This window comes from Coregonus clupeaformis, chromosome 29 (assembly GCF_020615455.1).
Source record: "Coregonus clupeaformis isolate EN_2021a chromosome 29, ASM2061545v1, whole genome shotgun sequence".
NCBI lineage: Eukaryota > Metazoa > Chordata > Actinopteri > Salmoniformes > Salmonidae > Coregonus > Coregonus clupeaformis.
The window spans coordinates 1,689,659-1,833,482 of record NC_059220.1 but is presented as its reverse complement, the minus strand read 5'-3'; the positions used below and the strand labels follow the sequence as shown (position 1 = coordinate 1,833,482).

Sequence of the window (143,824 nt, the reverse complement as noted above, 5' to 3'; positions counted from 1 at the left end):
CCCGTGGGAATCGAACCCACAACCCTGGCGTTGCAAACGCCATGCTCTACCAACTGAGCTACATCCCCTGCCGGCCATTCCCTCCCCTACCCTGGACGACGCTGGGCCAATTGTGCGCCACCCCATGGGTCTCCCGGTTGCGGCCGGCTACGACAGAGCCTGGATTCGAACCAGGATCTCTAGTGGCACAGCTAGCACTGCGATGCAGCGCCTTAGACCACTGCACCACTCGGGAGGCTATAAAAATATCTTCATCCATTGTCCAACTGCATTTATTAGAATTATTTTGAATCTAACCTGGGTCAGGGGCGGAATGTGCTTAACTACATACTGTATCATAATCTCTCCCTCACCTGAAGTGTTTCCCGGTGAGGGAGTGCAGCTCCTCCGCCACGGCACAGTAGATGGATGTCTGGGCCCCCTCCCGAGGGCCCTTCAGGAACAAGGAGAACAGAGAGAACAGCAGAGACATGATGGTGGAGTGGCGGACCAGCTCCGAGCGCACCGACCCCGGGTGGACAGAGTTCACTGTCACACTGGAACCTGGGTGGGGGGACAAGGAAGGGAAGTGTGTTACCATGGGGACAGGGTTTCTCCAAGATCTTCCTCTGTGTGAGGACATTTTAGATGACCGTATGTTGCTAAGTAACTTCCCAACTGTCATTTTGCCTTTCTGATCGTGTATTTTGTGTTTTCTAAATAATAATAATAATAAGCCATTTAGCAGACGCTTTTATCCAAAGCGACTTACAGTCATGCGTGCATACATTTTTGTGTATGGGTGGTCCTGGGGATCGAACCCACTACCTTGGCGTTACAAGCGCCGTGCTCTACCAGCTGAGCTACAGAGGACCACAGATTAGGGCCTAATGAATTTATTTCAATTGACTGATTTCCTTATATGAACTGTAACTTTGAACAATCTATTGAGCATCAGACATAATGCAAAGAAATTCATCTAGAAGGTTGAAACCTTTATATTTTTGCTACCTCTGCAGTGTTTTGTATCAGGATCATTGCTAACAGGAAAATGAAAACCCACCAGAAATCCCCACTAAAGAAAATAAATGGAGTATGAACTAGAAATGTTAAATCATTTGGTACAGTGTAGACATTTTTTCAAAGCCCTATTCTTACCTGAAAGACGCAATAGATCTCTGACACAAAGAAATTGGGGCATGAACATGATATTCCTTAACTTTCAGCAGCAACAGTGACATCTAGTGTACAGATTAGAATATATTTGTATTTATTTTGTAAGCCCTGTAAAGTTGTAAATATGTAACAACCATTGACTTTATGTATGACTTACATATTGGGTAACAACAACCCTTATGAATGATCTATATGTGTGTCTGTGCGTTTGTACATTTTATACAATTCCATTGAAAACCCTTTCAGTGATGGCTTAATCAAACGTGGTGACCACTTCAATAGTGAAGAAGCAAAATAGATAGACTAAGTTACGTTTATATTGACAGCCAGGTGGGGGTTTCAAAAAGAATGATCCATGCCTCAAAGACTGGATCAGTGTGTGTGACACAGAGAGGCCAGGGCTGAGAGAGAGCTCTGACCCTCTGCCCAATAGCACACATCAAATTGTCCACCGCCACAGGCTACGCTGAACTCTTCTTCACTAACCCTCGGTTTCTATATGTATTTTCTCACTGGAACTCTTCTTCACTAACTCTCGGTTTCTCTATGTGTTAATTAATCCACTATTCAATGCATGTGGCAGGTTGCCATTCTCTTGAGATCATTGACAAGATCCTCCCGTATAGTTCTGGGCTGATTCCTCACCGTTCTCATGATCATTGCAACTCCACGAGGTGAGATCTTGCATGGAGCCCCAGGCCAGTTATTTTGTGTTTCTTCCATTTGCGAATAATCGAGAGAGAAACTTCCCTCGCTCTTTCCCCTCCCTCTTTCCCCTCCCTCTCCTCCCTCTTTCCCCTCCCTCTTTCCCCTCCCTCCCCTCCCTCTTTCCCCTCCCTCTTTCCCCTCCCTCCCCTCCCTCTTTCCCCTCCCTCCCCTCCCTCTTTCCCCTCCCTCCCCTTCCCTCTCCCCCTCCCTCTCCCTCCCTACCTTTGAGTCTGCGGGCCAGCTCCCTAGCGAACAGGACGTTGGCCAGCTTGCTCTGGCAGTATGCGAGGCCGCTGTTGTAGCTGCCCTGGCTGAGGAGGTCATGGAAGCGGATCCAGCCAAAGTTATGAGCCAGGGAGGAAACCACGACGATACGGGCCGGAGCGCTGCGTTTCAGCAGACCAATCAGGAGGTATGTCAACAAGAAGTGACCTATCAGGAGTAAAACAACGACAATGCAATCAGTTGCCTTGTCAGAAAGTAAATAATATGGATTATGGTGAATTTAACACTGAGTTTAATGGAATTGAAGGGCACCTTTGTAGGGTGCAACTTTGTATTACTTAGACTAGGTGCCTTCCCTCATGTCTATTAATATGGAATAGAGGTGCTACAACTCTTCATAGATGAGTGATGTAGACATTATATACAATAATAATAATAATAATAATAATAATAATAATAATAATAAGCCATTTAGCAGACGCTTTTATCCAAAGCGACTTACAGTCATGTGCGCATACATTTTTACGTATGGGTGGTCCCGGGGATCGAACCCACTACCCTGGCGTTACAAGCGCCATGCTCTACCAATTGAGCTACAGAGGTCTGCTTTAGTGTCTGAATACAGTATATACTGATGTCTGAAGTCAGTCCGCTGTGTAGTGTAACGGTCTCGTGATGAGGTAGCCTTGCCTGCGACTTCAAAAATCAGCCCAAGAGAGGATTTCCTATTGTGCTAAAAGGGTCAAGAAGTTTGTTTCTCCCGTAGGAGTCCTTGGTTCGGATCCCACCCATGACATAAGTCTCTCCGTCTCACCCAGGTGGTTGACCCCCAGCTGCATCTCAAAGCCGTCGTTGGTCTTCATGTAGGGACACATCATGACCCCGGCATTATTGATCAGGATGTGGAGGTGGTTGACCTCTACAGGGGGTCAGAGTCAATATTATACAGTTTGTTACAGAGCAGTAAACACATTATAATACGAGTGCTTGTTAATAACTAATAACGCTATAATAAATACTGTAATGATGAGTGCCGTTTGGGACGCATCCATGGAGTTGAAGGTTTACCTCGGAGGAAGCGTTGTGCGAAGGCCCGTATGGAGCTGGTATCAGCCAGGTCTAGCTCTCGGACCTCTACGTTTGCCTTGCAGTAGATGCGTCGTATCGATGCTGCGGCCTCCTCACCCTTCTCCACATCCCGGCACGCCATGATCACCCTCGCACCTGGCAATAGACAATAATCAATAACCAATCATCTGCATAATTGACACAGTTCCTTTAAAGACCACCTATCCTCTTCCTTTACTTATTGTTGAGGTCGTGAAGGACAGGAGGTAAGGACAGGCGGTAAGGACAGGCGGTAAGGACAGGCGGTAAGGACAGGCGGTAAGGACTGGAGGTAAGGACAGGCGGTAAGGACAGGCGGTAAGGACAGGAGGTAAGGACTGGAGGTAAGGACTGGAGGTAAGGACTGGAGGTAAGGACAGGAGGTAAGGACTGGAGGTAAGGACAGGAGGTAAGGACAGGCGGTAAGGACTGGAGGTAAGGACAGGCGGTAAGGACTGGAGGTAAGGACAGGAGGTAAGGACAGGAGGTAAGGACAGGAGGTAAGGACAGGAGGTAAGGACAGGAGGTAAGGACTGGAGGTAAGGACAGGAGGTAAGGACTGGAGGTAAGGACTGGAGGTAAGGACTGGAGGTAAGGACAGGAGGTAAGGACAGGAGGTAAGGACTGGAGGTAAGGACAGGAGGTAAGGACAGGCGGTAAGGACAGGCGGTAAGGACAGGAGGTAAGGACAGGAGGTAAGGACAGGAGGTAAGGACAGGAGGTAAGGACAGGAGGTAAGGACAGGCGGTAAGGACTGGAGGTAAGGACAGGAGGTAAGGACAGGAGGTAAGGACAGGCGGTAAGGACTGGAGGTAAGGACAGGAGGTAAGGACAGGAGGTAAGGACTGATCATAATCTTGATGTGATTGGCCTGACTGAAACATGGCTTAAGCCTGATGAATTTGCTGTGTTAAATGAGGCCTCACCTCCTGGTTACACTAGTGACCATATTCCCCGTGCATCCCGCAAAGGCGGAGGTGTTGCTAACATTTACGATAGCAAATTTCAATTTACAAAAAAAAATATGGCGTTTCGTCTTTTGAGCTTCTAGTCATGAAATCTATGCAGCCTACTCAATCACTTTTTATAGCTACTGTTTACAGGCCTCCTGGGCCATATACAGCGTTCCTCTCTGAGTTTCCTGAATTCCTATCAGACCTTGTAGTCATAGCAGATCATATTCTAATTTTTGGTGATTTTAATATTCACATGGAGAAGTCCACAGACCCACTCCAAAAGTCTTTCGGAGCCATCATCGACTCAGTGGGTTTTGTCCAACATGTCTCTGGACCTACTCACTGCCACAGTCATACTCTGGACCTAGTTTTGTCCCATGGAATAAATGTTGTAGATCTTAATGTTTTTCCACAAAATCCTGGACTATCGGACCACCATTTTATTACGTTTGCAATCGCAACAAATAATCTGCTCAGACCCCAACCAAGGAGCATCAAAAGTCGTGCTATAAATTCTCAGACAACACAAAAATTCCTTGATGCCCTTCCAGACTCCTTCTGCCTACCCAAGGACGTCAGAGGACAAAAATCAGTTAACCACTTAACTGAGGAACTCAATTTAACCTTGCGCAATACCCTAGATGCAGTTGCACCCCTAAAAACGAAAAACATTTGTCATAAGAAACTAGCTCCCTGGTATACAGAAAATACCCGAGCTTTGAAGCAAGCTTCCAGGAAATTGGAACGAAATGGCGCCACACCAAACTGGAAGTCTTCCGACTAGCTTGGAAAGACAGTACCGTGCAGTACCGAAGAGCCCTCACTGCTGCTCGATCATCCTACTTTTCCAACTTAATCGAGGAAAATAAGAACAATCCAAAATTTCTTTTTGATACTGTTGCAAAGCTAACTAAAAAGCAGCATTCCCCAAGAGAGGATGGCTTTCACTTCAGCAGTAATAAATTCATGAACTTCTTTGAGGAAAAGATCATGACCATTAGAAAGCAAATTACGGACTCCTCTTTGAATCTGCGTATTCCTCCAGGGCTTAGCTGTCCTGGATCTGCACAGCTCTGCGAGGGCCTGGGATCGGGAGAGACACTTAAGTGTTTTAGTACTATATCTCTTGACACAATGATGAAAATAATCATGGCCTCTAAACCTTCAAGCTGCATACTGGATCCTATTCCTACTAAACTGCTGAAGGAGCTGCTTCCTGTGCTTGGCCCTCCTATGTTGAACATAATAAACAGCTCTCTATCCACCGGATGTGTACCAAACTCACTAAAAGTGGCAGTGATAAAGCCTCTCTTGAAAAAGCCAAACCTTGACCCGGAAAATATAAAAAACTATCGGCCTATATCGAATCTTCCATTCCTCTCAAAAATTTTAGAAAAAGCTGTTGCGCAGCAACTCACTGCCTTTCTGAAGACAAACAATGTATACGAAATGCTTCAGTCTGGTTTTAGACCCCATCATAGCACTGAGACTGCACTTGTGAAGGTGGTAAATGACCTTTTAATGGCGTCAGACCGAGGCTCTGCATCTGTCCTCGTGCTACTAGACCTTAGTGCTGCCTTTGACACTATCGATCACCACATTCTTTTGGAGAGACTGGAAACCCAAATTGGTCTACACGGACAAGTTCTGGCCTGGTTTAGATCTTACCTGTCGGAAAGATATCAGTTTGTCTCTGTGAATGGTCTGTCCTCCGACAAATCAACTGTACATTTCGGTGTTCCTCAAGGTTCCGTTTTAGGACCACTATTGTTTTCACTATATATTTTACCTCTTGGGGATGTTATTCGAAAACATAATGTTAACTTTCACTGCTATGCGGATGACACACAGCTGTACATTTCAATGAAACATGGTGAAGCCTCAAAATTGCCCTCGCTAGAAGCCTGTGTTTCAGACATAAGGAAGTGGATGGCTGAAAACGTTCTACTTTTAAACTCGGACAAAACAGAGATGCTTGTTCTAGGTCCCAAGAAACAAAGAGATCTTCTGTTAAATCTGACAATTCATCTTGATGGTTGTAAAGTCGTCTCAAATAAAACTGTGAAGGACCTCGGCGTTACTCTTGACCCTGATCTCTCTTTTGACGAACATATCAAGACTGTTTCAAGGACAGCTTTTTTCCATCTACGTAACATTGCAAAAATCAGAAATTTTCTGTCCAAAAATGATGCAGAAAAATTAATCCATGCATTTGTTACTTCTAGGTTAGACTACTGCAATGCTCTACTTTCCGGCTACCCGGATAAAGCACTAAATAACCTTCAGTTAGTGCTAAATACGGCTGCTAGAATCCTGACTAGAACCAAGAAATTTGATCATATTACTCCAGTGCTAGCTTCCCCTACACTGGCTTCCTGTTAAGGCAAGGGCTGATTTCAAGGTTTTACTGTTAACCTATAAAGCGTTACATGGGCTTGCTCCTACCTATCTTTCCGAGTTGGTCCTGCCGTACATACCAATACGTACGCTACGGTCACAAGACGCAGGCCTCCTAATTGTCCCTAGAATTTCTAAGCAAACAGCGGGAGGCAGGGCTTTCTCCTATAGATCTCCATTTTTATGGAACAGTTTGCCTACCCATGTGAGAGACGCAGACTCGGTCTCAACCTTTAAGTCTTTACTGAAGACTTATCTCTTCAGTAGGTCATATGATTGAGTGTAGTCTGGCCCAGGAGTGTGAAGGTGAACGGAAAGGCTCTGGAGCAACGAACAGCCCTTGCTGTCTCTGCCAGGCCGGTTCCCCCTCTCTCCACTGGGGTTCTCTGCCTCTAACCCTGTTACAGGGGCTGAGTCACTGGCTTGCTGGTGCTCTTTCATGCCGTCCCTAGGAGGGGTGCGTCACTTGAGTGGGTTGAGTTACTGACGTGATCTTCCTGTCTGGGTTGGCGCCCCCCTTGGTTTGTGCTGTGGTGGGAGACCTCTGTGGGCTATACTCGGCCTTGTCTCAGGATTGTAAGTTGGTGGTTGAGGATATCCCTCTGGTGGTGCGGGGGCTGTGCTTTGGCAGAGTGGGTGGGGTTATATCCTTCCTGTTTGGCCCTGTCCGGGGTTTCTTCGGATGGGGCCACAGTGTCTCCGGACCGCTCCTGTCTCAGCCTCCAGTATTTATGCTGCAGTAGTTTATGTGTCGGGGGGCTGGGGTTAGTTGGTTATACCTGGAGTACTTCTCCTGTCTTATCCGGTGTCCTGTGTGAATTTAAGTATGCTCTCTCTAATTCTCTCGTTCTCTCTTTCTCTCTGAGAACCTGAGCCCTAGGACCATACGTCAGGACTACCGGGCATGCTGACACCTTGCTGTCCCCAGTCCGCCTGGCCTTGCTGCTATTCCAGTTTCAACTGTTCTGCCTGCGGTTACGAAACCCCTACCTGTCCCAGACCTGCTGTTTTCAACTCTTAATGATCGGCTATGAAAAGCCAACTGAGAGACCTGAGCCCTAGGACCATACGTCGGGACTACCGGCCGTGGTGACTCCTTGCTGTCCCCAGTCCGCCTGGCCTTGCTGCTATTCCAGTTTCAACTGTTCTGCCTGCGGTTATGGAACCCCTACCTGTCCCAGACCTGCTGTTTTCAACTCTTAATGATCGGCTATGAAAAGCCAACTGAGATTTATTCCTGATTATTATTTGACCATGCTTGTCACTTATGAACATTTTTGAACATCTTGGCATGGTTCTGTTATAATCTCCACCCGGCACAGCCAGAAGAGGACTGGCCACCCCTCATAGCCTGGTTCCTCTCTAGGTTTCTTCCTAGGTTTTGGCCTTTCTAGGGAGTTTTTCCTAGCCACCGTGCTTCTACACCTGCATTACTAGCTGTTTGGGGTTTTAGGCTGGGTTTCTGTAAAGCACTTCGAGATATTAGCTGATGTAAGAAGGGCTATATAAAATAAAATTGATTGATTGATTGAAGGACAGGAGGTAAGGACAGGAGGTAAGGACAGGCGGTAAGGACTGGAGGTAAGGAGGTAAGGACTGGAGGTAAGGACAGGAGGTAAGGACAGGAGGTAAGGACAGGAGGTAAGGACAGGAGGTAAGGACAGGAGGTAAGGACAGGAGGTAAGGACAGGAGGTAAGGACAGGAGGTAAGGACTGGAGGTAAGGACTGGAGGTAAGGACAGGCGGTAAGGACTGGAGGTAAGGAGGTAAGGACTGGAGGTAAGGACAGGAGGTAAGGACTGGAGGTAAGGACAGGAGGTAAGGAGGTAAGGACTGGAGGTAAGGACAGGAGGTAAGGAGGTAAGGACTGGAGGTAAGGACAGGAGGTAAGGACAGGCGGTAAGGACTGGAGGTAAGGAGGTAAGGAGTGGAGGTAAGGAGTGGAGGTAAGGACAGGAGGTAAGGACAGGAGGTAAGGACAGGAGGTAAGGACTGGAGGTAAGGAGGTAAGGACTGGAGGTAAGGACTGGAGGTAAGGACTGGAGGTAAGGACTGGAGGTAAGGACTGGAGGTAAGGACTGGAGGTAAGGACTGGAGGTAAGGACTGGAGGTAAGGACAGGAGGTAAGGACAGGAGGTAAGGTCAGACAGCCTGTTATTTTAATGGTTTCTTTCCTTCATCTCCAATGGCAATATCTTTGTGATGATGAATGTAAGGAGGCAAAGGACCACGTCTGACTATCAGCCCTGTATGTGTCAGTCAGTCACCTCTGATAGCCAGGTCCAGGGCAGTCTCCTTCCCAATACCAGTGTTGGCTCCAGTAATCAGGACCGTCTTCCCGTCCAGCCGGGCCATAGACGTACATGCTCCACCAGCAGAGTATTTCCTGACAGACAGGAAATATATCTGTGTTATTATCTCAAATCCAACGTATATAGCTGTCCTGGTAAGGTTGGCACTGGCGTATTGTTAAAGTCCACACAGGCTGCGTTACAAATGGTACCCTATTCTCCATTTATTTAACTAGGCAAGTCAGTTAAGAACAAATTCTTACTTACAATGACGGCCTACACCGGCCAAACCCGGACGACGCTGGGCCAATTGTGCGCCGCCCTATGGGACTCCCAATCACGGCCGGTTGTGATACAGCCTGGAATCGAACCAGGGGGTGTGTAGTGACGCAGCGCCTTAGACCGCTGCGCCACTCGGGAGCCCATATAGTGCACTATATTGGGAATAGGGTGCAACCCAGACTACACAGAATAGAGATTACGGTTTTAAAATAGTATTTTTTATTTATTATTTTTTTAGAGTGGAGTTGATTATTATTTAATACTATTATTTACTATTTAACATGCAACATATTGTTACTAAATATGCAAGGATCACTCTGGCAACAATGATCGAAAGTGAACTCGTCCAACACAGTCACACCACAACACCTGGCTCTCCGAACAGAACCGTTCCAAATACAACGCCGCCCACGCGCGCAACGCATCATCAGGAAATGATAGCGCTCGAGCCTACTCAATTTCATTATTCAGCGTACGGGTAGCCTATATTGACAAATGGACAATATTCAATTTACAGTGCATCTAGAGCCTTAATTCCACACAACAACAACACATGAATGTTATACTGAAGAAGGTTGTCTTCATTATGGAAAATAGTGTTTCTGTAGGCTTTATTATTGCAGGAGAAGAAGAAGAGTCATCATCAACACTGAAGTCGATTCATTCAGCAACCCAATTGCCAGTCACAATCTCTTCGTCTTTCGGTAGCCTGACAATGACAATCATTGTTCGACTAATTAGGCAATATGAGATGCCAAGCATAGAAGCAGATGATGCATCGGCTATAGCCTTGAACATACAGCGCTTATTCTTACCTAATGTGGGGTGCGAATAAAACCATGAGCAGTGCAACCACCCCAAGACCTGCGACAATTAATACGAGAACCATCATGACACGGATCCGCTCTCTCGTAGTTCTTCTTCACTGCTGTTCCGTCATGGCTCGGTTCTCCGGTTCTGTGTTCCACCGACCGACTGATCTGAGATGTCAAAGCTTTATGGTGAAGTGTAGGTGGATAGGTTGTGTCACATATGCTCGTTCAATGGACCCTGGGATTGTAGTTTTATTCCACCGATTAATTATGGAAATTAAAATTTAAAAAATGTTTTAAAGAAAACAAAAACCAAAGTGCAGTTGAATCTAATAGCTGCTATTTGGTTTGTAAGATACTAGTCTATATCTTCACTCTCAAATGAAAACAATAATTGATCTGAAAGAAGGTAAAGATATCAGTAATTGATTATTACAAAAACTACGTTGACCACAATGCACCAGTGAAAGTTGCCCTTTCAATGCCCGTATATAAATATCTGGCATATTATTTCAATTTGAGCACAATTTTTTTTAAACTATTATTCATATTAGGAAAATCAACATACCCTGCCGACAGACATTTAAGTTACTTTGATTTTAAAAGCATGTACTTGACTTCCATTTCATTCGTGATAATTGGGCAGGATATCGCTAGACATGTGACACACGATCACCAGAATGCGGAAAGAGTCTCGAGGATCTTATTAGGGGTTTACGGTTTGTCAACAAAGCGTATCATCGGTAAATGTAACCGTTTCATTTTCTTTTGTGTTGTCAAGAAAGGAACGGACCATTCAAAACACAAAACCTGCCGCTAAAATAAAAGCAGAATGTCATCGGAAGAGTTTGAAAAGCTGCAGGAGATCTACAAATCCCTTTATGACGAACTGAAGTTGATGCCCGACAGATTACTGAAATGTCAAGGAGGTAAAAAAAAAAAAAAACAGTTGAAGTTATATCTGTAACTGTAAATATATGTATTTTGCATTCTAAATACCTCTCCAATTCACTACCATCAGCTGACCCCCACCCTGTTGTCTTAGCTTAGTTTTACTTCTGCTTAGTGATAAGGTAGCTGGGCCGAGCAGATGCGTGTCGTGAACAACATTGGCGCGAACAACAATAGTGGAATCGGCGGTTCGTCTTTAAAATAAAAGTCCCCCCCATTGAAACTGATTCAAACGGATGATGAAAATAGTGGAGTCATGCCACACTTGCACTAGATGATGCTAAACAAGGTTGGAATGTTGTTATAGAAATTAAACAAAAGACAATTAGTTAATTTGACAAACACAAAACAATCGGTTGAAATCGAACTCTGGATGTATAGACTTTGCATTGGAGGAATACATCTATTAGAAAGCCTTCCCAGAAGAGTGGAGGCTGTTATAGCAGCAAATGAGGGGGGACCAACTCCATATTAATGCCCATGACTTTGGAATGAGATGTTCGACGAGCAGGTGTCCACATCCTTTTGGTCATGTGGTGTATATTGCAATGTACACAGCCTTACCAATGGATCTTGGGTCCATGAAATGGGATGTCAGCCTACTCATTGACAACCACAAAACACAACTGTGAAGAGTTTTCACAATATTAGCGTTGTAGCTCTTATTGCAGGATTTTAAGTGTGGGAAATCAACCTCACAATACAGTGTAATGTGTGTATTGGACATTGATATTGTACAGCTTTACCTATGGACCTGGGGACCATGAAGCCTCAGGGAACTACAGACCCCACACAACAGAAAACATTATTTATGTTGTAATTATTGGGTATATTAAATGCAGGTGGGTTAAATATGGATTTGAATTTGTGGCTTTCACCCCCATTTCATGGACCCAAGATCAAATCAAATTTTATTTGTCACATGCTTGGTGAGAGAGAGAGAGAGAGAGAGAGAGAGAGAAAGTATAGAAGTTAGAAATGTGGCTGTCACAAGTATTACAATGTAAATGTACCTTTTAATCCATCTGTCTACATATTATAAGACATAGCAGTGGGTTGGATGATACTTTTCTTGTCAATCATCTTTAAATAAACGTATACTTAAAAACTAGAAATCAACCCAATCCTTCATCGTTAACACAATGGAAAGGTCAAATGCTTTTATTATCTAAATATTGAAAGTGTGTGGGCAACAGAGAGAGAAAATGGTGCAGTTTGAGGCCATGTGGCGGAGGGTGATGCGGGCGCTGGAGGCAGGTGTGTGAGGCCATGTGGCGGAGAGTGATGCGGGCGCTGGAGGCAGGTGTGTGAGGCCATGTGGCGGAGAGTGATGCGGGCGCTGGAGGCAGGTGTGTGAGGCCATGTGGCGGAGAGTGATGCGGGCGCTGGAGGCAGGTGTGTGAGGCCATGTGGCGGAGAGTGATGCGGGCGCTGGAGGCAGGTGTGTGAGGCCATGTGGCGGAGAGTGATGCGGGCGCTGGAGGCAGGTGTGTGAGGCCATGTGGCGGAGAGTGATGCGGGCGCTGGAGGCAGGTGTGTGAGGCCATGTGGCGGAGAGTGATGCGGGCGCTGGAGGCAGGTGTGTGAGGCCATGTGGCGGAGAGTGATGCGGGCGCTGGAGGCAGGTGTGTGAGGCCATGTGGCGGAGAGTGATGCGGGCGCTGGAGGCAGGTGTGTGAGGCCATGTGGCGGAGAGTGATGCGGGCGCTGGAGGCAGGTGTGTGAGGCCATGTGGCGGAGAGTGATGCGGGCGCTGGAGGCAGGTGTGTGAGGCCATGTGGCGGAGAGTGATGCGGGCGCTGGAGGCAGGTGTGTGAGGCCATGTGGCGGAGAGTGATGCGGGCGCTGGAGGCAGGTGTGTGAGGCCATGTGGCGGAGAGTGATGCGGGCGCTGGAGGCAGGTGTGTGAGGCCATGTGGCGGAGGGTGATGCGGGCGCTGGAGGCAGGTGTGTGAGGCCATGTGGCGGAGAGTGATGCGGGCGCTGGAGGCAGGTGTGTGAGGCCATGTGGCGGAGGGTGATGCGGGCGCTGGAGGCAGGTGTGTGAGGCCATGTGGCGGAGAGTGATGCGGGCGCTGGAGGCAGGTGTGTGAGGCCATGTGGCGGAGAGTGATGCGGGCGCTGGAGGCAGGTGTGTGAGGCCATGTGGCGGAGAGTGATGCGGGCGCTGGAGGCAGGTGTGTGAGGCCATGTGGCGGAGAGTGATGCGGGCGCTGGAGGCAGGTGTGTGAGGCCATGTGGCGGAGAGTGATGCGGGCGCTGGAGGCAGGTGTGTGAGCAGGGGGGGTCTGGCCAGGTGTGATGTCGTTGATGTATGTTTTGTTAAAAGAATATATACAGTAGCAGCAGCGTATGTGATGAGTCAAAGGGTCAATGCAGATAGTCCAGGCAGCTAGTTGGTTAACTATTTAACTAACTATGTAGCAGTCTTATGGCTTGGGAGTAGAAGCTATTCAGGGTCCTGTTGGTTCCAGACTTGGAGCTCCGGTACCGCTTGCCATGCGGTAGCAGAGAGAACAGTCTATGACTCGGGGGGCTGAAGTCTTTGACAATTTGTAGGGCCTTCCTCTGACACTGCCTGGTATAGAGGTCCTGGATGGCAGGAAGCTTGGCCCCAGTGACGTACTGGGCCGTACGCACTACCCTCTGTAGCGCATTAAGAAGGAAAGAAATTAGTGATGTGGACACAGAGGAACTTGAAGCTTTCGACCCGCTCCACTACAGCCCTGTCGATGAGAATAGGGACGGGCTCTGCCCTCATTTCCTGTAGTTCACGATCAGCTCCTTTGTCTTGCTGACGTTGAGGGAGAGGTTGTTGTCCTGGCACCACACTGCCAGGTCTCTAACCACCTCCCCTATAGGTTGTTTCATTGTCCTTGGTGATGGTATTGGAGTTGTGCGTGGCCAACGCAGTTGTGGGTGAACAGGGATTACAGGAGGGGATACCCCATTTCATGGACCCCAAGATCCATAGGTAAGGCTATAAGACAAGTATGCCCCCCTTTGCAAATCCTGAAGTCTATAAATCCACAGTGCGATTTCGACTGATTTTTCAAATTTAACAAATTATTGACTTTTGTTTAATTTATGTAACAGCATTCCAACAATGTTTAGCATGATTTAGTACGATTAGGGTCGGGGGTGATACCAGTATCGCGATACTCGTTAGTATCGTGGCAAGGAAACAAAACACGAAGCGGATTTAACTTCTTTAGGAAAACAGCCCTAATGTTGGAAACAAACATGTTGTTATCCACAGTCACGTCTATTTATGTTCCAAAATATATAGCACAAAATATTTTACTTGAAGCAGGTTTTTAAAGGATCAAATAGTTTGGTTAGCTTAGTTTTTTCATTTTTGCCATGGAAAAAATATTGCGATACTGGTATTTTCCCGGCCCTAGTACAATTGTGGCATGATTTCACTATTCTCATCCGTTTTGCGTCAGTTTCAGTGGGGGACTTTTATTTTGAAGCCGAACCGCTATTCCACTATTGTTGCTCAAGCTAATGCTGTTCATGACACACTGGTGCCTAGCTGCAGACGCTAGCCGCCTACTTATGATAGCATATCATAATGAACATAGAAAATATTTTCTAAGTAAACTGACACCAAGCACAATAGTGCAGCTCAGCCTTTAAAAAGTGAATACAGAGGTGTTCCTGTTTACAGAGGAGAAGAAGAGGTTGGTGAGGACTTTTGATGAGAGACATGGAGAGGCAGTGGAAGTGGTAAGTGGTGCTGTGACATTTTATTTTCCATTGTATAGGTTAGCTTTTTCTAATGAATCTGTCACAAGTCTGATCTGTATCGATCTAGCTAACATTTCTAGCAGATTATTATAAATGTTCACCAGCGGGCACTAGGAATCTGTAGTGGTTTACTAATAACCTTGATAAGATATAAATGCTACTGGCATAGAGTTTTTAAGGAATTACACTACAGTTCAAAAGTTTGGGATCACTTAGAAATGTCCTTGTTTTCGAAAGAAAAGCAATATTTTTGTCCATTAAAATAACATAAAATTGATCAGAAATACAGTGTAGACATTGTTGATGTTGTAAATGGCTACTGTAGCTGGAAACGGCTGATAAATATATATTTTTTTGAATATCTACATAGGAGTACAGAGGCCCATTATCAGCAACCATCAGTCCTGTGTTCCAATGGCATGTTGTGTTTGATAATCCAAGTTTATCATTTTAAAAGGCTAATTGATCATTAGAAAACCCTTTTGCAATTATGTTAGCACAGCTGAAAACTGTTGTACTGATTAAAGAAGCAATAAAACTGGCCTTCTTGAGGATAGTTGAGTATCTGGAGCATCATCCATTTTGGTTTCGATTACAGGATCAAAATGGCCAGAAACAAATAACTGTCTTCTGAAACTCGTCAGTCTATTCTTGTTCTGAGAAACACCAGTCTCAACGTCAACAGTGCAGAGGCGACTCCGGGATGCTGACCTTCAAGGCAGAGTTGCAAAGAAAAAGCCATATCTCAGACTGGCCAATAAAAAGACAAGTTTAAGATGGCCAGTCTGAGATATGGCTTTTTCTTTGCAACTCTGCCTTGAAGGTCAGCATCCCGGAGTCGCCTCTGCACTGTTGACGTTGAGACTGGTGTTTTGCGGGTACTATTTAATGAAGCTGCCAGTTGAGGACCTGTGAGGCGCCTGTTTCTCAAACTAGACACTAATGTATTTGTCCTCTTGCTCAGTTGCGCTTCGGGGCCTCCCACTCCTCTTTCTATTCTGGTTAGAGCCAGTTTGCGCTGTTCTGTGAAGGGAGTAGTACACAGCGTTGTACGAGATCTTCAGTTTCTTGGCAATTTCTTGCATAGAATAGCCTTAATTTCTCAGAACAAGAATAGACTGACGAGTTTCAGAAGAAAGTTCTTTGTTTCTGGCCATTTTGATCCTGTAATCGAACCCACAATTGCTGATGCTCCAGATACTCAACTAGTCTCAAGAAGGCCAGTTTTATTGCTTCTTTAATCAGCACAACAGTTTTCAGCTGTGCTAACAGCAAGAACTTTGAAAGTTTCTTCAAGTGCGCGACCACGCATTAGGTTGCACTACTGTTATTTTACTGCTGCTCTTTAATTAATTAATCTTTTATTTTTTTTTGTTATCTATCTTTTACTTAACACTTATTGTTGGTTAAGGGCTTGTCAGTAAGCATTTCACTGTAAGGTCTACACCTGTTGTATTTGGCGCATGTGGCAAATAAAATTTGATTTGAAGTAAAAAAAATAAAATGAAATAAAATAAAAAGCCTGGAGAAGAGGAACAGACCATTTTAGGGGGGTATGAAATGACTCGTGTTTCTCCTGGTGGATCTCCAGCTGCAGGGCATGGAGCAGGAGTTGATCGGTGCTCCATCGTCCTACCGTAACACCATGTCCACCAAACTGCGTCTGTACCGCAGAGACCTGGGGAAGCTCCAGAGAGAGGTGAAGAGCTCTGACCTGTCCTCCTCCTCTACCCGGCCAGCAGAGGGCGCCTACGGCGTCTACTCCTCTCAGAACGAACACAGTGTGAGTCTAGACTGACTTACATGGTCTTGGGTAAAGTTGTCCTTAGACGCTGGGCTGGGGTCAGTTTAGCATTTTCCCCACTAATGGTTAAGGTTAGAATTTGGGGAAGGGAAGCTGATCCTAGACCTGTACCTAGAGGGATCTTTCACCCTGGAGCGGTAAAGCCAATACAGCCTTAATAGGAGGGGATGCTGTGGAGTTGCAAGACGACATCCCTGACAGGGACACAATAAATAATATATTCAGGGCTACGTTCGCCTGACAGCTTATTGCACTTTCCATGCAGGGATTGATTGATTTATTAATTGATGATTGATTGATTGATTGATTGTTGATTTTATGTTATCTGTTTGTTTCAGACCCAGCTTCAGTCGCAGAGGACCTTGCTGCTCCAGGGACACGAGCACCTGAACAACGCCAGTCAGAGTATCGAGAGGAGTCAGCGCATCGCTGCGGAGACGGACCAGATCGGCGTGGACATCATCGAGGAGCTGGGAGACCAGAGAGAACAGCTGGATCGAACCAGAGACCGAGTGAGTGGGATTGGGGAAGCTCTGGAGGCGTAAGGCTCTGAGTGTGAAGGGGTTGGGGGGAAGGGTTCGTTTTCATAAAGAGTCTCAGAGTAGGAGTGCTGATCTGGGAGCAGTTTTGCCTTTTGGATCATAATGAATGAGGTTATATGGACAAATCCTATCATAATGAATGAGGTTATATGGACAAATCCTATCATAATGAATGAGGTTATATGGACAAATCCTAGTTCAGCACTTCTAATCTGAGATGCTTTGTGGATACGGGCCCTTGGTGTCAGAACTATGGCAGCCTGGTCCCAAGTCTTCCACAACACTGGTTATATCTGGCTATCCAGACCTCCTCCACCACTACACTGGTTATATCTGGCTATCCAGACCTCCACCACAACACTGGTTATATCTGGCTATCCAGACCTCCTCCACCACTACACTGGTTATATCTGGCTATCCAGACCTCCACCACAACACTGGTTATATCTGGCTATCCAGACCTCTTCCACCACTACACTGGTTATATCTGGCTATCCAGACCTCCTCCACCACTACACTGGTTATATCTGGCTATCCAGACCTCCACCACAACACTGGTTATATCTGGCTATCCAGACCTCCTCCACCACAACACTGGTTATATCTGGCTATCCAGACCTCCTCCACCACTACACTGGTTATATCTGGCTATCCAGACCTCCACCACAACACTGGTTATATCTGGCTATCCAGACCTCCTCCACCACAACACTGGTTATATCTGGCTATCCAGACCTCCTCCACCACTACACTGGTTATATCTGGCTATCCAGACCTCCTCCACCACTACACTGGTTATATCTGGCTATCCAGACCTCCTCCACTACACTGGTTATATCTGGCTATCTAGACCTCCTCCACCACTACACTGGTTATATCTGGCTATCCAGACCTCCTCCTCCACAACACTGGTTATATCTGGCTATCCAGACCTCCTCCACCACTACACTGGTTATATCTGGCTATCCAGACCTCCTCCACCACTACACTGGTTATATCTGGCTATCCAGACCTCCTCCACTACACTGGTTATATCTGGCTATCCAGACCTCCTCCACCACAACACTGGTTATATCTGGCTATCTAGACCTCCACCACAACACTGGTTATATCTGGCTATCTAGACCTCCTCCACCACTACACTGGTTATATCTGGCTATCTAGACCTCCTCCACCACTACACTGGTTATATCTGGCTATCCAGACCTCCTCCTCCACAACACTGGTTATATCTGGCTATCCAGACCTCCTCCACCACTACACTGGTTATATCTGGCTATCCAGACCTCCTCCACCACTACACTGGTTATATCTGGCTATCCAGACCTCCTCCACTACACTGGTTATATCTGGCTATCCAGACCTCCTCCACCACTACACTGGTTATATCTGGCTATCTAGACCTCCTCCACAACACTGGTTATATCTGGCTATCCAGACCTCCTCCACCACAACACTGGTTATATCTGGCTATCTAGACCTCCTCCACAACACTGGTTATATCTGGCTATCCAGACCTCCTCCACCACTACACTGGTTATATCTGGCTATCCAGACCTCCTCCACCACTACACTGGTTATATCTGGCTATCCAGACCTCCTCCACTACTACACTGGTTATATCTGGCTATCCAGACCTCCTCCACAACACTGGTTATATCTGGCTATCCAGACCTCCTCCACCACAACACTGGTTATATCTGGCTATCTAGACCTCCTCCACAACACTGGTTATATCTGGCTATCCAGACCTCCTCCACCACTACACTGGTTATATCTGGCTATCCAGACCTCCTCCACTACTACACTGGTTATATCTGGCTATCCAGACCTCCTCCTCCACAACACTGGTTATATCTGGCTATCCAGACCTCCTCCACCACTACACTGGTTATATCTGGCTATCCAGACCTCCTCCACCACTACACTGGTTATATCTGGCTATCCAGACCTCCTCCACTACACTGGTTATATCTGGCTATCCAGACCTCCTCCACCACAACACTGGTTATATCTGGCTATCTAGACCTCCACCACAACACTGGTTATATCTGGCTATCTAGACCTCCTCCACCACTACACTGGTTATATCTGGCTATCTAGACCTCCTCCACCACTACACTGGTTATATCTGGCTATCCAGACCTCCTCCTCCACAACACTGGTTATATCTGGCTATCCAGACCTCCTCCACCACTACACTGGTTATATCTGGCTATCCAGACCTCCTCCACCACTACACTGGTTATATCTGGCTATCCAGACCTCCTCCACTACACTGGTTATATCTGGCTATCCAGACCTCCTCCACCACTACACTGGTTATATCTGGCTATCTAGACCTCCTCCACAACACTGGTTATATCTGGCTATCCAGACCTCCCCTCCACCACAACACTGGTTATATCTGGCTATCTAGACCTCCTCCACAACACTGGTTATACCTGGCTATCTAGACCTCCTCCACCACTACACTGGTTATATCTGGCTATCCAGACCTCCTCCACCACAACACTGGTTATATCTGGCTATCCAGACCTCCTCCACCACAACACTGGTTATATCTGGCTATCCAGACCTCCTCCACAACACTGGTTATATCTGGCTATCCAGACCTCCTCCACCACAACACTGGTTATATCTGGCTATCTAGACCTCCTCCACAACACTGGTTATATCTGGCTATCCAGACCTCCTCCACCACTACACTGGTTATATCTGGCTATCCAGACCTCCTCCACCACAACACTGGTTATATCTGGCTATCCAGACCTCCTCCACCACAACACTGGTTATATCTGGCTATCTAGACCTCCTCCACAACACTGGTTATATCTGGCTATCCAGACCTCCTCCACCACTACACTGGTTATATCTGGCTATCTAGACCTGTCAGATCATTAAATATCAAGGGGAGGCAGCAAATTGAGACTGTCTTGGAATCATAACCATCAGAGTTCTAGAAGAGAGAAGATGTTGAATTTTTATGACCTCTTGTTGTCTTTGTTGTGTTCCACCTGTTAGCTGGTCAACACTGGGGAGAACCTCAGCCGGAGCAGGAAGATCCTGCGAGCAATGTCCCGCCGGTGAGTCCCATCAGCTGTGCTGTCTTGTCAGGTCGGTCTTGTCAGGTCGGTCTGGTCAGATTAGTCTTGTCAGGTCGGTCTTGTCAGGTCGGTCTGGTCAGATTAGTCTTGTCAGGTCGGTCTTGTCAGGTCGGTCTGGTCAGATTAGTCTTGTCAGGTCGGTCTTGTCAGGTCGGTCTGGTCAGATTAGTCTTGTCAGGTCGGTCTTGTCAGGTCGGTCTGGTCAGATTAGTCTTGTCAGGTCGGTCTTGTCAGGTCGGTCTGGTCAGATTAGTCTTGTCAGGTCGGTCTTGTCAGGTCGGTCTTGTCAGGTCGGTCTGGTCAGGTCGGTCTGGTCAGATTAGTCTTGTCAGGTCGGTCTTGTCAGGTCGGTCTTGTCAGGTCGGTCTGGTCAGATTAGTCTTGTCAGGTCGGTCTTGTCAGGTCGGTCTGGTCAGGTCGGTCTTGTCAGGTCGGTCTTGTCAGGTCGGTCTTGTCAGGTCGGTCTTGTCAGGTCGGTCTTGTCAGGTCGGTCTTGTCAGGTCGGTCTTGTCAGGTCGGTCTGGTCAGATTAGTCTTGTCAGGTCGGTCTGGTCAGGTCGGTCTGGTCAGGTCGGTCTTGTCAGGTCGGTCTTGTCAGGTCGGTCTTGTCAGGTCGGTCTTGTCAGGTCGGTCTTGTCAGGTCGGTCTTGTCAGGTCGGTCTTGTCAGGTCGGTCTTGTCAGGTCGGTCTTGTCAGGTCGGTCTTGTCAGGTCGGTCTTGTCAGGTCGGTCTTGTCAGGTCGGTCTGGTCAGGTCGGTCTTGTCAGGTCGGTCAGATTAGTCTTGTCAGGTCGGGTCTTGTCAGGTCGGTCTTGTCAGGTCGGTCTTGTCAGGTCGGTCTTGTCAGGTCGGTCTGGTCAGATTAGTCTTGTCAGGTCGGTCTGGTCAGGTCGGTCTGGTCAGGTTAGTCTTGTCAGGTCGGTCTTGTCAGGTCGGTCTGGTCAGATTAGTCTTGTCAGGTCGGTCTTGTCAGGTCGGTCTGGTCAGGTCGGTCTTGTCAGGTCGGGTCTGGTCAGATTAGTCTTGTCAGGTCGGTCTGGTCAGGTCGGGTCTTGTCAGGTCGGTCTGGTCAGATTAGTCTTGTCAGATTAGTCTTGTCAGGTCGGTCTTGTCAGGTCGGTCTTGTCAGGTCGGGTCTGGTCAGATTAGTCTTGTCAGGTCGGTCTTGTCAGGTCGGTCTGGTCAGATTAGTCTTGTCAGGTCGGGTCTTGTCAGGTCGGTCTGGTCAGGTCGGTCTTGTCAGGTCGGTCTTGTCAGGTCGGTCTTGTCAGGTCGGTCTTGTCAGGTCGGTCTTGTCAGGTCGGGTCTTGTCAGGTCGGTCTTGTCAGATTAGTCTTGTCAGATTAGTCTTGTCAGGTCGGTCTTGTCAGGTCGGTCTTGTCAGGTCGGTCTGGTCAGGTCGGTCTGGTCAGATTAGTCTTGTCAGGTCGGTCTGGTCAGGTCGGTCTGGTCAGGTCGGTCTGGTCAGATTAGTCTTGTCAGGTCGGTCTGGTCAGGTCGGTCTTGTCAGGTCGGTCTGGTCAGATTAGTCTTGTCAGGTCGGTCTTGTCAGGTCGGTCTTGTCAGGTCGGTCTTGTCAGGTCGGTCTTGTCAGGTCGGTCTTGTCAGGTCGGTCTGGTCAGATTAGTCTTGTCAGGTCGGTCTGGTCAGGTCGGTCTGGTCAGATTAGTCTTGTCAGGTCGGTCTGGTCAGGTCGGTCTGGTCAGATTAGTCTTGTCAGGTCGGTCTTGTCAGGTCGGTCTGGTCAGGTCGGTCTTGTCAGGTCGGTCTGGTCAGATTAGTCTTGTCAGGTCGGTCTGGTCAGGTCGGTCTTGTCAGGTCGGTCTGGTCAGATTAGTCTTGTCAGATTAGTCTTGTCAGGTCGGTCTTGTCAGGTCGGTCTTGTCAGGTCGGTCTGGTCAGATTAGTCTTGTCAGGTCGGTCTGGTCAGGTCGGTCTGGTCAGATTAGTCTTGTCAGGTCGGTCTTGTCAGGTCGGTCTGGTCAGGTCGGTCTTGTCAGGTCGGTCTTGTCAGGTCGGTCTTGTCAGGTCGGTCTTGTCAGGTCGGTCTTGTCAGGTCGGTCTTGTCAGGTCGGTCTTGTCAGATTAGTCTTGTCAGATTAGTCTTGTCAGGTCGGTCTTGTCAGGTCGGTCTTGTCAGGTCGGTCTGGTCAGGTCGGTCTGGTCAGATTAGTCTTGTCAGGTCGGTCTGGTCAGGTCGGTCTGGTCAGGTCGGTCTGGTCAGATTAGTCTTGTCAGGTCGGTCTTGTCAGGTCGGTCTTGTCAGGTCGGTCTTGTCAGGTCGGTCTTGTCAGGTCGGTCTTGTCAGGTCGGTCTTGTCAGGTCGGTCTTGTCAGGTCGGTCTGGTCAGATTAGTCTTGTCAGGTCGGTCTGGTCAGATTAGTCTTGTCAGGTCGGTCTTGTCAGATCGGTCTGGTCAGGTCGGTCTTGTCAGGTCGGTCTTGTCAGGTCGGTCTGGTCAGATTAGTCTTGTCAGGTCGGTCTTGTCAGGTCGGTCTGGTCAGATTAGTCTTGTCAGGTCGGTCTTGTCAGGTCGGTCTTGTCAGGTCGGTCTGGTCAGATTAGTCTTGTCAGGTCGGTCTTGTCAGGTCGGTCTGGTCAGATTAGTCTTGTCAGGTCGGTCTTGTCAGATCGGTCTGGTCAGGTCGGTCTTGTCAGGTCGGTCTTGTCAGGTCGGTCTGGTCAGATTAGTCTTGTCAGGTCGGTCTTGTCAGGTCGGTCTGGTCAGATTAGTCTTGTCAGGTCGGTCTTGTCAGGTCGGTCTGGTCAGATTAGTCTTGTCAGGTCGGTCTTGTCAGGTCGGTCTGGTCAGATTAGTCTTGTCAGGTCGGTCTTGTCAGGTCGGTCTTGTCAGATTAGTCTTGTCAGGTCGGTCTGGTCAGATTAGTCTTGTCAGGTCGGTCTTGTCAGATTAGTCTTGTCAGGTCGGTCTTGTCAGATTAGTCTTGTCAGGTCGGTCTGGTCAGGTCGGTCTTGTCAGGTCGGTCTTGTCAGATTAGTCTTGTCAGGTCGGTCTTGTCAGATTAGTCTTGTCAGGTCGGTCTTGTCAGGTCGGTCTTGTCAGGTCGGTCTTGTCAGGTCGGTCTGGTCAGGTCGGTCTTGTCAGGTCGGTCTTGTCAGGTCGGTCTTGTCAGGTCGGTCTTGTCAGGTCGGTCTTGTCAGATTAGTCTTGTCAGGTCGGTCTTGTCAGATTAGTCTTGTCAGGTCGGTCTTGTCAGGTCGGTCTTGTCAGGTCGGTCTGGTCAGGTCGGTCTTGTCAGGTCGGTCTGGTCAGGTCGGTCTTGTCAGGTCGGTCTGGTCAGATTAGTCTGGTCAGGTCGGTCTTGTCAGGTCGGTCTGGTCAGATTAGTCTGGTCAGGTCGGTCTTGTCAGGTCGGTCTTGTCAGGTCGGTCTGGTCAGATTAGTCTTGTCAGGTCGGTCTTGTCAGGTCGGTCTTGTCAGATTAGTCTTGTCAGGTCGGTCTGGTCAGGTCGGTCTTGTCAGGTCGGTCTTGTCAGATTAGTCTGGTCAGGTCGGTCTTGTCAGGTCGGTCTTGTCAGGTCGGTCTTGTCAGATTAGTCTTGTCAGGTCGGTCTTGTCAGATTAGTCTTGTCAGGTCGGTCTTGTCAGGTCGGTCTTGTCAGGTCGGTCTTGTCAGGTCGGTCTTGTCAGGTCGGTCTTGTCAGGTCGGTCTCACAAGACAGCACTGTTACACTATATCCATGATAATGTTTGCACTCACTAACTGTAAGTCTCTCTGGATAAGAGCGTCTGCTAAATGACTAAAATGTAAATGTAAATCCATGTCCTCAGGTTAGTGTAAAATGTTTTTATTTATACAGGTTATTCTACATTTGAGAACTATTTTGCAAAGAGAGGCGTTTTTCTTCAGTTTGTTGAATCTGTCCTCTGCCATTAAGTTGCTGTGTCTGTCTCTCCTCCCTTTTTAGACTGATGACCAACAAGCTGATGTTATCAGTCATCATTCTGATGGAGCTGGCCATTCTGGGTGCTGTCGTCTACCTCAAGTTCTTCCGCAAGTAGTAGGCCCGCTGACTCATCAACAAGCAATACAGGTCACACAGCACTGGGCAAAGCTCTCCTCTCCTCTCCCCTGTCCTCTCCCCTCCCCCCTCTCCCCTCTCCCCTGTCCTCTCTCCCTCCCCCTCCCCCGTCTCTCCTCCCCCTGTCCTCTCTCCCCTCCCTGTCCTCTCTCCCCTCCCTGTCCTCTCTCCTCTCCTCCTCTCTCCTCTCTCCCCTCTCCCCTGTCCTCTCTCCCCTCTCCCCTGTCCTGTCCTCTCCCCCCCGTCCCTCTCCCTCCCCGTCCTCTCTCCTCTCCCTCCTCTCCCTCCCCCTGTCCTGTCCTCCTCCCCCTCCCCTCTCCTCTCTCCTCCCTCCCCTGTCCTCTCCTCCCCTGTCCTCTCTCCTCTCCTCCCTCTCTCCTCTCCCCCTCTCCCCTGTCCTCTCCCTCTCCCTGCCTGTCCTCCCCCTCTGCCCTCCCTCCTCCCCCCTCCCCCCCTGTCCTCTCTCCCCTCCCCTGTCCTCTCTCCTCTCCTCCTCTCTCCTCCTCCCTCCCCTCTCCTCTCTCCCTCTCCCCTGTCCTGTCCTCCTCCCCCCGTCCCTCTCCTCCCCCTCCCCTCCCTGTCCTCTCTCCCCCTCCCCTGTCCCCTCTCTCTCCTCCTCTCTCCTCTCTCCCTCTCCCCTGTCCTCTCCCTCCCTGTCCTGTCCTCTCCCCCGTCCTCTCTCCCTCCCCTGTCCTCTCTCCTCTCCTCCTCCTCCTCTCCCTCCCCTGTCCTCTCTCTCCTCTCCCTCTCCCCCTCCCTGCTCCTCTCTCCTCCCTCCCCCCTCCCCTCTCCTCTCTCTCTCCCTGTCCTGTCCCTCCCCCCCGTCCTCTCTCCTCCCCCTCTCCCTCCCTGTCCTCCCCCTCCCCTCTCCTCCTCTCCTCTCCCCTCTCTCCCCTCTCTCCTCCTCTCTCCTCTCTCCCCTCTCCCCTGTCCTCTCTCCCCCCTCCCCTGTCCTGTCCTCTCCCCCCGTCCTCTCTCCCTCCCCCTGTCCTCTCCCCTCTCCCCTCCCCTCCCTCTCCCCTCCCCTGTCCTCTCTCCTCCCCCTCTCCCTCCCCCTCTCCTCTCCCCCCTCTCCCTGTCCTCTCCCCTCTCCTCCCCGTCCTCTCCCCCCCTCCCCTCCTCTCCCCTCCTCTCCCTCTCCCCTCTCCCCTCCCCTGTCCTCTCCCCTCTCCCTCCCCTGTCCTCTCCCTCTCCCCTCCCTGTCCTCTCCTCTCCCCCTCTCCCCTCTCCTCTCTCCTCTCCTCTCCCCTCTCCCTCTCCTCTCTCCTCTCCTCTCCCCTCTCTCCTCCTCTCTCCCCTCTCCCCTCTCCCCTGTCCTGTCCTCTCTCTTCTCTGTTCACCTATACCCCATTGTGCTGTTCCTGACCAGAGCTAAACCACTAAACTTGTGATATCTCCCTGGGCCTGGGGAGTGCTCATGAGGACACAACACTGTTTTCTTGACTGAAGATGAGGAACAATGTGAGAAAGAATGACTGTTTCTGTTCGTTAGGACGGGAGTGTATCCAAGACTCGACGAGCCGCATTTCAAGCCATGATGTATGGACCAAGCCAAGCCCAGGGACGGGAGATTAATACTGGACATGGATATGATCCAGACTTGTTAATGCGTAATGCGCTGTCTGATCCAGGAGTGAACTTCCATGGTTCTGTTCCGCACACTTTTATCATGGAGAAGTGTCTGCAGTCATTTATTTACTGACTCGGGTTACTGTGTAGGATGGATTTTTGTGTATGTCTCAGGTCCGAGCATTAAGGCCTCAAATCCACCCTCCCCTTATTCTAGTCTTGAAATAGAACTCTACTGCTTTCGACATTGTTATGACAAAACCTTGCCGGGCTGAGCAGTTGAAGGATAAGGGTTTATCAATACTAACTATTCTTTCATTGAAATGCATGAAATTTAAAATATGCATTCTCCATAAATGAAATCACTCTATAGAAATACCTTTGACATGTACTAACAATAACAAAAAGTAAATGAATTGATATAAAAGTGGTTTTGTAAATGTATTTTTGTATTGTGTTTTATCTTTGGTACTGCCTCTCTGTGGCCAAAGCTGAGAAGTTGGAAAGAAGACGGGGTTAGGGACAGAAATACTGATAACATTCAGCACCGTTTTGAGACCAGGTTTTCAAAGGGCTATAGTCCAGCTAACGTGGCAAAATAATATGAAAATAAATGTGAGTGTTAAGCATGAACTTGTGATTTTAAGATCATGTGTTTATATTATTGAAATGTACTATTAAAGTTAAGCTAATTCTTACCCTACAATCTATCTGCAATATTAAAGCTGATCTACCCCCTACATTAAAAAAAATTAAAAACTTACCCTCAGCATGTCCCCGTGTCTGATAGGCAGTCCACTAAAGTTGATCATGTGTCTGACACAGGTGTAGTGATTACACGCTAAAAAGGGACAGAGGACACGGGTGTAGTGATTACACGCTAAAAAGGGACAGAGGACACGGGTGTAGTGATTACACACTAAAAAGGGACAGAGGACACGGGTGTAGTGATTACACGCTAAAAAGGGACAGAGGACACGGGTGTAGTGATTACACGCTAAACATGGACAGAGGATACAGGTGTAGTGATTACACGCTAAACATGGACAGAGGACACGGGTGTAGTGATTACACGCTAAACAGGGACAGAGGACACGGGTGTAGTGATTACACGCTAAACAGGGACAGAGGACACGGGTGTAGTGATTACACGCTAAACATGGACAGAGGACACGGGTGTAGTGATTACACGCTAAACAGGGACAGAGGACACGGGTGTAGTGATTACACGCTAAACAGGGACAGAGGACACGGGTGTAGTGATTACACGCTAAACAGGGACAGAGGACACGGGTGTAGTGATTACACGCTGACCAGGGACAGAGGACACGGGTGTAGTGATTACACGCTAAACAGGGACAGAGGACACGGGTGTAGTGATTACACGCTAAACAGGGACAGAGGACACGGGTGTAGTGATTACACGCTAAACAGGGACAGAGGACACGGGTGTAGTGATTACACGCTAACCAGGGACAGAGGACACGGGTGTAGTGATTACACGCTAAACAGGGACAGAGGACACGGGTGTAGTGATTACACGCTAAACAGGGACAGAGGACACGGGTGTAGTGATTACACACGGGACAGGGACAGAGGACACGGGTGTAGTGATTACACACGGGACAGGGACAGAGGACACGGGTGTATCAGAGGTAGGCTAAAGAGAGGAAGACTATGATTGAAGCCAGATCTACTCAGGGTTTTCTAAAGCTAGCCAGCTTCAGTTGGCATCACATTCCAGCTCAGGCTTCATTCGTACTACGATGGTGGATATCGCTCGACCGCTTGCTGATAACTAGCAGGCTTTTAACTACGTGTGTATGTCGCACGTGGCTAGTTGAACACCGAACCCTTCACTGAGACAATGCTGAAACATCAACCCATGGGAGAGTCAGTGCTGCTAGTTGAACGCCGAACCCTTCACTGAGACAATGCTGAAAACATCAACCCATGGGAGATTCAGTGCTGCTAGTTGAACGCCGAACCCTTCACTGAGACAATGCTGAAACATCAACCCATGGGAGAGTCAGTGCTGCTAGTTGAACGCCGAACCCTTCACTGAGACAATGCTGAAACATCAACCCATGGGAGAGTCAGTGCTGCTAGTTGAACGCCGAACCCTTCACTGAGACAATGCTGAAACATCAACCCATGGGAGAGTCAGTGCTGCTAGTTGAACGCCCAACCCATCACTGAGACAATGCTGAAACATCAACCCATGGGAGAGTCAGTGCTGCTAGTTGAACGCCGAACCCATCACTGAGACAATGCTGAAACATCAACCCATGGGAGAGTCAGTGCTGCTAGTTGAACGCCGAACCCATCACTGAGACAATGCTGAAACATCAATACATGGGAGAGTCAGTGCTGCTAGTTGAACGCCGAACCCATCACTGAGACAATGCTGAAACATCAACCCATGGGAGAGTCAGTGCTGCTAGTTGAACGCCGAACCCTTCACTGAGACAATGCTGAAACATCAACCCATGGGAGATTCAGTGCTGCTAGTTGAACACCGAACCCTTCACTGAGACAATGCTGAAACATCAACCCATGGGAGAGTCAGTGCTGCTAGTTGAACGCCGAACCCATCACTGAGACAATGCTGAAACATCAACACATGGGAGAGTCAGTGCCACATTTTCATTTGTGCCGAAATCAAAATGAAAGACAAGTTATCTTGTAAATTCGGCAGGATCTGGTGTGAAATAGTATTTTAGAAGTGACAGTATTTTATTAATTATCGTTAATGCCGTCTTCAGTGTGCTTTGGTGTGCTTATCAATGCACAAGCACCTTTTTTTCCCCACTTGATAAAATTATTGTATTAATATAATACACCAGTTTTACTGCGCATGAAGTTTCAAATGCATTCTGTCATTACTAAATGTATAATGTGATAGGTATTTTACCATGACTATAACACACACAAAAAACCCATTTGATTAAAAAAATATTTAATCCGTAGTCTTCCTCAAATGAAAGGGATGACGATACAATATTTGCGAGACGGAGGGAATCTGTTTGATTAGTCCTCAATTCGCAGAGTTATCCCCGAGTTAGCCTACCCCGGAGCAGGTTAGTTCTGGAGGATTCGTTGTCATAAAAATGTACCTGGCTAAAAGGTGACCCACTTTCGTGGTACCGCTTATCCCGAGTTGAACTCAGTTGGCCAAAGTTACCTGTCTAAACTCCTCAAACCACGTAAGTAGAATAGGGCTCAGGTGCTCGCCTCCTCCCCTTGCTTCCTACTGAAGTTTCGAGAGTGACAGAGGCAGGTAGAGGACAGGAGGAAAGGCCATAAAGAGAGAGAGAGAGCTCTTATGGGATTATTCCAGAACATGTTGAGGCATGGCTGAGAATGTACAGTACGTTGAAGTAACCCGAAACCTTGTTCTGTTTTATAAGCTTTGCCATGACCTGACACACCCGCTCAACCAGGGAGTGCCGGCTCTTTCCATCAGTCCGTCGATACAGCACCCATGAATCACAAAACTGCCGGAGCCCAGAAATCATTCGTCCACACCAGTATCAGTCAATTGAACAAATAACTGCAGAATTTATGAAGTGAATTATGAACAGTATCCACGTGTTGTCTGCTGTAGTTATTGCTTGTGGTTTATGTATGTATTTATGCACTTACAGTGAGGGGAAAAAGTATTTGATCCCCTGCTGATTTTGTACGTTTGCCCACTGACAAAGAAATGATCAGTCTATAATTTTAATGGTAGGTTTATTTGAACAGTGAGAGACAGAATGACAACAAAAAAATCCAGAAAAATGCATGTCAACATTTTTATAAATTGATTAGCATTTTAATGAGGGAAATAAGTATTTGACCCCTCTGCAAAACATGACTTAGTACTTGGTGGCAAAACCCTTGTTGGCAATCACAGAGGTCAGATGTTTCTTGTAATTGGCCACCAGGTTTGCACACATCTCAGGAGGGATTTTGTCCCACTCCTCTTTGCAGATCTTCTCCAAGTCATTAAGGTTTCCAGGCTGACGTTTGGCAACTCGAACCTTCAGCTCCCTCCACAGATTTTCTATGGGATTAAGGTCTGGAGACTGGCTAGGCCACTCCAGGACCTTAATGTGCTTCTTCTTGAGCCACTCCTTTGTTGCCTTGGCCGTGTGTTTTGGGTCATTGTCATGCTGGAATACCCATCCACAACCCATTTTCAATACCCTGGCTGAGGGAAGGAGGTTCTCACCCAAGATTTGACGGTACATGGCCCCGTCCATCGTCCCTTTGATGCAGTGAAGTTGTTCTGTCCCCTTAGCAGAAAAATACCCCCAAAGCATAATGTTTCCACCTCCATGTTTGATGGTGGGGATGGTGTTCTTGGGGTCATAGGCAGCATTCCTCCTCCTCCAAACACAGTGAGTTGAGTTGATGCCAAAGAGCTCTATTTTGGTCTCATCTGACCACAACACTTTCACCCAGTTCTCCTCTGAATCATTCAGATGTTCATTGGCAAACTTCAGACGGGCATGTATATGTGCTTTCTTGAGCAGGGGGACCTTGCGGGCGCTGCAGGATTTCAGTCCTTCATGGCGTAGTGTGTTACCAATTGTTTTCTTGGTGACTATGGTCCCAGCTGCCTTGAGATCATTGACAAGATCCTCCCCGTGTAGTTCTGGGCTGATTCCTCACCATTCTCATGATCATTGCAACTCCACGAGGTGAGATCTTGCATGGAGCCCCAGGCCGAGGGAGATTGACAGTTATTTTGTGTTTCTTCCATTTGCGAATAATCGCACCAACTGTTGTCACCTTCTCACCAAGCTGCTTGGCGATGGTCTTGTAGCCCATTCCAGCCTTGTGTAGGTCTACAATCTTGTCCCTGACATCCTTGGAGAGATCTTTGGTCTTGGCCATGGTGGAGAGTTTGGAATCTGATTGATTGATTGCTTCTGTGGACAGGTGTCTTTTATACAGGTAACAAACTGAGATTAGGAGCACTCCCTTTAAGAGTGTGCTCCTAATCTCAGCTCATTACCTGTATAAAAGACACCTGGGAGCCAGAAATCTTTCTGATTGAGACGGGGTCAAATACTTATTTCCCTCATTAAAATGCAAATCAATTTATAACATTTTTGACATGTGTTTTTCTGGATTTTTGTTGTTGTTATTCTGTCTCTCACTGTTCAAATAAACCTACCATTAAAATTATAGACTGACCATGTCTTTGTCAGTGAGCAAACATAAAAAAATCAGCAGGGGATCAAATACTTTTTTCCCCTCACTCTATGTGGTGATGCTGTGCTGTGGTTTCTTGAGATGCAAAACACATTTCCTGAAAGGGACACAATACAGAAATTATGACTATTATTAAACTGAAGGGAGGGGCTGGAGTGGGACGCACTGAACTCTCGTTATACAAGACCAAAACCAACTAGACTCGACCTGCCAGTGTAAACCACATGTCACCATGGAGACCAAAAAGCAACACACAGACTGATGTCATTGTGGAAGACTATATTTAAAAGACAGTCATTCAGTGGTCACGTCAAAAGGCATTTGTTACATTTAATAAATAAAGAGTTACTTCACTATCAGCATTTACCATACATCCATTACATACACTCATTTTAATTTACTGAAATTAACTGGAGAAGAAAAAACGTTATCTAGTCATTTAATACTGACTAATGTAAAATCAGACAGTAAATACACAATCATGGATTAATATAGTCATTATTCAATGTAAAACTACAAAAACATAATCATTCTAGAGAAAAATACATCAAACCCAAATCTGGTCCAAAAGTGCAAACGCATCACTACGATAACTCAGCTGTCACGGCCGCTTCGTATTGAGCGGAGGTATTTGTGTCCAAACCACACTATGGACACATTAGTTTTATAATGATAAAAAGGACAGCCTGCATCTAGACTCAGTTTTGAGAGTTTCATGCTTGTCGTGTAAACTCTGCTTCATACAACCCTGTTATACTGAGTATCAAATCCTCAGCAATACTGAGTTTTAGTGATTGTCTATGGCATACCACTGATCACTGTGTCTATGGCATACCACTGATCACTGTGTCTATGGCATACCACTGATCTCTGTGTCTATGGCATACCACTGATCACTGTGTCTATGGCATACCACTGATCACATCAAATACAGTCAACATTTACATAGTGGAGCTAGGGTGGCTATCTTTTCAAGTTTACATTTGAGATGAGGGCTTTTAATAGCCTGGGTACATGGCATACCACCGATCACATCAATTACGGTTTACATTTGAGATGAGGGCTTTTAATAGCCTGGGTACATGGCATACCACCGATCACATCAATTACGGTTTACATTTGAGATGAGGGCTTTTAATAGCCTGGGTACATGGCATACCACCGATCACATCAATTACGGTTTACATTTGAGATGAGGGCTTTTAATAGCCTGGGTACATGGCATACCACCGATCACATCAATTACGGTTTACATTTGAGATGAGGGGCTTTTAATAGCCTGGGTACATGGCATACCACCGATCACATCAATTACGGTTTACATTTGAGATGAGGGCTTTTAATAGCCTGGGTACATGGCATACCACCGATCACATCAATTACGGTTTACATTTGAGATGAGGGCTTTTAATAGCCTGGGTACATGGCATACCACCGATCACATCAATTACGGTTTACATTTGAGATGAGGGCTTTTAATAGCCTGGGTACATGGCATACCACCGATCACATCAATTACGGTTTACATTTGAGATGAGGGCTTTTAATAGCCTGGCTACCGGTCTGTTTGTGCTAGTATTTAGCCAGTCTTGTCATGCCAAACAGTTGACATGAGAGCACAGATCTGGGCCCAGTCTGAGCTTTTCACGCCATCTTAGTAAATAAGCTATATAATCCTTTAAAACAGGGCTTCTAAGTTCAGTCATGATTGTTTGACTGACTGTTGAACTGGTTGCCATACAGGACTATACACACAGACAGAAGATGCAACAAAACGCTTTGAAACAATTCAACTACAGCTTCAGTGTGTCTGTTCTGTAGGTAAAGTCTTTTAAAAAAAACATTTTTTAAATTCAGGAATGCCAAGTGGTCATATGTTGGAAGTCATTTGAGTTCTAGAAGGGGTTCTAGAATGTGGTTCTAGAGTCGGAGCTGTTCCGTGTCTTCTTTGAGTGTTTGCAACTGCCGGGTGTTGGGACCTCCCTCGCGGGTCTGGCCCAGGGAAGATGCGATGACGTCCACCGCCATGGAAGCTGTGATCTCCACCGCCTCACGGCTCGCCCCCAGGGCTGGGTTGACCTCAACAAGGTCCATCACCGACAACAACCCTGGAGATTAAACACAAACAAAATCTATTAGTTTCAGTTCCTTTTGTAGAATGTTGCGGACAGAAAATGTACTTAAAAGAATGTTGCAATATTGAAATGTTACTTCGTAGATAACTGTTCTTATCGTACCAACAGCATAAGAATATAATCAACTCAAGCAATGCAACTATTCTCGTCCTACCAAGAGTCTGCCATAGCTTAGAGGAAAAGTTTTCAAGTTTAATGACTGAGACATTTCCCCATAATTTCTTATGTTATAGTATTCCTGTGTTGTGTTATGGATCATTATAGTATTCCTGTGTTGTAGGTCATTATAGCGTGCCTGTGTTGTGGATCTCCTCTGTGATCCAGATTCCTTCTCTGTAGGTCAGACCTCCATTTACTGGTGTTCCTGTGGCCGGGGCCAAAGACGGGTCCATTGCATCGATGTCAAAACTCAGATGGATCGGCCGCTGCTTCCTGTTGGACAGAAGAAAACAAGGGTTCAGAATACAGTTCAGCGAATCAATCAACTTTCAACTCAAATTCAACTGTCAACAGAATACATCGAAACTGTCATCTGAATACATCCAAACTGTCATCTGAATACATCCAAACTGTCATCTGAATACATCCAAACTGTCAACTGAATACATTAAACTGTTCAACTGAATACATTAAACTGTTCAACTGACTTCTCTATGGGGCCTAATGTAATTATGACACAACGAAAGGCTCTGTCATACAGTAAGCTTCTTATTTAGTCTATAATATTACTCCATAATCTTTTACAGTAATTCAATTACCTTGACAAGAGGTGGTCGAAAGTGACTTCCATGACTCTCTGGATGCCGAGCCTGTCGATGTCTCTCATTGTGAAGTACTGGACACCCAAGTCCTTCAGGATGTCGCTGTGAGGAGAAAGGAGAGTAGAATGTCATGAGGAAGAAGTGTATTTAAAAACAGGTGGAATTTTGTGTACAGATACATTTTCATTTCACATTTAAGTCATTTAACAGACACTCTTATCCAGATCAACTTTCTATCAGAATACAGAAATAGAATGTGTGCAAACCAAGTGACTGTGGTTTACCTGTGAGTCATAACACATTGTCTGTGAGTCATAGCACATTGTTATTAAGTCATATCACATTGTCTGTGAGTCATAGTACATTGTCTGCAGGTCATAGCAAATTGTCTGTAAATCATATCACATTTCTGTAAGCCATATCACATTGTCTGTAAGTCATAGCAGTCACTGTGGTATACTGTAGGCTTGGGCGATACCCCACGGTATATTTAGAAATGCTGATGGTATGATTTTTCAATACTGTTTAAAAATGTGTTTTTTTTTGTGGGGGGGATGGGGCCTCACTGGGGCCTCACTGGGGCCTCACTGGGGCTTCACTGGGGCCTCACTGGGGCCTCACTGGGGCTTCACTGGGGCCTCACTGGGGCCTCACTGGGGCCTCACTGGGGCCTCACTGGGGCCTCACTGGGGCCTCACTGGGGCCTCACTGGGGCAGTGGGGTTGCGTGCTACCAGGGGTCTAGAGAATACATCAATTCTATTAAATGATCACTAAAATTCAATGAAAACCTACAGAATGACAAACCAAATCACTCTGTACAGCAGCCTGGAGGTACATGGTGGGTTCCTCCCTGTCTTCTCTCTGGCGGTGGCCATAATGATGACCAACTACTAGGCTACCCGTGTGCACTGCGGAGGCCCATCGGGATCTCTTGACCACTTTGGCCAAATCAGAGGGGGGAAAAAATCGGAATTCACCGTGGGTCTGACTTGAGGATGCTCATAAAAATGGCACAGACCTCTCTCTGCTCTTACCCAGTGGAGCCCAGAACAATGTGTGACCACTTGGTTAAGGCGACACCGTTTTGCATAGGACCTCCAAACCCAGAGTGACCACCGCTAAGTCCAAGGAGCCTGACGCTCTCTGGAGTTGCTGTAGCCCTGCTTGGGATAATGGGCCTTTAAAATGTAAATGTATTATTTAGCCTATATTGGCTATTGGTTGAGACACAGGGTCCATTCTAGCTTGGTATGTCAGGGTGGGCAATTGGAAATGTGAATTGGGCCAGTTTGGAGTTAATAATGTATTTATACTGAACAAAAATATAAAAACGCAACATGCAACAATTTCAAAGATTTTACTGAGCAACAGTTCATATAAGGAAATCAGGCAATTTAAATAAATAAATTAGGCCCTAATCTGTGAATTTCACATGACTGGGAATAGAGATATGCATCTGTTGGTCACAGATCCACTACCATGAAAAGTATGTGGACACCTGCTCACCAACAACCTTGCGACATGGGGCCGTGCATTATCATGCTGAAACATGAGGTGATGGTGGGGGATGAATGGCACGACAATGGGCCTCAAAACTTGAGACATCTGTGGCATTGTGTTGTGTGACAAAACTGCACATTTTAGAGTGGACTCAAGATTCCTCAACTAGGCCACAGGATTTATGCTTTGATTGAAACAAAATATAAGACTAATAGTTTGATAACACCCTCTTCTCTAATCCGCTCACGAAACAGTAATTCTAGTTGATCTAAATGCATATTGTATGGAGAGAAAAATAATATATATATATAATGTATGCACTCACTAACTGTAAGTCGCTCTGGATAAGAGCGTCTGCTAAATGACTAAAATGTCAAATGTAATATTCCCATGAAACTGATTGAGATCAATCAACTGATTGGCATACAGCAACACATTGAGATGCAGTCTGGTAAGACATAAAAAAATTATCATTCAGTTTGGACGGTAAAACATGAAGAATTATCATTCCGTTTGGACGGTAAAACATGAAGAATTATCATTCCGTTTGGACGGTAAAACATGAAGAATTATCATTCCGTTTGTCACGATTGACAGTGATGATGGCCTATTTTGAAATGAGGTATCCTATGCCTCACTTGAGGGTATATTACAAATTGACATTTGTCTTTAGACAATAGCCTATGTGTGGTCATAGGCAGACGTTGCAATTGGAGGACACATTTTTCGATGCATAGTCTATAATGATAGGCAATTAAATAGGCTGCATCTGTCGGTACAAACTTTGACGAAATTATGACGTCATAAATAAATAAAAATCTGCTTATAACTATAAGTTAAGTATAACTATAAGAAATCTAAAGATGTGTCAAATACATTCTATCCAGCTCAGGGCTCCAGCTATGTGTGTTTGGTTTGCTAACTTGCTAGCTAAGTGGCTAGCTGTCAAGATCAAGCACCTTGGTTACAGCAGAGACATTCAGTCCCCTCCTGGACAGAGGTCTGAGTACCAGACTCTATAGCTAACGTTCCACTCCTTGTTATTGCCAAAGATACTGCTTTTGGCAATCTCAACATTCAATATGCACTGGATTTACAGCGGAGTTGCTCATTGGTTGTCGGAAATAACATTAATATTTTCCATGACAACATGTGGAGCCTCAAATAGAATTAGAATTTATGACAAAGTAAAAAACAAACGTTTAGAAAAAAAAAGTGATAGGGTTCCAATATTTGCATAATCGTTGTGATTGGAGGATAGCTGGGAGGGTGATCGAATCAGGATCAAATCCTCTGTTCTCCTCGAGCTCATTAATGATAGAATGTTTATATTTAAAGACGGCAGAAAGGCCAGTCTCTTTGGTAATTTTTTTTTACATTTACATTTTAGTCATTTTAGCAGACGCTCTTATCCAGAGCGACTTACAGTTAGTGAATACATATTTTTTTTATACTGGCCCCCCGTGGGAATCGACCCCACAACCCTGGCGTTGCAAACGCCATGCTCTATCAACTGAGCTACATCCCTGCCGGCCATTCCCTCCCCTACCCTGGACAACGCTGGGCCAATTGTGCGCCGCCCATGAGTCTCCCGGTCGCGGCCGGCTGCAACAGAGCCTGGATTCGAACCAGGATCTCTAGTGGCACAGCTAGCACTGCGATGCAGTGCCTTAGACCACTGCGCCACTCAGGAGTAATGACATGGACTACAGGAAGTGGATTATCTAAAGAGACTGGTAACCAGGCTAAATCAAGATCCCTGTTGCCTAAATTGTTTTGTGTGTAAAAAAAAGTTCCCCTTGTGTGCATATTCAGTAATACCCCGGTATGGTACAGAGACGGTATGACGGTATGAGCATCTGGATACTGCCCAACCCTAATATACTGTGGTGTGACTGTGGTGTGACTGTGGTGTGACTGTGGTGTGTGGTTGTCCTACCTAGCTACCTTTAGTTGAATGCACCAACTGTAAGTCACTCTGGATAAGAGCGTCTGCTAAATGACTCAAATGTGACTAAAAATTCAAAAAGGCACATCTGAATTATCTTTGTTGCAGGTGCCATGGTAACAGTTGAATAAGATGAGAAAAAATAAGAAACCCGCTCACTGCTCTCGATAGTATCACTGCTCTCGATGGTATCACTGCTCTCGATGGTATCACTGCTCTCGATGGTATCACTACTCTCGATAGTATCACTGCTCTCGATGGTATCACTGCTCTCGATGGTATCACTGCTCTCGATGGTATCACTGCTCTCGATGGTATCACTGCTCTCGATGGTATCACTGCTCTCGATGTTATCACTGCTCTCGATGGTATCACTGCTCTGGATCGTATCACTGCTCTCGATGGTATCACTGCTCTCGATGGTATCACTGCTCTCGATGGTATCACTGCTCTGGATAGTATCACTGCTCTGGATAGTATCACTTTTCTCGATAGTATCACTGCTCTCGATAGTATCACTGCTCTCGATAGTATCACTGCTCTGGATAGTATCACTGCTCTCGATAGTATCACTGCTCTCGATAGTATCACTGCTCTCGATAGTATCACTGCTCTCGATAGTATCACTGCTCTGGATAGTATCACTTTTCTCGATAGTATCACTGCTCTCGATAGTATCACTGCTCTCGATAGTATCACTGCTCTGGATAGTATCACTGCTCTGGATAGTATCACTTTCTCGATAGTATCACTGCTCTCGATAGTATCACTTTTCTCGATAGTATCACTGCTCTCGATAGTATCACTGCTCTCGATAGTATCACTGCTCTGGATAGTATCACTTTTCTCGATAGTATCACTGCTCTCGATAGTATCACTGCTCTCGATGGTATCACTGCTCTCGATGGTATCACTGCTCTCGATGGTATCACTGCTCTCGATAGTATCACTGCTCTCGATGGTATCACTGCTCTCGATGGTATCACTGCTCTCGATGGTATCACTGCTCTCGATAGTATCACTGCTCTCGATGGTATCACTGCTCTCGATAGTATCACTGCTCTCGATAGTATCACTGCTCTCGATAGTATCACTGCTCTCGATGGTATCACTGCTCTCGATGGTATCACTGCTCTCGATGGTATCACTGCTCTCGATAGTATCACTGCTCTCGATGGTATCACTGCTCTCGATGGTATCACTGCTCTCGATGGTATCACTGCTCTCGATGGTATCACTGCTCTTTATTAAGCTTTACGTATCGGCCTCAAGGCCATGTAAAATGTAATGTAATGTGTTTTAACTGTGTTTTAACCCAGAGTAGTGTACTTGACAGTGCACAGAGTCGTGCACAGAGTCGTGCACAGAGTCGTGTACAGAGTAGTGTACAGAGTAGTGTACTTACTACTCTCCAGGGTCGACGTCTCTCAGGCCGATGTAGACCAGGTCCTTAGCTGAATGGAAGGGCTTCATCCAGCTGAACCCTGGCAGCTCTGGCATCTACAGACACAACAACAAAAACAACAACAGAAACAACAACAGCTAACAGGTCAGTATCAGAGGGAGAGCAGTAAGGCTGTAGTGAGAATATAGCCTGGTATCCAGATCTGTATAGCCAACTCTATGGTCACTGAGGCTGTAGTGAGAATATAGCCTGGTATCCAGATCTGTATAGCCAACTCTATGGTCACTGAGGCTGTTGTGAGAATATAGCCTGGTATGGTCACTGAGGCTGTTGTGAGAATATAGCCTGGGTCCCAGATCTGTATAGCCAACTCTATGGTCACTGAGGCTGTTGTGAGAATATAGCCTGGGTCCCAGATCTGTGTAGCCAACTCTATGGTCACTGAGGCTACGGGGGGAGCACTTGGACATAGCACCTTCATTTGAAACCCCCAGACTTCCGGTGGCTACCCAGGTAACCAGAGGAGTAAGCATGGCCTGGGGTTAGGGATCAGGCTAGTAAGAATGCATGCCATGTCTAACTAACTCCTCTGTCATCTTACCTTGTTCTGCAGCTCTTTGAGCATGAAGGCCACCGACTGTCCGTGGAGGTTCCCTGAGGGCGAGGTGAGGGGCGTGTTTATGTCAGCGTGGGCGTCGACCCAGATCAGACACAGGTCAGGACACTGCTGGGCGTGGCCTTCCACTGAACCAATGGCCAGGCTGCGAGGGGAGTGATCAGGAAGTGGGTTAGACTCCAATCACCGTTATTAATACATTTCGATTACATTTAATGCATTCTGTGTTCTCTATTCCCCCCAGGGCACACGCTGACTGTGTCACTGTTGTTGAGAAACCGGTTGAGCAGCCCACTGATAAACCTACTCTAGCTATGTCTAGGGTCCTAAGCCTGCCTCGTGCTTCATTTCCTAACACTGTCAATGTTGACAGTCCTATAAGTCGCTGTTGCTGTCTTGGTTCTCTGAGAACATGAAGGGGTTGTTGTGGTGTGTACCTGTGGTCTCCTCCCAGCATGATGGTAGTGTGTCCGGCTCCCACAGCGTTGCTGACAGCACTTGACAGCAGTTTGTTAGCTCTGCCCACAGTGCGAGGGAAGGGGACGTGCATGTAGGGATCGTCCTTCTCCAGATGCTGGAAGCTCAGGTCTCCCAAGTCATGCACTGGGTAATCTGCAAGAGGAAATAAAAAGGTATTGTTTAGATGCATCTACCCTGGCTCTCCTATCATCTCTGATGTCCAACCCCCTCTACCCTGGTTCTCTTCACACACCCCTCTCCTATCATCTCTGATGTCCAACCCCCTCTACCCTGGTTCTCTTCACACACCCTCTCCTATCATCTCTGATGTCCAACCCCCTCTACCCTGGTTCTCTTCACACACCCCTCTCCTATCATCTCTGATGTCCAACCCCCTCTACCCTGGTTCTCTTCACACACCCCTCTCCTATCATCTCTGATGTCCAACCCCCTCTACCCTGGTTCTCTTCACACACCCCTCTCCTATCATCTCTGATGTCCAACCCCCTCTACCCTGGTTCTCTTCACACACCCCTCTCCTATCATCTCTGATGTCCAACCCCCTCTACCCTGGTTCTCTTCACACACCCCTCTCCTATCATCTCTGATGTCCAACCCCCTCTACCCTGGCTCTCTTCACACACCCCTCTCCTATCATCTCTGATTGACGAGGCGGAGTCGTTCAAGCGCTGGAACCGCTGTCTGTCTGACTGGGCACTACTTTCCATGTGTGTCCTCTCAGGTTTCTCCCCGACCAGATCACCCCTTGCTACCACGGCAACGGCACAGTAAACAGAGGAATTTCTCCAGAAAGTAGGGTCCACCCACACTGCTGTTATTGGTACCTGGTACTAATGACTTATGAGTTGAATTAAACAAGAAATGTGAGACGCCATTTGTAGGCGACGATGTTCCGCTTGATAGGGGTGTAGTGTTACTCTGATGGTCGGGAGGGGACCAATGTGGTACCCCGTTACCATCTAAGGCAGGGACGGGCAACTCCAGTCCTCGGGGACCAGAGTGGTGCCACACCTTTTTCACCATCCCTAGCCAACGCAGCTGATTAAACTAATTGCATTCTAAACTGAAGATCGTGATTATTTGATTATTGGAGTCAGGTGAGTTAGCTGGGGCTGGGGCTAAAGTGTGACAACCAATCAGGCCCCTGGGGACTGGAATTGCCCTCCATGATGGAAGACACCCCCATGTTATCGTCTTAGACCCCTGGACAGGAATAGCTCAACCCACTGCCTCTATGTTCATGTAATCATGATCTAATATTTTTTAACTTGACGCAATGTCAGTGATATTTAATGCAGTTGATAGGGCTAGAGTTCCCCTCTTGGCAAGTGCACAATGTCTGATCATCTCAGCTATAAAAGAGGATACAATTTCTAGTCTCCCTGTTGCCAAATTGGCATCAGCGAAAGTTAGGCTATTTACTTTCCATACTTTCGTTTTTTTAATAAACTGCCCATTTTAGCAGTTTGAAGTCCACTTTTACAGACAACTAAAATAGCACCATATGTGCATGCTTGGGCCCAGCAGGAGATGTCCAAAGCAGTTGAGCCCCAAGCTCTCTATAGACTAGACTATGGGCCATACGCAAGGATGAGTAAACTGGAACATTTTGTTCCCAAGGAGCTGCAAATTACAATTGAGGTCACAGATGTCTATATGGGCCCATCCAGACATTATGAGTCCATCCAGACTATATGGGCCCATCCAGACATTATGAGTCCATCCAGACATTATGAGTCCATCCAGACTATATGGGCCCATCCAGACTATATGGGCCCATCCAGACTATATGGGCCCATCCAGACATTATGAGTCCATCCAGACTATATGGGCCCATCCAGACTATATGGGCCCATCCAGACTATATGAGTCCATCCAGACTATATGGGCCCATCCAGACTATATGGGCCCATCCAGACATTATGAGTCCATCCAGACTATATGGGCCCATCCAGACATTATGAGTCCATCCAGACTATATGGGCCCATCCAGACATTATGAGTCCATCCTGACTATATGGGCCCATCCAGACATTATGAGTCCATCCAGACTATATGGGCCCATCCAGACTATATGGGCCCATCCAGGAACATGAGCTGGACTAAGATTACAGTGACACGAGCCGGGCTAAGATTACAGTGACACGAGCCGGGCTAAGATTACAGTGACATGAGCCGGGCTAAGATTACAGTGACACGGGCCGGGCTAGGATTACAGTGACACGAGCCGGGCTAAGATTACAGTGACACGGGCCGGGCTAGGATTACAGTGACATGAGCCGGGCTAAGATTACAGTGACACGAGCCGGGCTAAGATTACAGTGACACGAGCCGGGCTAAGATTACAGTGACACGAGCCGGGCTAAGATTACAGTGACACGAGCCGGGCTAAGATTACAGTGACACGAGCCGGGCTAAGATTACAGTGACACGAGCCGGGCTAAGATTACAGTGACACGAGCCGGGCTAGGATTACAGTGACACGAGCCGGGCTAAGATTACAGTGACATGAGCCGGGCTAGGATTACAGTGACATGAGCCGGACTAAGATTACAGTGACACGAGCCGGGCTAAGATTACAGTGACACGAGCCGGGCTAAGATTACAGTGACACGAGCCGGGCTAAGATTACAGTGACACGAGCCGGGCTAGGATTACAGTGACACGAGCCGGGCTAAGATTACAGTGACACGAGCCGGGCTAAGATTACAGTGACATGAGCCGGGCTAGGATTACAGTGACATGAGCTGGACTAAGATTACAGTGACATGAGCTGGACTAAGATTACAGTGACATGAGCCAGGCTAAGATTACAGTGACATGAGCTGGACTAAGATTACAGTGACATGAGCCGGGCTAAGATTACAGTGACATGAGCCGGGCTAGGATTACAGTGACACGAGCCGGGCTAAGATTACAGTGACATGAGCCGGGCTAGGATTACAGTGACACGAGCCGGACTAAGATTACAGTGACATGAGCTGGACTAAGATTACAGGGACACAAACCGGACTAAGATTACAGGGACACAAGCCGGACTAAGATTACAGGGACACGAGCAGGGGCTAAGATTACAGTGACATGAGCCGGGCTAGGATTACAGTGACATGAGCCAGGCTAAGATTACAGTGACATGAGCTGGACTAAGATTACAGGGACACAAACCGGACTAAGATTACAGGGACACGAGCCGGGCTAAGATTACTGGAACATGACTTGCACATTCCAGAACTGAATCTTAATTTGAAGTGAATGCTTTATTATGAGATTGTGTGTGTCTGAGAAATAGCCATTCTCTGGGACATCCCAGTCCTCATTATTTATGACCTGATAATAATCCATTGGTTTAGAAGTGGAACCATCTTGTCTGACGAAATGAATGTGCATCTTTGCTCAGACCGGTCCATAGTCTCCCTAGGCAGACATGGTTGCCTCCCACATTAACAATGTTTCTAGATTAACCAGCTAACTGATGCTTTGACATGGCCTGTTTTGCTGATAAATAGCCGTTCAATGGGGGATTCCTAGCCTATGCTGATGGGTTTCTCTTCTCACAATTAGGATCTGACCATAATATGTTATGTAAGACCTGATCATAAACACAATTGGTTTAGAAGTGGCAGCATCTTGTCTGACGAAATGTGTGTGCCTACTTGCTCAGATTGGTCCATAGTCGGAAACAAATAGGCAGTGGTGGACAAAGGGAAGGCTACAATGGGAGGAGAGAACTTGCTTTTCGGGATTGGTTGATTGCGTAACTGACTGTACAGTGACGACAGCAGACTTGCCCATTCTTTCTCGCACTTGTGACTCAATAAAACCGTTATTTTAACGTTTTAAATGACAAGAACTTAATCCTTTTAGATTAAAAATTCAATGTTGATCGCCAGCATTCAAGGTCTGAACAATCCCTGTGGTTGTTTTCTTTGTTTGACAAAATTAGATAATGGCCATTTATGTTAAAGACTGATGTAACACATAGCCTATAGCCCAATGCTTTACTTCCGAGAACTGAAGGACTTTGGGAAGCAGCTCTTGCATGAATCATTAACCTATTTTAGGGTTAGAATTAGTATTTTAGTCCAACGGTACATTTAGCAGTTTGTTCTAACACATGAATAAGATTTTACATCACTTACCCAGATTTGAAAGTCTCTCGATCAGACCGGCATCCCTGATGGCTTTGGGTCCATGTTCCACCCCTCTCCTTTTCTAAAAGAAAACCAGTCAAGTTCAATCATTCTGGTAAACGAAATACCCTAATCAAATAGCCATATTAAACGAATGGCTTCAATTAGGATATTCGCTTTTTCCTTACCTGTCCTTTTGAAAATGGGGCTCCTAAAACAACCACAGAACGAGCTCTGCTCTGACAGGTATTGTTGAGTTGCGTCCGCAGAAGACGACGTAGTGGCCCTCTCAAAGACATTTTAAAATCGTATTTAATTTATCCGTTAACTTCAAAAGAATTGATAGAAACCGTTTAACGACCAAGGCTGAGAGTCAAAAGTTGATTCAAAAGCTCTTCTATAGGATCCCGCTCTGACGATGGTGACGCTCTGACGTGAGGGCACGCCGGGGGATGGTCTTATGCTCCTTTGATCTCATTAACATTCATGAGGGGATGAATGGCCGTCAGGATTAAGAGCACGATCAACTGAAATTTGTAACCCCTCATTTGTCTTTTAGGAAATATTTTAACCCCATATCACATGCAAACAAGTATTACTTCCGCGTCCTTATTCAGAAATCCCGTTACCTCATTAAGGAAGACGCGCGTCAATACTGTATGCCACACCTTCGCACTAGCCAATGAGATGCATCCAATAGATTGGTTTGTTCCGAAGGCGTGTCTTGTGTTTCCAAAATGCACCCATGGGTCCCGCAATTTCTAAGGGGCAGACATTTCCACATACACAGCAAACCGTGGTTGACAAATGTGTTGCTTAACCTGGATGTCTGCCTTCCATAGTCGTGCAAAACATAGCCTATCAGATGTCAGCCATGTTTACATGTAGGTGACCAGCTGACCATAAACGACGTGCCTTACTAGTGGCATTTCTGCCTTCCCCTAAAAATAGTTGGTTGGCTATAGGTATAGCCTAGGGTCCTTGGCTTCTTGAAATATGAATATATTATTAGTGTGAGAGATTTATTATTTTTATAATTGATGGGATGACTAACTTAGAAAGAATGCATTCTTGACTGGGCTAATGTAGGTTGTGTCACCTGGCAAGCTGTGATTGATGTGAAGAGCTGTTTTAGGGGGTAAAATGAGATAAGGATTTGTGTCTCCAAATACTAGAATATACTGGTTCTTTGTGATCTGTGAACCTTCCTTGGACGTAAGAATGGTGACTAGGGGAGCTGGCTCTTCTCACTATGACAGGTTGTTATGATAAACGTATGCCTGGTAACAGAAGAGCCGGTGCGCCAACGGATAGGCTGAGTAAGTCTAAACCACGCTCAAGTCTCTACTCTGATTGGCCAGCAGAGAGGTGGGAAACTCTCTCTGTCAGAGTATTTGAGCAAGAACCTGGAACAATGGATTAGTTCTCTGAAGTGCCCTGCAAGGTATTTCAAAGAGCCCGTATATACGAAACATCATATTTACCATTGAAGGTTTTATATTAATTAAAATACTAGTATATCTTAGAAGTCGTGTTGACCTCTTTTGTTCCTAATGCCAGATTTGAATTGACGCAACTTTGACATTAGCATAGAATAGAATAACTAAAAAAAAATCCCTAAAGGGAACTTATTTTTGGAGTGGTTCATAAGATGAATAAATAACACAAACATAGTAGCTAGGTTAACATAAAAACAAACTAAAACTAACGAAGTTATTGTGCCGCTCTCCATGGTGATGGCTGGCGGGTGTCTCTGTTCTTTGATGAGGAGATCTTATGCTGCCCTCTAGGCTAGTACAGGCATTGGCTAGCTGTTATATTGAAGAATAGAATTTAACAGAAAGTAGCCCACCAATGACCAAAAGGGTACAAATACAGTGGTTTTTGTCTGTTCTTCTGTATTGTTCAACTGTTTTTGAGCAAAAACAAAACTGGTATGAGGCCAAGGTACCGTACTATAATACGCAGGGTTCTTTTGGTCCAGTAAATACACTTCTGTCGACCCCAAGCGTTGAAAAATAAAATATTAACACTCTTTAAAAGAAAAATAAATAAAACATATCCCATAATGCATTGCGAATAACACAGATCCTTTTAGCGGCAGAACGTAGCTAGCAAATTAGCTATTGAAGACAGATAAAATATTGTTCATTAAGGTTATACAAGGTTACAGTGTGTATACGCCGTCCGGTATCAGGTATGTACGTCCAACTCTTTTAGCAAAAGTTTATAACGTTAGCATAGCTAGCCAGTTAGCAACATTAGTTAGCTAGCTATTTAGCTTGCGTGGTAGCTTGAGTAGCTAGCTAACGGTGGCTAACAGGAAGTGTGTACTAGAAAGAGTTTATTCTATTAAATTCAATTAAATAGGCAGCCAGCTGGCCTACAAGATTGAACTTCATTGGTGTAATGTTTAAAGTCAATTGTAGGTTATGTAGGCTAACCAAACACCTAGCTTAACTGTTAACTAAGCTAGCCTAGCTAGCTATCTCCGCAGGCCAGAATGTATCCGTGGGTTCCCCGATGCCATGGTAATCCTTGAACCCGTGCGTCTCTGATTGTTCCTCCAGGTCACTGTACCTCCCAAGATGTCGTACCCCCCTCACCTGAACCGCCTCCCCCAGTTGCCCCCCGGGATTTGCCCTCCCCAATTCGCGGGGTTCCCCCAGGGAGTCCCAGCAGGTGAGATACATTTTAGTCTGAGTGATCAAACTGGACGTTATCAGAGGCCTATGCTACCAGAACCCTTTTCAGTTTTCTAATGATCTATTGCTATGTTGATAAAGGCAACTCACGTGCATTGATCTGATCTTCTGTAATATACCATTGCAATGCTTAAAGGCCAGATCAATGCCAGTGGGCTGGACAGACCATAATATTCTTACTATAACGATGAACACCAAGGTTCCAAAGAAACCCCCAAGGATTGTGGTCAAGATAAATTGTACATTTTTTTTTATCATGAGCAATTTCTAAATGATTTGGCTGCTGTACCCAGGGAGCTGATTCATCTAGAGGATTATTTAAATCACCCTACAGAATGCTTTATTGATTTGCTCACTGGGGTAATGGACCATCATGCCCTAGTAGTCCCGTGTAGTAGTCCCGTGTAGTAGTCCCGTGTAGTAGTCCCGTGTAGTAGTCCCGTGTAGTAGTCCCGTGTAGTAGTCCCGTGTAGTAGTCCCGTGTAGTAGTCCCGTGTAGTAGTCCCGTGTAGTAGTCCCGTGTAGTAGTCCCGTGTAGCTCAGTTGGTAGAGCATGGCACTTGCAACGCCAGGGTTGTCGGTTCGATTCCCACAGGGGACCAGTATGAAAATGTATGCACTCACTAACTGTAAGTCGCTCTGGATAAGAGCGTCTGCGAAAATGACTTAAATGTAGTAAGAAAGATTACAGTTGGGGCTCATCCATCTCCATGGAATGATGATGAACTGGGTGAGGTGTTTTGTCAAATATATATGGCAAAAGGTCTTAGCAGTCAAATCTAAACTAAAAACACAATTATATATTATGCAGTTAAATTAAATCGTAAGGAGAAGAAAAAAACGTTATTTTACAAAAATGCTTTTATTGATTGTGAAAATGATTTACAAAAGGTGTGAAATACAGTTAAGGGCTTACTTGGTACATCTATCTCATCATGTCCATCTAGTGTGGAGGTTGATGGAGGACAATAATAAAGCCAGCTGATATTGCCAATCATTTTGCTGATAGTTTTTTTTTTTTTTTACAAAGAAAATTAATTTACTGAGCGATAATGTAATGTAAACACTGATTCTTCCAAACAAGCTATTGTCCAATGGATTGATGATCATATTATGAGCAAAAAAAACCTGCTCTTTTAGTCTACCAGTGGTGTCAGTAGAGGAGGTGTTAAACCTGATGGTCATTACCCAATGGTACATCTACAGGTTATGATAGGAGGTGTTAAACCTGTTGAAGTCATTACCCAATGGTACATCTACAGGTTATGATAGGAGGTGTTAAACCTGTTGAAGTCATTACCCAATGGTACATCTACAGGTTATGATAGGAGGTGTTAAACCTGTTGAAGTCATTACCCAATGGTACATCTACAGGTTATGATAGGAGGTGTTAAACCTGTTGAAGTCATTACCCAATGGTACATCTACAGGTTATGATAGGAGGTGTTAAACCTGTTGAAGTCATTACCCAATGGTACATCTACAGGTTATGATAGGAGGTGTTAAACCTGTTGAAGTCATTACCCAATGGTACATCTACAGGTTATGATAGGAGGTGTTAAACCTGTTGAAGTCATTACCCAATGGTACATCTACAGGTTATGATAGGAGGTGTTAAACCTGTTGGTCATTACCCAATGGTACATCTACAGGTTATGATAGGAGGTGTTAAACCTGTTGGTCATTACCCAATGGTACATCTACAGGTTATGATAGGAGGTGTTAAACCTGTTGGTCATTACCCAATGGTACATCTACAGGTTATGATAGGAGGTGTTAAACCTGTTGGTCATTACCCAATGGTACATCTACAGGTTATGATAGGAGGTGTTAAACCTGTTGGTCATTACCCAATGGTACATCTACAGGTTATGATAGGAGGTGTTAAACCTATTGAAGTCATTACCCAATGGTACATCTACAGGTTATGATCTTATGAACAATGCTTTTCTTCACTATGCTGCTCCACTGAAATACATATTTAATTGGTCACTGGAAAGGGGGACATTTCCAAATGTATGTCCGATCCCGAAAGGCAGCAAAGAACCCATTACTCCTGCCAATAGCCGACCAATCAGTCTACTCCCTTCACTCAGTAAGATATTGGAGTGTATTGTGAGTAGACAAATATGGGAGTACTTCGAAAAGAATTATGTGATCACAGCCAATCAGCATGCTTATGGCAAAAACCATTCCACTGCATTGGTCGACATGACTGACCATGGACAATGGCAGGTTTGTGGGTGTACTATTTTTAGATTTCAGTGCATCATTTGATTTAGTGGATCATTTTAAATAATTTTGACAAAATGATTGTATTATGGGTTTAAGGAGGCAGCATTGTATCATATCAGTCATATCGAACTGACAGGAAAACAGTCCACCTACTGTATATCAATGGATTGTTTTCTTCCCCTCATGCTTTAGACCAGGGTTCTTCAATTCCGGTCCTGGAGGGCCGAAACACCTCTGTTTTCAGTGCAATTAACTACCAGGTAGAAATAAAAAACCGAAGTGTTTCGGCCCTCCAGGACCGGAATTGAAGAACCCTGCTTTAGACTGTGGAATACCGCAGGGCAGCTGCCTTGGGCCACTTCTTTGCTTAATATATACCAACCACCTTCCTTAGGCCTTATCTGAAACTCAAGCTACTATATTTGCAGATGATGCTACCATTTATACAGCAAGACAATCGGTTCAACAGGTACAGCAAGCTCTACAGGTAGATCTGGGAAACTTGTTTTTGAACGCTAAGAAAACCAAGGTTATGTTGGTCTGTTCCTCCAGAGAAGGGGCCAACACAGCATGGGATACAATTAAGCATGGGGGGGGGGGGAGTACAAATTGAGGTAGTGTCAGAAACCAAACTACTAGAGGTGGAGCTAGACAACTGCTTATCATTGGTCGCCTCAAATAACTCATCTATGTGTAAAAAAAAAAAAGAAAAAAAAAAAAAAACGGCATGCATGATCAGATTTGGGCTCCCGAGTGGCGCAGCGGTCTAAGGCACTGCATCTCAGTGCTAGAGGCGTCACTACAGACCGAGTGGCGCAGCGGTCTAAGGCACTGCATCTCAGTGCTTGAGGCGTCACTACAGACCGAGTGGCGCAGCGGTCTAAGGCACTGCATCTCAGTGCTAGAGGCGTCACTACAGACCCCCCCTGGTTCGATTCCAGGCTGTATCACAACCGGCCGTGATTGGGAGTCCCATAGGGCGGCGCACAATTGGCCCAGCGTCGTCCGGGTTTGGCCGGTGTAGGCCGTCATTGTAAATAAGAATTTGTTCTTAACTGACTTGCCTAGTTAAATAAAGGTAAAAAAAAAAAAGACAAAAAAAAAGACGGACGGCTAAATATTTACCAGGAAAGATTCTTAAGCAAACAACCGAAGCATTATTTGGGAGTCCGGTGAACTACTGATCTGTGGTCTGTGGAAATACATCAGCAAGTGACATTAGGAGGCTGCAAATTGAACAGAACAAAGCAGCAAGGGATTGTTTTAAGGTGGAGATGTGATTCTTCTGTCGTAGTCACGCACAATGCTCTTGGGAGGTCATCAATCAACAAGATGTACACCATTTTAAAACAGCCAAACTCCATTCACAACAGTATTCAGTTGGTAAGAGACACATTCAGTCAATACTAGGAATAGATTGTCCACCATCAATGTGTTATACAGACAGACAAGAGAAACAGGCAAAATATCATTTGGATTCCGAGCAATAAAGAAATGGGATAATTTATCTGAGCAAACCAGAAACCTTTCAATACATAAATTCAAGCAATGCTTTAGAACCATTTTAAATATAATAAATGTGAATGTTGTGCAGGACTATGGTAGATGAATTAACCAATCTATCAGTTCAGACTGTCAGAGTATTTATCTGGTCAATATGTCAGAGTATTATGTACAGTGAGGGGAAAAAAGTATTTGATCCCCTGCTGATTTTGTACGTTTGCCCACTGATAAAGAAATGATCAGTCTATAATTTTAATGGTAGGTTTATTTGAACGGTGAGAGACAGAATAACAACAACAAAATCCAGAAAAACGCATGTCAAAAATGTTATAAATTGATTTGCATTTTAATGAGGGAAATAAGTATTTGACCCCTCTGCAAAACATGACTATGAATTAACCAATCTATCTGTTCAGACTGTCAGAGTATTTATCTGGTCAATATGTCAGAGTATTATGTAAGCTGTTTGTAACAGTGTGTTATATGTGAGCGTGTGATTACATTTACATTTTAGTCATTTAGCAGACGCTCTTATCCAGAGCGACTTACAGGAGCAATTAGGGTTAAGTGCCTTGCTTAAGGGCACATCGACAGATTTTTCACCTAGTCGGCTCGGGGATTAGAACCAGCGACCTTTCGGTTACTGGCCAACGTCTTACTGCAGATTCCTCTGATGTGTCTCTGTGTCTTCTTCGAGGTACACCCATGATTCCAGTCCACATGGGGATCATGACCTCTGCACCCACTGTAAGCCTCAACTTCTGTTGTTACACACACACACACACACACACACACACGTAAATCTGGCTGGGCTGGCAGACAACTCCACTCTCCTAATGTATATTATTGTATTGCAGGTCCTGGTTCCTACCACAGTGTCTATGGTCCAGAAGCCTCCTGCTCCGAGGAAGGAGCTGAACCCAGTCAGCGCCAAGGAGAACCAGGAGGGCGGCAGTGGAGGCCCCACCACCACAGTGTTTGTGGGGAACATCTCAGAGAAGGCTTCAGATATGCTGGTCAGACAGTTGCTGGCGGTGAGCACTGAGAGCAGGACATGGAAACAGGGGGACGTAACCTTCTGTTTGTGTTTTTATTTATATAAATATAATATGCCATTTAGCAGACGCTTTTATCCAAAGCGACTTACAGTCGTGCGTGCATACATTTTTGTGTATGGGTGGTCCCGGGGATCGAACCCACTACCTTGGCGTTACAAGCGCCGTGCTCTACCAGCTGAGCTACAGAGGACGTGATCTGGGTCCTCTTGAGGCTTTTTCTCGCCACTGCACTTCTGCTTGGTCCTTTCTAGGCCCGAGTTACTGTAGAGCACTTTGTGACAACCGTTTATGTCAAAAGGGCTTTTATAAAATAGGGTTGTCCACAATACCAGTATTGAGATACCACAGTACTAGGTTTTTTCATGGCACACAAAGAAAGCATGAAGCAGACTAAACTCTATGTTCCTCAGCCAATCTTTGTGAACTCAGCGCGGTTCGCTTACATTTTTGTGCAGTGTGAACACTAAAGGATCTCAGACCAATCGAAAGAGCCCCCTGAAGTGAACCGAACTGAGACCATCTTTCAGAGGTGGTCTAAGTTCGGTTCGCTTGAATTCCGCGATACTGTTCCTTCCATAACCCCTCACATTGGTGGCACAAAAGAGAGACGACGGTGTTCGTTGGAAGAAGCGTGTGTTTTTGGATATCGATTAGCGATTGTCAAGGATGTACAGAAATGCCAAAATATGTGTGGAGTTTTGTACTGACACAATGTTGAGATTTATTTGTTTACATCAGATTATTTGTTTGCAATATGTGACCAACAGGCTAAGAGAGCTTCATAAACTGTTTATTCCATTGTGGGGTTTGAATAGTGTGAGAAGACAACATTTGGTGAGAATCACAACATAGGGTACAAAATCAATGCTAGCTCTTAAAGGGGCAGTAGCCTACATTGAGTGTACAATTTTCAATTGCAGCATTATTTATTCTCCAGTTATTCTTCTGCTATTTATTCTGTTTTCAGTAATATTGACATGTTAATATTATCTTCTGATTATAATTATTATGTCTAATCTTTTAACTAAATGCAATCTATTAGCTTCCAAAATGTAAGTTGGTATATCTAGCTGTCGGATAACACGTTCTGATGGAATAGCTGATGGAAATGCACTTTGTAAAAACCCAGAGTGCATTGAGTGAGTGTTGGGAGAAAAAATAATCTTGGTTCCTTTGGTAAACATATCAATGTGATATATAATATAATAATGTGAATGCAAAGAGGACTCGGACCACAAAATAGGTGAACTGAACTGGCAAATGAGTTGAGACCTCATTCAAAGGAAAAGGCAATGTGAATACAAAGAGAACTGAGTTATTTTTTTAGCTCAAGAGTTCACTTTTTAAAGAAGACCTGAGTTTGGTTCTTTTTAAAGAGGTCTATATGTGAAAACACCCAACCAGGTGTATGTAAAATATTGTGATTTAAAACTTGGGAGAAAACAGATATGACTCTTGAGTGTCAATAGAACGCCGTGTGTTGGCAACATTAGAGCATAAATATAACCCCAATATAACGTTTATAAACCAATTTGATGGATTGATGATGGATCACTCTGACATTGGTCTTTAGTCTCGGATGAATGAGTTCCCTCTGCTTGTCCTTTTCCTCCATCTTGTAGAAATGCGGCCTGGTCCTGAGCTGGAAACGGGTCCAAGGAGCCTCCGGGAAACTGCAAGGTAAAAACAAAACAGGTACAACACTTCTACTACATTTACCCTCCTTTGCTTGTTATGCTGTTACCACCAAGTCTATGTTGTTACCACCAAGTCTATGCTGTTACCACCAAAGTCTATGTTGTTACCACCAAAGTCTATGTTGTTACCACCAAGTCTATGCTGTTACCACCGAGTCTATGCTGTTACCACCGAGTCTATGCTGTTACCACCAAGTCTATGCTGTTACCACCAAGTCTATGTTGTTACCACTGAGTCTATGTTGTTACCACCGAGTCTATGTTGTTACCACCAAGTCTATGTTGTTACCACCAAGTCTATGTTGTTACCACCAAGTCTATGTTGTTACCACCAAGTCTATGCTGTTACCACCAAAGTCTATGCTGTTACCACCAAAGTCTATGTTGTTACCACCAAAGTCTATGCTGTTACCACCAAGTCTATGTTGTTACCACCAAGTCTATGCTGTTACCACCAAGTCTATGTTGTTACCACCAAGTCTATGCTGTTACCACCGAGTCTATGTTGTTACCACCAAGTCTATGTTGTTACCACCAAGTCTATGTTGTTACCACCAAGTCTATGTTGTTACCACCAAGTCTATGTTGTTACCACCAAGTCTATGTTGTTACCACCAAGTCTATGCTGTTACCACCGAGTCTATGTTGTTACCACCGAGTCTATGTTGTTACCACCAAGTCTATGTTGTTACCACCAAGTCTATGTTGTTACCACCAAGTCTATGTTGTTACCACCAAGTCTATGTTGTTACCACCAAGTCTATGTTGTTACCACCAAGTCTATGCTGTTACCACCAAAGTCTATGCTGTTACCACCGAGTCTATGTTGTTACCACCAAGTCTATGTTGTTACCACCAAGTCTATGTTGTTACCACCAAGTCTATGTTGTTACCACCAAGTCTATGTTGTTACCACCAAGTCTATGCTGTTACCACCAAAGTCTATGCTGTTACCACCAAAGTCTATGTTGTTACCACCGAGTCTATGCTGTTACCACCAAGTCTATGTTGTTACCACCAAGTCTATGTTGTTACCACCGAGTCTATGCTGTTACCACCAAGTCTATGTTGTTACCACCAAAGTCTATGCTGTTACCACCGAGTCTATGTTGTTACCACCAAGTCTATGTTGTTACCACCAAAGTCTATGTTGTTACCACCAAGTCTATGTTGTTACCACCAAGTCTATGTTGTTACCACCGAGTCTATGTTGTTACCACCAAGTCTATGCTGTTACCACCGAGTCTATGTTGTTACCACCGAGTCTATGTTGTTACCACCGAGTCTATGTTGTTACCACCAAGTCTATGCTGTTACCACCGAGTCTATGTTGTTACCACCGAGTCTATGTTGTTACCACCGAGTCTATGTTGTTACCACCAAGTCTATGCTGTTACCACCGAGTCTATGTTGTTACTAGGGTTGGGCGTTATCCAGATTTTCATATCATCATACCGTCCTTCTCTGACCCCAGGATTTACGGTATTACCGGTTTAGTACACAAGTGGGCGCCATTTTTTTTTTTTTTTACAATTGGGAATCTAGAACAGAATGCTAACAAAATTAGCACAAGTAATAGTGCATTTCCATGGAGGCTGCTAGCTAAATATGCAAATGAGCGCAAACGAAAATACAAATTGCAAAGAGAGGCAATCCAGCTCATAAAGTTATACATTTATAGTTAGGAGCTACCGAATGTCATGTTTGGTTGAGTTTGGACATTTACAAGCGGACGTGAACAAGAGACATTGTGCAAATGAACAGAGTTTTGATGCTCGGAGAAGATGGGGGAGGAGCCGAGAATGGAGAGGAGGGTGGAAAAAAACAAGAAAATCAAGATAGGAGAGAGATGGATAGGAGAGAGATGGATAGGAGAGAGATGGATGGGAGAGAGATGGGAGAGAGATGGATGGGAGAGAGATGGATAGGAGAGAGATGGGAGGTGGCTGCCGGCCAAATAGTGTTGCACTGTTGTCGTCTATTTTCTGCCGAATGTGTTGCTTCAATGTATTTTCTGTGAAGGAAAACTATAGTTGCACGCCCCTGATCACTCTAATGAAGCTAAAAAACACTGTTGGCTTTCAATATAAAACGGGACCCCTGTCAATAGGGGACTCGCCTGCTCCCGTTCTGTCAGTCCTATCTCTTGTCCCCTGTCTTCTCCCGTTCTGTCAGTCCTATCTCTTGTCCCCTGTCTTTCCCCACCGGAGCGTTCCCTATCAACCTCTGTGCTGTAACTTCAGTGGAACATTTCATCAAACCCTCCCTCTGTGACTGTGTATAAAGCTCTCTCACTCCCTCCCAGTGACTGTGAATCTCTCTCTCTCTCTCTCTCTCTATCTTGCTCTGTGCCTCCCCCCTCTCTCTCTCTGTGCCTCTCTCTCTCTCTCTCTCTCTCTCTCTCTCTCTCTCTCTCTCTCTCTGTGCCTCCGCCTCTCTCTGCCTCTCTCTCTCTCTCTCTCTCTCTCTCTGTGTCTCTCTGTCTCTCTCTCTCTGTCTCTCTGTCTCTCTCTCTCTGTCTCTGTCTCTCTGTCTTGCTCTCTCTCTCTCTCTGTCGCTCTCTGTGCCTCCCCCTCTCTCTCTCTCTCTCTCTCTCTCTCTCTCTCTCTCTCTCTCTCTCTCTCTCTCTGTCTCTGTCTCTGTCTCTCTCCGTCTCTCTCTCTCTCTCTGTGTTGTAGCGTTTGGTTTCTGTGAGTACAAGGAGCCGGAGTCCACCCTGCGTTCCCTGCGTCTGCTACATGAGCTGGTGCTGGGAGACAAGAAGCTGCTGGTGAAGGTGGATGCTAAGACCAAGGCCCAGCTGGAGGAATGGAAGGCTAAGAAGAGGAGCGCCAACGGGGTGAGCGCCCGCCCGCACACACAGACACACACCCACACACACACACAGACACACACACACACACACACACACACACACACGACACACCCTGTCTACCATGAGAGGTGATGGAGGAGAGCAGACTGGGTTCAGAAAATAAAAGTTGCACACATCCTCTCTCCTAGCAGTCCATCCTCTCTCCTAGCAGTCCATCCTCTCTCCTAGCAGTCCATCCTCTCTCCTAGCAGTCCATCCTCTCTCCTAGCAGTCCATCCTCTCTCCTAGCAGTCCATCCTCTCTCCTAGCAGTCCATCCTCTCTCCTAGCAGTCCATCCTCTCTCCTAGCAGTCCATCCTCTCTCCTAGCAGTCCATCCTCTCTCCTAGCAGTCCATCCTCTCTCCTAGCAGTCCATCCTCTCTCCTAGCAGTCCATCCTCTCTCCTAGCAGTCCATCCTCTCTCCTAGCAGTCCATCCTCTCTCCTAGCAGTGAGCATTTCATGAACAACATTTCGTCTCACAGGTCTTCATTAGGGACAATACCAGTATCACGATATTATTATTATTATATATTATACTAGTATCATGGCAAGGAAACAAAACACAAAGCGGATTTAACTTCTTTAGGAAAACAGCCCTAATGTTGGAAACAAACGTCATGACGTTGTCATCCAGAGTCAAAAAAATAAATTTCTAATTTTCTATGGCACACAATATTTTACATAAAGCAGGTTTTTAAAGCACCGAAGAGTTTGGTGTGCTTCGTGTTTTTTTATTTTTGGAAAAAATATTGCGATAGTGGTATCGTCCTGGCCCTAGTCAGAGCAGAGCAGACTTGGTTAACATGGCTTCTGTGCGGTACACACTGCAAAATCCAACCTGAACATTCCTCTTTTTCATTACTTTTCTTTTCTATTCTCTTGTCTTTCTCTCCTCTCATAGGGAGCCAAGTCTGAGGACGGGCCCAAGGACGAGGAGGATGAGGAAGAGGTTCTTGACGAGGACACAAAGCGTCGTGACCAGATAGTGAAGGGGGCCATCGAGGGGTTGATCCGGGAGTACGGCAGTGAGCTCAACGCCCCCTCTCAGGACGGAGACAACCACCCCCGCAAGAAGAAGAGGGAGAAGAAGGAGGAGGTAGGAGGAGGAGGAGGAGGAGGAGGGGGAGGAGTAGCATCACCACTGAACAGAGGATATCTACAGTGCCTTCTGAAAGTATTCAGCCCCCTTGACTTTTTACACATTTTGTTACGTTACAGCCTGATTCTTAAAATTGATTAAATTTGTTTTTTTCCTCATCAATCTACACACAATACCCCATAATGACAAAGGAAAAACAGGTTTTTAGAAATTGTAGCTATTTATAAAAAAATTAAAAACTGAAATATTAAATTGACTTAAGTATTCAGACCCTTTACTCAGTACTTTGTTAAAGCACCTTTGGCAGCGATTACAGCCTCAAGTCTTCTTGGGTATGACGCTACAAGCTTGGCACACCTGTATTTGGGGAGTTTCTCCCATTCCTCTCTGCAGATCCTCTCAAGCTCTGTCAGGTTGGATGGGGAGCGTCGCTGCACAGCTATTTTCAGGTCTCTCCAGAGATGTTCGATCGGGTTCAAGTCCGGGCTCTGGCTGGGCCACTCAAGGACATTCAGAGACTTGTCCCGAAGCCACTCCTGCATTGTCTTGGCTGTGTACTTAGGGTCGTTGTCCTGTTGGAAGGTGAACCTTCGCCCCAGTTTGAGGTCCTGAGAGCTCTGGAGCAGGTTTTCATCAAGGATCTCTCTGTTCTTTGCTCTGTTAATCTTTGCCTTGATCCTGACTAGTCTCCCAGTACCTGCCGCTGAAAAACATCCCCACAGCATGATGCTGCCACCATGCTTCACCGTAGGGATGGTGCCAGGTTTCCTCCAGATGTGACACTTGGCATTCAGGCCAAATAGTTTAATCTTGGTTTCATCAGACCAGAGAATCTTGATTCTCATCGTCTGAAAGTCGTTTAGGTGCCTTTTGGCAAACTCCAAGCAGGCTGTCATGTGCCTTTTACTGAGGAGTGGCTTCCGTCTGGACACTCTACTATAAAGGCCTGATTGGTGGAGTGCTGCAGAGATGGTTGTCCTTCTGGATGGTTTTCCCATCTCCACAGAGGAACTCTGGAGCTCTGTCAGTGTGACCATCGGGTTCTTGGTCACCTCCCTGACCAAGGCCCTTCTCCCCTGATTGCTCAGTTTGGTCGGGTGGCCAGCTCTAGGAAGAGTCTTGGTGGTTCCAAACTTCTTCCGTTTAAAAATGATGGAGGCCACTGTGTTCTTGGGGACCTTCAATGCTGCAGACATTTTTTGGTACCCTTCCCCAGATCTGTGCCTCGACACAATCCTGTCTCGGAGCTATTTCTAAAAACCTGTTTTCGTTTTGTCATTAAGGGGGATTGTGTGTAGATTGCTGTGGATTTTATTTAATCTAGTTTAGAATAAGGCTGTAACGTAACAAAATGTGGAAAAAGTCAAGCGGTCTGAATACTTTCCGAAGGAACTGTACGCTTGTAAATTAGAATAAAGTATATGACCGCAAGGTACCAGTAAATACCACTAATACTGCTGTTGATGATGCACTTGCTTCTGGTTAACCTGAAAGGCCTCACCCCATTTCTCCTATTTAAATCCTAGCGAGTGATGAGAGATTGTTATCTTATCAATGTGTTTTACATGGAGGATGTTTGTTTCTTGACTTGAGGTAATGACCTGCAGCCATTTTAGTTTTTTCAGTAAATATAAGTACCACGCTACACCTGGACCTTGTTCGGTAGCTTGGTGATAGGAGAAGGACATGTTATGAACCTGACATCATGTTTGTTTACCTGTGTCCCAGGAGGACATCAATGTGATGGAGATGGAGGATGACAAACGAGACCTGATATCCAGAGAGATCAGTAAATTCAGAGACACTCACAAGGTAACTCCACTATTCTCTTAACATAACACTCAAATTAGGCTTTTGGACAAAGAAACTACAATACCCACATCTAGATTAGACCTAGTGTAGTTTCAACATCCCTGTCAAGGACTGGACTACAAATTCATATATTGACCCCCCCCCCCGTTTCTAAGATCATAACATTGATTTCAAATGTTGTCCACAACAGTAGTTCAGATGTTTGCTAATTTTGTTCAATTGAACTTGAAATTGAAGACTATTAAACAATGTGTGGGATGTCCATCAGTCAACAATTTATATATTTCAGTAGCCCCAACAGCGTAGCGTAGTGTTGGATCAACTGTTCACAATAGTGACTTGGGGTAAAACCATGCAGTTAAAACAGCCAGATAGAGAGGAGGGTAAAGTGCATGGACTTACTGTAAAAGGTTCCTTAAAGCTAATCTATTGATTATAACCCCACCGTTGTGGTAGACGTCATATGGTGACTAAATCAAGATGAATCTCAGAGCTTTTGGGGGAAAAGTGTGCGAGGAATAGGATGTAAGTATCATCTTTCATTTATTCTCTCTACTTCTCGGGCGCTCCCTTCTGAAGGACTTGCAAAGGAGCAACTGGCTCTGATTGGTTCCCGGTCCAAAAGTAGTGCACTGTATTAGAGAATCGGGGGGTGCCATTTTGCATACACCCGTGTATTTTTAAAATAGTTGGCATGGTTAAAAAGGGTTGGCCCACCGGTTGTGTGAGTACAAGGCCAGAGAGCCCAGTGAACCTATGCAGGTCCTACTGTTCTGAATGACGTGTTGGAAGAAGGCAGACTAAGGTCATTTTTCCATAATTCCCCTGTTTTCCAGAAATCCTGGTTGGAAGATTTTTGGAAAACCAGGGCATTTTGGGAAAGTAACCGGAGTGAATAACCACTGCAGCTGTTTGAGCAGTCTGTAGTCTGTAGTGTAGGGTACTAAAGCAGGGAGCGCCCCTCCACAGCAGTACCTGGAGTTCTGAAGACTAGACAGGTAAGACTTTCTATCTGTCTTTTATCCTCCTCCCGCTTTCTCGTCCTCTCCCTCCCTCTCTCTCCCTCTCTCTCTCTCTCTCTCCCCCTCTCTCTCTCTCTCTCTCTCTTCTCTCTTCTTCTCTCTCTCTCTCTTCTCTCTTCTCTCTCTCTCTCTCTCTCTCTCTCTCTCTCTCTCTCTCTCTTCTGTCTCTGTCTCTGTCTCTCTCTGTCTCTCTCTGTCTCTCTCTCTCCCTCTCTCTCTCTCTCTCTCCCTCTCTCTCCCCCCTCTCTCTCTCTCTCTCTCTCTCTCTCTCTCTGTCTCTGTCTCTGTCTCTCTCTGTCTCTGTCTCTCTCTGTCTCTCTCTGTCTCTCTGTCTCTCTCTCTAATTCTCTGTTCTCTAATTCTCTGTGCTCTAATTCTCTGTTCTCTAATTCTCTGTTCTCTAATTCTCTGTTCTCTATCTTTCTACCTGTCTTGTCTTACCTATCTCTTTATTATGTTAAAGAAAAACGTTGTTTAGTGACGTCACAGAATGGTCAAATATTGTTTTATGCTGCTTATTTTCTAACTCTAATAGACTTGGAAGGTTAGGGTTAAGAAGTTCAATATGCCTATCATATACAGTGTGTAGGTGGAACGTGAAGGTCAAAGCATTTCAAATAACATTTACAAATAAAATCCCTTGTTTTATTGATAAGATTTGACTTTGAGTATTGCTTAGCCACACTAAACACCACACATCTAGTGCCAGAATCACCTATTGCCTCATCACCAGGGGACTGTTGAGTCAGGTAATTACAGACAGGACAGGGGACTGTTGAGTCAGGTAATTACAGACAGGACAGGGGACTGTTTAGTCAGGTAATTACAGACAGGACAGGGGACTGTTGAGTCAGGTAATTACAGACAGGACAGGGGACTGTTGAGTCAGGTAATTACAGACAGGACAGGGGACTGTTTAGTCAGGTAATTACAGACAGGACAGGGGACTGTTGAGTCAGAGGTAATTACAGACAGGACAGGGGACTGTTGAGTCAGGTAATTACAGACAGGACAGGAGACTGTTGAGTCAGGTAATTACAGACAGGACAGGGGACTGTTTAGTCAGGTAATTACAGACAGGACAGGGGACTGTTGAGTCGGGTAATTATAGACAGGACAGGGGACTGTTGAGTCGGGTAATTACAGACAGGACAGGGGACTGTTGAGTCAGGTAATTACAGACAGGACAGGGGACTGTTGAGTCAGGTAATTACAGACAGGACAGGGGACTGTTGAGTCAGGTAATTACAGACAGGACAGGGGACTGTTGAGTCAGGTAATTACAGACAGGACAGGGGACTGTTGAGTCAGAGGTAAGTCCAGACAGGACAGGGAACATTCTAGAACATCAGTTTTATCCAAAGGGAAGTGAGAGGTGTAGTGAACTCTTGGCTAAATCTCTTCCAGCTTTCTCTCTGTTCTTATATTTCCTCTCCTTCCTCTCTGACAGGACAGGAGACATCTTATACTGATCCACTATCCAGCACAACATTATCCAATGGCATTTGACCAGCTCAAATCTATTAGCATCATAATGGCTTTCATAGTGAAGGGCACATAGCCATAGCCTTTTGTAGCAAGGTACCACATTAGCGAGGTACCATATTAGCGATGTACCGTATTAGCAATGTACCGTATTAGCGAGGTACCGTATTAGCGAGGTACCATATTAGTGAAGGACCATATCTCTATGTATGTAAGGGCTGTTGGCACTCTGTCTCCCTCTTTGTCTGGTGTGTGAGTTGTGTTAATCACTCTGTTGGTCTGAGACGATCTGATGACGGACATCAGAAGACTACCTCTGGGTAAGACCCGCTCTATGATTTCATTCCTTTACCCAAACTGGAATACCTAACTGCATTGGCTCTCTCTCTCTCTAACACCAATGTAAAAGATCACAATTTTGTATCTAAACGCTAGTCTTTTTAATGTGTTGTGATTATAACTGGGTAATGTGTACAGTAAATTAATCACTGGTCATTTGTAAGGGATCGTTTGGACAGATATATTTCCACTTTAATTTGTTTCTGTGAACTTGACCTGATCTTCCTCACAGGAGTAGCTTGTAGGTTTGTAGGGGCAGAGACAGACGCGCTGAGTGAGTCCATAGTTCATCACCTGTAAGTCACAAACAAACAACCAATTGGCTCCACAGAGGATCCATCTCTATTTCCTGTTTCACTGAGAGAAATGTCTAGAACCTTGATCTGTATTTCTGTGGTATTAGTACATAAAACAACAACAAAGTTGTTTTGTTTCACTTAGAAATATTTTTAAGGCCGTTCAAATATTTTGAAGGCCGCTAGCGAAATGATTTATGGTTACTAGATAAAGTGATTTCCAGCATCTCCAGATTGGGAATATTTTGGCTGTGAGAAGTCACCGGCTTCATTAATAAGTGCATCGACAAAGTCGTCCCCACAATTACCGTACGTACATACCCCAACCAGAAGCCATGGATTACAGGCAACATCCGCACTGAGTTTAAGGCTAGAGCTGCCGCTTTCAAGTAGCGGGACACTAATCCGGACGCTTATAAGAAATCCTGCTAAGACCTCCAGCAAGCCATAAAACAGGCAAAGAGTACAAGTCCTGGTAATCCGTCTGGCCCTGCAGCCTTGTCAATGTTGACCTGTTTAAAGGTCTTACTCACATCGGCTACGGCGAGCGTGATCACACAGTCGTCCGGAACAGCTGGTGCTCTCATGCTTGCTTCAGTGTTGCTTGCCTCGAAGCGCGCAAAGGAGTCATTTTAGCTTGTCTGGTAGGCTCACGTCACTGGGCAGCTCACGGCTGGGCTTCCCTTTGTAATCCGTAATAGTTTGCAAGCCCTGCCACATCCGACGAGCGTCGGCGCAGGTGTAGTAGGATTCAATCTTAGTCCTCTATTCACGCTTTAGCTGTTAGATGGTTCGTCTGAGTGCGTAGCCGGATTTCTTATAAGCGTCCGGGTTAGAGTCCCGTTCCTTTAAAGCGGCAGCTCTAGCCTTTAGCTCAGATGTTGCCTGTAATCCATGGCTTCTGATTGGTGTATGTACGTACGGTCACTATGGAGACGACAACTCTTCTTCCTGTAGAAACTGTGTTGTCTGGTGAATACAGCAGCAGAGTGATAACACAGGGTACTCCTCTACTTCCTGTAGAAACTGTGTTGTCTGGTGAATACAGCAGCAGAGTGATAACACAGGGTACTCCTCTACTTCCTGTAGAAACTGGAGGAGGAGAAGGGAAAGAAAGAGCAGGAACGCCAGGAGATCGACAAGGACAGGAGGGAGAGGGACAAGGAGAGGGAGAGAGAGAGGGAGCGCCGGGACCGCGAGAGGGAGAAGGAGAGAGAGAAGGAGCTGGAAAGAAACGACAACAACAAGGAGAGAGAGCGGGACAGAGAGCGGGACAGAGACCGGATCGATCGGGACCGGGACCGTGACCGGACGAGGGAGAGGGGAGAGAGAGGAGAGAGGGAGCGCGTGAAGGAGAGGAGTCGAGAAATCAGCAAAGACCGCAGTAGATCCAGGTTGGTATGAGGTTAACACTGAAACAGCCTGAACCCAGATCCAGGTTGGTATGAGGTTAACTCTGAAACAGCCTGAACCCAGATCTAGGTTGGTATGAGGTTATCACTGAAACAGCCTGAACCCAGATCCAGGTTGGTATGAGGTTAACACTGAAACAGCCTGAACCCAGATACAGGTTGGTATGAGGTTAACACTGAAACAGCTTGATCCCAGATCCAGGTTGGTATGAGGTTAACACTGAAACAGCCTGATCCAGGTTGGTATGAGGTTAACACTGAAACAGCCTGAACCCAGATCCAGGTTGGTATGAGGTTAACACTGAAACAGCCTGAACCCAGATCCAGGTTGGTATGAGGTTAACACTGAAACAGCCTGAACCCAGATCTAGGTTGGTATGAGGTTAACACTGAAACAACCTGATCCCAGATCCAGGTTGGTATGAGGTTAACACTGAAACAGCCTGAACCCAGGTACAGGTTGGTATGAGGTTAACACTGAAACAGCCTGATCCAGGTTGGTATGAGGTTAACACTGAAACAGCCTGAACCCAGATCCAGGTTGGTATGAGGTTAACACTGAAACAGCCTGATCCAGGTTGGTATGAGGTTAACACTGAAACAGCCTGAACCCAGATCCAGGTTGGTATGAGGTTAACACTGAAACAGCCTGATCCAGGTTGGTATGAGGTTAACACTGAAACAGCCTGAACCCAGATCCAGGTTGGTATGAGGTTAACACTGAAACAGCCTGAACCAGGTTGGTATGACGTTAACACTGAAACAGCCTGAACCCAGATCCAGGTTGGTATGAGGTTAACACTGAAACAGCCTGAACCCAGATCCAGGTTGGAATGAGGTTAACACTGAAACAGCCTGAACCCAGATCCAGGTTGGTATGAGGTTAACACTGAAACAGCCTGAACCAGGTTGGTATGAGGTTAACACTGAAACAGCCTGAACCAGGTTGGTATGACGTTAACACTGAAACAGCCTGAACCCAGATCCAGGTTGGTATGAGGTTAACACTGAAACAGCCTGAACCCAGATCCAGGTTGGAATGAGGTTAACACTGAAACAGCCTGAACCCAGATCCAGGTTGGTATGAGGTTAACACTGAAACAGCCTGAACCAGGTTGGTATGACGTTAACACTGAAACAGCCTGAACCCAGATCCAGGTTGGTATGAGGTTAACACTGAAACAGCCTGAACCCAGATCCAGGTTGGTATGAGGTTAACACTGAAACAGCCTGAACCAGGTTGGTATGACGTTAACACTGAAACAGCCTGAACCCAGATCCAGGTTGGAATGAGGTTAACACTGAAACAGCCTGAACCCAGATCCAGGTTGGAATGAGGTTAACGCTATATGACCTTCCTCTCTGTTATTCAGACATCTGGGCCTGTATTCATAAATAATCTCAGAGTAGTCAGAGAAGGAGTGCTGATCTAGGATTGGTGTTGCCTTTTTAGATCATAATGAATAAGATTACACAGACGGGGCAACTGATCCCAGATCTGCACCCCTGCTCTGAAACGCTGGTCAGCTGTAGAAGTGGTGAGTGTTTTGAAGTCACATCTCTGTGTGTCTCTTCCTGTAGAGAACGGAGCCGCGATGAAAAGAAGCACGACCGTGAGGAGGACCAGGAGGAGGCGTACGAACGCAGGAAACAGCAGAGGAAGATGAGGGACAAGGAGACTGCCTACCAGGAAGTGAGTTAGACACGTAGTCCCACGTTGACGAGGCTTGGGCCGAATTTATACCCTACGGAAGTACGCAACGCAATAACTACATTTAGCTACGGACAAAATGGTAATCCTGTGTGGATCGTATGTATGTAGGATTGCCATTTTGCCTAGCTAATTGTTTTTTTTTGCGATAGGTACTTGTGTACGGTGTAAATTAGGCTTTACCACTGCAATATACTGGCATAGCATGGAACTGCATGGAACACAGCCAGTCATGGAACACAGCCAGTCATGGAACACAGCCAGTCATGGAACACAGCCAGTCATGGAACACAGCCAGTCGTGGAACACAGCCAGTCATGGAACACAGCCAGTCATGGAACAGAGCCAGTCTGACAACTCTTTCTGATGTGCCGTTCCCTCAGGCCTAAGGCACTTAGGGTGCGTCCCAAATTGCACCCTATTCCCTGTATAGTGCACTGCTTTTGACCAGAGCCCCAATGGCCCTGGTGCCCTGTATAGGCAATATAACATCTGTCTATATGCATGCACATTATGAAAGGATGCCGATTGGCTGAAACAGGATTCTAGCTGTGTGTTCATATCAGGCCTGTTTTTGATTCGGGGTTGTTGTTGTTGTTGCTCCTGTTTCTTTCAGCGTCTGAAGAACTGGGAGATCAGAGAGAGGAAGAAGGCTCGGGACTACGACAAAGAGAACCAGCGTGAGGAGGAGAAACGCCGTGAGATGGTAATAGACATCAACGTTTTTTAAAGCAAAAATCAATAAATGGATTCGTATTTCTTTATTGTTGGACACAAAAGACTGAAAACACCAGCAAATCAGCTCCAATTGATTTTGTTGGAAATCTGTTCCAAAGTATTCGCACGCATAATAGAGATATATGTGATCGTATAGGAGTAGAGAGTATTCTAGGGAGGGAGGAGTAGAGAGTATTCTAGGGAGGGAGGAGTAGAGAGTATTCTAGGGAGGGAGTATTCTAGAGAATATTCTAGGGAGGGAGGAGTAGAGAGTATTCTAGGGAGGGGGGGAGTAGAGAGTATTCTAGGGAGGGAGGAGTAGAGTGTATTCTAGGGAGGGGGAGTAGAGAGTATTCTAGGGAGGGAGGGTAGAGAGTATTCTAGGGAGGGAGGAGTAGAGAGTATTCTAGGGAGGGAGGAGTAGAGAGTATTCTAGGGAGGGAGGAGTAGAGAGTATTCTAGGGAGGGAGGAGTAGAGAGTATTCTAGGGAGGGAGGGTAGAGAGTATTCTAGGGAGGGGGGAGTAGAGAGTATTCTAGGGAGGGAGGAGTAGAGAGTATTCTAGGGAGGGAGGAGTAGAGAGTATTCTAGGGAGGGAGGAGTAGAGAGTATTCTAGGGAGGGAGGAGTAGAGAGTATTCTAGGGAGGGAGGAGTAGAGAGTATTCTAGGGAGGGAGGAGTAGAGAGTATTCTAGGGAGGGAGGAGTAGAGAGTATTCTAGGGAGGGAGGAGTAGATAGTATTCTAGGGAGGGAGGAGTAGAGAGTATTCTAGGGAGGGAGGAGTAGAGAGTATTCTAGGGAGGGAGGAGTAGAGAGTATTCTAGGGAGGGAGGAGTAGAGAGTATTCGAGGGAGGGGGAGGGTAGAGTATTCTAGGGAGGGAGGAGTAGAGAGTATTCTAGGGAGGGAGGAGTAGAGAGTATTCTAGGGAGGGGGGAGTAGAGAGTATTCTAGGGAGGGAGGAGTAGAGAGTATTCTAGGGAGGGGGGAGTGGAGAGTATTCTAGGGAGGGAGGAGTGGAGAGTATTCTAGGGAGGGAGGAGTAGAGAGTATTCTAGGGAGGGAGGAGTAGAGAGTATTCTAGGGAGGGAGGAGTAGAGAGTATTCTAGGGAGGGGGAGTAGAGAGTATTCTAGGGAGGGAGAGTAGAGAGTATTCTAGGGGAGGGAGGAGTAGAGAGTATTCTAGGGAGGGAGGAGTAGAGAGTATTCTAGGGAGGGAGGAGTAGAGAGTATTCTAGGGAGGGGGGAGTAGAGAGTATTCTAGGGAGGGAGGAGTAGAGAGTATTCTAGGGAGGGAGGAGTAGAGAGTATTCTAGGGAGGGAGGAGTAGAGAGTATTCTAGGGAGGGGGAGTAGAGAGTATTCTAGGGAGGGAGGAGTAGAGAGTATTCTAGGGAGGGAGGAGTAGAGAGTATTCTAGGGAGGGAGGAGTAGAGAGTATTCTAGGGGAGGGAGGAGTAGAGAGTATTCTAGGGAGGGGGAGTAGAGAGTATTCTAGGGAGGGAGGAGTAGAGAGTATTCTAGGGAGGGAGGAGTAGAGAGTATTCTAGGGAGGGAGGAGTAGAGAGTATTCTAGGGAGGGAGGAGTAGAGAGTATTCTAGGGAGGGAGGAGTAGAGCGTATTCTAGGGAGGGAGGAGTAGAGAGTATTCTAGGGAGGGAGGAGTAGAGAGTATTCTAGGGAGGGAGGAGTAGAGAGTATTCTAGGGAGGGAGGAGTAGAGAGTATTCTAGGGAGGGAGGAGTAGAGAGTATTCTAGGGAGGGAGGAGTAGAGAGTATTCTAGGGAGGGAGGAGTAGAGGTATTCTAGGGAGGGAGGAGTAGAGAGTATTCTAGGGAGGGAGGAGTAGAGAGTATTCTAGGGAGGGAGGAGTAGAGAGTATTCTAGGGAGGGAGGAGTAGAGAGTATTCTAGGGAGGGAGGAGTAGAGAGTATTCTAGGGAGGGAGGAGTAGAGAGTATTCTAGGGAGGGAGGAGTAGAGAGTATTCTAGGGAGGGAGGAGTAGAGAGTATTCTAGGGAGGGAGGAGTAGAGAGTATTCTAGGGAGGGAGGAGTAGAGAGTATTCTAGGGAGGAGGTAGAGAGTATTCTAGGGAGGAGGGTAGAGAGTATTCTAGGGAGGGGAGTATTCTAGGGAGGAGGAGTAGAGTATTCTAGGGAGGAGTGAGTGGGAGGGAGGAGTAGAGAGTATTCTAGGGAGGGAGGAGTAGATAGTATTCTAGGGAGGGAGGAGTAGAGAGTATTCTAGGGAGGGAGGAGTAGAGAGTATTCTAGGGAGGGAGGAGTAGAGAGTATTCTAGGGAGGGAGGAGTAGAGAGTATTCTAGTGAGGGAGGAGTAGAGAGTATTCTAGGGAGGGAGGAGTAGAGAGTATTCTAGGGAGGGAGGAGTGGAGAGTATTCTAGGGAGGGAGGAGTAGAGGACTCTGGATACATGGAGGAATGTTATCTCTCGTGGACAGATGCACGTAAAATAACTGGTATTGTAGCGTCTGTCAACAGACTGGGATTAGACAACTATGGAGTATCTTTTCTAACACGTCTCACCCCAGAACTGAATCGAGCATCTGACTCAATTACTAGAGATTTGAGTTGTGTGTTTCTGAGATCAGGAGTAATGTAATCCTGTGCTGTTCTTCCTCCTCCAGACTAAAGAAGGCAAGCGTCTGAAAGAGTTCCTGGAGGACTATGACGACGACCGCGACGATCTGAAATACTACAGGTGACCTTAACCCCTGACCTTAACCCCTGACCTTAACCCCTGACCTTAACCCCTGACCTTAACCCCTGACCTTAACATTTTCCTTGTTTTACTATCCTGGTAAGGACTTTAAGGGATTTCCAGGACCCACCAGCATAGTAATACAAGCCTGCGCATACACACACACACACACACACACACACACACATACATACACACACACACACACACACACAACACGCACACACACACACACACACAAACCTTGTTGAACTATTTTGTGGGATACTTCAGGATTGTGGCTCTTCATCTACTTCCCCAGAGTCAGATGAACTGGTGGACACCATTTTTATGTCTCTGCATCCAGCACGAAGGAAGTTGGAGTTAGTTTCACGAGCCAAATGCCTACCAGCGTTGGCGCAATGACTGGAAGTCTATGGTATATACTAGCAAGCTAGCAGTTACCATAGACCTTCAGTCATTGTGCTAACGCTAGTTAGCAACTACCTTCAAACTGCAGGCAGAGACATAAAAATGGTGTCCACGAGTTCATCTGACCCTGGGGAAGTAGGGCCAAAATCAACGCCAAAATCCTGAAATATCCCTTTAAGCTGTATGACTGACTGGTCTGTCTGTCTCTCTCTCTCCAGGGGTAGTGCTTTACAGAAGCGCCTGAGAGACCGTGAGAAGGAGACAGATCTGGATGAGAGAGACAGGAAGAGGGAGAAGGAGGAGCATGATCAGATCAGACAGAGACTGTTAGCTGAGGGACACCCAGACCCTGAGGCCGAGCTGCAGAGGGTATGTCTGGCTGTCTGGCTGGCTGTCTGGCTGGCTGGCTGGCTGGCTGGCTGTCTGGCTGTGGCTGGCTGGCTGGCTGTCTGGCTGGCTGTGGCTGGCTGGCTGGCTGTCTGTGGCTGGCTGGCTGTCTGTGGCTGGCTGGCTGGCTGTGGCTGGCTGGCTGGCTGTGTCTGGCTGGCTGGCTGTGGCTGGCTGGCTGGCTGTCTGTCTGGCTGTATTGCTGTCTGTCAACTCTGTGTTGTTATTGGACAAGTTCAGGTTGTACCTCTCAGTTTCCAACCATTTCCTCCCTATTAAACACAACCCTGCTGTCTTTCCAACCATTTCCTCCCTATTAAACACAACCCTGCTGTCTTTCCAACCATTTCCTCCCTATTAAACACAACCCTGCTGTCTTTGTCAGCTGGCTAACTGGCACATTAACAGAAATTAGAAATGTTGATCAATGTGCATTGTACCTGTCAAATAGGGACAATGCACATGAATCATCAATGCACATGAATCAACAATACACATGAATCAACACATTCATCTTTTTTTTCTTTTAAGTGTGTTGAGACTTTGTATAAATGCACTTTAAATACATTTGATTTGATTTGAAACCAAGATGGAGGAGGAGGCAGAGCGGAGGAGGCAGCCCCCGGTCAAGCCGGACCCAGAGGAGGAGGTGCAGCAGGAGAAACCACACAGGGAGAGGGAGCACCGAGAGAGGGAGCACCGCAGGGACAGGAGAGGAGGAGGAGCAGACAGGCCTTCTCCCCAGCACCCTCAGCCCCAATCAGACGACGACCTGGAGGAGGGGGAGGAGCTTGATGATCGTGACTGGGAGGACTCGTCAGATGCCAGGCCGAACCCAAACCTGAAGCCCACGCTGCGGCCAATCACGTCGGCCCCCTCGGTGTCGTCGGGCAGCGGCGGCGCCACGCCCAACTCCCCTGGCAACGAGTCTCCCTGCGGTATCATCATCCCTCATGAAAACTCTCCTGAAGCCCCGCCCACCGAGGAACAGCGGCCCAAGATGGGCCTCAGTCTCAAACTGGGTGAGTTAGAACTAGATTGAACTAGATGGGCCTCGGCCTCAAACTGGGTGAGTTAGAACTAGATTGAACTAGATGGGCCTCGGCCTCAAACTGGGTGAGTTAGAACTAGATTGAACTAGATGGGCCTCGGCCTCAAACTGGGTGAGTTAGAACTAGATTGAACTAGATGGGCCTCGGCCTCAAACTGGATGAGATTGAACTAGATGGGCCTCGGCCTCAAACTGGGTGAGTTAGAACTAGATTGAACTAGATTGAACTAGATGGGCCTCGGCCTCAAACTGGGTGAGTTAGAACTAGATTGAACTAGATGGGCCTCGGCCTCAAACTGGGTGAGTTAGAACTAGATTGAACTAGATTGAACTAGATGGGCCTCGGCCTCAAACTGGGTGAGTTAGAACCAGATTGAACTAGATGGGCCTCGGCCTCAAACTGGTTAGGTAGCGTTGTATGTCTAGCTATATGTTGAACATTTCACATCTGTATGTTGAAGGATACTGAACTTTTTGAAAGTTACTAGTTAAGTCATCATCACTGTCTCTCATCCTAACATGCTGACCACACCGCTCGCGTTGTGAAATAAATGTACACATACACGTTATTCAATCATTGCATCCAAACTGCTCGCGCGCGTCAACGAGCGTCTGCGTGGCCAGGCGCTAAAATAGAACTTGGTTCTATTTGTGACGCTTGACGCGCTGCAAGTCCCGCCTCTCCCATCTCCTCATTGGGTTTTAAGAGCATCCACCCACGCGGGTGATTGAAAGATGAACTGTCCACCCTCCAGTCCAGTAGGTGGTGGTAATGCCTCTTAAAATTGATAGCCAACCGCCATATAAAGTCCAGAGAAGAAGAAGAAGCCTGAAGGAGGAGAAAATACTAGAAACTCACTTGGTTTACCCTTTTATCTGTGGATTAATTGTCAAAGTAGAGGACCTTGTGCATTTCAGGTAAAAAAAAAAACAACCCAATGTTTATATCCCAGGACAAATTAGTTAGCAACAGCAAGCTAGCTAGCTAAATTGCCATAAATGTTTAATGCTTTTCGACCTGTCCCCAAATGTATATAGTTGGTTCAGAGTTCATTTTGATATTTCAACCTGCGTGTTCTGATCTCGTCTGGTGTGGGTGGACAAAATCAGCATGCCCGCGCCCGGTCTAGTCTCGTCTGGTGTGGGTGGACAAAATCAGCATGCCCGCGCCCGGTCCAGCATGCCCGCGCCCGGTCCAGCATGCCCGCGCCCGGTGGTCCAGCATGCCCGCGCCCGGTGGTCCAGCATGCCCGCGCCCGGTGGTCCAGCATGCCCGCGCCCGGTGGTCCAGCATGCCCGCGCCCGGTGGTCCAGCATGCCCGCGCCCGGTGGTCCAGCATGCCCGCGCCCGGTCCAGCATGCCCGCGCCCGGTCCAGCATGCCCGCGCCCGGTGGTCCAGCATGCCCGCGCCCGGTCCAGCATGCCCGCGCCCGGTCCAGCATGCCCGCGCCCGGTCCAGTCTGCATGTAACCCTCTAGCTTTGTACCTTCATTCTCTATAACCCACTGTTTCACACTTCCTGATTATACACCTCCTATTGGTCTCTCTCCTTCCCCACTATAACCCTGTTTCATTCCATCTCTCTCTCTCCTTCCCCACTATAACCCTGTTTCATTCCATCTCTCTCTCTCCTTCCCCACTATAACCCCGTTTCATTCCATCTCTCTCTCTCCTTCCCCACTATAACCCCGTTTCATTCCATCTCTCTCTCCTTCCCCACTATAACCTCGTTTCATTCCATCTCTCTCTCTCCTTCCCCACTATAACCCTGTTTCATTCCATCTCTCTCTCCTTCCCCACTATAACCTCGTTTCATTCCATCTCTCTCTCTCTCCTTCCCCCACTATAACCCTGTTTCATTCCATCTCTCTCTCTCCTTCCCCACTATAACCCCGTTTCATTCCATCTCTCTCTCTCCTTCCCCACTATAACCTCGTTTCATTCCATCTCTCTCTCCTTCCCCACTATAACCTCGTTTCATTCCATCTCTCTCTCTCCTTCCCCACTATAACCTCGTTTCATTCCATCTCTCTCTCTCCTTCCCCACTATAACCCTGTTTCATTCCATCTCTCTCTCCTTCCCCACTATAACCCCGTTTCATTCCATCTCTCTCCTTCCCCAGGCGCCGGCGCCAGCCCCAACCACCAGATCCACACTGGGAGTAAACGTAAGAAACTCGCCAACGCCGACAGCGTCTTCAACATGTTTGGAGAGGAGGAGGCCGACGAGGCTCCCCGTAAACGTAAGCTGGTTCCGCTGGACTACGGTGAGGAGGATAAGACCCTGGGTCTGGACGGGGCGGAGGGACCCGGAGGGAAAGGAGAGGAGAAAAGGAAACACATCAGGAGTCTCATCGAGAAGATCCCTACGGCCAGACCTGATCTGTTCAACTACCCTCTGGACTGGACCGCCGTGGACTCGGTAAGGGGGACGAGGAGGGGGCAGTGGAGGGCCCCGTAGGACCTGGTCTTATGGGTAGATCACTGGGATTTACATCAACATAATGTACTTGATTTAAAAAGGGTCAGACCGCTGTGGACTCGGTAAGGGGGACGAGGAGGGGGCAGTGGAGGGACCGTAGGACCTGGTCTTATGGGTAGATCACTGGGATTTACATCAACATAATGTACTTGATTTAAAAAGGGTCAGATCGCTGTGGACTCGGTAAGGGGGACGAGGAGGTGGTAGTGGAGGGACCGTGAGACCTGGTCTTATGGGTAGATCACTGAGATTTACATCAACATAATGTACTTGATTTAAAAAGGGTCAGATCGCCGTGGACTCGGTAAGGAGGACGAGGAGGTGGTAGTGGAGGGACCGTAGGACCTGGTCTTATGGGTAGATCACTGAGATTTACATCAACATAATGTACTTGATTTAAAAAGGGTCAGATCGCCGTGGACTCGGTAAGGGGGACGAGGAGGGGGTAGTGGAGGGACCGTAGGACCTGGTCTTATGGGTAGATCACTGGGATTTACATCAACATAATGTACTTGATTTAAAAAGGGTCAGACCGCTGTGGACTCGGTAAGGAGGACGAGGAGGGGGCAGTGGAGGGACCGTAGGACCTGGTCTTATGGTTAGATCACTGGGATTTACATCAACATAATGTACTTGATTAAAAGGGTCAGACCGCTGTGGACTCGGTAAGGGGGATGAGAAAAGGGTCAGACCGCTGTGGACTCGGTAAGGGGGATGAGGAGGTGGCCCATAGCCCTTGTGTGGAACTCCCGAGTGGCGCAAGGCGCTGCATCGCAGTGCTAGCTGTGCCACTAGAGATCCTGGTTCGAGTCCAGGCTCTGTCGCAGCCGGCCGCGACCGGGAGACCCATGGGGCGGCGCACAATTGGTCCAGCGTCGTCCAAGGTAGGGGAGGGTTTGGCCGGCAGGGATGTGGGTTGGTTTCCCACGGGGGGCCAGTATGGAAAAAATACAAAATACGTATGCATTCACTAACTGTAAGTCGCTCTGGATAAGAGCGTCTGCTAAATGACTAAAATGTAAAATGTGTGGGTCAGTTGGAAGTAACGTGGCGATAGCAACGCTAAGGAATGGGTTGAATTCCCACACTAACAAGTCCCATGGGTCCTGGTCCTCTGTGGACAGCTGGGATTCAAATCAACGTCATCTACTCTTAACACATTTGGTCAACTGGAAATTGAAAGCTGTGTGGAGGAACTGGCCATTCTCTGATAACATCACAGCATGTCTGAAACTCTCGTTCTTCCCGTCTCAGACTCTGATGGAGCGTCGCATCAGGCCCTGGATCAACAAGAAGATCATAGAGTACATCGGAGAGGAGGAAGCTACGCTAGTCGACTTTGTCTGTTCTAAGGTTAGTTAGTTAGTTAGTTAGTTAGTTAGAGTAACTGATTTAGTGGGAGAGAAAAGCATGATTGTCTTGAGGAAGGATGACATTGGTTTCCTTCCCCTGTAAGAAGTCTATAGACAAGGGGTGACAGCGACGCATGTTTTTCGTTTAGTTTACCTGGTCACTGTTTCAAACACTAACTTTTTAGCATTTGTGGCACAAATCCAATGTAGCTATACACTGAGTGCACAAAACATTAGGAACACCTTACGTCGGGCGTGGACTCTACAAGGTGTCGAACGCGTTCCACAGGGATGCTGGCACCATGTTGACTCCAATGCTTCACAGAGTTGTGTCAAATTGTCTGGATGTCCTTTGGGTGGTGGACCATTCTTGATACACACGGGAAACTGTTGAGCGTGGAAAAACCCAGCAGCGTTGCAGTTCTTGACACAAACCTGTGCGCCTGGCACCTACTACCATACCCCGTTCAAAGGCACTTACATGTTTTGTCTTGCCCATTCACACTCTGAACGGCACACATACACAATCCATGTCTCAATTGTCTCAAGGCTTTAAAATCCTTCTTTAACCTGTCTCCTCCCCTTCATCTACACTGATTTGAAGTGGATTTAACAAGTGACATCAATAAGGGATCCATAGCATTCACCTGGTCAGTCTGTGTCATGGAAAGAGCATGTTCCTAATGTTTTGTACACTCAGTGTATGTTTGTCAATGGTACCAATATGTCCTACTCTAACTTAAAGCTTGCGTTTTATAATGCATCGTAAGACATGTCATAAGCATGTAACTAAGTTTCCACTGTAGTATTCTGTTCTTCACATTGGACCATGGAGATAATGATGGGACACTGTCAAAGGTATTGAGGACCCGTTGTCTCTGGGTGTGGCTTATTCCCCGCGGTAGGCAGAGTGATGTGGTCTTCCACTGTGTTTTACCAGCTTGTTCTCTCTCCTCAGGTGATGTCTCACGGCACACCGCAGGGGATCTTGGATGATGTTGCTATGGTGAGTTATATAATAGATCATGATTAAACATGGTCATAGGAACAATCTTACAGGCTTAACCAGTTTGCAGATCATGTTTTTTTTATTTTATTTTTTCATTTTTTATTTAACCTTTTATTTAACTAGGCAAGTCAGTTAAGAACAAATTTCTTATTTACAATGATTAAATGTAAGCCTACATTTGAGTTAGTTATAAGTCTAAGTTTGTTCTCGTCAACAGTGTCATAAAAAGTAGTACAACAACGTGTGAGAGACAGACCACTAACTATCTGATGTGTCGACCTGCAGGTTCTGGACGAGGAGGCAGAGGTGTTCATAGTTAAAATGTGGAGGCTGTTGATCTACGAAACGGAGGCCAAGAAGATTGGTCTGGGGAAATGAAGACTAGTGCTACAGTACTGCTGTCAGGGCCAGTTTTTTTTCCCCTCTGGCTTCAAGTCTCTTTATTTCTCTGACTGATCACACTGACACCTCTCACTGACTAGGGTGTTGAGACTCTGGACATGGGCCTATTACCTTTCCCCAACCCCCATCTACCACCCCCATAAAATATCTCAATACTTTGTAGAAGCACCTTTTGGCGGCGATTTACAGCTGTGAGTCTTTCTGGGTAAGTCTCTAAGAGCTTTGCACACCTGGATTGTACAATATTTTGCCATTTATTCTTAAAAAAAATTATTAAAGCTCTGTCAAGTTGATTGTTGATCATTGCTAGACAGCCATTTTTAAGTTTTGCCATAGATTTTCAAGCAGATTTAAGTCAAAACTGTAACTAGGCCACTCAGGAACATTCAATGTCGTCTTGGTAAACAACTCCAGTGTATATTTGGCCTTGTGTTTTAGATTATTGTCCTGCTGAAAGGTGAATTAGTCTCCCAGTGTCTGTTGGAAAGCAGACTGAACCAGGTTTTCCTCTAGGACTTTTGCCTGTGCTTAGCTCAATTTTGTTTATTTTTATCCTAAAAAACTCCCTAGTCCTTGCCAATGACAAGCATACCCATAACATGATGCAGCCACCACTATGCTTGAAAATATGAAGAGTGGTACTCAGTAATGAGTTGTGTTGGATTTACCTCAAACATAACGCTTCGTATTCAGGACAAAAAGTTCATTTCTTTGCCACATTTTTGCAGTATTACTTAAGTGCCTTGTTGCAAACAGGATGCATGTTTTGGAATATTTTTATTCTGTACAGGCTTCCTTCTTTTCACTCTGTCATTTAGGTTAGTATTGTGGAGTAACTACAATGTTGTTGATCCATCCTCAGTTTTCTCCTATCACAAACATTTAACTCTGTAACTGTTTTAAAGTTGGCCTCATGGTGAAATCCCTGAGCGGTTTCCTTCCTCTCCGGCAACTGAGTTAGGAAGGACGCCTGTATCTTTGTAGTGACTGGGTGTATTGATGCACCAAAGCTTAATTAATAACTTCACCACGCTCAAAGGGATATTCAATGTCTGCTTTTTACCCATCTACCCATCGGTGCCCTTATTTTTGCGAGGCGTTGAAAAACCTCCCTGGTCTTTGTGGTTGAATCTTTGCTTGAAATTCACTACTCGATTGAGGGACCTTACATATTATTGTATTTGTGGGGTACAGAGATGAGGTAGCCATTTAATAATCATGTTAAACAATATTATTGAACACGGAATTAGTCCATGCAACTTATTATGCGTTTGGTGAACTTATTTAGGGTGCAATAACAAAGGGGTTGAATACATATTGACTCAAGACATTTCGACTTCAAATGAAATAATTTTCCCAATTTTTTTTTAATCCACTTTGACATTATGGGGTATTGTATGTGTAGATCAATGACACAATCTCTATTTAATAAATGTTCAATTCAGGCTGTAACACAACAAAATGTAAGAAAAGTCAAGGGGTGTGAATACTTTCTGAAGGCGCTGTATCTATCTCCTTGGCACTGTGGTGGAGGATTTGCACCACTGTGGGATCTAATGAAAGAAGCTTTTTTTAAAAAATGAAGTGTGCAATTTATCTTAACATGTCAGAACTGGATGCAATTATTTAGTTTTCTGTTTTCCGCTAAGGATAGTGAGAGAGAGAGGATAGTTTCAGGAGTGGGAGAGGATAGTTTTGGGAGTGAAAGAGGATAGTTTTGGGAGTGAGAGAGGATAGTTTTGGGAGTGAGAGAGATTACTTTCGGCAGTGGGAGTGAGAGTCAGAAAATATGTTTCTTATTTATTCCTAGAAAAGATGAACCAACATTTGGATTTATAACAATCAGCTAAAATGTTTTTATACGTGTAAATATATATATTTTTTTTTATGCATGTAAAAAAAAATCAGGAAATATTGACGTATCAGTAAACAGTCGGAGAAGAAAAGTAAACAGAGAATACGTGTTGGGTGTGTTTGGCACGTTTCCTAAGAGACAGGATCAGCAGAGCCAACATGATGTCACTCTGATGTCACTCAGGTGCCAACTGGAGGGATCCCTAGCAGTCCGTAATGAGGAAGTCACATGACGACAGAAACTGAGCCAGAGGGTACAAAGGGAAGATCTAAATTGCGTACGCCTCACGTCCCCTTTCTCAAAACCCATTGGAGGAGAAGGTCATCGGGGCGGGATCTTTGGCTTTCTCATCCAATGGGTTTTGAGGTGGAGAGGATGTGAGGAGTACTCAATGAGATCTTCCCAAAGAACTCTATGTTCTCCATAGTATGCATAGGCAGTGAGCAAATAGGCCGTACCACTCATAACCACTAGAGGTCAGGCTAAACCTGAGACTGAACACCCACCTTAGTGTGACTTGGAGATGGGGTTTTTAGAACGTGGTGACACCTGTAGTTTCCACTCAAATCATTTGTTCTGGAACCAGCCAGTTGGTCGCCCACCCTTCTCTTCCTCTTGTTGCTTCAATGGAAGTGTAAATTAAACCCACCATTAGATCACTGGTTCTCAATCCTCTCCTCAGGGTCCCCAGACGTCTATACTATAACACTAGTCTAGTTCAACCCTCCATTAGATAACATAACACTAATCCGTAAGGGCGATAGAGATCCTGAACGTGAAGTTTTAAAGTATTCGTCTGCTGCCCAAATGGAACCATATTCCCTTGATAGTGCACCATTTTGTTACCAGGGCCTCTACGGAATAGAGTGTAATTCACAGTATGATGCAGATCACGATCATTAAGGGGAAGTGTTGAAATATTGTGTTCTCTTAATCAGTGGAAAGCTCACACACGTCCCCCTCTCTCTCTCTCTCTCTCTCTCAGGCCTAGAGGCCGTTAACGTGTTCCAGAGTCCTCGTAGTCTGGTCCTACAGTGGGGGGAAAAAGTATTTAGTCAGCCACCAATTGTGCAAGTTCTCCCACTTAAAAAGATGAGAGAGGCCTGTAATTTTCATCATAGGTACACGTCAACTATGACAGACAAATTGAGGAAAAAAATTCCAGAAAATCACATTGTAGGATTTTTAATGAATTTATTTGCAAATTATGGTGGAAAATAAGTATTTGGTCACCTACAAACAAGCAAGATTTCTGTCCTATCTCCAGGCTCTCCCTTTAAAATCACCTGCTCTACAACAGCAGCCCAAACCTGTACTGGTACCTATGGACCGCTGCAGAGGGGCTTAGAGTGCTGCTCAGATCGGTAGGAGCAGGGATTGTGGATCCAGTCAGTGTAGATGGGTTCAGGGCCAATAGACCAGGGGGATGATCCTGGAGTCAGATGGAGTGGGTCTGGAGCAGTCTGCTTTCAGGTCTGTCTGCTACTGTGCTGCCAGCACCCCCGGTATGACAGATCAGACAGGGTTCTGTACAAAAACCAAACACACGCACCACGCCATCGTTAAGGACTCATTAAGGATCCAAGGGACTAAATGTCCCAGCATGCACACACTGTCAATGGCCTTCAGGTCCATCATGAAATAACATGTTTAGATGTGGTGCTATTTACTAGTCTTAGTACCAGTCTCTTTAGCTAATGTTCCACTCCTTACCACTCCTTGTCTTTGCCAAATACAATTATTTGGCACATGACATGGAGTACAGGGAGTGGATTAGTTACAGAGACTGGTACCCAGGCTAAATCAAGACTGGTACCCAGGCTAAATCAAGACTGGTACCCAGGCTAAATCAAGACTGGTACTCAGGCTAAATCAAGACTGGTACCCAGGCTAAATCAAGACTGGTACCCAGGCTAAATCAAGACTGGTACCCAGGCTAAATCAAGACTGGTACCCAGGCTAAATCAAGACTGGTACCCAGGCTAAATCAAGACTGGTACCCAGGCTAAATCAACAGACTGGTACTCAGGCTAAATCAAGACTGGTACCCAGGCTAAATCAAGACTGGTACCCAGGCTAAATCAAGACTGGTACCCAGGCTAAATCAAGACTGGTACCCAGGCTAAATCAAGACTGGTACCCAGGCTAAATCAAGACTGGTACCCAGGCTAAATCAAGACTGGTACTCAGGCTAAATCAAGACTGGTACCCAGGCTAAATCAAGACTGGTACCCAGGCTAAATCAAGACTGGTACCCAGGCTAAATCAAGACTGGTACCCAGGCTAAATCAAGACTGGTACCCAGGCTAAATCAAGACTGGTACCCAGGCTAAATCAAGACTGGTACCCAGGCTAAATCAAGACTGGTACCCAGCCTAAATCAAGACTGGTACTCAGGCTAAATCAAGACTGGTACCCAGGCTAGCTATTTAGTCAGTTGATTATAGGTACCATTTTCTTCTACAAGTTCCATTGCTTTTACAGTCATCAGAGCTACAGGAGTCTCAGAAAGCCCTTTCTTCCAGAACACTACATGGAACATTAGAATGAACAACAAAACACTGTAGAAGATAGACTACACTACTTGTCATTTCTTTACAACAGATTGAACAAACAGCTGTGAATGTGACGGTGACAACGTGTGACTCAGAAAGCTCTCTGGGCCTTGTTATGACAGTTGACATAGAAATGGAACATCATCTGTGACGGTTGTGTTTGCAGAGACCTGAGGAGAGGAGAGGAGAGGAGAGGAGAGGAGAGGAGAGGAGAGGAGAGGAGAGAGCATTGCAAAGCTGCAGATGTGTGTTGCACGGTGTGAGTTGGGTAAGGTTGTGGTGAGATGGAAGGCAGTTTCTCAGCATCCTGCCTGTGCTTCAGCGCTCAGCGTGTTCTCTCCGTCACCACATCCTCTCCTCGGCTGTCTCTCTCTCTCTCTCTACCTCCACCCCTGCAGAGCTGCAAGGCTCCAGGACTCAGTTTCACTACAACCACTAACACACACCACCCCCACTCCTCTATGCGATGATGAGAGCGTCCATTTCCTGTTGCAAGGTAGAGATACAGCTATGTGATACAGTCACCACACTGTTGCTCCCCCCCAGGCCATAAATGTTTTTTGCAAAAAGGACAATTTATAACTTATATACAGCCATTAAACTTGCAGACATCAACTCAAAGTTTTGAACTGCTGTGAATGAAGCCTAAAACGTCCTTTTGGCTCAGAGTGGAAAATAAGATCTGAGCCAGATGAACCCACATAGAACCTTTCCACTTGAGTGTATAGGCCATGAGACCAAGATGCACTGCAGCGCTGCAGAGCGTCATGGAAACGTCCTCTCTGTGTGGGCAGGAAGTGGTGTGTTTCTCAGAAACAGGTGTGATACAGACACACACACAGCAGAATGAAAATACCTGCAACAAAAAACAACATCCTCCCTTCATGGAAAGAATAAAGATACATTTGAAATCAAAACACTGTTGAGAGTTTTCTGCTCCAAAGAGCCTTGAGTAAATCAACCACCTTGTGATGGATGACATTATAATGACATTATATCAACTAGTTCATCTTCCAAAGAGTGTCTGTTATTTTCAGCTTGGTCACCGCCCAGCTCTTTCCATAACTGGAATTATGAGTCATCTCAGGTTTCAACGTCACTAACTTCTCTTAGCTGGAAATAAGTATTGGAGTCAATCTTTCTTATTGAGTCTATAGGAACAGTTTATGTTTGCTAGCTGGTTGATATGCTAGAACTACACACAGGCACACTAAGGGACAGATCAACATTTACTGGGGGGGGGTCAAACTATTTATTGCTTTGGGGCGAGGGTTGTGTTTTGTGGGGGGGCACGGGGGGAGGGTAGTGCGTTTTTTCCCCTGGTTTACATTTGCTCTTCTGCTGTATTTTCCCAATAAACAACGGCTTGACTGACTTTTAATATTACCCTAATAAAGTTTAGAAACGGTTTGTGAAGGTTTGGTATTGTGTAGGCCTGTGGCGGTCACAAAATTTCGTCAGCCGGTGATTGTCAAGCAAACAACTGTCGGTCTCACAGTACTTGAAAGTTAGTTAACATAAACACATTTAGCATCTCCTGGTTTCCACACATAGCCTACAAGCCACTGATGCAGACCTTTGGAACATCTACATTTTAAAAAGTCAATTAAATCTATGTCATGTAGTTTACACCATCACAATAAATCCATTACATGATATGAAGGAAATATGGTCTATTTCAGAAGAACAGAATAGCATCCTCTGAGTTGTCCTTATGTTAGGTCCTGATCTGGCTCTGCCATATGGCTGTGGGCTACACTAGTTCATTAAGCAGACAAGATTTCCTTAGAATTCCGTGGCATTATTTTATATTATTTTATAGAATGAAGAATAGAATTGAACAAAGCTGAATAAAATAAAGGATGTTTTCTCCAAATGATTTGAGGGAGTGGCCACATGCGGCTGTTCTGCGTTGAGCGGTTAACAAAGAAACAGGTCCTCCTATATGCTTAATTTAGAGTTATTAATGTAACTTTAGTTGTTCTACAAACGTTGGGCTATGTGTTTAGATTTTTTATACATTCTAAGGCTGCATGATGCAACTAATGAAAGGCATGAGCTCTGCTTTGTTTGTTGCGCAGGCTGAACACACTTCATCAGTCTCTCATTCACAATTTGACAAGCACTTGATAATACCTCGAATTTCTGTCCACATTTACTTTTCATCAGCCAACAAGATGAGTAGGCTTAACGAACAGCAAAAGCACTAGCCTCTGTCAATCTACTATCCCCCATAGTACAAAAGTCGACCTATTCTATTCTGTGCGAGAAATAAATATTCTAAACATAGTCTGGGACAGTTGTGGGATGTGTTAGATCCCAAATTAATACAACCACTAGCATCAAAAAACATTTTATGCGCAATGAGGCTGATGCAACAGATCAGAACGTTCAGCTTAAAATGTTGATAAACTATTAGTCTATTTCTTCACATTATAAATGCAGCAATGGGCACATGGCAGTAGGCTATAAGCGGGAATGTTCCATTAGCGGGAAAACACCATTATCAAAAGTGACCGCAAATGCGATTTATGCATGTAATGCTTATATTATAAAGGTGCAATTTCATGGTGGAAATAATCTTCCCCAAACTTGAAACTCACGTGCTGTGTATGTATGCCAGTTAGGCTCTCTCCGTCACCACATCCTCTCCTCGGCTGTCTCTCTCTCTCTACCAAATACTTATTTTCCACCATAATTTGCAAATAAATTCATTAAAAATCCTTCAATGTGATTTTCTGGATTTTTTTTCCTCAATTTGTCTGTCATAGTTGACGTGTACCTATGATGAAAATTACAGGCCTCTCTAATCTTTTTAAGTGGGAGAACTTGCACAATTGGTGGCTGACTAAATACTTTTTTCCCCCACTGTATGCCAGTTAGGCTCTACACCCGTTGTAAAGCGGATTAATGTACTTAATTATAAGAAGTTATTTGGCCACTTTAGTTGTGATACAAACCTTATCAAAACATGTGCTACATGAGGTGTGCGACTTTGATTTGAAAATGTTGCAAAAAAAAAGGTATGCATTGTTTTCTTGCCTTATGCTGGGAATCATTCACAAGTGATAATATATAATTCACAAGTGACAGGCTAATATTGTCACCCAACAGACTATTCTTGATTTAATCTTGTCTTTACATATACTAAATAATATATGTGTGACATTTGTTTTGATTTAGAATGGACCATTATCATGCACCTGTCTCAAAACAAGGGCAGGGGAAAAAATACATGTCATCTATGCACTTAAATAGCGAATGGAGGACGCTTTTCCCCGTGGTTCATTTTCATGCCAGCCAGGTAGGCTATACTCCTGTTGTAAAGAGAAGCAATGTGCTTAATATTAGGAAAGTTGAGAAATAAATATAGTAGGCCTAGCCTATAGAAAGCTGATGGGATCCTCCTCTTTTTAATAGAAGCCATCACTCTGTTTTCTCGCGCAATTGCATAGCCTATAGAAATGTTGCCCAACATGAGCTCATGGGCTCTCATGAAGTGTTTGATTAGATTTTCGATTACATTTGCATTGATGTCAGAGTGATTTAGAGGGACAATAGAGTGCTGAGTACCAGGCAGTTAGCAAGTTTGGTAGGCTACTAATGACCTACAGCAGCATCAGATCTTGGAGAAGCCTAATTACCGTGACTAAACGGTCACGTGGAATTTGACTGGCGCCGTGAACGCCGGTGTGGCGGTAATACGGTCACCATAACAGCCCTTGTATGGTGTGGCTATTATTAACCTTTAGCTACTGCAGGCCTAAGATATGAAGGCAGTGAGGAAGACTAGATAGATATGAAGGCAGTGAGGAAGACTAGATAGATATGAAGGCAGTGAGGAAGACTAGATAGATATGAAGGGAGTGAGGAAGACTAGATAGATATGAAGGCAGTGAGGAAGACTAGATAGATATGAAGGCAGTGAGGAAGACTAGATAGATATGAAGGGAGTGAGGAAGACTAGATAGATATGAAGGCAGTGAGGAAGACTAGATAGATATGAAGGGAGTGAGGAAGACTAGATAGATATGAAGGGAGTGAGGAAGACTAGATAGATATGAAGGCAGTGAGGAAGACTAGATAGATATGAAGGAAGTGAGGAAGACTAGATAGATATGAAGGCAGTGAGGAAGACTAGATAGATATGAAGGCAGTGAGGAAGACTAGATAGATATGAAGGCAGTGAGGAAGACTAGATAGATATGAAGGCAGTGAGGAAGACTAGATAGATATGAAGGCAGTGAGGAAGACTAGATAGATATGAAGGCAGTGAGGAAGACTAGATAGATATGAAGGGAGTGAGGAAGACTAGATAGATATGAAGGGAGTGAGGAAGACTAGATAGATATGAAGGCAGTGAGGAAGACTAGATAGATATGAAGGCAGTGAGGAAGACTAGATAGATATGAAGGCAGTGAGGAAGACTAGATAGATATGAAGGCAGTGAGGAAGACTAGATAGATATGAAGGCAGTGAGGAAGACTAGATAGATATGAAGGCAGTGAGGAAGACTAGATAGATATGAAGGGAGTGAGGAAGACTAGATAGATATGAAGGGAGTGAGGAAGACTAGATAGATATGAAGGCAGTGAGGAAGACTAGATAGATATGAAGGGAGTGAGGAAGACTAGATAGATATGAAGGCAGTGAGGAAGACTGGATAGATATGAAGGCAGTGAGGAAGACTAGATAGATATGAAGGCAGTGAGGAAGACTGGATAGATATGAAGGCAGTGAGGAAGACTAGATAGATATGAAGGCAGTGAGGAAGACTAGATAGATCTGAAGGGAGTGAGGAAGACTAGATAGATATGAAGGGAGTGAGGAAGACTAGATAGATATGAAGGCAGTGAGGAAGACTGGATAGATATGAAGGCAGTGAGGAAGACTAGATAGATATGAAGGCAGTGAGGAAGACTGGATAGATATGAAGGCAGTGAGGAAGACTAGATAGATATGAAGGCAGTGAGGAAGACTAGATAGATATGAAGGGAGTGAGGAAGACTAGATAGATATGAAGGCAGTGAGGAAGACTAGATAGATATGAAGGCAGTGAGGAAGACTAGATAGATATGAAGGCAGTGAGGAAGACTAGATAGATATGAAGGCAGTGAGGAAGACTAGATAGATATGAAGGCAGTGAGGAAGACTAGATAGATATGAAGGCAGTGAGGAAGACTAGATAGATATGAAGGGAGTGAGGAAGACTAGATAGATATGAAGGCAGTGAGGAAGACTAGATAGATATGAAGGCAGTGAGGAAGACTAGATAGATATGAAGGCAGTGAGGAAGACTAGATAGATATGAAGGCAGTGAGGAACACTAGATAGATATGAAGGCAGTGAGGAAGACTAGATAGATATGAAGGCAGTGAGGAAGACTAGATAGATATGAAGGCAGTGAGGAAGACTAGATAGATATGAAGGCAGTGAGGAAGACTAGATAGATATGAAGGGAGTGAGGAAGACTAGATAGATATGAAGGCAGTGAGGAAGACTAGATAGATATGAAGGCAGTGAGGAAGACTAGATAGATATGAAGGGAGTGAGGAAGACTGTGCCCCGGCGCTCCAACTGACTCTGACAGTTGAACTTGAGGTGAGGAAGAGTGTTTCAGGCCTACCAGAGTTACTCCTATAATCTAACAATATAATGCTTGTCTTTATACAAACTATTCGGATAGGAAATTAACGAATGACCCTCCTGTACGTCTATGTCTTTATAGCGGACGCAGTAGCCATCTGACATAAAGAAATGCATGTTGGTGTCGTAGCATGTCACCAGCATATCTCTCAGGGGTTAGGCCTCAGTTTCTCTTCCTTTATATTTACTCTTATCCAGAGCGACTTACAGTTAGTGAGTGTATACATTCTTTTATTTTTCATACTGGCCCCCCGTAGGAATCGAACCCACAACCCTGGCGTTGCAAACGCCATGCTCTACCAACTGAGCTACATCCCTGCCGGCCATTCCCTCCCCTACCCTGGACGACGCTGGGCCAATTGTGCACCGCCCCATGGGTCTCCCGGTCGAGGCCGGCTGCGATTCAGTGCCTTAGACCACTGCGCCACTCGGGAGACTTAATATTTATATAGGCTATATACATATATATACAGTACCAGTCAAACATTTCTAAAGAAGTCTGAGATATGTCTCTTTCTTTGCAACTTTGCCTAGAAGGTCAGCATCCCGGAGTCGCCTCTCCACTGTTGACGTTGAGACTGGTGTTTTGCGGGTACTATTTAATGAAGCTGCCAGTTGAGGACCTGTGAGGCGTCTGTTTCTTAAACTAGACACTCTAATGTATTTGTCCTCTTGCTCAGTTGTGCACCGGGGCCTCCCACTCCTCTTTCTATTCTGGTTAGAGCCAGTTTGCGCTGTTCTGTGAAGGGAGTAGTACACAGCGTTGTACGAGATCTTCAGTTTCTTGGCAATTTCTCGAATGGAAAAGCCTTCATTTCTCAGAACAAGAATAGACTGACGAGTTTCAGAAGAAAGTTATTTGTTTCTGGACCATTTGAGCCTGTAATCGAACCCACAATTGCTGATGCTCCAGATACTCAACTAGTCTCAAGAAGGCCAGTGTTATTGCTTCTTTCATCAGTACAACAGTTTTCAGCTGTGCTAACATAATTGCAAAAGGGTTTTCTAATGATCAATTAGCCTTTTAAAGCGATAAACTTGGATTAGCAAAAACAACATGCCATTGGAACACAGGACTGATGGTTGCTGATAATGGGCCTCTGTACGCCTATGTAGATATTACATAAAAAATCAGCCATTTCCAGCTACAATAGCCATTTACAACATTAACAATGTCTACACTGTATTTCTGATCAATTTGATGTTATTTTAATGGACAAAAAAATAGCTTCTTTCGAAAAAAATGACATTTCTAAGTGACCCCAAACTTTTGAACGGTTGTGTATATATACAGTATATAAATATAAAAAAATATATATATATATATATATATATATATATATATATATACAGTGCATTCGGAAAGTATTCAGACCCCTTGACTTTTTCCACATTTTGTTACGTTACAGCCTTATTCTAAAATTGATTAAATCGTTTTTTTCCCTCATCAATCTACACACAATACCCCATAATGACAAAGCGAAAACAGGTTTTTAGAAATGTTTGACTGGTACTGTATATATATATATATATATACTGAATATAAAGGAAGAGAAGCTGAGGCCTAACCCCAGAGAGATATGCTGGTGACATGCTACGACACCAACATGCATTTCTTTATGTCAGATGGCTACTGCGTCCGCTATAAAGACATAGACGTACAGGAGGGTCATTCGTTAATTTCCTATCCGAATAGTTTGTATAAAGACAAGCATTATATTGTTAGATTATAGGAGTAACTCTGGTAGGCCTGAAACACTCTTCCTCACCTCAAGTTCAACTGTCAGAGTCAGTTGGAGCGCCGGGGCACAGTCTTCCTCACTCCCTTCATATCTATCTAGTCTTCCTCACTCCCTTCATATCTATCTAGTCTTCCTCACTGCCTTCATATCTATCTAGTCTTCCTCACTGCCTTCATATCTATCTAGTCTTCCTCACTGCCTTCATATCTATCTAGTCTTCCTCACTGCCTTCATATCTATCTAGTCTTCCTCACTCCCTTCATATCTATCTAGTCTTCCTCCCTCCCTTCATATCTATCTAGTCTTCCTCACTGCCTTCATATCTATCTAGTCTTCCTCACTGCCTTCATATCTTAGGCCTGCAGTAGCTAAAGGTTAATAATAGCCACACCATACAAGGGCTGTTATGGTGACCGTATTACCGCCACACCGGCGTTCACGACGCCAGTCAAATTCCACGTGACCGTTTAGTCACGGTAACTAGGCTTCTCCAAGCTCTGATGCTGCTGATGGTCATTAGTAGCCTACCAAACGTGCTAACTGCCTGGTACTCAGCACTCTATTGTCCCTCTAAATCACTCTGACATCAATGCAAATGTAATCGAAAATCTAATCAAACACTTCATGAGAGCCCATGAGCTCATGTTGCGTAACATTTCTATAGGCTATGCAATTGCGTGAGGAAACAGAGTGATGGCCTCTATTAAAAAGAGGAGGATCCCATCAGCTTTCTATAGGCTAGACCTACTATATGTATTTATTAACTTTCCTAATATTAAGCAACGGTAGTGTACATTTATTAAAATATGAATATCATACAGTGGCCACCTAATCCTATAGGACTTTGCATTCAACGCCCTGATACATTTATTAAAATATTAATATCATACGCCCTGATATATTTAGTGCTCAAATCTCTGACAGCTGAACCGTGAGGTGGACAATTATTGTTTTAGGAAAGTAGCCTAACCATGATATTGAAGTGCCCGAAGTCATTGGTTGTGAAAACCTTGTTGGTGGAATTAGTTTTGCATATATTTTAAATAAATATGGCATCAAAATGTTGAAATCAGATTTCCCCCTAGCTGATCATTGTCTGCAGCCGGCTCTGATTGTAATGTAATGAAACAGGCAGGGCAAGTGAGCTCGTCTAGGGTGGTCGGTGCACACTCAACCTTCTGGACCGTAGCCCTGCGTGGCATCAACTGTGCCACAAAAGCATGCTGAAGGGGGTCGATATCCACGTTTATAAACGCAGGGTCGCTATAGTTATTGTTATTTGTGGTCGTAAACATTATTTTGAGTTAATTCTATGAAGGGTGTTCAATTTATTTTACACTACAAGGGGAGGGTGGGGAAATGTTTTTTTATGCCTCCTTGAGTTTGTAATTGTATTTATTGTGGAACCCCATTAGCTGCTGCCAAGGACCATCCCACCCCCTCCTCCCAGTAAATGTCGATCTGTCCCTAATGATATACAGTTTATGATTCATAAATGAACATTTAGAAATTGGAAAACAAAATATTTTATTACAAACCACACTGTAATTACTGGAAAAACAAATGACAAACAAACATTGGTTTTGTGAGTTAATGGAAAGACTGTTTTGGCTGAATTTACTCAAATATACATTAAATTGCAAGTTCATGTTTATAGGAGAGTGTAAAAAACATGTCTTCACATAGACGGGGTCCTAGAGAGGTTATGGAGGCAATAAGCACAGGGTACTAGAGAGATTATGGAGGCAATAAACACAGGGTCCTAGAGAGGTTATGGAGGCAATAAGCACAGGGTCCTAGAGAGGTTATGGAGGCAATAAGCACAGGGTCCTAGAGAGGTTATGGAGGCAAGAAGCACAATGGACATTGCAGTTACATGCAGGGACGAACTGGGACCAGAAATCAGCCCGGGCATTTCTAACACACCGGCCCATGTTTTTCCTTAAGGCCACCTTTACTAGCCAAATAATGATTCATTTGCTCAAAAAAAAAGCCAATTTAGACAGGCCCACTGGGATAAAGATGGACCAGCCCATCTGGCATTTTCCAGACTTGCCATATGGCCAGTCCGTCCTTGATCACATGGTAGAATCAACACCCATGCAGGACACATCCTCCTCGGGCCACTGGTCTTCCGTTAAATCTGTTTCTCTGAGGAGCCCTGTATGGTAAACACAGACAAAGAGTTATGATATGATATTTGTCACTGACTATTACCAACGTGTTATCGAACCCATCTCCACTTAAAAACTAAAGAGAGTCATTCCAAAGGGTAGGTTTAACTTTCCCACTCATATGTGATCAATGATACTATTTAGGCCTGTGTAACATTCGCAAAGTCGTCAACAGCTATTGTTTCAATTCAACAAAGAAATTACATTACAACAGGCCTGGGCTTCAAGCTCGGGTGGATTTCAAATGTAATGATATTTAGTGATATTGTGCCACCATCTGTGCCACTGCGTTAGTCTGGCTTTAATTCCAGTTTGTCTACAAATGAATAATTGATACGTTGGATTCACGTCTCCATCTCAACCAAACATCTAAGTTAAAGAACATAACTAAACAAAATGTAGTGCTTTAAAGTTTTAATTGATTTAGTATTATTATTTAGCTTAGATGTTTGGTTGAGATGGAGACGTGAATCCAACGTATCAATTATTCATTTGTAGACAAACTGGAATTAAAGCCAGATTAAGCCAGTGGCTCAGATGGTGCTATCAGAGCAGAAGATACATCTCCTTTAAATGTTGATATTTGGTTGCGTTGTCAACCTAACACAATTCAATATTACTTTTGTAATACAGGCTCTTACAAATAATCTGTCAATCTCGAACGGCATTGATCACTTTACCATGTACTTTCATGTAATCTCAACTGCAATCCAGGTCATTTGGTTCTGCTGTTAGATGAAGCACAGTGATAACACATTAATCTGTTCTATAAATTATTAAATATCTGACATTGTATTCCCATTTGGAACTTTGTTGTGCTTTTAAAAATGGTTGAAAGAGCAGTGATAGACATTTGGGCTAAAACCAAAAATCAGACATTGTTTTTTCCATTGGAACTTGGTCGTGCTTTTATTTGGATTGAAGGCATGGGGATAACACATTGGAAATTCAACTAACTTTTGGCTGTCTTTTTGAGCGGGTGAATATAAATGTGCAATCTCATTGATCAACGTCTCAACCAAATATTTCCCAATCATCCACGTTGAAATGACGTGGTGTGCCCAGTGGGATCTGTTTGTGCAGTCACTGTCACCCTGACCATAGGAGTTGGCAAGACGGTACAAACTGATCTGGGACTCATCTAAGCACAAGGCATAGATTGATGAAGAGAGAGAGAGGGGTGTGCGGATGTCCCTTTTATCATAGTTGCAGTGAACTCACCTTAAACTTCCAAATCAGAACCATGACGACCAGTCCATAGAAGGTACTCTTAGCGATGAAGACGCTGTAGGCCAGTTTGGCAGTCAGAGTGCTCTTCACATAGTACTCTGCAAGGAAAAGGATACATTCAAATGACCTTGATTAAGAAGGTATCAGGTGATACTGTTAGCAGGTCATCCATTAAGAAACGTGCAGTACAACCAATGATCTAGGCCAGTGTTTCTTAGTCCTGGTCCTGGGGACCCAAAGGGAAGCAGTGTTTCTTAGTCCTGGTCCTGGGGACCCAAAGGGAAGCAGATTGTTGTTTTTGCCCTAGCACTAACACAACGGATTCCACTAATCAGGCTTGATGATGAGGTAATTAGCGGAATCAGGTGGGTAATTCCCCAGGACCAGGAACACACTGATGGACACACTAGGTCTAACCCTAACCCAGGACCAGGAACACACTGATGTACACACTAGGTCTAACCCTAACCCAGGACCAGGAACACACTGATGTACACACTAGGTCTAACCCTAACCCAGGACCAGGAACACAGTACAGTATGTCACGTATTTAGGCATGAAGGATAAAATATAATAATAATAATAATAATAATAATATGCCATTTAGCAGATGCTTTTATCCAAAGCGACTTACAGTCATGCGTGCATAAATGTTTTGTGTATGGGTGGTCCCGGGGATCGAACCCACTACCCTGGCGTTAAACAAGCACCATGCTCTACCAGCTGAGCTACAGAGGACCAGAGGATAAGAACTTTAGTATAAAATGGGCACATTTACCTCTAGTCATCCCTTCACCACTTTGACCTGAAAGAAACAAAGAAGGAGAGTTTCAGATGAGATGATACACCGCAGTACCACGTAGACATGGGGGAAACGCATTAGAGCCTAAAAACGAGTGTACTAGTTCAGTCAGATCTCTTTGTTCTCATAAACAAAGACAGTGTTGATGTTTTATTACCTTGGAGATCTCCACTAATGGTGTCTTTCCCATGTTTATCAACCTTCCCATCGTAAAAGATGACATTGCAGGTGAATCTGTTGGCAGGGTTGTGCCATTCGTTGGCTGGGACTCTCAATCTGCTGGTGATACTGTATAATTTATTGTCATTCTGCAAGGCCTTGTTGTCGGTCCCGGCGCCTTCAGTTCTGTTGTGATCGTTGACTTGCCAGAAGACAGTGACATGGTCGGGGTAGAAGTCGGTGGCCACACACACCAGAGTCTTCTTCTTCTTCTTGTTTCTAGCCTCACACTCCTCAGTGGAGGGTGGAAGGACTTTCACTGTGCCATTCACTGTGCCATTGATAGCTGGGTCTGCAGGGAGGAAACAGTTGAATATTTTAACACTCAATCAATGGCTCTGTTTGTTGTCAGAATCATACTTGAACCTGTGTGCTTTAAAATACAGTTAATCACAAAATTCATCAATGAGACAGTTAATCAGAAAATTCATCAATGAGACAGTTAATCAGAAAATGTATGATGAGAGAGTTAATCAGAAAATGTTTGATGAGACAGTTAATCACTAAATGTATGATGAGACAGTTAATCACTAAATGTATGATGAGACAGTTAATCACTAAATGTATGATGAGACAGTTAAACACATAGAAACAGAATGTGAAGGACAGCAGCTTGGAAGGAACCACTTTGTTACTGAACTGTACCACCCCTATATAATGGGTACTGTACTTGACAATGTATTATTATTACAGCATTATTATTACAGCATTATTACAGTATTATTACAGTATTATTATTATTATTACAGCATTATTGTTACAGTATTATTATTACAGTATTATTATTACAGCATTATTAATACAGCATTATTATTACAGCATTATTAATACAGCATTATTACAGTATTATTACAGCATTGTTACAGCATTATTATTACAGTGTTATTACATTTGTACATTTTAGTCATTTAGCAGACGCTCTTATCCAGAGCGACTTACAGTTAGTGAGTGCATACATTTTTCATACTGATGCGCGACAAATGCCAATATCGTTCAAATGACTTCAATGAGACTTGTGCCACAAATGCCAAAACGCTACCATGTGCCAACAGTGCAAGGGAAACCAAACCAAAGCATGTTGTTGTCATACCTTGTCCATAGACTGGCCTACAGGCCAAGGAAACCAATGTCATTGTAATTTGGGTGAACTAACTGGCCAAGAAATACACCCTAACCCATGCTAATGTAAAGCTTATGGGAGGGTCAGAATTCCAGTCGGGATCAGAACAAATGAATTTACAGCCAGAATTCAGACTTTCTAAAAGATGTTGAGCAGATCGTGGTCCTGGGGAAGAATAGCACACACACACGCACGCACGCACGCACGCACGCACGCACGCACGCACGCACGCACGCACGCACGCACGCACGCACGCACGCACGCACGCACACACACGCACACACACACACACACACACACACACACACACACACACACACACACACACACACACACACACACACACACACACAGAGATCCGATTCAACTATACTATTACAGCATTATTGTTACAGTATTATTATTACAGCATTATTACAGTTATTATTACAGTATTATTCTCACAGTATTATTCTCACAGTATTATTACAGTATTCTCACATAATTATTCTTAGAGTATTATTCTCGCAGTATTTTTTTACAGTATTCTTACAGTAATATTTTTACTACAGTATTCTTACAGTATTATTCTTAGATTATTATAACAGTATTATAACAGTATTATTACAGTATTTTTCGTACATTATTATAACAGTATTCTTACAGTATTCTTACAGTATTCATATAGTGTTCTTACGGTATTTTTACAGTATTATTACATTATTATGACAGTATTCTTACATTATTCTTACAGTATTTTTACAATATTATTACAGTATTTTTACAATATTATTACAGTATTCTTACAGTATTATTACAGCATTCGTACAGTATTACTACAGTATTACTACAGTATTCTTACAGTATTCTTACAGTATTCTAACAGTATTATAACAGTATTCTTACAGTATTACAGTATTCTTACCCAGAACTGTTAGCTTCGTTCCCTCTCCAAAGTCGGCAGCATAACCACCAGAGCACACCACATACTCACAGACAGAAAACCAAGAGGATCCCAGCTACCCAGTTCTGTATTTGCAGTAGTTTGGCTTGTAGCAAAGGAAGTAATACTGTATTTCTAAGTATGTCTATGTCGACAAAGCATAGGCCCAATTCACGTTATCATTAGCTCAAAGCATAGGCCCAATTCACGTTATCATTAGCTCTTTGTACAGTTTAAATGTTTTCCCCCTGAATATTTTCATGCTCAACTATGCCTGGAACGCAATACAATACACCCCTTTATTTTTAAAATCATTTCATGATGATGTATTTACAATATTTTTTAGAAAGTTGAAAAGCTGAATCGCTTACCTAGAACGGTGAGTCTGGTACCTGGACCAAACTCTGCCTTATCCGTGTACCACAGAGAGAAACCATACTCGACATTACAGACACTGGATAATACCTGCCGCAGGTCTATCACTTTGCCTGTTCTGACTTATTATGCAGTTCCATTCAAACTGATACAACAGCACAATATAGATTCATACAAACCAACGCCTGAGTAATTGGAACATTATTTTATAACCCCCAAAAGAGATTTTCTCTCCCTCTGGTTCAAACACAGAAATTTAAAATAAAGACAACGTCTCTTTCAGTAACAGAGAAACCCATGAGGGCATAGATAACAGATGACAGAATCAGTTTTCTCACCCAGAACTGTGAGTTTGGTGCCGTTGCCGAAGTATGCCGGGTAGTTGTTCACACTGATACACAGCTACAGAGAAAACCCCTCCTCACTACTCCAGCAGAGTTGGTCCGTAGCCTTTACACCCTAACCTGCTGTCTTCGGTTGTTGGATTTATTCTATGAAATGTTATGATATGATTATGTGGAGATGAAATGATCATTGTTTTGACCTAAATACCCCAAGACGGTGTCTAGTTCCACTGCCAAGGACCCTCTCCTCCTCTAGGTACTTCCAGAGCTGATAACAAGTATTATTCTGACGGTAGACTGCGTCTGGGCACGGAGCCAGACAGTTTGATACCATGATGACGGGGAACATAACTAATGCTTTACAGTGATCCATTCAAGTATACTCTCTTACTTTAAGACTATTTAGATTTGTAGTCAAATGAGATATTTTCTATATTGCCAAATGTTACTTTTTTGGTCTTAGTTATTCCCTCATGTACATTTGTCAGAGAGAGAGAGAGTCCACAGCAGCTTATACTTCATTTTCTTACCTAAAACGGTGAGTTTGGTGCCGTCTCCGAAGTATGCCTCCGAGTATGAGCACAGAGACACAAAGCTGTCTCATAAAGGCTCTACTTTACTGTCTCTGACTTTGGATTGACTCCACCTTTGCTACTCTGTTAAAGTTATTCAAATACTCTTCACAGTAACTCTCAGAGACATTCAGCTGGACGGTAAATCTGACATAGTTTATAACCAGATACATTATTGTGACTATTTTACTAATGAAATTCAAGTGCTCTCCACCTCTACCGATCCTTGGGTCACATTCCAATCCATGAATATCATCAACCACACACTGTAACCTACAGATTCTAGCCATACGATGTGAAGGTGCACAAATCACATGGAGTATTTATCACAATCAGGTGCGAACATTGTATTATGTTGGTGTAATTTCTCACCTAGAACCGTTAACCTGGTTCCTCCGCCGAAGTAAGCCTGGCCGCCACCACCAGCACAGTGGATTTACTCAACCTTTATGTGACCACGTAAAGGAGGACATTCAAAGGCACTACACAGTCGTTCTGTCACAGTACATTTCTCTAAAAAGCTCACAACCACATACATTATAACCATGTAGCTTACATGGTTAATAACCAACATAGATCACTGCACTTTTTTAGTGTAATTTCTCACCTAGAACAGTTAACCTGGTTCCTCCGCCGAAGTGAGCCTGGCCGGCACCATTAGCACAGCACAGAACACTGCTCTGATATAGCTATAGTCTAGCAAAACCTTTCCTCTTCCACTTTGAATCCCAATCATACACGGCCTCTGATAACTCTATTGTTCAAGACGTCATAGCATTCAACACCATGTTTTAACCCGTTTATAAGACCGACACGGATGACTCAAACATACTGTAATACTATGATATCCCATCTCTTCTCACAAGTATGTTGTCTCGCTCACATTGACCGTCCATACGCCAAACATAGTATATGGATTACTTACCGACAACTGTTAATTTGGTGCCTGGTCCAAAATATGCCTCATAGTTGGCACAGTGCACAGGCTTAACATCAAAAAGCATTGAGTGGAGTAAACACTAGTATGCACCTAATCTAATGTACTGTATCCACAATCAACTAACTCCTCACATCGCCGTACCACTAGACCACAAATAGAGACCCATTAGTTCTATCAAGGTCAATATTCTCTTACCCAGAACAGTCAGTTTGGTTCCAGCTCCGAAGAACGCAGGATTATAGTTGTCACAGTGAAGACCTACTGAGCAGTAATTATCCCGACCACTAGCTACTGAACTTGTCTATGTATTTTGGCATCTAAAATACTTTAGCAATACTCGTTTTTTTAGTACTAGTCAATTGTTCAAATGAACCGTTGGAGCCATAAACATAACATCGTCAAGTACAGTAAGTAAATAGAGTAGAAAGTATTTACCTAAAACAGTGAGTTTGGTTCCGTTGCCAAAGTAGGCTGGTTGGGTTGAAGTCACAGTGTTTTCACATCAACCATTTAGTTCAGCTGTATCATGGATACTCCATTATACTATTATTGGCAATGAAACATCTTCAGGGTTTCCAGATCTATATCAATGTAATTCATCTGAAGTGAACTTACCTAAAACAGTGAGTTTGGTTCCATTCCCAAAGTAGGCCTCACTTCCAGTGTCACATCGTTTGCCTCCTCTTCCAAAAATACCTCAGATCTCTTTGTCGTTCACCCTCAAGGGAATGTGAACAGAGATACTCAGAGATACTCTAAAAACAGTTCAGTAATGCATTTGAGGAGATTTTATGGTCAAACAGGAATCAAACAAACTCTCTTATCTAACTAAATCTGACTTCATAAGTTTGTTGTCTTGTCCAGGAAAATTCTCCCGACTAAGTTGATTTTATAATCCTGAAGATTGGTTGAAATCCTGTTTTATCCTTCAGTATTATCGAGTTGTTCAGAAGCATCTCTCCAGACTCCTCAACAGTCTGTAGTAGTGGATGAATGGGCCCCAGCCATCTCCTGTATTGAAGTGAATGGTTGGAGGTTTTTGTACGGCGTCTCTATGTAAATATATCATCGTGGCCCCCTGTCCCCACAGTGTTAAAGCGTCACACAAAAACACTCATTCTGTTCTTTATTTTCCCTCCCCTGTTCTCTCTCTGTATCTCTCTCACCATCTCTGTCTCTCTCAGTATCTGTCTGTAGCAGCAGGTGCGTTGGCATGGGGGGTTACTGGAGTTGGATCCTGTTCCAACCCTATAAATAGAACATCAAATTCATGATATTAATAAGAAACGTTTACATTTGGATATTGACTTTTTTTTATTGATTGATGTAATGAAAAACATCAATAAAAAAGACAACGTAAAAAGACAATATCCAAATGTAGTGTTTAGAATTAATATCATGACATTTCACTGTTGTTACCGGAGTTGGATCCTCTTCCAAACTGACAGCTTCTATTTCTGTCAGCAGTACTAAGAAAAGCAGCAGGGAGGAGAGGATGAGGATAGGAGGAGGAAGAGGAGGAGGGGGAGAGGAGGAGGAGAGGAGGAAGAGGAGGAGGAGGAAGAGGAGGAGGAGGAGGAAGAGGAGGAGAGGGAGAGGAGGAGGAGGAGGAGGAGAGGAGGAGGAGGAGGAGGAGGAGGAGAGGAGGAAGAGGAGGAGGAGGAGGAGGAGGAGAGGAGGAAGAGGAGGAGAGAGGAGGAGGAGGAGGAGGAGGAGGGGAGAGGAGGAGGAGGAGGAGGAGGTAGGAGGAAGAGGAGGAGAGGAGGAGGAGGAGAGGAGGAGGAGGAGGAGGGGGGGAGAGGAGCAGGAGGAGGAGGAGGAGGAGGAAGAGGAGGAGGAGGAGGAGGAGGAGGAGGAGGAGGAGGAAGAGGAGGAGGAGGAGGAGGAGGAGGGAGGAGGAGGAGGAGGAGGGAGGAGGAGGAGGAGAGGAGTGAAGGAGGAGGAGGAGGAGGAGGAGGAGGAGGAGGAGGAGGAGGAGGAAGGAGGAGAGGAGGAAGAGGAGGAGGAGGAGGAGGAGGAGGGGGAAGGAGGAGGAGGAGGATAAGGGGGAAGGAGGAGGAGATGGAGGAGAAGGGGGGAAGGGGAAGGGGGAGAGGAGGAGGAGAGGAGAGGAGAGGAGAGGAGAGGAGAGGAGAGGAGGAGGGAGAGGAGGAGAGGAGGAGGAGGAGGAGGAGGAGGAGGAGGAGGAGGAGGAGGAGGAGGAGGAGGAAGAGGAGGAGGAGGAGGAGGAGGAGAGGAGGGAGGAGGGAGGAGGAGGAGGAGGAGGAGGAGGAGGAGGAGGAGGAGGAGAAGGGGGAAGGAAGGGGAGAGGAGTGAAGGAGGAGGAGGAGGAGGAGAGGAGAGGAGAGGAGAGGAGAGGAGAGGAGAGGAGAGGAGGGAAGGAGGAGGAGGAGGAGGAGGAGGAGGAGGAGGAGGAGGAGGAGGAGAAGGGGGAAGGAAGGGGAGAGGAGTGAAGGAGGAGGAGGAGGAGGAGAGGAGAGGAGAGGAGGGAAGGAGGAGGAGGAGAGGAGGAGGAGGAGGAGGGAAGGAGGAGAAGGAGGAGGGAAGGACAGGTAAATGTGTTTTTTCCCTTTTATCTAAAAATGGAAATGACACTTCTCTAAGTCCCACCCCTTCCCCTCTCCCTCTCCTCTCCCTCTCCACCCCTTCCCCTCTCCCTCTCCCTCCCCTCTCCCTCTCCCTCTCCTCTCCCTCCCCTCTCCCTCTCCCTCTCCTCTCCCTCCCCACCCCTTCCCCTCTCCCTCCCCACCCCTCTCCCTCCCCTCTCCCTCTGCCTCCTCTCCTTCCCTCTCCCTCCCCCCCCCCTCTTCCCCCTCCCCCTCCCTCTCCCTCCCCCTCCCCTCTCCCTCCCTCCCTCCCCTCTCCCTCTCCCTCCTCCCCTCCTCTCCCCCTCTCCCTCTCCCTCTCCTCTCCCCTTCCCTCTCCCTCCCCTCTCCCTCTCCTCTCCCTCCCCTCTCCCTCTCCTCTCCCTCTCCTCTCCCTCCCCTCTCCCTCTTTGTATAAAAGGTATATGTATTTAGGGGTCATCTTAAATGTGTTCCTTTTGTTTTATATCTCAAGCCAATGGAATTTCATTGAATGGGATAGTTTAGACTTCTGGCGTGAATTAGTGGAATTAGTGTAATCCCACAGTTACCCTCCAGAGGTCAGTGTATGATCGTCTCTCAGAAATGTTTCCTTTTAAAGGCAGTAGGTCCATATACATTTACATTTTAGTCATTTAGCAGACGCTCTTATCCAGTGCGACTTACAGGAGCAATTAGGGTTAAGTACCTTGCACATCGACAGATTTTTCACCTAGTCGGCCTGGGGATTAGAACCAGCAACCTTTCGGTTACTGGCACAATGCTCTTACCCACTAAGCTACCTGCCATATACTAGTGACATGTGATTGACAGTCAGAGAAATACCCTGTTTGTAACATCTCTAGAATCACAGCCTGTAGGGATGAGGACCTGTATTCTCCTGTCCTGTCTCAAGTGATCAGTTTTCAATAATGATGAATGAATGTTTATGATGAATAGACATGAGAACATCGTTGTTGTTTACTGCTGGTGTGACCATTGTTTTCCCCCTAATCTCCTCCTCTCCCCCTCTCCCCCACTCCTCCCCTCTCCCCCCTCCTTCCTCCTCTCCCCCTCCTCTCCCCCTCCTCCTCCCTCTCCCCCTCCTCTCTCCACTCCCCCCTCCTCTCCCCACTCCTCCCTCTCCCCCCTCCTCTCTCCCCCCCCTCCTCTCCCCACTCCTCCCCTCTCCCCCTCTCCCTCTCTCCCCACTCCCCCCTCCTCTCCCCCTCTCCCTCCTCCCCTCTCCCCCTCCTCTCTCCACTCCCTCCTCCTCTCCCCCTCTCCCTCCTCCCTCTCCCCCTCCTCTCCCCCACTCCTCCCCTCTCCCCCTCCTCTCCCCCTCTCCCTCCTCCCTCTCCCTCTCCTCTCTCCACTCCCCTCCTCTCCCCACTCGTCCCCCCTCCCTCTTCCATCCTCTCTCCCCTCCTCTCCCCCTCTCCCTCCTCCCCTCTCCCCCCTCCTCTCTCCTCCCCCCTCCTCTCCCCACTCGTCCCTCCTCCCCTCCTCCCTCCTCCATCCTCTCCCCCCTCCTCCCTCCTCCATCCTCTCTCCACTCCTCCCCCTCCTCCTACCCCCTCCTCCCCTCCTCCTCCCCTCTCCCCCTCCTCCCTCCTCCTCTCTCCCCCCTCCTCTCCCCCTTCTTCCCCCCTCCTCCCCTCCTCCCCTCCTCCATCCTCTCCCCCTCCCTCCTCCTTCCTCTCCCACTCTCTCCCCTCCTCCCCCTCCTCCCTCCTCCTCCCCCTCTCTCTCTCCTCCCTCCTCCATCCTCCATCCTCTCCCCCCTCCTCTCTCCCTCCTCCTCTCCCCCCTCCTCCCCCTTCCTCCCCTCTCCCCCTCTCCCCCTTCCTCCCCTCTCCCCCTCTCCCCCTTCCTCCCTCCCCCTCCTCTCCCCCCCTTCCTCCCCTCTTCTCCCTCCTCCCCTCTCCCCCTCCTCCCCTTCCTCCCCCTCTCCCCCTTCCTCTCCTCTCCCCCTTCCTCCCCTCTTCTCCCTCCTCCCCCCCCTTCCTCCCCTCTCCCCCTCCTACCCCTTTCCCCCTCCTCCTCCTCCTCCCCCCTCCTCCCCCTCTCCCCCTCCTCCCCTCTCCCCCCTCCTCCCCCTTCCTCCCCTCTCCCCCTCCTCCCCTCCTCCTCCCCTCCCCCTCCTCCCCCTCTCCCCCTTCCTCCCCTCTCCCCCTTCCTCCCCTCTCCCCCCTCCTCCCTCCTCCTGTGGCTTCTAGGGGTTGTTGTAGGGAAGTGTATCTGTTCTGAGACATCGTGCTCTACTGGAAGCACAGTAATACATAGCCCCGTCCCCAAGCTCCACGTTCTTGATCTCCAGAGTGGAGCTAGTCAGCTTCGGCCTGCTCATGGTGTATTTTATATCCTTCACAAAAGGAGGTTCTATTTCCCACACGTCTTGACCCAGAGAATATGTTAGCATCTCCATGTTGTTGTTGTCTCTCTGTCGGTACCAGAACATGTAGTAGTAGCTGCTGTCGTCATGGTAACACTGTAGCGTGACGGACACGTCTCCTTCTCTACAGACTGACAGGACAGGAGACTGTTGAACGGTTACACCGCCAGAGACATCTGTGAAGAAAAAAGGCATAAAACATTTAAAAAAAAACTATGAAGTAGTATCACTTGAAAGTAAGTATCAACCTGAAAGTGATAACAATTCTAATAATTGCTGTAATTTTAACGATTGCAGGAACAATGATCAGACTGACTTTGAAAACACAGAATATCAGTTTCAACACAAACACCGCTGATTGGTGTAGCCTGTCATGTCTGTAAGTAGAGGACAGTTCTTACTGGCAGTGAGGAGGAGAGACAGAGTCACACACAGCAGCTTCATACTGACAGACATCAGAGGACTGAGAGAAAGAGAACAGTCTGAACGTCTCCTCTGTTCACTCTCCTTCCTCAGACCTCTCACCTGTTCATCAGACCAGGAAATGATGTCACCTTCTAGCTGGCTCCTTCTTCCTCAGACCTCTCACCTGTTCATCAGACCAGGAAATGATGTCACCTTCTGGCTGACTCCTTCTTCCTCAGACCTCTCACCTGTTCATCAGACCAGGAAATGATGTCACCTTCTGGCTGACTCCTTCTTCCTCAGACCTCTCACCTGTTCATCAGACCAGGAAATGATGTCACCTTCTGGCTGGCTCCTTCTTCCTCAGACCTCTCACCTGTTCATCAGACCAGGAAATGATGTCACCTTCTGGCTGGCTCCTTCTTCCTCAGACCTCTCACCTGTTCATCAGACCAGGAAATGATGTCACCTTCTGGCTGTCTCCTTCTTCCTCAGACCTCTCACCTGTTCATCAGACCAGGAAATGATGTCACCTTCTGGCTGCCTCCTTCTTCCTCAGACCTCTCACCTGTTCATCAGACCAGGAAATGATGTCACCTTCTGGCTGTCTCCTTCTTCCTCAGACCTCTCACCTGGGGTGCGTTAAGTATGACAGAATGATGTGCAATGTTGAATTCAACGAAAACGGTACAGTACCGAACGACCGGTTGAAAAAGGTTGTGATAATGGTGGCCCAGAGGGTTAGGGTTAGATTGTATGGTGTGATTGTATGGTGTGCTTTGATTTTAAATGATCACTCCCATATTGATCAGGCCACACCCACCAAAACGGGAGCAAATGTACCTTAAAGGCTGTTGAAGAATGGTGCGTTTTGGGGAAATGTGTCATTCAGTAAAAAACCGTCACGCAATGTAGAAAACATTGAGGCAAACTAAACACACCCTTATTCATCAGAGCAGGAACAGGAAGTGATGTCATATCCTTCTGCCACCAAAACAGCTTCATAGAAGTGCGAGGCGATGGAGCGGGTGAGTGCAGGGAAGACGGCGGAACTAACGTTCTGTTGGAAACGGCTGGCGGGGTCGGGGGTCGGGTGAAGATGAGTGCAGTGCGTGAGAACGGAAGGAAACCAGAAGTAAAGATGTGATCAATGTTACCTGGGGGATCATGGGGGATCCGTTTGAAGTCATTTCCTGTCACCTGTTATTTCTGGGGTTGCGCAGGAAGTGGATGCAGATTATATACCTGAGGAAGTAGATTAAGTGATTGCTGCATGTCGACTGACCTGTTTGGTGGATGGAGGAAACCCACTTCGTCCATATTAAAGTTTTTTGATGAGTCTCTCCCTACTCATGTAAAGCCAGGCTCTATGAGATACCCTGTAAAGCTCTATGAGATACCCTGTAAAGCCAGGCTCTATGAGATACCCTGTAAAGCTCTATGAGATACCCTGTAAAGCCAGGCTCTATGAGATACCCTGTAAAGCTCTATGAGATACCCTGTAAAGCCAGGCTCTATGAGATACCATGTAAAGCTCTATGAGATACCCTGTAAAGCCAGGCTCTATGAGGTACCCTGTAAAAGCTCTATGAGATACCCTGTAAAGCTAGGCTCTATGAGATACCCTGTAAAGCCAGGCTCTATGAGATACCCCTGTAAAGCTCTATGAGATACCCTGTAAAGCCAGGCTCTATGAGATACCCTGTAAAGCTCTATGAGATACCCTGTAAAGCCAGGCTCTATGAGGTACCCTGTAAAGCCAGGCTCTATGAGGTACCCTGTAAAAGCTCTATGAGATACCATGTAAAGCCAGGCTCTATGAGATACCCTGTAAATCCAGGCTCTATGAGATACCCTGTAAAGCTCTATGAGATACCCTGTAAAGCCAGGCTCTATGAGATACCCTGTAAAGCCAGGCTCTATGAGACACCCTGTAAAGCTCTATGAGATACCCTGTAAAGCTAGGCTCTATGAGATACCCTGTAAAGCCAGGCTCTATGAGATACCCTGTAAAGCTCTATGAGATACCCTGTAAAGCCAGGCTCTATGAGACACCCTGTAAAGCTCTATGAGATACCCTGTAAAGCCAGGCTCTATGAGACACCCTGTAAAGCTCTATGAGATACCCTGTAAAGCCAGGCTCTATGAGATACCCTGTAAAGCCAGGCTCTATGAGATACCATGTAAAGCTCTATGAGATACCCTGTAAAGCCAGGCTCTATGAGATACCCTGTAAAGCCAGGCTCTATGAGATACCCTGTAAAGCCAGGCTCTATGAGATACCCTGTAAAGCTCTATGAGATACCCTGTAAAGCCAGGCTCTATGAGACACCCTGTAAAGCTCTATGAGATACCCTGTAAAGCCAGGCTCTATGAGATACCCTGTAAAGCCAGGCTCTATGAGATACCCTGTAAAGCCAGGCTCTATGAGATACCCTGTAAAGCCAGGCTCTATGAGATACCCTGTAAAGCCAGGCTCTATGAGATACCCCGTAAAGCTCTATGAGATACCCTGTAAAGCTCTATGAGATACCCTGTAAAGCCAGGCTCTATGAGATACCCTGTAAAGCCAGGCTCTATGAGATACCCTGTAAAGCCAGGCTCTATGAGATACCCTGTAAAGCTCTATGAGATACCCTGTAAAGCCAGGCTCTATGAGATACCCTGTAAAGCTCTATGAGATACCCTGTAAAGCCAGGCTCTATGAGATACCCCGTAAAGCTCTATGAGATACCCTGTAAAGCCAGGCTCTATGAGATACCCTGTAAAGCTCTATGAGATACCCTGTAAAGCCAGGCTCTATGAGATACCCTGTAAAGCCAGGCTCTATGAGATACCCTGTAAAGCCAGGCTCTATGAGATATCCTGTAAAGCCAGGCTCTATGAGATACCCTGTAAAGCCAGGCTCTATGAGATACCCTGTAAAGCTCTATGAGATACCCTGTAAAGCCAGTCTCTATGAGATACCCTGTAAAGCTCTATGAGATACCCTGTAAAGCCAGGCTATATGAGATACCCTGTAAAGCCAGGCTCTATGAGATACCCCGTAAAGCTCTATGAGATACCCTGTAAAGCCAGGCTCTATGAGATACCCTGTAAAGCCAGGCTCTATGAGATACCCTGTAAAGCTCTATGAGATACCCTGTAAAGCCAGGCTCTATGAGATACCCTGTAAAGCCAGGCTCTATGAGATACCCCGTAAAGCTCTATGAGATACCCTGTAAAGCCAGGCTCTATGAGATACCCTGTAAAGCCAGGCTCTATGAGATACCCTGTAAAGCTCTATGAGATACCCTGTAAAGCCAGGCTCTATGAGATACCCTGTAAAGCTCTATGAGATACCCTGTAAAGCCAGGCTCTATGAGATACCCTGTAAAGCCAGGCTCTATGAGATATCCTGTAAAGCCAGGCTCTATGAGATACCCTGTAAAGCCAGGCTCTATGAGATACCCTGTAAAGCTCTATGAGATACCCTGTAAAGCTCTATGAGATACCCTGTAAAGCTCTATGAGATACCCTGTAAAGCCAGGCTCTATGAGATACCCTGTAAAGCTCTATGAGATACCCTGTAAAGCCAGGCTCTATGAGATACCCTGTAAAGCTCTATGAGATACCCTGTAAAGCCAGGCTCTATGAGATACCCTGTAAAGCTCTATGAGATACCCTGTAAAGCCAGGCTCTATGAGATACCCTGTAAAGCTCTATGAGATACCCTGTAAAGCCAGGCTCTATGAGATACCATGTAAAGCTCTATGAGATACCCTGTAAAGCCAGGCTCTATGAGGTACCCTGTAAAGCTCTATGAGATACCCTGTAAAGCTAGGCTCTATGAGATACCCTGTAAAGCCAGGCTCTATGAGATACCCTGTAAAGCTCTATGAGATACCCTGTAAAGCCAGGCTCTATGAGATACCCTGTAAAGCTCTATGAGATACCCTGTAAAGCCAGGCTCTATGAGGTACCCTGTAAAGCCAGGCTCTATGAGGTACCCTGTAAAGCTCTATGAGATACCATGTAAAGCCAGGCTCTATGAGATACCCTGTAAATCCAGGCTCTATGAGATACCCTGTAAAGCTCTATGAGATACCCTGTAAAGCCAGGCTCTATGAGATACCCTGTAAAGCCAGGCTCTATGAGACACCCTGTAAAGCTCTATGAGATACCCTGTAAAGCTAGGCTCTATGAGATACCCTGTAAAGCCAGGCTCTATGAGATACCCTGTAAAGCTCTATGAGATACCCTGTAAAGCCAGGCTCTATGAGACACCCTGTAAAGCTTGTGATGTCACGAGAGGCTGTGTCCTGGAGGGACGTTACATCCCCCTGAGGTGGCTGCAAACCCAGACAGCTATGGCTCCATCTGCTGGTATGGTCGGGAACTCCAACCCTCTGTGGCCAATCTTCCCACGCAGCTGAAACCAATCAGGGGCTGATAAGCTGGAGTTGTTTTGAAAGGGAAGAGACACGGTCTGGAAGGTGGGCTGGGAGAAGAAGAGAATTGTGTTATAATTTCGTTAGTTGCCGAAGACCTTTAATAAAAATCCTTGTTTTGGTTGAACCTGGACTCCTTGCACTACTTGGGCAACCCCGCTGGAAGCGGTAGCCTCTCGTGGCATCACAGATGGTGGAGAATACAGGCACGCTCAAGCGTTAATAGTGCAGCTCAGGAGAGGATAACCCGAGTACCTCGGAAACGGAGAGGCAAGACTCATCCTGGGAAGGCTCCGGTGCAATCCTCCGAGGTACTCACTCCCGCCCGGGCTCTGATAGGGATGGCAGGTGCCCAGACCGACACCGAGACTGGTCCGGATACGGGAGAAGAGAACGCAGCCCAGGAAAGTGCTCCGTTCTCCAGTGAAGAAGACGTCCCAGGCACCCAAGAGCTTCCCCCTCTCACAGGCCAGTATGGTACGGCTCAATTACAAGATCCTACTCTTGCAAATGCCTTAAGAAATGTGCAGGTATTAGAAGGTGTAGTGTTAGGTGATAAGACAACCCCTACTTACCCCCATTTCGCAGTAAACCGGGGTTAGTATATCAGATAGTCAAGAAAAATGAGGAAGTGCATGAACAGCTCCTGCGTCACAGCCCTATCGGGCCACAGTACTCAACCTAGCCCACACACACCCGCTAGGGGGCCCACTTGGGGGTAGAGAAGACTAAGGAAAGAATCATGCAACGTTTCTTTTGGCCAGGAGTACACAAAGAGATAGAGAACTACTGCCGTAGTTGCCCTGAGTGTCAGCAGGTTGCGCCAAAGCCCACATATAGAAACCCGCTCATTCCCTTGCCCATTATCGAAACTCCTTTTGAGAGGATTGGATTAGACATAGTCGGGCCCTTACCGAAAAGTGCCAGGGGACATCAATACATTCTGGTCATTCTGGACTATGCGTCCCGGTACCCGGAGGCCATTCCGCTGAGGAAGGCTACATCCAGACAAATCGCCAAGGAGCTGTTCCGTCTCTCAACTAGTCTGGGAATCCCAAAGAGATATTGACGGACCAAGGGACTCCATTCATGTCCAGGGTGATGAAAGAACTCTGTGCTTTACTGAAAATCAAACAGCTGAGAACCTCGGTCTACCACCCCCAGACAGATGGCCTCAGTCGAACGTTTTAACAAAACACTAAAATCCATGCTGCGGAAAGCGGTAGGGGAAGATGGGCGCAACTGGGATCAGCTGTTACCATACATATTGTTTGCGGTGAGAGAGGTACCTCAGTCTTCTACTGGTTTTTCACCCTTTGAGCTCTTGCTTTCCTACAGACCCAGAGGACTGCTCGACATCGCCAAGGAGGCCTGGGAGGAGCAGCCATGCCAACAGCGGACACTGATCGACCATGTAGGGGCTATGAGGGAGAGAATGAAGGCCATCTATCCCATGATGCGGGAACACATGGAGGCCAGTCAGCGGCAACAGCAAGCCTCCTACAACAGATCTGCTCAGCCCAGGAGTTTAAGCCGGGGACAGAGTGCTGGTCCTGGTGCCAACCGTTGAGTGCAAATTCCTGGCAACCTGGCAAGGACCATATGAGGTCATTGAACGCATGGGAGAAGTAAACTACAAGGTGAGGCAACCAGATAAGAGGAAAACTGAGCAGATTTATCATGTTAACCTTTTTAAAGAAGTGGCACGCCAGAGAGGCGCTGTTTAGCTCTCTACCCCCCACAGAGACCCAGGAACCGGCGCGAGAAGAGGTTCAGCTGGGTCCAAATCTGTCCCCACATCAACGACAGATGGCCCTGGAACTCGTGGAGCAGAACCAGGATGTCTTCTCCTCCCTTCCCGGTCACACAGAGGTGGTCCAACATGAGATCCGCACCATGCCTGGCCGAACGGTAAACCAGCGCCCGTACCGCGTGCCAGAGGCTCGTAAAGTGGTTATACAGAAGGAGGTAAGGAAGATGCGGGAGTTGGGAGTAATCGAAGAGTCCCACAGTGCCTGGGCAAGTCCCATAGTACTAGTTCCCAAGCCAGACGGTTCAGTACGATTTTGTAATGACTATCGAAAGTTGAATGAAGTGTCTGAATTTGATGCATACCCAATGCCTCGTGTCGATGATTTAATAGACTCCTTGGGGCATGCTCGTTTCATAACCACTCTTGATCTCACAAAAGGCTACTGGCAGGTGCCCTTGACCCCGGCGTCTAAGGAGAAGACAGCCTTTGCCACCCCGGAGGGGGCTCTACCAGTATACCCGACTTCCGTTTGGTCTCCACGGGGCACCTGCCACGTTCCAACGCCCTGATGGATCGAGTCCTTGCGCCCCCACAAGAGTACGCAGCGGCTTATTTGGATGATGTGGTTATACAAAGTCAGGATTGGGCCAGCCACCTACCCCGGGTACAAGCGGTGCTGGATTCGGCTCAGGGAAGCAGGGCTCACGGCAAACCCGAAGAAGTGCAAGGTGGCCTTCAGTGAGACAAACTACCTGGGGTACACCATTGGGCGGGGTTGGTCAAACCACAGGAAGCCAAACTGCGGGCCATACAGGACTGGCCGCAGCCCATCAACAAGAAGCAAGTAAGGGTCATTTTGGGCCTCGCTGGCTACTATAGACGCTTTATTGCAGATTTTGCTACCATAGCGGCACCATTGACGGAGCTGACGACCAAACGCCACTCACGAATGGTGAAGTGGAACCCTGCGGCGGAGGCGGCTTTCCGCAACCTGAAGCGAGCACTTTGCTCCAGTCCGATCCTGGTGGCACCAGACTTCAAGAAGGAATTCATGGTCCAAGCGGATGCTTCGGAGGTGGGTCTGGGGGCTGTCCTCACCCAGGCACATGACGGGGAAGAACATCCCATTCTCTACCTAAGCAGGAAGTTACTTCCAGAGAGAAGAACTATTCAACGGTGGAGAAGGAATGTCTGGCTGTAGTCTGGGCCCTGGAGTCCCTTCGGGTTCCTATCTCCTGGGCCGACGTTTCATGGTGGTATCTGATCACGCCCCTCTGCAGTGGATGGCCAAGAACAAGGAATCAAACAGTAGAGTAACCAGATGGTTTTTGAGCTTGCAACCGTTTAACTTTTCGGTTGTCCACAGGGCTGCAAGCACCACGGAAATGCGGACGCCCTCTCCCGGCGTGATGCCTTCTTCACTGCCTTTACCCGACGAGGACGTCGGTCCCGAGGAGGGGGATGTGATGTCACGAGAGGCTGTGTCCTGGAGGGACGTTACATCCCCTGAGGTGGCTGCAAACCCAGACAGCTATGGCTCCATCTGCTGGTATGGTCGGGAACTCCAACCCTCTGTGGCCAATCTTCCCACGCAGCTGAAACCAATCAGGGGCTGATAAGCTGGAGTTGTTTTGAAAGGGAAGAGACACGGTCTGGAAGGTGGGCTGGGAGAAGAAGAGAATTGTGTTATAATTTCGTTAGTTGCCGAAGACCTTTAATAAAAATCCTTGTTTTGGTTGAACCTGGACTCCTTGCACTACTTGGGCAACCCCGCTGGAAGCGGTAGCCTCTCGTGGCATCACAAGCTCTATGAGATACCCTGTAAAGCCAGGCTCTATGAGACACCCTGTAAAGCTCTATGAGATACCCTGTAAAGCCAGGCTCTATGAGATACCCTGTAAAGCCAGGCTCTATGAGATACCATGTAAAGCTCTATGAGATACCCTGTAAAGCCAGGCTCTATGAGATACCCTGTAAAGCCAGGCTCTATGAGATACCCTGTAAAGCCAGGCTCTATGAGATACCCTGTAAAGCTCTATGAGATACCCTGTAAAGCCAGGCTCTATGAGACACCCTGTAAAGCTCTATGAGATACCCTGTAAAGCCAGGCTCTATGAGATACCCTGTAAAGCCAGGCTCTATGAGATACCCTGTAAAGCCAGGCTCTATGAGATACCCTGTAAAGCCAGGCTCTATGAGATACCATGTAAAGCTCTATGAGATACCCTGTAAAGCTCTATGAGATACCCTGTAAAGCCAGGCTCTATGAGATACCCTGTAAAGCCAGGCTCTATGAGATACCCTGTAAAGCCAGGCTCTATGAGATACCCCGTAAAGCTCTATGAGATACCCTGTAAAGCTCTATGAGATACCCTGTAAAGCCAGGCTCTATGAGATACCCTGTAAAGCCAGGCTCTATGAGATACCCTGTAAAGCCAGGCTCTATGAGATACCCTGTAAAGCTCTATGAGATACCCTGTAAAGCCAGGCTCTATGAGATACCCAGACTCTGTAAAGCTCTATGAGATACCCTGTAAAGCCAGGCTCTATGAGATACCCTGTAAAGCTCTATGAGATACCCTGTAAAGCCAGGCTCTATGAGATACCCTGTAAAGCCAGGCTCTATGAGATACCCTGTAAAGCCAGGCTCTATGAGATATCCTGTAAAGCCAGGCTCTATGAGATACCCTGTAAAGCCAGGCTCTATGAGATACCCTGTAAAGCTCTATGAGATACCCTGTAAAGCCAGGCTCTATGAGATACCCTGTAAAGCTCTATGAGATACCCTGTAAAGCCAGGCTATATGAGATACCCTGTAAAGCCAGGCTCTATGAGATACCCCGTAAAGCTCTATGAGATACCCTGTAAAGCCAGGCTCTATGAGATACCCTGTAAAGCCAGGCTCTATGAGATACCCTGTAAAGCTCTATGAGATACCCTGTAAAGCCAGGCTCTATGAGATACCCTGTAAAGCCAGGCTCTATGAGATACCCCGTAAAGCTCTATGAGATACCCTGTAAAGCCAGGCTCTATGAGATACCCTGTAAAGCCAGGCTCTATGAGATACCCTGTAAAGCTCTATGAGATACCCTGTAAAGCCAGGCTCTATGAGATACCCTGTAAAGCCAGGCTCTATGAGATATCCTGTAAAGCCAGGCTCTATGAGATACCCTGTAAAGCCAGGCTCTATGAGATATCCTGTAAAGCCAGGCTCTATGAGATACCCTGTAAAGCCAGGCTCTATGAGATACCCTGTAAAGCTCTATGAGATACCCTGTAAGCCCCTCCAGTGTTCAAATAAAGAAGATTTGGTAATGTATAAAGTGTATGTCGATGTGAAGAACATTGTGTGCAAGCTGAGGTCATACAGAAGTCTTCTTCTGAAACTTGATTTTGTGAATATTTGGATAAAAACCGCAGACCCAGACGTATGTATGCTTTCTGAAACCTGGCTCAAAAAATCTATCACTGACAAAGACATTGGCATTGATGGTTACAGTGATTTTAGGTCAGATCGTAAATCTAAGGGTGGTGGTGTTGGTATATACAGTGCATTCGGAAAGTATTCAGACCCCTTGACTGTTTCCATATTTGTTGCGTTACAGCCTTCTTCTAAAATTGATTTAAAACATTTTTTTCTCATCAATCTACACACAATACCCCATAATGACCAAGCAAAAACAGATTTTTGACGTTTTTGCAAATGTATTAAAAATAAAAACCGGAAATATCACATTTACATAAGTATTCAGACCCTTTACTCAGTACTTTGTTGAAGCACCTTTGGCAGCGATTACAGCCTTGCGTCTTCTTGGGTATGACGCTACAAGCTTGGCACACCTGTATTTGGGGAGTTTCTCCCATTCTTCTCTGCAGATCCTCTCAAGCTCTGTCAGGTTGGATGGGGAGCGTTGCTGCACAGCTATTTTCAGGTCTCTCCAGATATGTTAGATCGGGTTCAAGTCCGGGCTCTGGCTGGGCCACTCAAGGACATTCAGAGACTTGTCCCGAAGCCACTCCTGCGTTGTCTTGGCTGTGTGCTTAGGGTCATTGTGCTGTTGGAAGGTGAACCTTCGCCCCAGTCTGAGGTCCTGAGTGCTCTGGAGCAGGTTTACAACAAGGATCTCTCTGTACTTTTCTCCGTTCATCTTTCCCTCAATCCTTACTAGTCTCCCAGTCCCTGCCGCTGAAAAACATCCCCACAGCATGACGCTGCCACCACCATATAATATAATATAATATAATATAATATGCCATTTAGCAGACGCTTTTATCCAAAGCGACTTACAGTCACCGTAGGGATGATGCCAGGTTTCCTCCAGACGTGACGCTTGGCATTCAGGCCAGAGTTCATTCATGGTTTAATCATACCAGAGAATCTTGTTTCTTATGGTCTGAGAGTCCTTTAAGTGCCTTTTGGCAAACTCCAAGTGGGCTGTCATGTGCCTTTTACTGAGGAGTGGCTTCCGTCTGGCCACTCTACCATAAAGGCCTGATCGGTGGAGTGCTGCAGAGATGGTTGTCCTTCTGGAAGGTATAGTATCTGAAGATTATGCCTTTGTTAAATGTTTTCATGAAGAAATGGAATGTTGTTTATGGTAGTATCAAGAGGGAATGTTTTAGGTGTAATACCACATACCACAGACAGGGGGTGGGTTGTAGACAGGGGAGACTGGTGATTGGTCAGAAGAGGGGGCATCAGGGTTTATAAATAGGGGTTAAACGGTGAGACGTTAGAACGAGCATAACAATCTGGCGAGTCGTTCTCCGGACAACGCGTGTCTGTAATTTATGCTGTAACCTCGTGGTATGAATAAAACTTCTAACATGATGCAGCATAACGGACTCTTTGTTGACAGCGATAATTTCCACCATTAATCATATACGACATAATGGCGCCCAACGTGGGGCTTTGGTTTGCGTCTCTTCTGTGTTTCAGTCAAGCGCCGAGCTAACTCTCTCTGAGGCATGGAAAGGGTGAGTGTTCTTGCCGCTTCGGAGTTTGTTAGATTGGATATGACTTGTGTGCACTGAGGAGCTGCTCCATTATAACCTAGCCTCAGGTGGCGTTACTGCTGGTCGACTAGAGTCTGCTAACATTTATATCATTGGTAACTATGGACAATGATGAACGGTAGAACTTTATATTTCATTGGTAACGGGTGACAATGGATTGGCAATTAATGTTGGAATACGTATGCATTTTTAGGGCACCGTGAATACGGATAAGACCTCTTAATCGAGGCGACTCACAGGAGTGGGCCAGAAATCCAGGTCTTAGTTAGACTGAGTCAGGTTAATTTCTTAAGCGGGAATTATGAAGTGAATTGGTGTATTTATGTTATACTCCGCCTCTGGTCGACGGGAAATTGGTTTGGGGATAACCTCTTGATATGAGATTCATCTTTCAAGGCAACAAAAAGTTAGATGGAGATATTATTGATAATCATGGAAAATGATTGGGCCACCGGTGCAGGATATTGATTTGTGTAGTATATCGCAGTTGGCTAGAGCTACAGCTCATTCTTCATTGTTTCAGGTCACGTGGTACATCGTGGCTAATGCTAACGGCTAATGCTAACGGCTAAATGTGTGTTGTGTCACCAGGTACTTTAGGCTAAGCTAAATGCTAATGCTACAGGCTAATTGTGTTGTGTGCTACATGCTAACGTATCCTTAGAGATTCCGTTGCGACGGGTGAAAGTCTCTTAAACTTGTTTATGTGTTCGTAAGTCAGGTTATATGTTTTGTGAGCGCTGGTAAATGTTGTTTGACTATAAGGGGGAAATGGGGAATTACAGCTGGACTGGTATTCTGTTTGGAGAGAGAGTAGAGAATCTTCCTTTCACGGTGAAATTGTATTGAGGAATGATATTTGCGCATGCGTTTAATTTTGCGACACTACAGTACCAAACGGGGAAGTTGGAGTTTATGACACGAGATTAGGACACGTTTTGGTTTACGGCACTAAATCTACGACATGCGGTCGTGCTGAGGCGAAGAAACAAAATGGGGGCGTAAGGTCCTATCTTTGGGGTTTCTTGGCAGGGGTTTAATAGCTATCGGGAAGGAACGTTGGACATGAATCTTTTAAAATCGTTACAGTAACTGTTATTGGAACGTTAAACTATTTGGCAAGATGTAGTAAAGTTATAAATCAAATATATGTTGACGGAGTATAATTAATTAAATTAAAAGACGATTAAAATTAAATGAAATATTTTGGAGCGATCTATGTAATAAATGATATTTGCGCATGCGTGGGATTCTGCAAAACAACACATTGGTTAAACTGCAGGGGCAGGGGGAGACAGAGGAACACAGACGACGGAACAAATAGGCACAGGGAGAGTTTAACACGAATATTGGTTAAAGATGAAACTTGTTTTGTAGCCTATTGAATTTATAAATTAAATATAGGATAACGGATTATAATAGATTGAATTAAATAATTAAATGACGGATTGAAAGCAAAAGGTTTTTGAGCGATTTATTTAATTCTGAGTTTAGTCTTAGAGTGAATAATGTAGAAACGAATGAATATTGAACGGTTGGAAATACTCAGTGATGGCATGAACTACTAAAAGCTGTTCTTGTGTCTTTATCCCTTGTCATGAGAGACAGGAGAGAGAGGGGGAGCGAGGAGATACAGGAAGTGATCACGTCACGTGGCAGAGGATCAAGTCAAAAGGGTTTGGTACTGATTATGGTTACAAGATCTTTCCCTAACAAGATATGTGATGTTATGACAATCTTACATGGGCTTGGCAAATACTATTTCATTAAAAATTGCATTTTGGAGGCTATGTGCATCACTGGGGTTTAATTACAGATGTGTTGGGAATCCAGGATGGATTGAGGATTCTTCTGTAAATTTATGATAATTAGGGGTTAGAGCAAGGGGTTAAAGGCTTTGGTTATGGGTATTTTAGTCTGAAGATGACTAACTTGCATTTACTGGCAGTTGATGGGTTGTGGTAAGATATACTCAACACTAATTGATATTGGTGACATAGGAATAGGAATTGGGGTTAATTATTCAGGATGGTGAATGGATTTGTTTAGGTTATATTAAGAATTTTTAGGGGGAAGTCTATATAACTTATATAAGTCTAAAATAGGATAGTTCACAATAAAGGAATATAAAGGGCTTGATATAGGGGAAAATTGATTAAAATAGTCATTTTTAATCAAAGTAGGGTTAGAGTAGTGTTAGGAGAGACTAATGGCAGAAGTTAGTACACCTTTCTCACATATGGATTCAGCAGAAAGACACCCACCTTACGAGAAGGAAGCTTTCAGTGATTATCTAGCATGGTGATTGTGGCATCAGAGATGAAGACGAATACGAGCAGAAACAACGATGAAGATGAATCCAGAAGACGGAAGAAAACCGAGATGTCTGGGAACTTAAGGAGAAGAGGATGATGATGATGAGAGGTCATGGGTGGAGGTGACTCTGTGATCAGAAGGAAGTGGCAAGAGAGGAAAGAAGAAATGGATACTAGAGATTTGATCTCTGATGAAAGTTGAAGGTACAAGAGAGGAAAGAAGAAATGGAGAAATGGAAGAAGTAACACGACTGGATGAAGACCTCAAGAATTGAAGGAAAATAATAATACAGTGAGGCTAAAGGAAAGGCCACTGGTAAGAAGATGATATTTCAAGAACAGAACTTAGAAGATAACCGGTTGAAGAATATTGATATGTCAACGACTTGAAGGAACAGGACGAAGAAAACTCTATCAAATACAACTTATAACTGGTGGTGGAGAAGAAGAAAATAAGTGTTGGTTATGAAGAATCAGAGTGAATCAAATCAACAATCACTGTTACAGCTTTAACTGAACAATATCAAAGGCAATTGTACCAGCCAAGGGGGACGAGATGTTCCATATTGACTGTCAGTTTCTGGACAGACACAGATTTGGAGAAGAAGAAACAGAGGAAGATTAAGGAGCAAGTGAAGATCACCTGTGCTTCAGGTGAACACTAAATATTCTAGAGTGCCGAGAATATCCGGAAGGGGTGCATTGCTGAGAGCCTTGATTAGAGAAGAAGAGAAAATAGCTAACAGTTGAAACAACCTACAATTAGAAGTGATAGTGAATAGGGGAAAACTTATCTGTGTTCAGCCTAAAGAGGTTAAACATCTCACTAATTGATAACGAATTAGGATAGGGATTTGAGGTAGTAAAACGGTTAATTACTCTTAAAGTACTAATATTAGAAGATACTGTTATTGTAGTGTTGGGAAGAGAATTGAAGCGTACAATAAAGATGTACACTAGACGACTGACTGTCTGGTAGCATATTTTAAAAAGTAGGGTTTTTGGGGAATCATTTGCTTAAAAGATAAATATCATAGGAAGCATGATAATGTATTAGATTGCCTGTTAGACAATCTGTCTGGGAAAAAACTTAATAGGGGTGACTGTTATTTTGGGTTACATTCTTACACTAAGAGATTTGAGGTTAGGCTAAAAGGTGTTTAGTCGGTTTTGCCAAGTCTGTGTGTAATGAGTCAGAAGCAGGTGGGGAACTTTCCCAATCACATATTCTAAAAATTTGGTGGTAAGAGATTTTGTCAATAAATCAGGGGAAAAGGTTTTAAATGTTATGAGAGAAAAGATTAGATTAAAATAAGTTAGGAGAACTAGGGGTGAAGGAACTCTGAGACAGTAAGCTAAGTTTCAAAGTTAGTAGTAAGACAGAGAGAGAACAGTGAGGAAGGACATTTTAAAGTTTAGTGGGAAGATATGGTAGGAGTTTAAATCGATTAGGAGCAGATGCATTGAGAAAGTATGTGTTGCTGAATGATTTGAGGGTGATTGAGTATCTATATTTACAGTTTCCAGCAGGGAGATCAAGGTCATTATAGGTGTACTTTGTGTAATCAAAAGTTTGAAAGTCAGGGATTTAGAGATAGGACTGAGATTTGGGGAAAAAGTGACACTAGTGGTGATGGATGGAAGTACAAGGAAAGAGTTCAAAGTTTTAGGGGAAAACTGGGGGAAACTAGGAGTAAATAAGGACATTAACACTTCAGTCTATTAGAACAACAGAGAGAAGCAATTATACTCTTTCAACATTGATAGGTATTAAAGTCATAAATATATTGCATTTGATTATAAGGGAACCAATACAGCACCAATTTTAGGGGGAAAACACTTATTAGGGTTTAGGATGGGGACGTTTTCTCCCATATGGAGAGATAATTATGGAGAATAAGTGTTGTTATCAGGACCAGGAGTAAAAGGAGGTATAGTTTAGAAGAGGGTTAGGAGTGACTGTTCACTTATGTTGCGTAATGTTACAGAGAAAGGTCAGGAGAATATGTGTACTTATCTAGTGCAAGCATTAGAATTTGTTGTGGTTGGGAATTATTGGGTAAAAGGGCTATGTAATTCATAAAGTGATGCTTATAATGGAAGAGTTGAGGTCTGTAAAACTTTCCACAGTCACAGAGGAGTTAAGGATAAGTTTATTACAGTAGTCACTCCAATAGGGAATAATCGAATAGGATGTTGGTAGTTTCACTAGAGGGAATTAAGGGTTTTAATTCATCAACTAAATCAACAACGTTAATGGTAACTTTGGGAAGGGATTAATGATACGATGGTAATAGCAAATGTAGGAAGGATGACAACAACTTTTCTGAAATTAAAGGAGGCAGCAAGAGAGACTCAGGGGGTTTAGGGTTACTGACGAATAGGGTTAAAAAAGCAGAGCAGATAGTAGTAGAGAGCAATATAGATTAATCTGAAACGGAGAAGAGAGATTCATCATGGAAGCTGCGGGATGGGGTCTTTTGATTTTGATGACAGAGGGGGGGGGCATCTGATCAGTGCTGCTCGTTCCTCTGTTGTGAAAATTAGAGATAGATTAACTCATTCTGTAAGAATCAGTGAGGAATCTTGAGGGTTGATGTCTGTTGGGGATGCCAGCCCAAGACGTGTTGGACGGTTGCGCAGCCTCTAGCGGGTCTGGGTCAGGGTTATGCTTTGTCATGACTGTGGTATCGGCAACAGTCATTGACAGATAAAATAATGTAGTTGTCAGAACAGTAGGGTTAAGTGTTCTTGGGTAAAGGGATTACCCTATGGGAATTGTTAGATGGAAAGTAAGGTCAGGTAACAGTGGAAACCTGAAGTATTCAGGTGAAACATTGAGGGCTAAAAAGTTGTTTTTGGTCTAATAAAACATATGAGGTAAGGGGGTATGTTTATGGGAATATCATATTGGGATGTTATATGATAACTTTGGATAAGCATGAACATAAGGTTAGAGATGACAAATATAATGTAATTTTTATGTACCAGGTAGTAGAAAAGCAGGACTTTGATGGTTAAATGATTAGCTGTTGACTGACAATGTGACTATGGGGAATCTTAGAGATATTTAGGGGTTTGGGGGTGATAAAGCATCTATATTCTTACATTAGGGATGGACAGGATTTGGTTACATGTCAACATTGAAGCTTCCATATGAGGCTTTTACTATTAAAAGAGAGTTAGCACCGAACACAGCTAAATCTAGGGTTAAAAGGGTGACATGGCTACATGTCATAGTCTTCAAGCCTACCATTGGAGAATGAGTCTAAGGGAGAAGGGGGGACCTCTTCCATGATATGGTGTAACATTTGGGAGATCTGAGAAGATTTGGTTGCAAGATCAGTTAGGCCAGTAGGGGCAGTGATGGGTCAGATTTTAGTTTCAGCTTTGATAACACTGTGTGATGTTTGTACTGACTTTTGATAAAGTTATGAGATTGAGATAGGTTGGAGAAGTGGTGCCTGGAGACAACACTCAGATGCCGGTGTTGACTGTTCCTGATCTGGATAAAGATTGACAAGTGGAACTGATGGATAAATATCCTTTTTGATTATTTGATCATTTTATGTTTATTGTTTCAAAGAAAACATTTTGTAGGCTGATTTTAGTATGATTTTTAGTATGATTTATGAATCAAGGGGGGGATAGGTTAATGTGATTCATGCATCATTTATGTATCATTTTTTAAATTCTTAGGTGAAATGGAGGTTTAATTTGAAAGTGGTTGTTTTGCAAAGGATACTGTTTGGTCGTTTATTTTCTTGTCATTCCAGAAGCATTTGGGGAACATGTGACTCAAACAAAGACAATATGAAGGGACAATATGACTGGAGGAGATGAAACAAGGAGGGTGTGGCTGATTCCATCATCAACGATGCAGTGGAAGTCGAGATTGGAGGAGGAGAATACGGAGGAGATGAAGTGTAGTGGACTACATTCCAGTGTCTGCAATGAAATATAGACATATTTGATGTGTAATACATAATTGTGTCATATTCTTAGGTATTGATTTTAGTAGAATGATGTTTGATGTTATTGAATGCAGATGAGGATCTTAGATGCTTTTGTTTATTTCGGTGAATGTTTAGGGACAGAGAAGGTCTAGGAAGGGAGAGATTCATTGTACGATTCGATGGGTTGACCAGCCGTACAATGGATATTTATGGATAGGATTTTGTTTACATGTGTATTTAATTACATCATAGTTTCAAATGCATTTACATGGTTAATGAGGTTATCTGGAGTACCGCGGTGGTTGCCTGGGGCAGAGGGACCGTGAGAGAATTTTACTGTCTTGATTGATGGATGGATTATGGCTGCCGGACAGTTTTTCGCTCTTACACTCCATAGAGATTTATTCATAATTCATAGTAATGTGTTCACACTTCATCAACAGTTATTCATATTTCATAAGAAAGGTATTTACACTCTAGAGGAGAATGGTTTGGTTTAAGGTTAAAGATATTCAATAAGATAAGTTGTTACTAGTCATAATCCTATTCTGTTTGGTTTCGAGACGCTTTGGGTTGTCTCGAAAAGGGGGAATATAGTATCTGAAGATTATGCCTTTGTTAAATGTTTTCATGAAGAAATGGAATGTTGTTTATGGTAGTATCAAGAGGGAATGTTTTAGGTGTAATACCACATACCACAGACAGGGGTGGGTTGTAGACAGGGGAGACTGGTGATTGGTCAGAAGAGGGGGGCATCAGGGTTTATAAATAGGGGTTAAACGGTGAGACGTTAGAACGAGCATAACAATCTGGCGAGTCGTTCTCCGGACAACGCGTGTCTGTAATTTATGCTGTAACCTCGTGGTATGAATAAAACTTCTAACATGATGCAGCATAACGGACTCTTTGTTGACAGCGATAATTGCCACCATTAATCATATACGACAAAGGTTCTCCCATCTCCACAGAGGAACTCTGGAGCTCTGTCAGAGTGACCATCGGGTTCTTGGTCACCTCCCTGACCAAGGCCCTTCTCCCCCGATTGCTCAGTTTGACCAATGTAGCAGCCATTTTTTGGTACCCTTCCCCAGATCTGTGCCTCGACACAATCCTGTCTCGGAGCTCTACGGACAATTCCTTCGACCTCATGGCTTGGTTTTTGCTCTGACATGCACTGTCAACTATGGGACCTTATGTAGACAGGTGTGTACCTTTCCAAATCATGTCCAATCAATTGAATTTACCACAGGTGGACCCCAATCAAGTTGTAGAAACATCTCAAGGATGATCAATGGAAATAGGATGCACCTGAGCTCAATTTCGAGTCTCATAGCAAAGAGTCTGAATACTTATGTAAATAAGGTATTTCTGTGTTTTCGTTTTGTCATTATGGGGTATTGTATGTAAATTGATGAGGGTTTAATCAATTTTAGAAGAAGGCTGTAACGTAACAAAATGTGGAAAAAGTCAAGGGGTCTGAATACTTTCCGAATGCACAGTATCTATATATCTATATATATATCTATGTATATATAATGACTCACTACTGTAAGTCTCTCTGGATAAGAGCGTTCCTGTTTTGTGGGATCTTTTTATTTTCATCCTGAACAGTAGGGGGTGGCATGCACCTCTAACGTTTGTTTGCGGACGACCATAATACAATAGAAGAAGAAGATCAACGGACTGACATAGAAAGAGGACAGTCTAAACTTCTTTCTGTCTTCTCTGTCTTTCACTGTCGTATCGTATCGTTGTTCCTCAGTCATAAATTCCTCAGATACCACATTGGCATGGGAAACATATGTTGACGTTGCCAAAGCAAGTGAAATAAACAAGAAACAAAAGTGAGAAGAACCAAATTTAACAACATCAACAAAAAACGACGAGAAATGAACAGTAAATATTGAACTCAAAAGGTTTTAAAAAGATAGATATTTTAAGTGTTATATTATCAGCTACAGTGGGGAAAAAAAGTATTTAGTCAGCCACCAATTGTGCAAGTTATCCCACTTAAAAAGATGAGAGAGGCCTGTAATTTTCATCATAGGTACACGTCAACTATGACAGAAAAATTGAGATTTTTTTTTCCAGAAAATCACATTGTAGGATTTTTAATGAATTTATTTGCAAATTATGGTGGAAAATAAGTATTTGGTCACCTACAAACAAGCAAGATTTCTGGCTCTCACAGACCTGTAACTTCTTCTTTAAGAGGCTCCTCTGTCCTCCACTCGTTACCTGTATTAATGGCACCTGTTTGAACTTGTTATCAGTATAAAAGACACCTGTCCACAACCTCAAACAGTCACACTCCAAACTCCACTATGGCCAAGACCAAAGAGCTGTCAAATGACACCAGAAACAAAATTGTAGACCTGAACCAGGCTGAGAAGACTGAATCTGCAATAGGTAAGCAGCTTGGTTTGAAGAAATCAACTGTGGGAGCAATTATTAGGAAATGGAAGACATACAAGACCACTGATAATCTCCCTCGATCTGGGGCTCCACACAAGATCTCACCCCGTGGGGTCAAATGATCACAAGAACGGTGAGCAAAAATCCCAGAACCACACGGGGGGACCTAGTGAATGACCTGCAGAGAGCTGGGACCAAAGTAACAAAGCCTACCATCAGTGACACACTACGCCGCCAGGGACTCAAATCCTGCAGTGCCAGACGTGTCCCCCTGCTTAAGCCAGTACATGTCCAGGCCCGTTTGAAGTTTGCTAGAGTTCATTTGGATGATCCAGAAGAGGATTGGGAGAATGTCATATGGTCAGATGAAACCAAAATATAACTTTTTGGTAAAAACTCAACTCGTCGTGTTTGGAGGACAAAGAATGCTGAGTTGCATCCAAAGAACACCATACCTACTGTGAAGCATGGGGGTGGAAACATCATGCTTTGGGGCTGTTTTTCTGCAAAGGGACCAGGACGACTGATCCGTGTAAAGGAAAGAATGAATGGGGCCATGTATCGTGAGATTTTGAGTGAAAACCTCCTTCCATCAGCAAGGGCATTGAAGATGAAAACGTGGCTGGGTCTTTCAGCATGACAATGATCCCAAACACACCGCCCGGGCAACGAAGGAGTGGCTTCGTAAGAAGCATTTCAAGGTCCTGGAGTGGCCTAGCCAGTCTCCAGATCTCAACCCCATAGAAAATCTTTGGAGGGAGTTGAAAGTCTGTGTTGCCCAGCAACAGCCCCAACACATCACTGCTCTAGAGGAGATCTGCATGGAGGAATGGGCCAAAATACCAGCAACAGTGTGTGAAAACCTTGTGAAGACTTACAGAAAACGTTTGACCTGTGTCATTGCCAACAAAGGGTATATAACAAAGTATTGAGAAACTTTTGTTATTGACCAAATACTTATTTTCCACCATAATTTGCAAATAAATTCATTACAAATCCTACAATGTGATTTTCTGGAAAAAAAATTCTAATTTTGTCTGTCATAGTTGACGTGTACCTATGATGTAAATTACAGGCCTCTCTCATCTTTTTAAGTGGGAGAACATGCACAATTGGTGGCTGACTAAATACTTTTTTCCCCCACTGTATACTGTATACAGTGTTGTAACAATGTCTCTCTCTCTCTCTCCCATTTCCACCTCCTCCCCCTTCTTCCCTCCTCTACCCCTCCTCCTCCCTTCTCTCTCGCCCCTCCTCCTTTCCCTCTCTCTCCTCTCTCCTCCCTCCTCTATCCCTCTCTCCCCTTCTCCTCTCTCCTCCCCTCCTATCCTCCCTGGCTGGTGTGGGTTGTTGTAGAGCGGTGGAGCTAGCTGAGTCAGTGTGCTGAGCTGGCAGCACAGTAATACACAGCAGAGTCTCCAGACTTCACATTCCTAATCAGCAGAGAGGACTTTAACTGCTCAGCACGGGTCATGGTGTAATTTGCCTTGTCAAAGATGGGCTCTGTGTTCGTCATTCCTTCCCCCATAGAATAAGCCACCAGCTCCATGGTTCCGTTGGTGTTCTGTTTGTACCAGAACATTCTATAGAACTCCGGGTCATCATGAGTACATTCTAGAGTCCCCGATCCTCCCTCTACCGAAAGAAGAGTTTGAGGATGTTGAATGATTACTCCAAATGTTGATTCTGTTGGTAGAAAAACATCATAATGAATGAAACAGTTATGATTCTAGTACTGATGATGACTTCATGTCTTATAGGTTGAATACAGTTCTTACTGGTGGTCAGGAGAAACAATACTAACACACAATACAACTTCATATTGACAGTGATGAGAGGATTGTGAATGAATATGCCAACTACTCTCTGTCTCCCTCTCTCTCTCTCTCTCTCTCTCTCTCTCTCTCTCTCTCTCTCTCTCTCTCTCTCTCTCTCTCTCTCTCTCTCTCTCTCTCTCTCTCTCTCTCTCTCTCTCTCTCTCTCTCTCTCTCTCTCTCTCTCTCTCTCTCTCTCTCCTCTCTCTGTCTCTCTCTCTCTCTCTCTCTCTCTCTCTCTCTCTCTCTCTCTCTCTCTCTCTCTCTCTCTCTCTCTCCTCTGTCTCTCTCTCTCTCTCTCTCTCTCTCTCTCTCTCTCTCTCTCTCTCTCTCTCTTCTCTCTCTCTCTCTCTCTCTCTCTCTCTCTCTCTCTCTCTCTCTCTCTCTCTCTCTCTCTCTCTCTCATATTGTAACAGTGCCCTCCATAGGATGAACTATGAACTATAATGTATGAGCTATAATTCCCACTTGGCATACCGTTTCTACTACTGCAGTCAGTATGCACCAGTGGAGGCTGCTGAGTGGAGGACGGCTCATTATAATGACCGGAACGGAGTGGCACCTGGAAACCAGGTGTTTGATGTATTTGATACCGTTCCACCTATTCAGCTCCAGCCATTACCACGAGCCCGTCCTCCCCAATCAAGGTGGCAATTAAGGTGCCACTAACCTCCTGTGGTATGCATGAATATACCTACAATGATTTTCAAACATCTTTGGTTAGACAGACGGTTTATTATCAAGAGCCACAACCGACAATGTCTTCCTGCTCTGAGCCATCTGTGACACAGACTATGGGTGCATCCCAAAACGGCACCCTATTTACTATATAGTGCACTACTTTTGACCAGAGTCCTATGGACCCTGATCAAAAGTAGTGCCCTATATAGGGAATAGGGCTGCCGTTTGGGACGCAGGGCCTTAACGTCATGTATAGTAACAGAGGCGTGTTATATTTGTACTGCTCTGTCGGGCTGTTGATTCACTGTGACTAGCAGCGCAGAAGTAGACACCGCTGTCCTCCACAACCAGCTCAGAGATCTGCAATCAATCAAGCACATTAATAAAGGCCTTTTTTGCAAGTGCTTGTAAAGAAACTCAGCCAAGACCCAAAGGGAAGAAACTTCAAGAGGAACCCGGCTCAGATGCTCTCCATCACCTGCAGGATGAACATGTTCTCTGATGTGACCAGCTCCACTTTGTGTCGGCCCGGGGTGTTCTCGTACTCCTTAATGAGGAACTCCACTGGGCCTCCATAGCGGACCTGTTGGTACCAAAGCATGTTATGGTACCACACCTACCAACCTGCTGGTCACCCCACCCCACCTACCAACCTGCTGGCCCACCAACCTGCTGGCTACCCCACCACACCAACAACCTGCTGGACACCCCACCCCACCTACCAACCTGCTGGCCCACCAACCTGCTGGACACCCCACCCCACCTACCAACCTGCTGGACACCCCACCCCACCTCACCTACCAATCTGCTGGCCCACCAACCTGCTGGCCACCCCACCCAACCTACCAACCTGCTGGCCCACCAACCTGCTGGACACCCCACCTCACCCCACCTACCAACCTGCTGGACACCCCACCCCACCTCACCTACCAACCTGCTGGCCCACCAACCTGCTGGCCACCCCACCCCACCTACCAACCTGCTGGCCCACCAACCTGCTGGACACCCCACCCCACCTCACCTACCAACCTGCTGGACACCCCACCCCACCTCACCTACCAACCTGCTGGCCACCCCACCCCACCCCACCTACCAACCTGCTGGCCACCCCACCCCACCTCACCTACCAACCTGCTGGACACCCCACCCCACCTCACCTACCAACCTGCTGGCCACCCCACCCCACCCCACCTACCAACCTGCTGGCCACCCCACCCCACCTCACCTACCAACCTGCTGGCCACCTCACCTCACCTACCAACCTGCTGGCCACCCCACCCCACCTCACCTACCAACCTGCTGGCCACCCCACCCCACCTCACCTACCAACCTGCTGGCCACCCCACCCCACCTCACCTACCAACCTGCTGGCCACCATTTGAATTACTTTCCAAACATTCAATATCACAAGCGGTGTTGGAGAAATTACTCTGAAAAAGTTACCAATTACTTAACACTAGAAGTTAAGTTACACTAAAGTTACCCTTAAGATAAATATAGTTGACTTAACTAAAGTTACTTAGAAAAAGTAGTTCACCACATTCAAAATACTTTGTGAAAAAATTATCATGTATAATTGCCAGAACAGATCACTCTGGAGTCAGATGTTAACAGAATGTGTAATGAAACACAAAAAGTGAGAATTAGGCACACAGAAAGTGTTTCAAGTGAGAATTAAGCAGGTCTGATTAATCAGGCAGGTCTGATGCAGAATTCTTGCCTATTTCACCCATAGTTCCAGTAGTTAGCTACACCTCTACATGCAGAAAGTAATAAACTACTGAAAACACCACCTAGATTAGAATTCAGTTCAACTACAACCAAGCTACTGCAAAATGTAATTAAATGACTAGTTGAAATAAATGTAGTTCACCACTCCCCGACACTGATCCTGAACCTGTCAATACCACATCATGGTGACACTGATCCTGAACCTGTCAATACCACATCATGGTGACACTGATCCTGAACCTGTCAATACCACATCATGGTGACACTGATCCTGAACCTGTCAATACCACATCATGGTGACACTGATCCTGAACCTGTCAATACCACATCATGGTGACACTGATCCTGAACCTGTCAGTACCACATCATGGTGACACTGATCCTGAACCTGTCAATACCACATCATGGTGTAATGCCCTGGTGACTGTCAATACCACATCATGGTGTAATGCCCTGGTGACTGTCAGTACTACATCATGGTGTAATGCCCTGGTGACTGTCAGTACCACATCATGGTGTAATGCCCTGGTGACTGTCAGTACTACATCATGGTGTAATGCCCTGGTGACTGTCAGTACCACATCATGGTGTAATGCCCTGGTGACTGTCAGTACCACATCATGGTGTAATGCCCTGGTGACTGTCAATACCACATCATGGTGTAATGCCCTGGTGACTGTCAGTACCACATCATGGTGTAATGCCCTGGTGACTGTCAGTACCACATCATGGTGTAATGCCCTGGTGACTGCTCTGACCTGTCGGTACCACATCATGGTGTAGCTGGACATGCTGAAGCCTGGACCCAGGGAGCACTTTAGGGTGACTTCACTGGAGGTAGTGGTGTTACCAGGAAGGGGGAGGAGATCTCTGGGCTGAAGCACTACGGGGCCTGCTGCTCCACACTGACCTGTAGAGAGGAGAGGAGACGAGGACAGGGGAGGGGAGGGGATCAGGGGAGAGGAGAGGAGACGAGGACAGGGGAGGGGATCAGGGGAGAGGAGGATAAGAGAGGAGAGGAGGACAGGGGAGGGGATCAGGGGAGAGGAGAGGAGAGGAGAGGAGAGGAGACGAGACGAGACGAGACGAGACGAGACGAGGACAGGGAGGGGATCAGGGGAGAGGAGAGGAGAGGAGATCAGGGGAGAGGAGAGTAGAGGAGTGCATGGGAGGGGATCAGAGGAGAGGAAGAGAGGAGAAGAGGACAGGGGAGGGGATCAGGGGAGAGGAGGAGAAGAGAAGAGAAGAGAAGAGAAGAGAAGAGAAGAGAAGAGAAGAGAAGAGAAGAGAAGAGAAGAGAAGAGGAGGGCAGGGGAGGGGATCAGGGGAGAGGAGAGGAGAGGAGAGGAGTGCATGGGAGGGGATCAGGGGAGAGGAGAGGAGAGGAGAGGAGAGGAGAGGAGAGGAGTGCATGGGAGGGGATCAGGGGAGAGGAGAGGAGAGGAGTGCATGGGAGGGGAGGAGAGGAGAGGGAGAGGAGAGGAGAGGAGAGGAGAGGGAGAGGAGAGGAGAGGAGAGGAGAGGAGAGGAGAGGAGAGGAGTGCATGGGAGGGGATCAGGGAGGAGAGGAGGAGAGGAGAGGAGAGGAGAGGAGAGGGAGAGGAGAGGAGAGGAGAGGAGAGGAGAGGAGAGGAGAGGAGAGGAGAGGAGTGCATGGGAGGGGATCAGGGGAGAGGAGAGGAGAGGAGATGAGTGCATGGGAGGGGATCAGGGGAGAGGAGGAGAAGAGAGGAGAAGAGAGGAGAGGAGGGCAGGGGAGGGGATCAGGGGAGAGGAGGAGAAGAGAGGAGAAGAGAGGAGAGGAGGGCAGGGCAGGGGATCAGGGGAGAGGAGAGGAAGAGAGGAGAAGAGAGGAGAGGGCAGGGGATCAGGGGAGAGCAGAGGAGGGCAGGGCAGGGGATCAGGGGAGAGGAGAGGAAGAGAGGAGAAGAGAGGAGAGGAGGACAGGGGAGGGGATCAGGGGAGAGGAGAGGAAGAGAGGAGAAGAGAGGAGAGGAGGGCAGGGGAGGGGATCAGGGGAGAGGAGAGGAAGAGAGGAGAAGAGAGGAGAGGAGGGCAGGGTAGGGGATCAGAGGAGAGGAAGAGAGGAGAAGAGAGGAGAGGAGGACAGGGGAGGGGATCAGGGGAGAGGAGGAGAAGAGAAGAGAAGAGAAGAGAAGAGAAGAGAAGAGAGGAGAGGAGAGGAGGGCAGGGGAGGGGATCAGGGGAGAGGAGAGGAAGATAGGAGAAGAGAGGAGGGCAGGGGAGGGGATCAGGGGAGAGGAGAGGAAGAGAGGAGAGGAAGAGAGGAGAAGAGAGGAGAGACAAGCCATCATGTCTCCATTAAGAGTTGGTACAACTCTAATTACTCCAAGAACCCCACCTACGAAGCTAACCTCAGACACTCACCTGGGGACAGGAGAAACAGCCAATTCAGGAGGACTATGGGATGCATCATGTCACGTATCATCTCTGTGAATGATACTGAACCTCATTGTACACACAGTCTGGCTCTCACTGAGGCCTCTCCCCCAGGATCACTGAAGCCCCTCCCTCTGGGTCACTGAAGCCCCTCCCCCAAGGTCACTAATGGCGTCAGCATGCTTCAGTTCGGCTGGCACCTAGCCGAACCGAACGAGTGTGCTCGCATACTCCGTTAAGACCTTCGCTTGAAAAAGGAGAAATTCGGCAATAGTACTGTTTGTCCTTCTGAGAAGCCGTAGCCAGTATAAACTTTCTCAAAATAGTCAGAATTAATCTAAGATAACTCAAGAAATGTGTCATTAATTTTGACTTTTTTGCAGAGGGGATTTAGTCTCACAATTTTACATCCATCTAAGATGTTTGGTGCAGTATTTCTAAATGAAAACACTGTGCATGAAAACGAGTCTTCTCTCGTTGAACGACAACAAATACTTTATTGAAGAATCTCTACTGTTGACCAATCACCGAAGAAGGGGCGTAGACTTCGGTTACTGACTTCGGCTTCTGACGTCGGCTTGCCTCGAGAAAACATTTTGTGTGCCCGATCAGCCGAAAAACCCCTCACCGAAGTCCAAAATGAACAAAAACGGCACAAAATGTCATCAAAATATGTGCACAAACTCTTCCGAACTGAAGCATACGGACGCCTTTAACACAAACTCTCTGAAGTTAACCACAAGATGTCATATAAGACAGAATGAAAAGCCAGAGCGGCAGCCTGCGTTGGATTTCCTGTGCGTGTGTGTGTGCGTGTGTGCGTGTGCGTGTGTGTATGTGTGTGCGTGCGTGTGTGCGCGTGCGCGTGTGTGTGTGCTCGTGCGTGTGTGTGTGTGTGCTCGTGCGTGTGTGTGTGTGTGCGTGCGTACGTGCGTGTGTGTGTCAGGTTTTTAGTGAGGGGGTGACGTAAAGCCACATCACTGTGCGACTGGCTGCGCAGAAATACACTGCAGAGTCTGCTAACGTCAGGTTGGAGATGATGAGAGTTCCCTTCAGGTCTCCCTGTCTCTTCAGCCTGAACCTCTCCTCGAACAGACCCTCGTAGTTAGGCTTAGTGGTGCTGTAACCGTACCCTATCAGAGTCACACCAGGACTGGCCTGTCTCTGTTGGTACCACAACATCACCACCAGGTTACTGTCATCGTGGCTGCAGTGGATCTCCGCCTCGCGCCCAGCCTTCACTGTCAGGGATGGAAACTGACGAAACGCAACACACTTTACATGACCTGTTGAAAAGCCAGTTTAGAGACTGATTATGAATTCAGAATTCACCAAAGCTGGCAATCAGATAGTGGGATGATACAGAATTCACTAAAAGCATAGTAAGATACAGTTAGCTATAATATTTAGTCATAATATTAATATTTAGTCATGTTTAGATTGAGGGAACCTCACATGGAAATAAGATGAAGAACAAGCCTAGTCCATATGTTGTCGGAGACATCCTTCTACACACTACTGAAAGTACCAGCTGCCTCCCACAGCAGTGTAGAGAGAGAGAGAGAGAGAGAGAGAGAGAGAGAGAGAGAGAGAGAGAGAGAGAGAGAGAGAGAGAGAGAGAGAGAGAGAGAGAGAGAGAGAGAGAGAGAGAGAGAGAGAGATGAGAGAGAGAGAGAGAGAGTTGTATCCATCACCACATCCTCTCGATAACTGTTCTAATATCTGGGCTGTGCCTCCCCCTGTCGGATAGACATCCTGCCAGACTTGCCTACAGCATCTTCACATAGAAGGGCAACGTCAGTCAGGTGCCAGAGAGTGTCTCCTTGGCAGCCTCCCAAAATGTGATTTTTGGTCACAGAGTTGAGCATCTCTGCTTCACCGTGTGGACTGGCAGCACACAGATACACTGCCTGGTCCCTTCTCTGCATCCTCTGGACTGTCAGAGACCACTGCCTTACTGAGATCCTGCTCCACTCCCGGCTCCACACCTTGAAGCCAGACTTAAAGTCTGCCCCCATAGCTCACTGATCCAGCTAGGAACCTGGCTATTAGTTTAGGGCTCTCTCCCTGGAGCTGCCTGTCCCAGTACATGATCACGGAGGTGTTGGGCTGGTTACAGATGGACCTGGGCCACTGTCTGAATCACCACTGTCTGATCACCACTGTCTGAATCACCACTGTCTGAATCACCACTGTCTGAATCACCACTGTCTGAATCACCACTGTCTGATCACCACTGTCTGAATCACCACTGTCTGAATCACCACTGTCTGATCACCACTGTCTGATCACCACTGTCTGAATCACCACTGTCTGAATCACCACTGTCTGAATCACCACTGTCTGAATCACCACTGTCTGAATCACCACTGTCTGAATCACCACTGTCTGAATCACCACTGTCTGATCACCACTGTCTGAATCACCACTGTCTGAATCACCACTGTCTGAATCACCACTGTCTGAATCACCACTGTCTGAATCACCACTGTCTGATCACCACTGTCTGAATCACCACTGTCTGAATCACCACTGTCTGATCACCACTGTCTGAATCACCACTGGAACACAGAGAAGAGAAGACAAGATAAGAGACATTTCAGTCAAGAATGAGATGCAATTAAATCATTATTGTCCAAACAAAAACAAAATTGTAGACCTGCACCAGGCTGGGAAGACTGAATCTGCAATAGGTAAGCAGCTTGGTTTGAAGAAATCAACTGTGGGAGCAATTATTAGGAAATGGAAGACATACAAGACCACTGATAATCTCCCTCGATCTGGGGCTCCACGCAAGATCTCACCCCATGGGGTCAAAATGATCACAAGAACGGTGAGCAAAAATCCCAGAACCACACGGGGGGACCTAGTGAATGACCTGCAGAGAGCTGGGACCAAAGTAACAAAGCCTACCATCAGTAACACACTACGCCGCCAGGGACTCAAATCCTGCAGTGCCAGACGTGTCCCCCCTGCTTAAGCCAGTACATGTCCAGGCCCGTCTGAAGTTTGCTAGAGTGCATTTGGATGATCCAGAAGAGGATTGGGAGAATGTCATATGGTCAGATGAAACCAAAATAGAACTTTTTTGGTAAAAACTCAACTCGTCGTGTTTGGAGGACAAAGAATGCTGAGTTGCATCCAAAGAACACCATACCTACTGTGAAGCATGGGGGTGGAAACATCATGCTTTGGGGGCTGTTTTTCTGCAAAGGGACCAGGACGACTGATCCGTGTAAAGGAAAGAATGAATGGGGCCATGTATCGTGAGATTTTGAGTGAAAACCTCCTTCCATCAGCAGGGGCATTGAAGATGAAACGTGGCTGGGTCTTTCAGCATGACAATGATCCCAAACACACCGCCCGGGCAACAAAGGAGTGGCTTCGTAAGAAGCATTTCAAGGTCCTGGAGTGGCCTAGCCAGTCTCCAGATCTCAACCCCATAGAAAATCTTTGGAGGGAGTTGAAAGTCCGTGTTGCCCAGCGACAGCCCCAAAACATCACTGCTCTAGAGGAGATATGCATGGAGGAATGGGCCAAAATACCAGTAACAGTGTGTGAAAACCTTGTGAAGACTTACAGAAAACGTTTGACCTGTGTCATTGCCAACAAAGGGTATATAACAAAGTATTGAGAAAATTTTGTTATTGACCAAATACTTATTTTCCACCATAATTTGCAAATAAATTCATTAAAAATCCTACAATGTGATTTTCTGGATTTTTTTTCCTCATTTTGTATGTCATAGTTGACGTGTACCTATGATGAAAATTACAGGCCTCTCTCATCTTTTTAAGTGGGAGAACTTGCACAATTGGTTGCTGACTAAATACTTTTTTCCCCCACTGTATATATACATTACATATACAAAAGTATGTGGACACCCATTGCAGACAAGTGTATAACATCGAGCACACCGCCATGCAATCTCCATAGACAAACGTTGGCAGTACGATGGCCTTACTGAAGAGCTCAGTGACTTTCAACGTGGCACTGTCATAGGATGATGCCACCTTTCAAACAAGTCAGTTCGTCAAATTTATGCCCTGATAGAGCTGCCCCGGTCAAGTGTAAGTGCTGTTATTGTGAAGTGATGTACTGAACCTTTACTTCACCTGATATACTGAACCTTACCTTCACCTGATATACTGAACCTTACCTTCACCTGATATACTGAACCTTACCTTCACCTGATATACTGAACCTTACATTCACCTGATATACTGAACCTTACCTTCACCTGATATACTGAACCTTACATTCACCTGATATACTGAACCTTAACTTCACCTGATATACTGAACCTTACCTTCACCTGATATACTGAACCTTACCTTCACCTGATATACTGAACCTTACATTCACCTGTTATACTGAACCTTAACTTCACCTGATATACTGAACCTTACCTTCACCTAATATACTGAACCTTACCTTCACCTGATATACTGAACCTTACATTCACCTGATATACTGAACCTTACCTTCACCTGATATACTGAACCTTACCTTCACCTGATATACTGAACCTTACCTTCACCTGATATACTGAACCTTACCTTCACCTGATATACTGAACCTTACATTCACCTGATATACTGAACCTTACATTCACCTGATATACTGAACCTTAACTTCACCTGATATACTGAACCTTATCTTCACCTGATATACTGAACCTTACCTTCACCTGATATACTGAACCTTACATTCACCTGTTATACTGAACCTTAACTTCACCTGATATACTGAACCTTACCTTCACCTGATATACTGAACCTTACCTTCACCTGATATACTGAACCTTACCTTCACCTGATATACGGAACCTTACCTTCACCTGATATACGGAACCTTACATTCACCTGATGTACTGAACCTTACCTTCACCTGATATACTGAACCTTACCTTCACCTGATATACTGAACCTTACATTCACCTGATATACTGAACCTTACATTCACCTGATATACTGAACCTTACCTTCACCTGATATACTGAACCTTACATTCACCTGATATACTGAACCTTACATTCGCCTGATATACTGAACCTTACATTCGCCTGATATACTGAACCTTACCTTCACCTGATATACTGAACCTTACCTTCACCTGATATACTGAACATTACATTCACCTGATATACTGAACCTTACATTCACCTGATACACTGAACCTTACCTTCACCTGATATACTGAACCTTACCTTCACCTGATATACTGAACCTTACCTTCACCTGATGTACTGAACCATACCTTCCCCTGATATACTGAACCTTACATTCACCTGATATACTGAACCTTACCTTCACCTGATATACTGAACCTTACCTTCACCTGATATACTGAACCTTATCTTCACCTGATATACTGAACCTTACCTTCACCTGATGTACTGAACCTTTCACTTCACCTGATGTACTGAACCTTACCTTCACCTTATATACTGAACCATACCTTCCCCTGATATACTGAACCTTACATTCACCTGATATACTGAACCTTACCTTCACCTGATATACTGAACCTTACCTTCACCTGATATACTGAACCTTATCTTCACCTGATATACTGAACCTTACCTTCACCTGATATACTGAACCTTATCTTCACCTGATATACTGAACCTTACCTTCACCTGATGTACTGAACCTTTCACTTCACCTGATGTACTGAACCTTACCTTCACCTTATATACTGAACCATACCTTCACCTGATGTACTGAACCTTACCTTCAACTGTGAGCCAGAGGAGTGAGACAGTAGATGTGAGGAGAACTCTGATCATGCTGTCTGTCTGTCTGTCTGTCTGTCAGTCAGAGCTGTAGAGTTAGATCTATGTCTTTCTGAAGAAAATAAAACCTAAATGTTATCATTTTTTTTAGGATGTTAATTGTGGATGTTTAGTATTGAGGATGTTTAGTATTGAGGATGTTTAGTATTGTGTATGTTAGTATTGAGGATGTTTAGTATTGAGGATGTTTAGTATTGTGGATGTTTAGTATTGAGGATGTTTAGTAGTGAGGATGTTTAGTATTGAGGATGTTTAGTATTGAGGATGTTTAGTATTGAGGATGTTTAGTATTGAGGATGTTTAGTATTGAGGATGTTTAGTATTGAGGATGTTTAGTATTGAGGATGTTTAGTAGTGAGGATGTGGTTCAGAACACTGTAGTGAAGGTGTGAGGTGTGACTGTATATTTGAGATGTGGGTTTTGTAGGGCTGAGATAGGATATGCTGCCCTGTGCTCTCTGGCAGCACAGAAATACACTGCACTGTCCTCTTGTGTCAGGTTGGAAATGCTTAAATCACAATACTCTTCTGTGTTTCCTCTTAATTTAATTTGGTCCTTGAAACTGGATTCTGGGGTTTGGTGGGTTGTGTAAAGGTTCCCCAGCAGTTGTAGCTGTCGGTCCTGAGAATGAGACTGTCTGTCCCAGAGGATAACATCATAGTCTTTTATACTGGGAGAACAGCTGAGATCAGCGGAGTCTCCTGGGGTCGTTACCAAGGCAGCAGGAGTCTGGACAACTCTGGTACCTAGACCCAACCCCGGGAGGAGGAAGAGGAGGAGAGGAGGAAGAGGAGGAGAGGATGAAGAAGAGGAAGAGGAGGAAGAGAAGAGGAAGAGGAGGAAGAGGAGGAGAGGAAGTGGAGATGATCAAATGTTCTCTCTCTCTCTCTCCCCCTCCCCCCCTCTCTCTCTGAACAGAGGTCTGTTAGTTAATGTGGTTTAATGCAGGTGTTGATAGTACATTAATAATCATTTGGATACATATTCATGCAAATTGTTAAACTTTCATATGTCGTGACGTGACTTTCATTAATGTGATGACTGTTATTTATCGAACAACTTACCATGTTTAATTGTTACCCGATTAAATTAATCATGTAACAATTAACTCATTAGGAATTTGGGGCACCACGGAAAAAGTTGTTTATAGAGTTAGCATCTCCCGAATTTAACTCTAAAATATATATATGTCATATATCGATAACAGTTATTTCGTTATACCATCCTTAATGACATCACAAAATAATAAACAATATGACATGATTATTCCTTAGGTCCCCACTGACCCTTCTAAACATTCGGATGATAGAAATAAATGTTCCAATGTTCACTTTTTAGGGAAAAAGGTATTGGCGGCAAACTCTCTCCCTAGACAAAGGCATTATTTTCTCAATACTAGAGAGCCAGGGAGAGAGTTCTCTCATGCTTAAATTTACGAACCACTGTTAAGGTGTCAAGACCGGCACAGCCCCCCCCTTCCTCTATTCTGTTCTGTCTATCTTCAAACATTTGCCAAGCTGATGGGTCCTTTGATCAACTGTCAGGTGAGTCATGACACATATTTAATAAGTATTGTAGGGAACTAACTGTAGTTTAAATGACCTGTGATCCAGAATAGTTGGACAGTGATAATGATACGAGATCATGTTGACTTAGGTCGTGTCTACATTGTGTTCGGATCTGACTGACCACTTCAGTAGGTGGTCAGGAATGCATTATGTGCGGATTTCTCCTCAGTCTGGATTCAATCAGGCCACCGAAAGCGGATACAGTGGGCGACTTCATCAGCACTCCTCCCACAAGTCTCCAGGAAACATGTGTTTTGGGACTGTGAGGCACCTTTTCATCAAAACATTGGAGGAAATACGTTCCTAACGTGTGTGAGGAACGTGTTTGCTTAGCCTCATAAATGCTAGCCAGCTAGTTAATATTTAGAAGAAACATAAATGTTTGGCTAGAGTTATGCTAACCCATGTGCAATCCCTTTAGCGTTTCTTTCTAGCTTGCTGGCTAGCTGCAGCGGATAGCTGGCTAGTTAGCTACAGTAGTAAGCCACAGTAGTTAGCCACAGTAGTTAGCAACAGTAGTTAGCGACAGTAGTTAGCCACAGTAGTTAGCTACAGTAGTTAGCCACAGTAGTTAGCTACAGTAGTTAGCTACAGTAGTTAGCCACAGTAGTTAGCCACAGTAGTTAGCCACAGTAGTTAGCCACTGCCATCAGTTGTAGTTTTGTTATCATATTTAGCCTATTCCACCGTTTGTAGAATGCATACTGGCATTTTAATATAGAGCGGGGAAAAGGGAATCGGACAATGTAGGTGTAGACGCATGACGTGTTTGGAATTCCATGATCAGAACTCTATGATCAGAATACTTAAGCTGCATAAACTGTAAAGTCAAGTTTTTTTATTTTTTTGTATTCAGACCCTTTACTCAATACTTTGTTGAAGCACCTTTGGCAGCGATTACAACCTCAAGTCTTCTTGGGTATGACACTACAAGCTTGGCACACCTGTATTTGGGGAGTTTCTCCCATTCTTCTCTGCAGATCCTGTCAAGCTCTGTCAGGTTGGATGGGGAGCGTCGCTGCACAGCTATTTTCAGGTATCTCCTGAGATGTTCGATTGGGGTTCAAGTCCGGGCTCTGGCTGGGCCACTCAAGGACATTCAGAGACTTGTCCCGAAGCCACTCCTCCCGTTGTCTTGGCTGTGTGCTTAGGGTCGTTGTCCTGTTGGAAGGTGAACCTTCACCCCAGTCTGAGGTCCTGAGCGCTTTGGAGCAGTATGAAAAAAATATATTAAAAAATGTATGCACTCACTAACTGTAAGTGGCTCTGGATAAGAGCGTCTGCTAAATGACTAAAATGTAAAATGTAAATGTAAAGTCTAGACACGGCCTTAGTGCTCGTTGACAACCAACTGACATCTCATCTGAACTGACTGGAGAGGAGGAACAGGAAGTGACCTCATCAGTGATGTAATGACAGAATCCAGACAGCTTTACTGTGATATTATATTGGCACTGAATCAAATCCAGAGCTCAGTGCAGGTGTGAGGGAGGTGTTGCTTCGGTATAATCTACTGAGACAGTGAATGAGAGAAGGTTTTTGTAGTGTAGACAGGGGAATCTGCAACACTGTGCATAACTAGCAGCACAGAAATACACTGCACTGTGTTGGGGTCGTTTTAAGTTGAACATGTTCAGAGAGGCATTCTTTGGGCCACCGCCACTCAAATCCCCACTCATATTGAAATGTTTGTCATATGAACTCTCAATGGTTGGATTCTTATGATACAGATTTCCTATGAGTTTCAGTGCGGTTTCTCCAGGTGTACGTTGGTACCACAGTATCATTCTATAGTCTGATTTCTGATGGTGGCAGAAGAGTTGAACATTCTCTCCTGTTCTGCTGAAGACTGCAGAGGGAGTCTGGTGAACCTCAACACTGAGAGAGAGACCTGAGGAGAGATGGAGAGAAGACTTTCACTAGCATAGGCATACATAAAGGATGAATATACATCATACCATATTATGAATCTACAACAAATGATAATTTCCTAGATTATTACCTGTCAGCCAAAATAGTGTGTAGATGAGAGGTTTGTACATGTTGACTGTCAGTGATGATCATCAACAACCAACTAATCTGAATCAACCATCAAACCATCTCTACTGACTGGAGAGGAGGAGGAACAGGAAGTGACATCATCACCGATGATCATCAACAACCAACTAATCTGAATCAACCATCAAACCATTTCAACTGACTGGAGAGGAGGAGGAACAGGAAGTGAAATCATCACTGATGTAATGGCAAAACCCTGTTAAATTGGCACAATCAAATTCAGATCTCAAATGCAGTTTTGAGGAAGATGTTTCATTTTATGGTATAATCTACTGAGACGGTTTTTTTAGTGTAGACAGGGGGTTCTGCAACAATGTGCATAACTAGCAGCAGAGAAATACACTGCACTGTGTTGGGGTCGCTTTAAGTTGAAAACGTTCAGAGAGGCATTCTACACTACGTACAAGGTTGTCCTTAGGACACTGGAGAGCAACTGCTTTTGGTGTAGGGGTGTGGTTGTCCATAGAACGTTGGAGAACGAGTGCTCTTGGTGTAGGGCCAAGGTTGTCCGTAAGACGCTGGAGAACGAGTGCTCTTGGTGTAGTGGTGTGGTTGTCCAAAGGACGCTGGAGAACGAGTGCTCTTGGTGTAGGGCCAAGGTTGTCCGTAAGACGCTGGAGAACGAGTGCTCTTGGTGTAGGGGTGTGGTTGTCCATAGAACGTTGGAGAACGAGTGCTCTTGGTGTAGGGGAAGCAGTCCTGTTCGGGGTAGGTGGCTTGTGCAGTGCAAACCCCAAAAGGTCAGAAATGAAGGATAATAGTTCAGGAACAGAGGGTATTGTGGGCTCAGAGGTGATCTTGTGGGTTGGATCGGATGTAGCTGTGGTAGGCTTGGGAGGACCAGCGGCCTAGAAGTTGAACTGTGTGGTCAGGCAGCCCTTGGTGAGAAGCAGAGGTGGCGGCACCGATCTGGAAGGAGTGTCCGGAGAAGTGAAAGAGGAAAACGGATTTGAAGATGATGAGATGGAGATGGACCCAATGGCGGTTGGTTGGATGGTTCATTGGGCGATCAGGTGGCGGAGGGAAGGGTTCAGGTGAAGATGGTTTCTGAAAACGGAGGAATTGGAGTCGGAGGCTAGCGCCACGGTCCTGAATTTCTGGAAAAGATACTCTAAAGAGAAGTCTTGGCTGGGAATGAGGCTATTGATACTGGGGATGTGGCTGTTGATACTGGGAATGAGGCTGTTGATACTGGGGATGTGGCTGTTGATACTGGGAATGAGGCTGTTGATACTGGGGATGTGGCTGTTGCGGGGGGCAGAGAGGTCAATAATTAGTTGTTTCTTTCCAGAGTACTTAGTGTTGCTATCCCTATGGGTCTGATCCTGTAGATGGGGAAGGGTGGTGACGAGAGGGGGCCGATCATGAAATCTTCTTTGGTTTCACTGGTTTGGGCCATGGCGTAGATCAGGGTTCTTCAATTCCGGTCCTGGAGGGTCGAAACACCTCTGTTTTTCATCCTCTCCTTCTAATCAGGGGCTAATTCAGACCTGGGTCAACAGGTGAGTGCAATTAACTACCAGGAAAAAATTAAAAACAGAAGTGTTTCGGCCCTCCAGGACCGGAATTGAAGAACCCGGGCGTAGATGGAGCAACTTGCAGGAGGAGGTGTTGCAGCCGAGTGCATCAAAGTTGTTGGACACCATGCGGCCCACGGAGAACTTGATGGGACGTGTCTTTTTATAGTGATGAGTTGTATCTCCAGACAGAGGAACAGTTATAGTGGTGAGTTGTATCTCCAGACAGAGGAACAGTTATAGTGGTGAGTTGTATCTCCAGACAGAGGAACAGTTATAGTGGTGAGTTGTATCTCCAGACAGAGGAACAGTTATAGTGGTGAGTTGTATCTCCAGACAGAGGAACAGTTATAGCAGTGAGTTGTATCTCCAGACAGAGGAACAGTTATAGTGGTGAGTTGTATCTCCAGACAGAGGAACAGTTATAGTGGTGAGTTGTATCTCCAGACAGAGGAACAGTTATAGTGGTGAGTTGTATCTCCAGACAGAGGAACAGTTATAGTGGTGAGTTGTATCTCCAGACAGAGGAACAGTTATAGTGGTGAGTTGTATCTCCAGACAGAGGAACAGTTATAGTGGTGAGTTGTATCTCCAGACAGAGGAACAGTTATAGTGGTGAGTTGTATCTCCAGACAGAGGAACAGTTATAGTGGTGAGTTGTATCTCCAGACAGAGGAACAGTTATAGTGGTGAGTTGTATCTCCAGACAGAGGAACAGTTATAGTGGTGAGTTGTATCTCCAGACAGAGGAACAGTTATAGTGGTGAGTTGTATCTCCAGACAGAGGAACAGTTATAGTGGTGAGTTGAATCTCCAGACAGAGGAACAGTTATAGTGGTGTGTTGTATCTCCAGACAGAGGAACAGTTATAGTGGTGAGTTGTATCTCCAGACAGAGGAACAGTTATAGTGGTGAGTTGTATCTCCAGACAGAGGAACAGTTATAGTGGTGAGTTGTATCTCCAGACAGAGGAACAGTTATAGTGTTGAGTTGTATCTCCAGACAGAGGAACAGTTATAGTGGTGAGTTGTATCTCCAGACAGAGGAACAGTTATAGTGGTGGGTTGTATCTCCAGACAGAGGAACAGTTATAGTGGTGAGTTGTATCTCCAGACAGAGGAACAGTTATAGTGGTGAGTTGTGTCTCCAGACAGAGGAACAGTTATAGTGGTGAGTTGTATCTCCAGACAGAGGAACAGTTATAGTGGTGAGTTGTATCTCCAGACAGAGGAACTCAGTGATGTGGGCAGGTGCTGATAAAATGCCGGGGTTGAATTTTTGTCCCAGTCTGTCCCTGCCATATGTAGCCACTTAGCAATGCAATTGGAACCTGAGAAGATGTTTATTCAGTTTCAGAGGGAGCCGTTTTAGGGTGACACCCCATAGAACAGAGGGAGTCTGTGTTGTAGACAGGGGATTGGACAGTAGAGGGAGCCACCCATATTTTGGGGAATATTATAAGTACTGGGTTTGAACAAAGAACATTAGAGCAGACATATTCTTTTGGGACTCTGCTCTCCGGATGCTCTAGACATCTGTAAACTTATGCTGAAATCTTGTGATATGAATAAAACTTATGATCAAAGCTCAGTATAAGCGGACTCCTTTGTTACAGCATAATTAGCAACATTGACTCGACACTACAAAATTTGGCGACGAGTGATGAGGCGGGTCTGCGTCTCTTCAGTGTTATATTCATGAGCAACGACGTGACTCTCGCTCAAGACGCCGGCTTAAAGTGAGATTTCTCACGGTCTTGTGTGTGTTTCCTTCGTCTGCTTTTGGGTGTGCGCTGGAGAGATGTACCGTAAAGGACCGGTGTGTGCTGCTGTTGCTTTTATTGCTGTGGACTAGGGGTCTGGCCTAACCATTCTAAATTTCTTTGCACTGGTAAACAGCGCAAAAGGGGGGAGTGTCTATAGAGTGTCTATAGAGATATTTTGCTTGAATAAGAGTTCAAGAACAATCGATTGAGAGGAATAAGGCCTAGGCATATGTATGTAACTTAGAACTGCTGTGAATCAACGGTAAGCCCTTTTATAAAGGCGACCTCTAAGGTGGGCCAAAAATCCTAATAACGCGTTAGGTGTAATTAGGTGAGTCCTGGGGACTGGAGGCCGTGGTATATTGATATTGTATGTTACCGCTCAGCTGATAGTTGACGAATTGTTTGATTGATGTGACCACTCATTTCAATTCCACAGGGACCTCGTGGTAGCACAAATTTAGCACTCATAAAGAATTTTACGGCACGGCGGAGGGAGAAATGCTAAACGTGGCCTGCCAATGATGCTTCATGCTACATGCTAATGCTAATGCTAAATGCTAATTCTTGCTACATGCCAATTTTGATGCGGGTTATGTTCGATATTTTTTCCTTGGTGGTCCATTGGAATGGGACGAGCCACCAATATTGTGTTTAGATAGTTTGGGCTTGGTGCCTGATGTTTTTTGAGCTCTGTTAAGTGTTATTGTTTGTCTATAAGGGTAAAGGAGAGGAGCTATAGCGGCAATGCTAACGTTCTGTTGTCTGGAGTGAAGAGAGCTGAGAGAGAACTCCTTCCACTGTGAAATCGTAGTGATGAATGTATTGCGCATGAGTGTGATTTTACGACACTAGAGTGACGTAGGGGTAAATAGGTCACTCCTCTGCTACACTGTGCTGTGGGGAGGCTCAGACGAACGAAGGAACAAAAGACATAGAGATTTAGAGTCTAATGGTGTATTCTGGTTGTTACATCGGCTGCTGTTTGAAGATGAAACTGTTTTCTTGAGACCTATTGAATTGATAAATTAGAGATATGTTGACGGATTAAAATAAATAAAATAAAATGACGGATTAAAATAAATAAAATAAAATGTTATTGAGGTACTTATAATATTCCTGAGGTAAGTTTTTGCTTATTTCGTAGCGCGAATGTACTCTTGTACTCGACACTACAGTAGACAGAAATACTTTCCCCAACAACCTTCTCAATTAATATATGTTAAGAGCAAAGTAGGCTTCCCTGGCAGAACTCTATCATAATGATTTGTATCAATTAGGTGGCCATTGCTTTACAAACTCTGCCATGACATGTGCTACAGCAGTAGCCCAGACAGCGGCAACATCTCTAGACTGACACTTTCCTGTCTTGCTAGATGCACAATTAAAGGGGAGTTTCACAAAATAATCGAGACCTCAAAAATGGTCTTCTGATGTGATTTAAGCTTTGACAGACGGAGAACATCCATTTTTTGTTGTTTCTCTATGAATAATTGTAATATTTAGGGTAAAAAAACAGAAACAAATCCAAAACCAGGAAAAATAAAATCGAGACACAGAATTCGGGAAAATACAAAATGTTATTTTATGAGGCCTGTCATGCCCAATGCTGTTTATTAACGATCATTTTTACCAGGTATATTGACAGAAAACACATTTGAAAGCTATAAAAAAAAAAAAAAGAGTCACTCGCGACATGTTAAATTGTTTAAAAGTATCTGTCATGCTAGACAAGCTTGGAGAGCCCTGCTCTGGGTTTTGCAGCAGAATCAGTGATACCTCCATCTCTATGAGTAGAATGTAGAACACCAACACACATTCTGAGTGTTCTGAGTCTTTGTTCTGAGGTGGGAGGAGCTTATAGCTGATGTATCGCCCTACAGTACAGTGTGACATCACTGCTCTCTGCTGGATCGGCTGGAAGGCGTTGCTACAGTGACATAAAACAAAACACAGTTTGTAAAAAAGAAATGCCTCTTTATTTTGAAGGAAATAAACCCTAAATGTTATAATTTTGGGGGATTTGTATTATTGTGGATGTTTATTTATGTGGATGTTTAGTATTGAGGATGTTTAGTATTGAGGATGCTTAGTATTGAGGATGTTTAGTATTGAGGATGTTCAGTATTGAGGATGTTAAGTATTGTGGATGTTTAGTATTGAGGATGTTTAGTATTGTGGATGTTTAGTATTGAGGATGTTTAGTATTGAGGATGTTTAGTATTGAGGATGTTTAGTATTGTGGATGTTTAGTAGTGAGGATGTTTAGTATTGAGGATGTTTGGTATTGAGGATGTTTAGTAGTGAGGATGTTTAGTAGTGAGGATGTTTAGTATTGAGGATGTTTGGTATTGAGGATGTTTAGTATTGAGGATGTTTAGTATTGAGGATGTTTAGTATTGAGGATGTGGTTCAGAACACTGTAGTGAAGGTGTGAGGTGTGACTGTGTATTTGAGATGTGGTTTTTGTAGGGCTGAGATAGGATATGCTGCCCTGTGCTCTCTGGCAGCACAGAAATACACTGCACTGTCCTCTTGTGTCAGGTTGGAAATGCTTAAATCACAATACTCTTCTGTGTTTCCTCTTAATTTAAATTGGTCCTTGAAACTGGATTCTGGGGTTTGGTGGGTTGTGTAAAGGTACCCCAGCAGTTGTAGCTGTCGGTCCTGAGAATGAGACAGTCTGTCCCAGAGGATAACATCATAGTCTTTTATACTGGGAGAACAGCTGAGCTCAGCGGAGTCTCCTGGGGTCATTACCAACATTTACATTTACGTCATTTAGCGACTTACAAATAAAAATACCTTATAGCCAGTGGGATAACCACTTTACAATGTTTTTTTTTTGGGGGGGGGGGTAGAAGGATTACTTTATCCTATCCCAGGTATTCCTTAAAGAGGTGGGGTTTCAAATGTCTCCGGAAGGTGGTGAGTGACTCCGCTGTCCTGGCGTCGTGAGGGAGCTTGTTCCACCATTGGGGTGCCAGAGCAGCGAACAGTTAAGACTGGGCTGAGCGGGACCTATGCTTCCGCAGAGGTAGGGGAGCCAGCAGGCCAGAGGTGGATGAACGCAGTGCCCTCGTTTGGGTGTAGGGACTGAT

The 143,824-nt window shown here is 45.5% G+C and overlaps 5 protein-coding genes and 1 gene segment (V, D, J or C); 2 read left to right on the top strand and 4 right to left on the bottom strand.

Moving 5' to 3' along the window:
* The window catches only part of rdh12 (retinol dehydrogenase 12), a 21,842-nt gene extending 11,677 nt beyond the window's left edge, over positions 1 to 10,165 (bottom strand). Inside the window, exons 1-6 of the mRNA XM_041854485.2 lie at positions 9,937 to 10,165; positions 8,816 to 8,934; positions 3,157 to 3,312; positions 2,903 to 3,007; positions 2,086 to 2,295; positions 354 to 543 (exon numbers count right to left, since the gene is read on the bottom strand). Of these exons, the coding sequence (XP_041710419.2) occupies positions 354 to 543; positions 2,086 to 2,295; positions 2,903 to 3,007; positions 3,157 to 3,312; positions 8,816 to 8,934; positions 9,937 to 10,013 (857 nt within the window). The 5' untranslated portion in view covers positions 10,014 to 10,165. The remainder of the gene's footprint in view (positions 1 to 353; positions 544 to 2,085; positions 2,296 to 2,902; positions 3,008 to 3,156; positions 3,313 to 8,815; positions 8,935 to 9,936) is intronic.
* Positions 10,166 to 10,584: 419 nt separating this feature from the next.
* Positions 10,585 to 26,146, top strand: vti1b (vesicle transport through interaction with t-SNAREs 1B). Its single transcript, XM_041854486.2, has 7 exons — positions 10,585 to 10,862; positions 14,558 to 14,616; positions 16,229 to 16,420; positions 16,780 to 16,953; positions 20,008 to 20,069; positions 24,020 to 24,145; positions 25,626 to 26,146. The coding sequence occupies exons 1-6, from the start codon at positions 10,766 to 10,768 to the stop codon at positions 24,111 to 24,113; spliced, it is 678 nt and encodes a 225-aa protein (XP_041710420.1). The 5' UTR covers positions 10,585 to 10,765; the 3' UTR covers positions 24,114 to 24,145; positions 25,626 to 26,146.
* Positions 26,147 to 32,178: 6,032 nt separating this feature from the next.
* On the bottom strand, positions 32,179 to 44,521 carry LOC121544542 (arginase-2, mitochondrial-like). The gene is made up of 8 exons (XM_041854484.2): positions 44,073 to 44,521; positions 43,894 to 43,966; positions 39,712 to 39,886; positions 39,260 to 39,419; positions 38,659 to 38,753; positions 33,801 to 33,905; positions 33,338 to 33,474; positions 32,179 to 33,015 (listed from the first exon to the last, which is right to left on the bottom strand). The coding sequence occupies exons 1-8, from the start codon at positions 44,181 to 44,183 to the stop codon at positions 32,828 to 32,830; spliced, it is 1,044 nt and encodes a 347-aa protein (XP_041710418.1). The 5' UTR covers positions 44,184 to 44,521; the 3' UTR covers positions 32,179 to 32,827.
* Positions 44,522 to 45,965: 1,444 nt separating this feature from the next.
* On the top strand, positions 45,966 to 75,871 carry LOC121544541 (RNA-binding protein 25). 2 transcript variants are annotated; one of them, XM_041854482.2, is made up of 18 exons: positions 45,966 to 46,081; positions 46,455 to 46,566; positions 51,025 to 51,074; positions 51,185 to 51,361; positions 53,008 to 53,065; positions 55,761 to 55,921; positions 56,841 to 57,035; positions 58,767 to 58,850; positions 63,082 to 63,386; positions 64,986 to 65,097; positions 65,732 to 65,821; positions 68,478 to 68,551; positions 69,181 to 69,331; positions 69,939 to 70,371; positions 72,525 to 72,823; positions 74,138 to 74,236; positions 75,194 to 75,241; positions 75,530 to 75,871. In XM_041854482.2, the coding sequence occupies exons 2-18, from the start codon at positions 46,473 to 46,475 to the stop codon at positions 75,620 to 75,622; spliced, it is 2,523 nt and encodes an 840-aa protein (XP_041710416.2). In that variant the 5' UTR covers positions 45,966 to 46,081; positions 46,455 to 46,472; the 3' UTR covers positions 75,623 to 75,871. The 2 variants fall into 2 exon arrangements, with proteins under 2 accessions (XP_041710416.2, XP_041710415.2); XM_041854481.2 differs by having other exon boundaries at positions 53,008 to 53,080.
* Positions 75,872 to 88,945: 13,074 nt separating this feature from the next.
* LOC121544540 (T cell receptor beta chain MC.7.G5-like) lies at positions 88,946 to 128,054 on the bottom strand. The gene is made up of 10 exons (XM_045209065.1): positions 128,006 to 128,054; positions 126,376 to 126,527; positions 124,365 to 124,469; positions 124,198 to 124,246; positions 123,872 to 123,878; positions 96,758 to 96,798; positions 91,808 to 92,161; positions 91,627 to 91,653; positions 90,840 to 90,946; positions 88,946 to 89,605 (listed from the first exon to the last, which is right to left on the bottom strand). The coding sequence occupies exons 1-10, from the start codon at positions 128,052 to 128,054 to the stop codon at positions 89,582 to 89,584; spliced, it is 915 nt and encodes a 304-aa protein (XP_045065000.1). The 3' UTR covers positions 88,946 to 89,581.
* A 905-nt stretch (positions 128,055 to 128,959) lies between these two features.
* On the bottom strand, positions 128,960 to 129,521 carry LOC121544219. The segment is given in 2 exon segments: positions 128,960 to 129,303; positions 129,473 to 129,521. Coding segments are annotated over 2 exon segments (393 nt in total).
* Between the last annotated feature and the right edge of the window lie 14,303 nt (positions 129,522 to 143,824).

Bases quoted from the DNA above. Each gene is read 5' to 3' on its own strand.
- vti1b (XM_041854486.2), top strand. From the start codon at position 10,766: ATGTCATCGGAAGAGTTTGAAAAGCTGCAGGAGATCTACAAATCCCTT. The intron at 10,863-14,557 runs GTAAAAAAAAAA...TCCTGTTTACAG, and splicing joins ATTACTGAAATGTCAAGGAG to AGGAGAAGAAGAGGTTGGTG. The intron at 14,617-16,228 runs GTAAGTGGTGCT...GTGGATCTCCAG, and splicing joins ATGGAGAGGCAGTGGAAGTG to CTGCAGGGCATGGAGCAGGA.
- LOC121544542 (XM_041854484.2), bottom strand. From the start codon at position 44,183: ATGTCTTTGAGAGGGCCACTACGTCGTCTTCTGCGGACGCAACTCAAC. The intron at 33,475-33,800 runs GTAATTGAATTA...TCTGTCCAACAG, and splicing joins TTCGACCACCTCTTGTCAAG to GAAGCAGCGGCCGATCCATC. The intron at 33,016-33,337 runs GCACGCTATAAT...TTTAATCTCCAG, and splicing joins AGAGGAGATCCACAACACAG to GGTTGTTGTCGGTGATGGAC.
- LOC121544541 (XM_041854481.2), top strand. From the start codon at position 46,473: ATGTCGTACCCCCCTCACCTGAACCGCCTCCCCCAGTTGCCCCCCGGG. The intron at 63,387-64,985 runs GTTGGTATGAGG...CTCTTCCTGTAG, and splicing joins AAAGACCGCAGTAGATCCAG to AGAACGGAGCCGCGATGAAA. The intron at 65,098-65,731 runs GTGAGTTAGACA...TGTTTCTTTCAG, and splicing joins AGGAGACTGCCTACCAGGAA to CGTCTGAAGAACTGGGAGAT.
- LOC121544540 (XM_045209065.1), bottom strand. From the start codon at position 128,054: ATGATGCATCCCATAGTCCTCCTGAATTGGCTGTTTCTCCTGTCCCCA. The intron at 124,470-126,375 runs GTCAGAGCAGTC...TGGTACCAACAG, and splicing joins CCATGATGTGGTACCGACAG to GTCCGCTATGGAGGCCCAGT. The intron at 89,606-90,839 runs GTGAGTTCACTG...TTTACCATACAG, and splicing joins TTCTGATTTGGAAGTTTAAG to GGCTCCTCAGAGAAACAGAT.